The 139963-nt window shown below is 63.9% G+C and overlaps 1 long non-coding RNA gene across 1 annotated transcript; it reads right to left on the bottom strand.

Moving 5' to 3' along the window:
* Positions 1-37159: 37159 nt before the first annotated feature.
* Positions 37160-111909, bottom strand: LOC127043979 (uncharacterized). Its single transcript, XR_007772362.1, has 2 exons — positions 111811-111909; positions 37160-37625 (listed from the first exon to the last, which is right to left on the bottom strand). It is a non-coding gene; the product is annotated as an uncharacterized LOC127043979 (long non-coding RNA).
* Between the last annotated feature and the right edge of the window lie 28054 nt (positions 111910-139963).

Genomic DNA, 139963 nt, shown 5'->3' with positions numbered 1-139963 from the left:
TAATGAAAGATGAGACCATAGGAGGGGAAAGTGAACGGCAGCACCACACAGGGTCATAACACTGAGATACGGGGCTTCGCTGTCACTACTCCTGTGTTTTCCATCATTTATATCCTAAGGAACACACCCTCTCCCTCCCCCACACACTGTCACACACAACCTTCTCCCCTTGAGCCCAATCCAACCCTCCCCCTCCATGGGACACAGCCTCCCACACACACTCCATGGGACACAGCCTCTCGGTGACTCACCCAGATGGGGGCTTGTCTCTGCATCTCCCCAACAGAGGAGCAGAGAGCCGAAAGGGCCACAGGAGACCAATGGAGCTAGGCAGGAATAGAAAAGACTTCCCCTCCCTTCCCTTCTCTTGAGTCCAGTTAATCTCACCCATGGGTCATTCCTGCCCCGGGTGGGCTCAAAGCACCAACCTTCCCCTCAGCAACGGAAGGTGGGAACCAGCTCTATCACACAGAAGGAGGCTCCCCACCTCTGCTGCTGCCATTCAGCAGCCATTAATATTGATTTGTTTTAGTTAGTGCAACCCCCTCAACCCCTAATCCATCCATGAATCAAGGAGGCAAGACCCTCAGCTGGGAACCAGAGGGGTAATGGGTTAGTGTACGGGACTTATAGTAGCCTTGCTGAGTGGAGTGATGCTGAAGTTGTGAATTCAAACCTCACCTTCTTTAAGCAAATGGGTTCTGCCAATCAGTTTGCCCTGCAGAAAATACAATTGCAGCTCAGAAGACACTGAGGTCCCCTTGCTTTACAGAGAGCAGGGCAGATTCCATAGATCTACCAGGCTCTGCTCTCTGCCAGCCACCAGGGTCAGGCAGAGCCCAGAGCACTGCCCCTGACACCCCCTCAGTCTTTGCTCCCCAAACCACATGTGTGCTCGCCCTCTTCTCTGTGAGACTCAAACCCTGCCTGACTTTCTATATGTTGATGTGGTTTTCATCTGTCGTGTTGATGTGCATGTGGGTCCTGTGTGATTTTGGTGGATGACTGCCATAGTTTTGGGTGCATGTGTGTATGATTTTTGCATACAGATTGGTTTTTTGCTTAGTATTCTTTTGGTATGTGGGTTTTGTGCTTTCTTGTTGTTGGATTTTGCTGGATTTTTTGGTGTGGATTTGTTCTTTCTATATTTTTTGTGGCTTTCCCTTATGTGTATATGGCTCTGTGTGCTATGTGAATTTGTGTGGGTTTGTTTTTTGTTTATGTCTGTGTGGGCCTGTGCAGTGTGTGATTTTTCTCTTTCTCTCTGTGTGTTTGTCTCTCTGTTTGTATCTTCATGTGTAAATTCACTGGATTTTTTCAAAATCTTCACAGCTTTGCCAATTTTCACCAGGAATTTTTCTCCATTAACAAATTCTCACGTGTTCCCTACTAGTTGGTGACCATTGCCCCAGGGGCATGTCAGTCTCAGGGGCCTGATTTCCCACTGACCCTTCCCCCTTTTATTGGGACTGGGAACTAGCCAACCAAAAACCCCACTAAGTTTTAGTAAAGGGCCAACAGTCCCTTACACGAGCCAGCCCCATGAGGGTCACCGATGGCCAGAGAAGGCAGGACAAGCTGGCCCCATGGTGTAATGGGCAGCACTCAGGACTCTGAATCCTGCAATCTGAGTTCAAATGTCAGTGGGACCTGGTATTGGTTTCTGGTAAAGCCCTGGAGCTCAAAGTGCTCAATTTCCCTGTCTCTAGTTGTTTAAGAGTGAGTCTTTTCCCTCCTGCTGAGTGACTCACACTCACTGGAACTAGGTCTTTGGTTGAGATGGCTGCAATGGATTGGGGTGTAGAAGTGGCTACGGCTGCCTGTAGTCCTGTGGTTTGACCTGGTTGGGATTCTTGCTGCATCACGCGATGCCCACAAATTTGGCCCTTGTGCTTGCTGCCACACCTTTCCTCTGGCCCACACGGCGCTTGAAGAAAAGAGTGCCAGGGCCAGGATTAATAGTCAGGGCTTGGCAGGAGGGAGGGTGGAGCCCAGCCTGGAGTCCCTCACACCTTCCCTCCTCCGGACACCTAGAGCAGAGGCAGCTGGTGCTGACAGCTCCAAGGGAAGGTTTATAAGCCACATAGCAACTGAAGGCGGGTCAAGAGGAGGGGAGGACCATGGCCAGCAGACAGCCACAAAGACCCCCGGTCAGGCTGCTCCCTGCCATACCAAACACCCACTGAAAGCGACCCACAGACCAGCATGCAGGGCAGCTGGTGATGCTCTGTGGCCAACATCAAAAGAAGGTAGGAAAGCAGGGCCAGTCCCCTGGTGTGGCCTCAGTCTGTTCCCACTCACAGTGCTCACTTTTGCAGTGGGGCAGGTGATTTTACCCCAAGAGGCTTTTCCTCAGCTGGCAAGAAGCAGAGAAACACTCAGGCTCCCAAGGTGCTATTTACCAACCCCCTCAAGCACAGGGGCAGGTGCACACTTGGAAGAGGGAAACTGCTCTACACGCTGGCCCGGGTAGCCGCCCATTTTCTTTGGCAAGTCAGGAAGGGCAAAGGCTAGATTGGAAGCACCTGCGGCTCATGCCCCAGCCTTTGTGACACCCAACCCCCAACTCCTTCCCAGGCTCTAGCTGAAGCCAGAGCATTGGCCTGAGCCGCCAACAAGAGGTTCCAGCCCTGAAGGGAGCAGGACTTTCAGCACAAAGGTAAAACTGCAGCAACACAACCATGAAGCAACTTGAACTCTGAATGCCTGCTCTGAAGTCAGACATCTTATCCATTAGGCCACATGAGAAAAGCCCCTCCAAGCACTTCTTTAGAAAAGGCAGACACTGTGTTTCTCAGGTCTTCTACTGATGGGGGGCTGAGACTCTCTGGGCACAAGAAGCAGAGTTCCCAGTGACACGTGAGAATTAATTCTATGGAGCCAGGTGCAGGACTTTGGCAGGGAGGCTCAGGAGTGGGGGATTGGGGTGCAGTGGATGGGCTGGCTGTCTAGGTGAGGAGATTTAGTGACCCTCAGGTGCAGGTTGGAGGAAGAGGAGGAATTGGCAGTGGCCGTGGAGAAGAAGAGGAGGGGTGGAGGTTCTTAGCAAGCCTGGCTAGCTCAGTCAGTAGAGCATCAGGCTCTTAATGGGAGGGGCCGGGGTTTGAGCTGCTGTCCAGGGACTCAGCTTTTAAGTTGCCTTGTGTGCCAGGAGCCAAATGATTCCTGGTGGTGCCCAGAGCCATGTGTGGGACAGAGAGGCTGAGACTTGTGGCACCTGCTCTGTGGCAGGGATCCTGGCAGCTCAGACTCAGGGAAGGCTTCTGCGCTCAGAGGTGCTGACTTTGAGAGTTCCCAGGCAGTGCTCAATGCCTGCTCCACCTCAGGCCCTGCCCCCAAATCATCAAATCTCTTCCCACCCCACCCTGCCCCACTTCTTTCTCTCCTCACTCCTCCAGCACACCCCATCAATGGCCAGCAGGAGGCGCTGAAGGAGAAGAGGAGGAGCTTATCAGCCAGGCCTGCTAGCAGGTGGGAGGTGCCAGGGCAGAGTTGGCTGCTGGGCACCTTTTTTTTTTTCTCTCTGTTGCTTCTGCAGCCCCCATGGATTCGCTGACTTGGCTCCTTTCACACGCTAGAGAGAGAAGCAGAACCAGGGCTATGGCTGATCTATGGGGCACTAGGTGAGTGCCAGAGGCTTCAGGTGCTGAGAAGTGGTGTCCCAGGAATCTCTATGAAAGGAGCAGAACAGGATTTACTTGGGGTGGGGAGAGAATTGAGAGTGTCTCAGGGGGTTGTTGAGGGGTATTTCCCGGGTTAGAGAGTAGCTAAAACACGGGCCTCTCTGTGAGCAGGATTTGAACCTGCATAGGGAAACCCTATTGGACTTCAACTCTAACGCCTTAACCACTCAGCCATCACAGCTGTGAGCACAAAACTGCCCCACTGCCAGAGAAACTGGTAAAGAATCACAATGCCCAGGTGTGAAGTCATCTGAACTACAGAATTCCCACAGCAAACCTGGCTTCCAAAGCACAGGGGGGATTTGGGGTTTGTTCTCTTTGCTTAGCCATGTACAGTCGCACAGAGAGCGCTTTTAAAAGTCTCCCCTCCCACAGAGCGGGAATGGGAAATGATTCTTAACTTGAAGCTTGATGTGAATGAGAATGTCTGGGCCACAGGGCCAGGGACTGGCCTTTGCTATAGAAACCAGTGACACACGGAACCAGGCTAAGGAAAATGTTTCCTGGAGTCAGTAACTGGATTAGCAGCAGTATTGTGCAGAGAAATGTCTCACAAGAGGAGTCAGCGCATTGCTGGTTCAGTAGCAGATGTCACAGATACAGCGGGGGAGGTCTGTGGATCGGGAGTGAGGGGCACTGGCAGAGCAGTGAGAGGGGAGCCCAGGGCTGGGATAACAGGGGCTGTGGGTCAGGACAAGCAGTTCTGCGCAGAGTGTTCAGAGGTGCCCTGTATCTGCCCTTTCTCTGCACCGTCCCTGCTCCCAGAATGCACCAGGCCCTGGACTGAACTCTTCCCCTGCAGTCTGAGCTGGTTTCGTTTGCTGTGATCCTGTTGGATGGGCAGGAGGGGAAGTGACAGTCCCAGCCCACAGCCAATGCCCCCCTGTCACCCAGCACCCTTGGCCCTGGATCCACCCAGCCTAGTAGAGAACTCAGCAGGGCAGGTCAGCCAGGAGCTGTGCCCTGCCAGGCGCTCAGGGATATCTACCTTGCAGCTGGGGGATCTCCCCAGCACGGTCCATGGGAGCTCACGCACTAATGGGGTAGCGGCAGTAGCTGCGTGGTGGGTTGGGCTGGTGACCCGGGTCCATCTCCTGGGGTCGGTTGGGTTCATGCTCAGACGACTGGCCCAGTTACTGGCCGAGCCCCCCAGCCACGCTGCTGCTGTTAGCGCACTAGCCTTGGGTGGAAGCTGCTGGCTGGCTGGACCCTGAGGGTGGATCCAGCACTAGGGGAAACCATCCGGCCTGGAGATTCGTTGCTGAGATTCCTGGGAGCTGCCCATCCCCATGGCTTGTGTGGCTGCCCCCCGGGGCCCAGCAATGGCTCTGGAGGGTGACTTGCGGCACCTGCGGGGAGGTGATCCAGGCAGCGGGCAGCTGGGGGGTCTGACTTACTGATAAAATTGGTCTCTTCATTCCCTGGTGCTCGGCAGCCTGGGTCAATACCGACACCTCCCAGGAACAGGTCGGGGTTGGGTGGGGTTAGAATTTCCCTCCAAAGCGATTTTAGGGTCTGATCCTGCAAGTCCCCCATGTACTCAGTACAGGATGGGTCCAGGCACCTCACTCGATCCAGTGCTGGCGTGTACAGCAGAGAATTGGAAGCGGCAAATCAGTGGGTCATATAAAGAGACTAGAAATACAAGAAGTTACTTTTGAAAGGAGAAAAGAGAAAGACGACATTCCCGAGCTGTTTAATAGGGCGAACTGCCCCTTGCAGGCTGCGAAGGGAAATCTCAGGGGTTGTGTTCACCTGTTCCCAGGGCTGTGTCCTCAAGACAGATTTGTGGGAGAAAGGAAATCACCACCGAGAGAGGAGTTGGGCTCAGGGTGGATTTTTGTGCTTTGGCAGGAAATTTAGGATCTGGGACTGGAGCCTTAAAGAGGGAGCGGGTGAAGGCTCCCCTCTGCTTTCAGGCTGAAGGAATCCTGGGTTTGGTCAGTCCATCTAGGGGGGTCACATCGCTCCCAGGCAAAGAGAGGAGGACAACTCCTCTCACAATGACACATGCAGATCCTGGAGAAGAAGAAAGAGATAAGAGACCAGCAGCAGGTGAAGGTGACTGAGGAGGGGAATCCCTTGTGCATGTTACAGAACACTTGGGAAGCTGTGGCCATTCAAACACACTGAGCTTTACTAACGAGCAAGGCCAGACTGCTGTGACTCGGAGAAGAGTTTAGGTGTCATAATGAACAAACAACTCAGCATGAAATGCCCGTGCGATGCTGTCGTTGTCCTTGGATGTACAGACAGGAGAACAGTGACTAGATATAGGGCACTAGTGTTATCTCTGTATAACATTGGTCAGACCAACACTGGACTCTTGCACACAGTCATCTTGGCCACATTTTAAGAAGAAGAACGAAAAATTGGATGGGGGGCAGAGAAGAGAAAAAAAAGTGCTGAAAAGTTGCCTTCCAGTGCAAGACAAGAGCTCAGTCTGCTCAGTTTATCACAGAGAAGACCAAGAGGTCACTTGATGACAGTGTGTAAATCCCCTCCCAAAGAGAAAATTCTGGGTACTGAAAGGTTCTTTAACCCAGCAGCAAAAGGCAGAACAAGAACCAGTGGCTGGAAATTAATGGCAGAGAAACTAAAATGAGAAATAAGGGACACATTTGCAATCGGGTGATTAAACATTGGAACAAAGTACCCAGGGCAATGATGGATTCTTCACCCCACATGGGGGTGGCAAGAGGGGACGGGGGGGCTGAAGAAAGTGCTCTCGGGTGAGATAGAACACCATTTCTCTCTGGTGCTTGGCTGGTGGCCTTGCTCTCATGCTCAGGGTCTCCCTGATCTCCATTGCTGGGGTCAGGAAGACATTTCCCCCAGCTCACACTGGCAGGGATGTTGGAGTTTTTGTCATCCTCTGTGGCATGGGGCACAAGTCACTTGCCCAGATCAGCTGGGTACCTCTCACCAAATCCACTCCAGTGCAGGGGCCTCCAGTATTGGTACCCCTCTGCCTCTCCTATGCTCCGTCTGTGGCACACAACGGGATATTCTCCTAAGGGCTGGAATATTTTGATTTAATCCCAGTGGTTGGGCTCTGTGCAGGGGTGACTTTGTGGCCTGTCACATGCATGGGGGTTAGACAGGATTATTTAGTTGTCTTGACTGGCCTTAAAATCTAGACATGGATGTTCTGGCTACAATGTTGCAGTGTCTGACTCGTGGTCTCTCCAGCTCCCAAGGGCCTCGTTCCAATCGAATTCCAGGCCAGGATTCAGAGACTGGCAGCTGCAGGGCAAGGCAATGGGGGCTGGTGGGAGTCACTTTGGGGCTGTCACTAGCCACAGAAAACAAAACCTCTCCCAACATCCCGACTGCTGCCATCAGGGCATCTGGCCGTAGAGGAGCCGGGTCAGCGCCCCCCGTGGAAGGAGTCGGGGGGATGGAAAGCCCCAGGATGGGGAGTTGTGTGTTTCAGCCGTGTTAGTATCACTCAAACACATGCGCAGTACCCACACGCAGAGCCAGTTCATTCTGTAAAACCCCCAGACCCATGAGGGACGTGTTAATCTCAGCACAAGTTCTGCTTTAACCCATTAGAAATAACCCTGTAATTATTGTGGCATCTCAGTGCCAGAGGACGCCAAACCCCTGAGCTGTCAGTAGAGCAGCCCGGACCTGTGGGAGCCGGGCGGGGGGGCCACAGGGCAGAGGCAGCGCGGAGTGAAAGGGCTTCACCCCCCCCAGATGGGCCTGGGGGGGTAACGGGGGGGCTGAGCTGTCTCTTTCCCATCCTCCCAAGGATTGCGGAGACAAGCAGGTGTGAGCCCCGGGCTCAGATTTCTAATTGTAGCTGTGATGGCAGAATGGGAGGAGGGTTGAAGCTGAAACCCTGGGGTGCAGGAATAGCGAGAAGAGGAGCCTCACCACCATTGCTTTTTCTTTTCCTCTTGTGTTGTGTTTCATAGCAAGGGAAAAGAAGTCGCGGGGACGGAGTCCAGCCCTGAGGTGAGATGGAAAGTGAACAAGAGCAGTGACAGCGTGAATCCTGTTGATGCCAGGCAAGAGCTGCCCAACTGGGACGAGAGTAACCGTCTCTGTCTGTGAGATGTGTATCTGGTTTGGGAAGGGCTCTGGTCACAGCCCTCCTGGCTCTAGGCAGGGACTTCCCGTTACCTGGGTGTGGGTTTCCGGACTATCTGTGGCTTCAAGGGAGATGATGTTGCCATTTGTGAAGGCTGATCATCTCTCTGGCCAGGAGTGGTGTGTGCTCCCTAGCAGAAAGTTGGATCCATGAGGGTGACTCCCTGTTGTGAATTTCTTTCGTCCTCCTAGGTTTCTCTCTCTGTGTTGGCCAACTTTCACTCAAACTCTCTCTGTCTCTCCTTTCATGGACAGCTGTCATGTTCAGTTGCCTGCATTCTCTTCCTCTGCTCCCCCTCCCCCAGTCTCCTATGGGCTCAGCTGGGTCTATCTACCCACGGGCAGGGTCTCTGCCATACTGGGAAGGATGTGTCCTGCCTACCAGGATAAGGGGGTTGCTCCTCCCACCCCCTATCTTCCGGAAGACCTCATTGCTGTAACTGGTCACAGTGTGAGTGGCCATTCATGTCTTTGGGGCTGTGAGGTCTGAGAGTGAGAGGGGTGGGCTCACGGTCATGGCTTTGGGCAGAGGAGAAGTGGGGCTGGGATTAGAGATGCCCCTTTCACCCGCTAGCTCCATTACTGCATCACTCAAAAGCCTCTCTCAGGGTCCACTATGCTTCCTTGTGCTGGGCACTGCAGGGACAATCAGAGGGACAGCAGGATTCATGAGGAAATAGATGAGTGTGTGAGGCAGATGGGTGAAGGGGTGTGTGTGGCATACACTGGGGATGGATGGGGGGTTCAGGGTTGGACAGACAGCGGGACAGATGGAGAGCTGTAGGGACAGATGGTGGTGTCACAGGCTGGACTTGTGATGGGTTCAGCTCATGGCCACTGACTCTGTCATCTCCTGCCCCCATCTGCCCGTCTGACTCTGCCCCTGTTTCTTGCAGGCAGCACTCAGCAGAGTCTGGCCCTGTTGTTACACTGGTGCCTACATCCAGCGCACACCTGTGTGTAATGTGCTGCTGGAGAGCTCAGGCAGGGAGAAGCATGTGGCTCATGGCTGCTTAACCAGCTACTACAAAGAGTGCCGCAGATCTCCCCCTCCTTGGGCAGCAAGACCCTGGCCTGGGGGTTCCCTGTCCCTCCTCGCTGCCAAAGCAGCCTGCTCATCGCAGAAACCGAGGTCACCTGTCTCCGCCCAGCCTCTAGCTGGAGCTGCTCCAGCCCCGAATTGCTAGTATCCAGCCTGGCCGGAGTTGGTGCGATGTCCTAGCAGAGTCTGTTCTTTCTCCCTGGTAGATTATGATTTTCCCCACTGCAGTTAGTTGCTCTTTCTCCACTTCCCCATAGCCCCTCCCCAGTGATAGTGACCTCTGCTGGCCAGGCACGGGAGTGTCCTGTAGGTGTCTTCTTGTAGGAGCAGTGACTCCTGGTGGCGAGGGGCAGCAATGCCTGGCATGTATCCCCTCTGGCATTGCTGCAGAGACCCCTGGTGGCAACTGAGGTCAGTTGTCTATGTGACCCCACTACTGCCATTGTGCCTGTGAGCGCTGGCGGGTAGGTGAGGCAGGGCCTTGTATGTATATCAGCCATTGGGGAGAGCCCTCTGCGTATCCCACTCTCATCTCGGTGACTCGTGTTGCCCAGGTGGCACAGTCCCTGTGTGTATTTACTTCCCCCAACCCCTGCATTGGGCCTATGACCACTGGTAGCCAGAGGAGTCAGTGCCCAAGGTGTATTCTTCACCTCCTCCAAGGTGGCAGGGTGCCTGGGTGGCTGTGTCAAGCAGTGCCCTGGGTATCTTCCAACCCCTTTGTGGCAGTGAGCCCTGCTTCTAGTGTGTATCACTCCCCCACTAGGGATGTGCACTGGTGGCCAAGTATGGCGGTGCCCTTTGTGTAGCCCCCTCTCTCCCCTCCCCCCTCCGCAGGGTGACCAGATAGAAAGTGTGAAGAATTGGGATGGGGTGGAGGATAATAGGCACCTACATAAGAAAAAGGCACCGAATATCAGGACTGTCCCTATAAAATCGGGACTTCTGGTTACCCTATCCCCTCTACCCCGTGCCAGGTATGGCAGGCACTGATCCCTGGCATCCCTGTGGGGCAATACCCTCTGTATATCCCCCAATTGGGGCAGTGCCCCCTGCTGGTCAGGTGGGGCAGTGCCTTGTGTGTGTGTGTCCCCTATTTAGGTAGTGACCCCGATGGCTAAGTGAGGCAGTGGCCTTTGATTTCCTCTTCCCTCCCCAGCCCCCTCTGTCTCTGGGGTAGGGCCCCCAGTTGGGGCACTACTCGATGTGTATCTCTACTAATTGGAGCAGTGACCTCCCCGTGGTGCCCTGGTGTGGCAGTGCCCTATTGGTATCTCACTCCCCCTCTCCCCACGCCATTGTGGTAGTGGCCACTTCAGGCTGTGGCCCGTTTATTATCTCCCCCCCACCAGCACCATTGCAACAGTGCCACCTGGTGGCCATGTGCGGCAGTACCCTGCAAGTATCCATCCCAACCATTGCTGCAGTGACCCGAGGTGCCCAGGTTGAGTAGTAGCCTGTGTGTACCTCACCTCTTGGGGCAGTAACGTGTGGGGCCAGCTAAGACAGTGCACAGTCTGTGACGTCTGGTGGCCACGTAGGGCAGTGGCCTGCATGTACCATCTACTCTGGAGCAGTGCCCCATCTCCAGGGGCCCCAACCGTGCGGGCCCTGACCCCAGCTACAGGAGCCCCACCCGTGGAGGCCCTGACCCTAGCTCCAGGAGCCCCAACTGTGCGGGCCCTGACCCCAGCTGCAGGGGCCCCACCCGTGGTGGCCCTGACCTAAGCTCCAGGGGCCCCACCCGTGCGGGCCCTGACCTCAGCTCCAAGGGCCCCACCCGTCCGGGCCCTAACCTCAGCTCCAGGGGCCCAACTCGTGCGGGCCCTGACCCCAGCTCCATGGGCCCAACACGTAGGGGCCCTGACCCAGCTCTAGGGGCCCAACCTATGCGGGCCCTGACCCCAGCTCCTGCCGCCCCACCCGTGTAGGCCCTGACCCCAGCTCCAGGGGCCCAACCTGTGGGGTCCCTGACCCCAGCTCCAGGGGCCAAATCCGTGGGGACCATGACCCCAGCTCCAGTGGCCAAACCCGTGCGAGCCCTAACCCCTGCTCCAGAGGCCCCACCCGTGCGGGCCCTGACCCCAGCTCCAGGGGCTACACCCGTGGGGGCCCTCACCCCAGCTCCAGGGGCCCAACCCGTGCAGGCCCTGACCCCAGCTCCAGGGTCACAACCTGTGTGGGTCCTGACCCGAGCTCCAGGGGCCACACTCGTGGGGTCCTTGACCCCAGCTCCAGGGGCCCATCCCGTGCGAGCCGTGACCCAAGCTCCAAGGGCCCCACCCATGTTGGCTCTAAGCCCAGGTCCAGGGGCCGAACCCGTGGGGCCCTGGCCCCAGCTCCATCGGCCCCACCCATAGGGGCCCTGACTCCAGCTCCAGGGGCCCAACATATGTGGGCCCTGACCCCAGCTCCAGGGCCCCAACCCGTGGGGGTCCTCACTCCAGCTCCACCGGCCCAACCCATGCTGGCCCTGACCCCAGCTCCAGGTGCCGAACTCGTGGGGGCCCTGACCCCAGCTCCAGGGGCCCAACCCGTGCGGGCCCTGACCCCAGCTCCAGGGGCCTCACCCGTGGGGGCCCTGACCCCAACTCCAGAGGCCCCAATCGTGCGGGCCCTGACTCCAGCTCCATCGGCCCAACCCGTGGGGGCCCTGACCCGAGCTCCAGAGCCCCAACCCGTGCGGGTCCTCACCCCAGCTCCAGGGGCCCAACCATTGCGGGCCCGGACCCGAGCTCCTGGGCCCCACCCGTGGGAGCCCAGACCCTAGCTCCAGGGGCCAAACACGTGCGGGCCCTGTCCCCAGCTCCACGGACCCCACCTGTGCGGGCCCTGACCCCAGCTCCAGGGGTCTGACCCGTGCGGGCCCTTACTCCAGCTCCAGGGGCCCAACCCATACGGGCCCTGACCCCAGCCCCAGGCGCCGAACTCGTGGGGGCCTTGACCCCAGCCTCAAGGGCCCAACCCCTGGGGGCCCAGACCCCAGCTCCAGTGGCCCAACCCGTGCGGGCCCTGACCCCAGCTCCAGGCGCCAAACCTGTGGGGGCCCTGACCCCAGCTCCAGGGCCCCAACCCGTACGGATCCTGATCCCAGCTCCAGGGGCCCCATCCGTGGGGGCCCTGACACTAGATCCAGGGGCCCAAACTGTGCGGGCCCTGACCCCAGCTCCGGAGCCCAACCCGTGGGGGCACTAACCCCAGCTCCAGGGGTCCAACCCGTGCGGGCCCTGACACCAGCTCCAGGGTCCCATCCTGTGTGGACCCTGACCCCAGCTCCATGTGCCCCACACGTATGGGCCCTGTCCCCAGCTCCAGGGGCGCAACCTATGCCGAATCTGACCCGAGCTCCTGCGGCCCCACCCGTGCGGGCCCTGACCCCAGTTCCAGGGGCGCCACCAGTGGGGGACCTCACCCCAGCTCCAGGGGCCAAACCCGTGCGGGCCCTGACCCCAGCTCCAAAGGCACAACCCGTGTGGGTCCTGATCCGAGCTCCAGCGGCCACACCCGTGGGGTCCCTGACCCCAGCTCCAGGGGCCCAACCCGTGCGGGCTGTGACCGAAACACCAGGGGCCCCACCCGTGTTGGCCCTAACCCCAGCTCCAGGGGTCCAAACCGTGGGGACCCTGACCCCAGCTCCAGGGGACCCACCCGTGTTGGCCTTGACCCCAGCTCCAGGGGCCCAACCAGTGTAGGCCCTGACCCCAGCTCCAGGGGCCCAACCCGTGGGGCCCTGACACCAACTCCATGGGCCCCACCCGTGGGGGCCCTGACCTCAGCTCCAGTGGCCCAACCCGTGCGAGCCCTAACCCCAGCTCCAGAGGCCCCACCCGTGCGGGCCCTGACCCCAGCTCCAGATACCCCACCCGTGCGGGCCCTGACCCCAGCTCCAGATACTCCACCCATGGGGCACTGTTCCCAGCTCCAGGGGCCCAACCCGTGCGGGCCCTGACCCCAGCTCCAGGCGCCGAACTCATGGGGGCCCTGAACCCAGCCTCAAGGGCCCAACCCGTGGGGGCCCTGACCCCACCTTCAGGGGCCACAACCATAGGGGCCCTTACCCCACCTCCAGGGGCCCAACCCCTGGGGGCCCTGACCCCAGCTCAAGGGGCCCAACCCGTGGGGGCCCTGACCCCAGCTCCAGTGGCCCAACCAGTGCGGGCCCTGACCCCAGCTCCAGGGGCAAAACCCATTGGGACCCTGACCCCAGCTCCAGGGCCCCAACCCATACGGGTCCTAACCCCAGCTCCAGGGGCCCCTCCCATGGGGGCCCTGACCCCAGCTCCAGGGGCCCAACCCGTGCAGGCCCTGACTGCAGCTCTGGGGCCCAACCCGTGGGGGTCCTGACACCAGCTCCAGGTGCCCAACCCGTGTGGACCCTGACCACAACTCCAGGGGCCCAATCCATGAGGACCCTGACCTCAGCTCTAGGGGCCCCACCCGTAGGGGCCCTAACCCCAGCTCCAGGGTCCCATCCCGTGCAGGGCTTGATTGCAGCTCCAGGGGCACAACAGGTGCGGGCCCTGACCTAAGCACCAGGGGCCCAACCTGTGCGAGCCCTGACCCCAGGTCCAGGGGCCCAATCCGTGTGGGCCCTGACCCCAGCACCAGCGGGCCAACCCGTGGGGGCCCTGACCCCAGCTCCAGGGCCGCAACCCGTGGGGGCCCTGATCGCAGCTCCAGGAGCCCAACCAGTGGGGGCCCTGACCCGAGCTCCAGGGGCCCAACCCGTGCGGGCCATGACCCCAGCTCCAGGGGCCCAACCCGCGGGGGGCCCTGACCCCAGCTCCAGTTTCCCAACCAGTGGGGGCCCTGACCCCATCTCCAGGGGCCCAACCCATTCGGGCCCTGACACCAGCTCCAGTGGCCCATCCTGTGCGGGCCATGACCCCAGCTCCAGGGCCCCCCCCCCTTGGGTGCCCTGACCCCAGCTCCAGGGGCCCAACCTGTCGGGGCCCTCACCCCAGCTCCAGGGGCCCAACCCGTACGGGGCCTGACCCCGACTCCAGGGGCCCAAACCGGTGGGGCCCTGACCCCAGCTCCAGGTGCCCAATCCGTGGGGGCCCTGACTCCAGCCTCAAGGGCCCAACTGTGCGGGCCCCGACCCCAGCTCCAGGGGCCCAACCCGTGTGGACCCTTACCCAAGCTCAAGAGGCCGAACCCGTGTGGGCCGTGACCCCAGCACCAGCGGCATAACCCGTGGGGGCCCTGACCCCAGCTCCAGGGGCCCAAACCGTGTGGGTCCTGACCCCAGCTCCATCGGCCCAAACCGTGTGGGTCCTGTCCCCAGCTCCATCGGCCCAACCCGTGGGGGCCCTGGCCCCAGCTCCAAGGGCCCAAAAAGTTGGGGCCATGACACCAGCACCAGGGGCCCAACCAGTGGGGCCCCTCACCCAATCTTCAGGGGCTACACCCGTGGGGGCCCAGACCCCAGCTCCAGGGGCCCCAACCGTGAGGGCCCTGACCCCAGCTATAAGAGCCGCACTCATGGGGGCCCTGAACCCAGCTCCAGAGGCCCAGTCCGTTGGGGCCCTGACCACAGCTCCAGGGACCCAATCCGTGCGGGACCTGACCCCAATTCCAGGGGCCCAACCCGGTTGGGCCTTTAACCCAGCTACAGGGGCCCAACCCGTTGGGGCCCTGACCCCAGCTCCAGGGGTGCAACCCTTGCGGGGCCTGACCCCAGCTCCACGGTCCCAACCCGTGGGTGCCCTGACTCTACCTCCAGGGGCCAAACCCATTGGGGCCCTGACCCCAGCTCCAGGGGTCCAACCCGTGGGAGCCCTCACCCCAGCTCCAGGGGCCCCACCCGTGGTGGCCCTGACCTAAGCTCCAGGGGCCCCACCCATGCGGGCCCTAACCCCAGCTCCAGGGGCCCAACCCGTGGGTGCCCTGACCACAGCTCCAGGGGACAAACCCATTGGGGACGTGACCCCAGCTCCAGGGCCCAACCCGTGGGGGCCCTCAACCGAGCTCCAGTGGCCCCACCCATGGGGCCCCTCACCCCATCTCCAGGTGCTCCACCCATGGGGGCACTGAACCCAGCTCCAGGGGCCCAAATCGTGCGGGCCCTGACCCCAGCTACAGGAGCCACACCCGTGGAAGCCCTGACTCTAGCTCCAGGAGCCCCACCTGTGCGGGCCCCGACCCCAGCTCCAGGGGCCCCACCCGTGGTGGCCCTGACCTAAGCTCCAGGGGCCCCACCCGTACGGGCCGTCACCCCAGCTCCAGGGCCAGACCCGTTGGGGCCCTAAGCTCAGTTCCAGGGGCCCAACCCGTGCGGGCCCTGACCCCAGCTCCAGGGGCCCAACCCGTGGGGGCCCTGACCCCAGCTCCAGGGGCCCAACCCGTGGGGGTCCTGACCCCAGCTCCAGGGGCCCAACCCGTACTGGCCATGACTCCAGCTCCAGTGGCCCAACCAGTGCGGGCCCTGACACCAGCTCCAGGTGCAAAACCCATTGGGACCCTGACCCCAGCTCCAGGGCCCCAACCCATATGGGTCCTAACCCCAGCTCCAGGGGCCCCTCCCATGGGGGCCCTGACCCCAGCTCCAGGGGCCCAACACGTGCGGGCCCTGACCCCAGCTCTGGGGCCCAATCCGTGGGGGTCCTGACACCAGCTCCAGGTGCCCAACCCGTGTGGACCCTGACCCCAACTCCAGGGGCCCAACCCATGAGGACCCTGACCTCAGCTCTAGGGGCCCCACCCGAAGGGACCCTAACCCCAGCTCCAGGGTCCCATCCCGTGCATGGCTTGATTGCAGCTCCAGGGGCACAACAGGTGCGGGCCCTGACCTAAGCACCAGGGGCCCAACCTGTGCGAGCCCTGACCCCAGGTCCAGGGGCCCAATCCGTGTGGGCCCTGACCCCAGCACCAGCGGGCCAACCGGTGGGGGCCCTGACCCCAGCTCCAGGGGCCCAAACTGTGTGGGTCCTGACCCCAGCTCCATTGATCCAACCCGTGGGGGCCCTGACCCCAGCTCCAGGGCCGCAACCCGTGGGGGCCCTGACCGCAGCTCCAAGAGCCCAACCAGTGGGGGCCCTGTCCCGAGCTCCAGTTTCCCAACCAGTGGGGGCCCTGACCCCATCTCCAGGGGCCCAACCCATTTGGGCCCTGACACCAGCTCCAGTGGCCCATCCTGTGTGGGCCATGACCCGAGCTCCAGGCCCCCGCCCCCTTGGGTGCCCTGACCCCAGCTCCAGGGGCCCAACCTGTCGGGGCCCTCACCCCAGCTCCAGGGGCCCAAAAAGTTGGGGCCATGACACCAGCTCCAGGGGCCCAATCCATGGGGGCCCTGACCCCACCTCCATGGGCCCAACCCGTGCAGGCCCTCACCCTAGGTCCAGGGGCGAAACCCATTGGGGACCTGAACCCAGCACCAGGGGCCAAACCAGTGGGGCCCCTCACCCAATCTCCAGGGGCTACACCCGTGGGGGCCCAGACCCCAGCTCCAGGGGCCCCAACCGTGAGGGCCCTGACCCCAGCTATAAGAACCGCACTCATGGGGGCCCTGAACCCAGCTCCAGAGGCCCAGTCCGTTGGGGCCCTGACCACAGCTCCAGGGACCCAACCCGTGCGGGACCTGACCCCAACTCCAGGGGCCCAACCCGGTTGGGCCTTTAACCCAGCTACAGGGGCCCAACCCGTGGGGGCCCTGACCCCAGCTCCAGGGGTGCAACTCGTGTGGGGCTTGACCCCAGCTCCACGGACCCAACCCGTGGGTGCCCTGACTCCACCTCCAGGGGCCAAACCCATTGGGGTCCTGACCCCAGCTCCAGGGGCCCAACCCGTGGGAGCCCTCACCCCAGCTCTAGGGGCCCCACCCGTGGTGGCCCTGACCTAAGCTCCAGGGGCCCCACCCGTGCGGGCCCTGACCCCAGCTCCAGGGGAGAAACCCATTGGGGACGTGACCCCAGCTCCAGGGCCCAACCCGTGGGGGCCCTCAACCGAGCTCCAGTGGCCCCACCCGTGGGGCCCCTCACCCCATCTCCAGGTGCCCCACCCATGGGGGCACTGAACCCAGCTCCAGGGGCCCAAACCGTGCGGGCCCTGACCCCAGCTACAGGAGCCACACCCGTGGAAGCCCTGACTCTAGCTCTAGGACCCCCACCTGTGCGGGCCCCGACCCCAGCTCCAGGGGCCCCACCCGTTGTGGCCCTGACCTAAACTCCAGGGGCCCCACCCGTGCGGGCCGTCACCCCAGCTCCAGGGCCCCACCCGTTGGGGCCCTAAGCTCAGCTCCAGGCGCCAAACCCGTGCGGACCCTGACCCCAGCTCCAAGGACCCAACCCGTGGGGGCCCTGACCCCAGGTCCAGGGGCCAACCCGTGGCAGTCCTAACCCCACCTCCAGAGTCTGAACACGTGGGGTTCCTGACCCAAGCTCCAGGGGCCCAACCCGTACGGGCCCTGACCCCAGCTCCAAGGGCCTAGCCCGTGCTGGCCCTGACCCCAGCGCCAGCGGCTCAGCCCGTGGGGTCAAGGACCCCAGCTCCAGGGGCCCAACCCGTGCGGGGACTGACCCCTGCTACAGGGGCCCAACCCGGTGGGACCATGACCCCAGCTCCAGGGGCCCAACCCGTGCGGGGCCCCACCCCAGGTCTAGGGGCCCAAACAGGTGGGGCCCTCACCCCAGCTCCAGGGGCCCAAACGGTGCGGGGACTCAACCCAGCTACAGTGGCCCAACCAGTTCGGGCCCTCACCCCAGCTCCAGGGGCCAAACCCGTGGGGGACCTAACCCCAGCTCCACGGGCCCCACCCCTGGGGACCTTGACCCCAGCTCCAGGGACCCAACCCGTGCTGGCCCTGAACCCAGCTGTAGAGGCCTAACCCGTCGGGGCCCTGACCCCAGCTCCAGGGGCCCAACCCGTGCGGTCCCTGCCCCCAGCTCCAGGGGCCCCAGCCGTGGGGGCCCTGACCCCAGCTCCAGGAGCTCTTCCTGTGAGGACCCCTGACCCCATTTCCAGGGGCCCAACCCGTGCGGGCCCTAACCCCAGCTCCAAGGGCCCAGCACGTGCGGGCCCTGACCCCAGCTCCAGCGGCTCAGCCCGTGGGGGCAAAGACCCCATCTCCAGGAGTCCAACCAGTGCGGGCCTTGACCCCAGCTCCAAGGACCCAACCCGTGGGGGCCCTGACCCCAGCTCCAGGGGCCCAACCCGTGCGTCCCGTAACCCCAGCTCCAGGGGCCCAACCCGTGGGGGCCCTGACCCCAGCTCCAGGGGCCCAGCCAGTGTGGGTCCTGACCCCAGCCCCAGGGGCCCAGCCCTTGGGGGCCCTGACCCCACCTCCACGGGCCGAACTCGTGCGGGCCCTCACCCCAGGTCCAGGGGCCAAACCCGTTGGGTCCCTGACCCCAGCTCCAGGAGCCAAACCCATGGAGGCCCTCACCCCATCTCCAGGGGCCCCACCCTTGGGGGCCCTGACCCCAGCCCCAGGGGCCACAACCGTCCGGGCCCTGACCCCAGCAACAGGAGCCCGACCCGTGAGGGCCCTGACCCCAGCTGCAGAAGCCCCACCTTTGCGCCCCCGACCCCAGCTCCAGGGGTCCCACCCGTGGTGGCCCTGACCTAAGCTCCAGGGGCCCCACCCGTGTGGGCCCTGACCCCAGCTCCATGGGCCCCACCCGTAGGGGCCCTAACCCCAGCTCCAGGGGCCCAAGCCGTGCCGGCCCTAACCCCAGCTCCAGGGGCCCAGCCCGTGCGGGCCTTGACCCCAGCTCCAGGGGCTCAGCCCGTGCGAGCCTTGACCCAAGCTCCAGGGGCCCAACCCTTGGGATCCCTGACCCCAGCTCCAGGTGCCCAACCAATGTGGGCCCTGACTTCAGCTCCAGGGCAACAACCCTTGGGGGCCCTGACCGCCGCTCCAGAGTCCCAACCCGTGCAGACTCTGACCCGAGCTCCAGGGGCCCAACCCATGGGGGCCCTGACCCTAGCTCCAGGGGCCCACCCTGTGCGGGCCCTGACCCCAGCTCCAGGGGACAAACCTGTGGGGGCCCTGACCCCAGCTCAAGCGGCCAAACCAGTGGGGGCCCTGACCCCAGCTCCAGAGGCCCAACGCGTGGGGGCCCTGACCCTCATTTTAGGGGCCCAACCCGTGCCGGCCGGGACCCCAGCTCCAGGGGTCCACCCCGTACGGGCCCTGACCCCAGCTCCAGGTGCCCAACCCATGCGGGCCCTGACCCCAGCTCCAGGGACCCAACCCGTGGGGAGCCCTGACCCCAGCTCCAGGGGCCCAACCCATTGGGGCCCTGACCCCAGCTCCAGGATCCCAACACCTGCGTCCCCTGAACCCAGGTCCAGGGGCCCGACACGTGCGGGACTGGACACGAGTTACAGGAGCCCCACCCGTGGGGGCTCTGACCCCAGCTCCAGGGGCCCCACACGTGCGGGCCCTGACCACAGCTACAGGAGCCCCACCTGTGGGAGCCCTAACCCCAGCTCCATGAGCCGCACCTGTGCAGGACCCGACCCATGCTCCAGCGGCTCAGCCCGCGGGGGCAAGGACCGCAGCTCCAGAGGCCCAGCCCGTGCGGGCCTTCACCCAAGCTCCAGTGGCCCAACCCGTGGTGGCCCTGACCCGAGGTCCAGGGGCCCAGCCCGTTGGGGCCCTGACCCCAGCTCCACGGGCCCAACCTGTGCGGGGCCTGACCCCAGATCCAGGGGCCTAACCCGTGGGTGCCCTGACCCCAGCTCCAGGGGACAAACCCATTGGGGACGTGACCCCAGCTCCAGTGCCCAACCCGTGGGGGCCCTCACCCCAGCTCCAGTGGCCCCACCCGTGGGGCCTCTCACCCCATCTCCAGGTGCCCCACCCATGGGGGCACTGAATCCAGTTCCAGGGGCCCAAACCGTGCGGGCCCTGACCCCAGCTACAGGAGCCACACCCGTGGAGGTCCTGACTCTAGCTCCAGGAGCCCCTCCTGTGCAGGCCCCGACCCCAGCTCCAGGGGCCCCACCCGTGGTGGCCCTGACCTAAGCTCCAGGGGCCCCACCCGTGCGGGCCGTCACCCCAGCTCCAGGGCCCCACCCGTTGGGGCCCTAAGCTCAGCTCCAGGGGCCCAACCCATGTGGGCCCTGACCCCACCTCCAGGGGCCCAACCCAAGGGGGCCCTGACCCCAGCTCCAGGCGCCAAACCTGTGCGGACCCTGACCCCAGCTCCAAGGACCCAACCTGTGGGGGCCCTGACCCCAGCTCCAGGGGTCAACCCGTGGCAGCCCTAACCCCACCTCCAGAGTCTGAACACGTGGGGGTCCTGACCCAAGCTCCAGGGGCCCAACCCGTACGGGCCCTGACCCCAGCTCCAAGGGCCTAGCCCGTGCTGGCCCTGACCCCAGCGCCAGCGGCTCAGCCCGTGGGGTCAAGGACCCCAGCTCCAGGGGCCCAACCCGTGCGGGGACTGACCCCTGCTACAGGGGCCAAACCCGGTGGGACCATGACCCCAGCTCCAGGGGCCCAACCCGTGCGGGGCCCCACCCCAGGTCTAGGGGCCCAAACAGGTGGGGCCCTCACCCCAGCTCCAGGGGCCCAAACGGTGCGGGGACTCAACCCAGCTACAGTGGCCCAACCAGTTCGGGCCCTCACCACAGCTCCAGGGGCCAAACCCGTGGGGGCCCTGACCTCAGATCCAGGGAGCCCACCCGTGGTGGCCCTGACTGAAGCTCAAGGGGCCCCACCCGTGCGGTGCCTGACCCCAGCTCCAGGGGACCCACCCGTGGGGGCCCTCACCCTAGCTCCAGGGGCCGAACCCGTGGGGGCCCTGACCCTGGCTCCACGGGCCCCACCCCTGGGGACCTTGACCCCAGCTTCAGGGACCCAACCCGTGCGGGCCCTGACCACAGCTCCAGGGACCCAACCCATGGGGATTCTAACCCCAGCGCCAGGGGCCCAACCCGTGGGGGCCCTGACCCCAGCTCCAAGGGCCCAGCCTGTGCGGGCCTTGACCCAAGCCCTTGGGGCCCACCGGTGGGGGCCCTGACCCCATCTCCAGGGGCTCAACCCGTGGGGGCCCTGACCCAAGCTCCAGGGGCCCAACCCGTGGGGGCCCTCACCCCATCTCCAGGGGCCCTACACGTTGTGTCCCTGACCCCAGCTCCAGGGGCCCCATTCTTCGGGGCCCTAAGCCCAGCTCCAGGGGACCAACCCGTGTGGGCCCTGACCCCAGCTCCAAGGGCCCAACCCGTGCCGGCCGTGACCCCAGCTCCAGCGGCTGAGCCCGTGGGGGCAAAGACCCCAGCTTCACGGGCCACCCCGTGGGGGCTCTGACCCCAGCTAAAGGGGCCCCACACGTGCTGGCCCTGACCCCAGCTACAGGAGCCCCACCCGTCAGAGCCCTGCCCCCAGCTCCTCGAGCCCCACCTGTGCGGGCCTCAAACCCAGCTCCAGCGGCTCAGCCCGTGGGGACAAGGACCCCAGCTCCAGAGGCCCAGCCCGTGCGGGCCTTGACCCAAGCTCCAGTGTCCCAACCCGTGGGAGCCCTGACCCCAGCTCCAGGGGCCCAGCCCGTTGGGGCCCTGACTCCAGCTCCAGGGGTGCAACCCGTACGGGGCCTGACCCCAGCTCCAGAGGCCCAACCCGTTGGGGACCTGACCCCAGCTCCAGAGGCCCAACCTGTGCGAGCCCTCACCCCAGCTCCAGGTGCCCCGCCCGTGGGGGCCCTGACCCCAGCTCCAGGGGCCCCACCCGTGGTGGCCCTGACCTAAGATCCAGGGGCCCCACCCGTGCTGGCCCTGACCCCAGCTCCAGGGGCCCCAGCCGTGGGGGCCCTGATCCCAGCTCCAGGGGCCCAACCCGTGCGGGCCCTGAACCCAGCTCCAGGGGCCCCAGCCGTGGGGGCCCTGCCCCCAGCTCCAGGAGCTCCTCCTGTGCGGACCCCTGACCCCATTTCCAGGCGCCCAACCCGTGCGGGCCCTTACCCCAGCTCCAAGGGCCCAGCACGTGAGGGCCCTGACCCCAGCTCCAGCGGCTCAGCCCGTGGGGGCAAAGACCCCATCTCCAGGAGCCCAACCAGTGCGGGCCCTGACCCCAGCTCAAAGGACCCAACCCGTGGGGGCCCTGACCCCAGCTCCAGGGGCCCAACCCGTGCGTCCCGTAACCCCAGCTCCAGGGGCCCAACCCGTGGGGGCCCGGACCCCAGCTCCAGGGGCCCAACCAGTGTGGGTCCTGACCCAAGCTCCAGGGGCCCAACCCTCGGGAGCCCTGACCCCAGCTCCGGGTGCTCAACCAATGCCTGCCCTGACCCCCGCTCCAGTGTCCCAACCCGTGGAGGTTCTGACCCGAGCTCCAGGGGCCCAACCCGTGGGGGCCCTATCCCCAGCTCCAGGGGCCCACCCCGTGCGGGCCCTGACCCCAGCTCCAGAGGCCCAACGCGTGGGGGCCCTCACCCCCGCTCCAGGGGCCCACCCCGTGCAGGCCCTGACCCCAGCTCAAGGGGCCGAACCCGTGCGGGCCCTGACCCCAGCTCCAGGGGCTGAACCCGTGGTGAGCCCTGACCCCAGCTCCAGGGGCCCAACCCGTTGGGGCCCTGACCCCAGCTCCAGGGTCCCAACCCGTGCGGACCTTGACCCAAGATCCAGGAGCTCAACCCGTGGTGGCCCTGACCCCAGCTGCAGGTGCCCAACCCGTGCGGGGCCTGACCCTAGCTCCAGAAGCCCAACCAGGTGGGTCCCTGACCCCAGCTACAGTGGCCCAACCCGTGCAGGTCCTGACCCCAGCTCCAGGGGCCAAACCCGTGGGGTCCCTGACCCCAGCTCCAGGGGCCCAACCCGTGGGAGCCCTCACCCCAGCTCCAGGAGTCCCACTCGTGGGGGCCCTGACCCTAGCTCCAGGGGCCCCACCTGTGCGGACCCCGACCCCAGCTCCAGGGGCCCAAACCTTGCGAGCCCTGACTCCAGCTCTCAGTGCCCAGCCCGTGCGGGCCTTGACCCAAGCTCCAGGGGCCCAACCCGTGCGGAGTCTGACCCCCGCTCCAGGGGCCCAACTCGTGCTGGGTCTGAACCCAGCTACAGTGGCCCAACCCGTGGCGGCCCTGACCCCAGCTCTGGGGGCCCAACCCGTGGTGGCCCTTGTCATAAACAGATAGCTAAGGGTTAATGTCTCTTACATCTGGAAAGAAGTAATTTGAAACACCTGACCAGAGGACCAATCAGGAAACAAGACTTTTTCAAATCTGGGTGGAGGGTTTTTTGTGTGTGAGTCCTTTGTTCTTGGGTCTTCTACCTGCACTCTCTCGGCTATGAGGAGTGAATTTTTCTATTTCCTGCCTTTTAATCTTCTGTTTCCCAGTTGTAAGTACAAAGGATCAGCTAGTGATTTATATGTTTTTTGTATTTACATGTCTATAGTTGCTGGAGTGCTTTGAATTGTATTCTTTTTGAATAAGGCTGTTTAGTCATATTTCTTTTAAGCAATTGACCCTGTATTTGTCACCTTAATACAGAGAGACCATTTGTATGTATTTTTCTTTCTTTTTTATACAAAGCTTTCTTTTAAGACCTGTTGGAGTTTTTCTTTAGGGGGGAACTCCAGGGAATTGAGTCTCCAGCTCACCAGGGAATTGGTGGGAGGAAGAAGTCGGGGAAAATCTGTGTGTTTTAGATTTACTAGCCTGACTTTGCATTCCCTGTGGGTGAAGAGAGAAGTGCTTGTGTTTCTAGGACTGGAATTAGAGAGGGTGGACTCCCTCTGTTTAGATTCACGGAGTTTGCTTCTGTGTATCTCTCCAGGAACACCTGGAGGGGGGAAGGGAAAAGGTTTATTTCCCTTTGTTGTTAGACTCAAGGGATTTGGGTCTTGGGGTCCCCAGGGAAGGGTTTTGGGGACCAGAGTGCCCCAAAACACTAATTTTTTGGGTGGTGGCAGCTTTACCAGGTCCAAGCTGGTAACTAAGCTTGGAGGTTTTCAAGCTAACCCCCATATTTTGGACGCTAAGGTCCAAATCTGGGACTAGGTTTATGACAGCCCTCACCCCATCTCCAGGGGCCCCACCCGTGTGCGTCCTGACCCCAGCTCCAGTGGCCCCACCAGTGGGGGCCCTGATCCCAGCTCCAGGGGCCGAACCCGTGGGGGCACTGACCCAAGCTCCAGGGGCCCAACCCATGCGGAACCTGACCCCAGCTCCAGGGGCCCCACTCGTGTTCGGCCTGACCCCAGCTCCAGGGGCCCCACCAGTGCGGGCCCTGACTCCAACTCCAGGGACCCCACCCGTGTGAGCCCTGACGCCAGCTCCACGGGCCTAACCAGTCTGGACTCTGACCCCAGCTCCAGGGGCCCAACCCATCTGGGTTCTGACCCCAGCTCCAGGGGCCCAACCCATGGGGGCACTGACCCAAGCTCCAGCGCCCCACCAATGGGGGCCCTTACCTCAGCTCCAGGGGCCCAACCTGTGTGGGGTCTGACCCCAGCTCCAGGGGCCTGACCCGTGGGGGCCCTGACCCCAGCTCCAGGAGCCTAACCCGTACAGACCCTGACCGCAGCTCCAGGAGCCCCACCCGTGGGGCCCTGTCCCCAGCTCCAGGGGCCCCACCCGTGGGGCCCTGACCCCAGCTCAACGGGCCCCAATCGTACGGACCCTGACCCCAGCTCCAGGGGCCCAACCCGTGGCGGCCTTGACCCCAGCTCCAGGGGTCCAACCCGTTCGGGCCCTGACCCGAGCTCCAGGGCTCCAACCCGTGGGGGCCCTGACCCCAGCTCCAGGGACCCCACCCGTTGGGGCCCCGACCCCCGCTCTTGCGGCCCCACCCGTGGGGGCCCTGACCCCAGCTCCAGGGGCCATGCCCATGGGGGCCAGGACCCCAGCTCCAGTGGCCCAACCCGTGCGGGCCCTAACCCCAGCTCCAGAGGCCCCACCCGTGCGGGCTCTGACTCCAGCTCCACAGGCCCCACCCGTGGGGGCACTGACCCCAGCTCCAGGGGCCCAAGCCGTGGTGGCCCTGACCCCAGCTCCGGGGACCAAACTTGTGGGGGCCCTGAACCCAGCTCCAGGGGCCCCATCCGTGGGGGCCCTGACCCCCACTCCAAGGGCCGAACCCGTGCGGGCCCTGACCCCAGCTCCAGGGGTCCAACCCGTGCGAGCCCTAACCCCAGCTCCAGGGGCCCAACCTATGCCGATCTTGACCCCAGCTCCTGCGGCCCCACCCGTTCGGTCCCTGACCCCAGCTCCAGGGGCCCAACCCGTGCGAGGCTTGATTCCAGCTCCAGGGGCACAACAGGTGCCGACCCTGACACCAGCTCCAGGGGCACAACCTGTGCGGGCCCTGACCCCAGCTCCAGAGGCCCAGCCCGTGCGGGCCCTGATACGAGCTGCAAGAGCCCAACCCGTGGGGGTCCTGACCCCAGCTCCAGGGGCCTCTCCCGTGGCAGTCCTGATGCCAGCTCCAGGGGCCCAACCTGTGCGAGCCCGGACCTAGGCTCCGGGGCCCCCCCGTGGGGGCCCAGACCCCAGCTCCAGGGGCCTAACCCGTGCGGGCCCTGACCCCAGCTGCAGGGGCCCCACCAGTGCGGTCCCTGACCCCAGCTCCAGGGACCCCACACGTGCGGACCCTGACCCCAGCTCTAGGGGTCCGACCCTTGCGGGCCCTTACCCCAGTTCCAGGGGCCCAACCCGCACGGGCACTGACCCCGGCTCCAGGCGCCGAACTAGCGGGGGCCCTGACCCCAGCCTCAAGGGCCTAACCCGTGGGGCCCAGACCCCAGCTCCAGGGGCCAGAACCGTGGGGTCCCTGACCCCAGCTCCAGGGGCCAAACCCGTTGGGGCCCAGACCCCAGGTCCAGGGGCCGAACCCGTGGGAGCACTCACCCCAGATCCAGGGGCCCCACCCGTGGGGGCTCTAACCCCAGCTCCTTAGGCCCAACCTGTGGGGGCCCTGGCCCCAGCTCCAGGGGCCCAACCTGTGTGGGCCCTGACCCCAGCTCCAAGGGACCAGCCCGTGCGGGCCCGGACCCCAGCACCAGCGGCTGAGCCCGTGTGGGCAAGGACCCCAGCTCCAGGGGCCCAATCTGTGCGGGGCCTGACCCCAGCTCCTTGGGCCCAACCTGTGGGGGCCCTGACCCTAGCTCCAGGAGCCCCACCTGTGCCGGCCCCGACCCCAGCCCCAGGGGCCCCACCCGTGGTGGCCCTGACCTAAGCTCCAGGGGCCCCACCCGTGCGGGCCTTGACCCCAGCTCCACGGGCCCAACCCATCGGGGCCCTGACCCCAGCCCCAGGGGCCCAACTCATGCGGGACCTGATCCCAGCTCCACGGACCCAACCAGTGAGGGCCCTAACCCCAGCTCCAGGGGCCCAACCGGCACGGACCCTGAAGCCAGCTCCAAGGGCCCAACCCGTGCCGGCCCTGACCCCAGCTCCAGCGGCTGAGCCCGTGGGGGCAAGGACCCCAGCTCCAGGGGCTCAGCCCGTGCAGGCCTTGACCCAAGGTCCAGGGACCCAACCCGTGGGAGCCCTGACCCCAGCTCCAGGTGCCCTACCCATGCGAGCCCTGACCTTAGCTCCAGGGGTCCGACCCGTGGGGGCCCTGACCCACACTCCAGAGTCCCAAACCATGCAGGCTCTGACCCGAGCTCCAGGGGCCCAACCCGTGCGTGCCGTGACCCCAGCTCCAGGGGCCCACCCCATGGGGGCCCTAACCCCAGCTCCAGGGGCCAAACCTTTGGGGGCCCTGACCCCAGCTCAAGGGGCCAAACCCGTGGGGGCCCTGACACCAGTTCCAGAGGCCCAACGCGTGAGGGCCCTGACCCCGGCTCCAGGGGCCCACCCCGTGGGGGCCCTGACCACAGCTCCAGGAGCACAACCCGTGCGGGCTCTTACCCCAGCTCCAGGGGCCCAACCCGTTGGGGCCCTGACCCCAGCTCCAGGGTCCCAACCCGTGCGTCCCCTGACCCCAGCTCCAGGGGCCCCACACGTGCAGGCCCTGACCCCACCTACAGGGGCCCCACCTGTGCGGGCCCCGACCCCAGCTCCAGCGGCTCAGCCTGTGGGGGCAAGGACCCCAGCTCCAGAGGCCCAGCCCGTTCGGACCTTGACCCAAGCTCCAGTCGCCCAACCCGTGGGGGCCCTGACCCCAGCTCCAGGAGCCCAACCCGTGCGGGGCATGACCTCAGATCCAGGGGCCCAACCCGAATGAGTTCTGACCCCGACTCCAGGGACCCAACCCGTCGGGGCCCTGACCCCAGTTCCAGGAGCCAAACCCGGTGGGGCCCTGAACACAGCTCTAGGGCACCAACCCGTGCGGGACCTCACCCCAGGTCCAGGGGCCAAACCCATTGGGACCCTGACCCCAGCTCCAGGGGCTAAACCCGTGGGGGCCCTCACCCCATCTCCTGGGGCCCCACCCGTGGGAGACCTGACTCCAGCTCCACGGGCCCCAACCGTGCGGGCCCTGACGCCAGCTACAGGAGCCCTACCCATGACGGCCCTGACCCCACCTCCAGGAGCCCCACCTGTGTGGGACGCCAACCCAGTTCGAGGGGCCCCACCCATGGTGGCCCTGACCTAACCTCCAAGGGCCCCACCCGTGCGGGCCCTGACCTCAGCTCCAGGGGCCCCACCCGTCGGGGCCCTGACCCCAGCCCCAGGGACCCAACTCGTGCGGGACCTGATCCCAGCTCCACGGAACCAACCAGTGAGGGCCCTAACCCCAGCTCCAAGGGCCCAACCCATGCCGCTCCTGACCCCAGCTCCAGCGGCTGAGCCCGTGGGGGCAAGGACCCCAGCTCCAGGGGCCCAGCCCGTGCGGGCCTTGACCCAAGCTCCAGGGGCCCAACCCGTGGGAGCCCTGACCCCAGCTTCAGGTGCCATACCCATGCGGGCCCTGACCCCCGCTCCAGAGTCCCAACCCGTTCAGGCTCTGACCTGAGCTCCAGGGGCCGAACCCGTGCGTGCCGTTACTCCAGCTCCAGGGGCCCAACCCGTGGGGGCCCTGACCCCAGCTCCAGGGGCCAAACCTTTGGGGGCCTTGACCCCAGCTCCAGAGGCCCAATGCGTGGGGGCCCTGACCCCCGCTCCTGGGGCCCAACCCGTGCCGCACTGACCCCAGCTCCAGGGGCCCACCCCGTGGGGGTCCTGACCACAGCTCCAGGGGCCCAACCCGTTGGGGCCCTGACCCCAGCTCCAGGGACCCGACCCATGCGTCCCCTGACCCCAGCTCCAAGAGCCCCACATGTGCAGCCCTGACTCCAGCTCCAGGGGCCCCACACGTGCGGGCCTTGACCCCAGCTACAGGAGCCCCACCTGTGGGAGCCCTGACCCCAGCTCCAGGAGCTCCACCTGTGCGGGTCCCGACCCCAGCTCCAGCGGCTCATTCCGTGGGGGCAAGGACCCCAGCTCCAGAGGCGCAGCCCGTACAGGCCTTGACTCCATCTACAGGGGCCCAGCCCGTTGGTGCCCCGACCCCAGCTCCAGGGGCCCAACCCGTGCGCGGCCTGACCCCAGATCCATGGGCCCAATCCGGTGGGGCCCTGACCCCAGCTAAAGTGGCCCAACCCATGGGGGCCCTGACCCCAGCTCCATGGGTGCAACCCATACGTGGCCTGACCCCAGCTCCAGTGGCCCCACACATGCGGTCCCCAAACTCAGCTCGAGGGGCCCCACCCGTGGTGGCCCTCACCTAAGCTCCAGGGGCCCCACCCGTGCTGGCCCTAACCCCAGCTCCAGGAGCCCCAGCCGTGGGGGCCCTGATCCCAGCTCCAGGGGCCCAACCCGTGCGGGCCCTGACTCCAGCTCCAGGGACCCCAGCCGTGGGGGCCCTGACCCCAGCTCCAGGAGCCCCACCTGTGCGGACCCCTGACCCCAGCTCCAGGGCCCAACCCGAGCGGGCCCTGACCCCATCTCCAAGGGCCCAGCCCGTGTGGGCCCTGACCCCAGCTCCAAGGGCCCAACCCAGGGAGACAAGGACCCCAGCTCCAGGGGCCCAACCCGTCGAGGCCCTGATCCCAGCCTTAGGCGCCAAAGCCGTGCGGACCCTGACCCCAGCTCCAAGGACCAAACCCGTTGGGGCCCTGACCCCAGCTCCAGGGGCCCAACCCGTGGGGGCCCTGACCCCACCTCCAGGGGCCCAACCCGTGCGGGCCCTCACCCCAGGTCCAGGGGCTCAACCCATCGGGGCCCTGACCCCAGCTCCAGGGACCCAACCCGTGAGGGCCCTAACCGCAGCTCCAGGGGCCCAATCCGTGGGGGCCCTGACTCCAGCTCTAAGGGCCCAACCCGTGCTTTCCCTGACCCCAGCTCCAGCGGCTGAGCCCGTTGGGGTAAGGACCCCAGCTCCAGGGGCCCAGCCCGTGCGGGCATTGACCCCAGCTCTAGCTGCTTAGCCCGTGGGGGCAAGGACCCCAGTTCCAGGGGCCCATCCCATGTAGCCTTGACCCAAGCTCCAGGGGCCCAACCCTTGGGAGCCCTGACCTCAGCTCCAGGTGCCCAACCAATGCGGGCCCTGACCTCAGCTACAGGGGCCCAACACGGGGGGGCCCTGACCCCCGCTCCAGAGTCCCAACCCGTGCAGGCTCTGACCTGAGCTCCACGGGCCGAACCCGTGGGGGCCCTGACCCCAGCTCCAGGGACCCACTCCGTGCGGGCCCTGACCCCAGCTCCAGGGGCCAAACCTGTGGGGGCCCTGACCCGAGCTCAAGGGGCCATACCCGTGGGGGCCCTGACCCCAGCTCCAGAGGCCCAACGCATGGGGGCCCTGACCCCAGCTCCAGGGGCCCACCCCGTGCGGACCCTAACCCCAGCTCCAAGGGCCAAACCCATGCGGGCCCTGACCCCAGCTCCAGGGACCCAACCCATGGGGAGCCCTCACCCCACCTTCAGGGGCCCAACCCGGTTGGGGCCCTGACCCCAGCTCCAGGGTCCCAACCGGTGCGTCCCCTAACCCCAGCTCCACGGGCCCCACACGTGCAGGCCCTGACCCCAGCTCCAAGGGCCCCACCCGTGGGGGCCCTGACCCCAGCTACAGGGGCCCCAGACGTGCGGGCCCTGAACCCAGCTACAGGAGCCCCACCTGTGCGGGCCCCGACCCCAGCTCCAGCGGCTCAGCCTGTGGGGCAAGGGCCCCAGCTGCAGAGGCCCAGCCCGTGCGGGCCTTGACCCAAGCTCCAGTGGCCCAACCCGTGGGGGCCCCGACCGCAGCTGCAGGGGCCCATCCCGTTGTGGCTCTGAGCCCAGATCTAGGGGCCCAATCCGGTGGGGCCTTTACCCCAGATACAGGGGCCCAACCCGTGGGGGCCCTGACCCCAGCTCCAGGGGCCCAACCCGTGCGAGTTTTGACCCAGACTCCAGGGGCTCAACCCGATGGGGACCTAAACCCAGCTCCAGGGGTCCAAACCAATCGGGCCCTGACTCCAGCTCCAAGGGCCCAACCCGTGGGGGCCCTGACCCCAGCTCCAGGGGCCCATCCCGTGCAAGGCATGACCCTATCTCCAGGGGCCATACCCGTTGGGGCCCTGACCCCAGCTCCAGGAGCCAAACCCGTGGGGGCCCTGACCCCAGCTCAGGAGGCCCAACACGTGGGGGCCCTGACCCCCGCTCCAGGGGCCCAACCCATGCTGGCCCTGACCCCAGCTCCAGGGGCTCACCCCGTGCGGGCCCTGACACCAGCTCCAGGGGCCCAGCCCATGCGGGCCCTGACCCCAGCTCCAGGGGCCAAACCTGTGTGGGCCCTGACCCCAGCTCAAGGGGCCAAACACGTGGGGCCCTTGACCCCAGCTCCAGGGGCGCCACACGTGCGGGCCCTGACCCAAGTTACAGGAGTCCCACCCGTGGGGTCTCTGACCCCAGCTTCAGTGGCCCCACACGTGCGGGCTGTGACCCCAGCTACAGGAGCCCCACCCGTGGGAGCTCTGACCCCAGCTCCAGGAGCCCCATCTGTACGTGCCCTGACCCCAGCTCCAGCGGCTCAGCCCGTGGGGGCAAGGACCCCAGCTCCAGAGGCCCAGCCCGTGCGGGCCTTGACCCAAGCTCCAGTGGCCCAACCCGTGGGGGCCCTGACCCCAGCTCCAGGGGCTCAGCCCGTTGGGGCCCTGACCCTAGCTCCAGGGGCCAAACCTGTGGGGGCCCTGACCCCAGCTCAAGGGGTCAAACCCGTGGAGTCCTGACCCCAGCTCCAGAGGCCCAATGCGTGAGGGCCCTCACCCCCGCTCCAGGGGCCCAACCCATGCGGGCCCTGACCGCAGCTCGAGGGACCCAACCCTTGTGGAGCCCTCACCCCAGCTCCAGGGGCCCAACCCATTGAACCCCTGACCCCAGCTCCAGGGGCCCAACCTGTTGGGACCCTGACCCCAGCTCCAGGGGCCCCACACATTCGGGCCCTGACCCCAGCTACAGGAGCCCCACCCGTGGGAGCCCTGACCCCAGCTCCAGGGGCCCCACACGTGCGGGCCCTGACCCCAGCTACAGGAGCCACACCCGTGGGAGCCCTAACCCCAACTCCAGTAGCCCAACCCGTGGGGGCCCTGACCCCAGCTCCAGGGGCCCAGCCCTTTGGGGCCCTGACCCCAGCTCCAGGGGCTCAACCGGTGCGGGGCCTGACCCCAGATCTAGGGGCCCAATCCAGTGGGGGCCCTGACCCCAGCTCAAGGGGCCAAACCTGTGGAGTCCTGACCCCAGCTCCAGAGGCCCAATGCGTGAGGGCCCTCACCCCCGCTCCAGGGGCCCAACCCATGCGGGCCCTGACCGCAGCTCGAGGGACCCAACCCTTGTGGAGCCCTCACCCCAGCTCCAGGGGCCCAACCCGTTTAACCCCTGACCCCAGCTCCAGGGGCCCAACCTGTTGGGGCCCTGACCCCAGCTCCAGGGGCCCCACACATTCGGGCCCTGACCCCAGCTACAGGAGCCCCACCCGTGGGAGCCCTGACCCCAGCTCCAGGGGCCCCACACGTGCGGGCCCTGACCCCAGCTACAGGAGCCACACCCGTGGGAGCCCTAACCCCAACTCCAGTAGCCCAACCCTTGGGGGCCCTGACCCCAGCTCCAGGGGCCCAGCCCTTTGGGGCCCTGACCCCAGCTCCAGGGGCTCAACCGGTGCGGGGCCTGACCCCAGATCTAGGGGCCCAATCCAGTGGGGCCCTGACCCCAGCTAAAGTGGCCCAACCCATGGGGGCCCTGACCCCTGCTCCAGGGGTGCAACCTGAACGGGGCCTGATCCCAGCTCCAGGGGCCAAACCCGTTGAGGCCCTGACCCCAGCTCCAGAGGCCCAACCCGTGGGGGCCCTCACCCCAGCTCAAGGGGCCCCACCCTTGGGGGCCCTGACCCTAGGTGCAGTGGCCCCACACGTGCGGTCTCCGAACCCAGCTCCAGGGGCCCTACCCATGGTGGCCCTGACCTAAGCTCCACGGGCCCCACCTGTGCTGGCTCTGACCCCAGCTCCAGGGGCCCAACCCATGCGGGCCCTGACTCCAGCTCCAGGGGCCCCACCCGTGGGGGCCCTGTCCCCAGCTCCAGGAGCCGCACCTCTGCGGGCCCCGACCCCAGCTTCAGAGGTTAATCCCGTGGGGGCAAGAACCGCACCTCCAGGAGCCCCACGTGTGCGGACCCCTGACCCCAGCTCCTGGGGCCCAACCCGTGCGGGCCCTGACCCCCGCTCCAGGGGCCCAACCCGTGCCGGCCCTGACCCTAGCTCCAGGGGCCCACCCCGTGCGGGCCCTGACCCCAGCTCCAGGGACCCAACTCGTGGGGAGCCCTGACCACAGCACCAGGGTCCCAAGTCGTGCGTCCCTTGACCCCAGCTCCAGGGGCCCCACCTGTGCGGGCTCCGACCCCAGCTCCAGCGGCTCAGCCCGTGGGGGCAAGGAGCCTAGCTCCAGAGGCCCAGCCCGTGCGGGCCTTGACCCAAACTCCAGTGGCCCAACCCGTGGGGGCCCTGACCCCAGCTTCAGGGGCCCAGCCCGTTGGGGCTTTGACCCCAGCTCCAGGGGCCCAACCCGTGCGGAGCCTGACCCCAGATCCAGGGGCCCAATCCTGTGGGGACCTGACCCCAGCTCCAGGTGCCCACCCCGTGCGGGCCCTGACCCCAGCTCCAGGGGCCAAACCTGTCGGGGCGCTGACCCCAGCTCAAGGGGCCAAACCCGTGGGGCCCTGACCCCAGCTCCAGAGGCCCAATGCGTGAGGGCCCTCACCCCTGCTCCAGGGGCCCAACCCGTGCCGGCCCAGACCCCAGCTCCAAGGGCCCACCCCGTGGGCGCCCTGACCACAGCTCCAGGAGCACACCCCGTGCGGGCCCTGACCTCAGCTCCAGGGACCCAACCTATGGGGGGCCCTGACCCCAGCTCCAAGGACACAACCCGTGGGGGCGCTGACCCTAGCTCCAGGGACCCAATCCGTGCGGGGCCTGACCCCAGATCCAGAGGCCCAATCCGGTGGGGCCCTGACCCCAGCCCCAGGGACCCAACCCATGGGGGGCCCAGACCCCAGCTCCAGGGGCCCAACCCATTGGGGCCCTGACCTCAGCTCCAGGGGCCAAACCCGTGGTGGCCCTGACCCCAGCTCCAGAGGCCCAACACGTGGGGGCCCTGACCCACGCTCCAGGGGCCCAACCCGTGCTGGCGCTGACCTGAGCTCCAGGGGCCCACCCCGTGCGGGCCCTGACCCCAGCTCCAGGGGCCCAACCCATGCGGGCCCTGACCCCAGCTCCAGGGACGCAACCCGTGGGGAGCCCTGACCCGAGCTCCAGGGTCCAAACCCGTGCGTCCCTGACCCAAGCTACAGGAGCCCCATCTCTGAGGGCCCCGACCCCAGCTCCAGCGGCTCAGGCCGTGGGGGCAAGGAGCCCAGCTCCAGAGGCCCAGCCCGTGCGGGCCTTGACCCAAGCTCCAGTGGCCCAACCCGTGGGGGCCCTGACCCCAGCTCCAGGGGCCCCGCCCATTGGGGCGCTGACCCCAGCTACAGGGGCCCAACCCATGCAGAGCCTGACCCCAGATCCAGAGGCCCAATCCGGTGGGGCCCTGACCCCAGCTCCAGGGGCTCACCCCGTGCGGGCCCTGACCCCAGCTCCAGGGGCCAAACCTGTTTGGGCACTGACCCCAGCTCAAGGGGCCAAACCCGTGGGGCCCTGACCCGAGCTCCAGAGGCCCAATGCGTGAGGGCCCTCACCCCCGCTCCAGGGGCCCAACCCGTGCCGGCCCTGACCCCAGCTCCAAGGGCCTGCCCCGTGGGCACCCTGACCATAGCTCCAGGAGCACACCCCGTGCAGGCTCTGACCTCAGCTCCAGGGACCCAACACATGGGGGGCCCTGACCCCAGCTCCAGGAGCCCGACCAGTGCGGGCCCCGACCCCAGCTCCAGCGGCTCAGCCCATGGGGGCAAGGACCCCAGCTCCAGAGACCCAGCCCATGTGGGCCTTGACCCATGCTCCAGTGGCCGAACCCGTGGAGGCCCTAACCCCAGCTCCAGGCGCCAAAGCCGTGCAGGCCCTGACCCCAGCTCCAAGGACACAACCCGTGGGGGCCCTGACCCTAGCTCCAGGGGCCCAATCCTTGCGGGACCTGACCCCAGCTCCAGGGACCCAACCCGTGGGGAGCACTGACCTCCGCTCTAGGGTCCCAACCCGTGCGTCCCTGACCCAAGCTACAGGAGCTCCACCCGTGGGAGCCCTGACCCCAGCTCCAGGAGCCCCATCTGTGCGGGCCCCGACCCCAGCTCCAGCGGCTCAGCCCGTGGGCGCAAGGAGCCCAGCTCCAGAGGCCCAGCCTGTGCGGGCCCTAACCCAAGCTCCAGTGGCCAAACCCGTGGGGGCCCTGACCCCAGCTCCAGGGGCTCAACCCGTGCGGAGCCTGACGCCAGATCCAGGGGCCCAATCCGGTGGGGCCCTAACCCCAGCTCCAGGGGCCCACCCCGTGCGGGCCCTGACCCCAGCTCGAGGGGCCAAACCTGTGGGGGCGCTGACCCCAGCTCAAGGGGCCAAACCCGTGGGGCCCTGACCCCAGCTCCAGAGGCCCAATGCGTGAGGGCCCTCACCCCCGCTCCAGGGGCCCAACCCGTGCCGGCCGTGACCCCAGCTCCAGGGGCCCACCCCGTGGGGGCCTGGACCACAGCTCCAGGAGCACACCCCGTGCAGGCCCTGACCTCATCTCCAGGGACCCAACTGTTAGGCCTGAATAAAGATATAGCAGACAAAACCAGGTATGCCAACCTGACCAAAGTCAGGCTAACAGAGGTTTGTGGGTAATCCCTGAGTGGAAAACACTGAGAAGCAGCAGCATGTCTCACAAGCGCTGGGAAAAAGTGAGATAAGAGAGAAGCTGCATTCCTGGCATAGTACCAGATGTGCTGTGTTCGGGCAGCTCCTTCGAAGAACTGATAAGAGTCCTAGTTTCCCAGCCTCCTTGTTTTCGCTCCCTGGTTTTGTTCTTTGTTTGTTTTTAACTCCCTTACATTTCTAACTTTAGGCATGCATGTATACTAAAGGTGTCTAGTTTCTAGTTGTTAGAAGAAGGGGGTGGGTTGCTCCAGTGAATAATTTATGACGCGACGGAACTGTCTATATAGGCTTATACTAAGATGTAAAGAGGGGGCTGGTTCTCTCGGGAGACGAGCTGCTCTCTATTGTTGGCTTATACTAAGATGTAAAGAGGGGGCTGGTTCTCTCGGGAGACGAGCTGCTCTCACTTGTCAATAAAGAGCTTTTGATCGGACCTTGCTGGTGTTGCCTGTCTCTCTCGCGGTCAGACAACGAACTTTGCCGTCTGGGGTAGAGTCCCTGACATCTTTGGCGACTCCGCCGGGACCCGTCTGACTCTCCGGCGGGGGATCGGACCCTGAGGCAACGCAGCGCGCATCCTCCAGTTTAGAGGAGCCTTGCCTGGTGATCTGATCTCTGCGTTGGCGATAAGGCGTGTTCTGTGAACCAGCTGAAGCTCGTAGAAATCCAGCAACGTCCACCTACCTGTTGAGTAGGGTCCAGGTTGTCGGGGTTAGAGTCCCTGACTACTTAGGTCTGGGTTAGAGTCCCAGTCCAGGTATTCAAGTCCCTGGAGAGGTAAGTGAGAGCTCGACGTGGGGAGGTGGGGGTTAGAGTCCCTTTACCTCGACGCGGGGAAGAGGGGTTAAAGTCCCTTCATTAAAATGGGACAAGTTGGCAATAAGTGCCCGGGGGACGCCCCGTTGTCTCTGATACTTAGAGATTGGAAAGAGATTTCTGAGACAGCTGGTCTAGTTAAATTTAAGATGAGAAATCTGTGTTGGATCCAATGGCCATCCTTTACCTTTCATTTGCCCCTGACTAGAGACTGGCCGGAGGGTGAAACCTTTTCCACAGATAGGATGAACTCCTTAAGGGATATTTTGGTTGATCTTAGGCCAGAACAAATGGATTACTTGTTTGTATGGTATAATTATAAACCCATGGAGGGACGGGTAGCTTTTGAAGCTGTTTGTATGGAGAGCTCTTGTAAAAAAAATCCCCCACCATATGCACCAGAGCCGCACCGGGAGGAGGACAATTTTGTTCCTGTTCTTCCCCGTCTGATGGAGTGCAAGGATTCAAAAGCAGGTTAGGGACAGTTCAGGGACAGAGGAGAATCAAGGGGGAGCTCAGAGTGATGGTCCCTCATCTTCAGAGGAATCAGACAGCCTCACCTTCTCTGTGCAGCCTCCAGCCAGCCTTTTGCAAACTTGGTCAGGGACTGCTTTTCAAACACCCCCAATATTACAGCAGCCCTTGTCCTTGCCCTTGTGGACCCCCACTAGGTTACTTAACTCCATGAGGGAGAATGTTTCTGAGACACCCCTGATATTACAAGCCTCATTGAGAACTTATCTGGTTCTACTGGTTGCTGGGGAACATGAGATGGTTTTACCCATACCCTGTTTGCAACTTCAAATTTGTTTAACTGGCAGTGCACTATGCCTCACTTATGAGACAATCCTGAGGCAGTGGAAAGAATGTTCTGCAAAATCTTTTTCACTCATGTGCCCACCTGGGCAAATGTAAATCAGTTATTAGATACTCTCATGACAGAAGATGAAAGACAAAAAGTAAAAGAAAAATCTGCAGCTCATTTGAATGCACCTTGGCTAATTACTGACCCTAACTGGAATCCCAATAATCCAGCTCAAAAGACAAAGTTGGATGGATTTTTAAAAGCTGTTTTGAATGGTATTAGAGATGCAGGGGAGGCTACTCCAAATTGGAGCAAGGTGACTGCTTGTGTTCAGCATCCAGATAAGCACCTCTCTGACTTTTGTGCTCGACTGATTTGTGAAGTTAAAAAGCATGGGAATTTAAATCCTGAAACTGATCATGGAAAGGAGATGGTTAAAATGGTTTTCATGTCACAATGTGCAAAGGATATTGCAAAGAGATTTAGAGAGCATCCAGATGGTACGCAAGGGAAAAGTTTGTCTAAAGTAGTTAGCATTGCTACTAGAATGTTTAATGGGAAAGAGAAAAAGAAAGAAAAAGACATAAGGAACAGGTTAATTTAAAAATCATCTTGGCCCCGGGATGGAAGGAGGGGGTTGCTCTGCGTTCAGGGTCAGGAATCGGCGCGGACTGTGCTTGGTGCAGGGAGGGGCTGCTTTCGGCCCCAGCTGGCTGTGAAGGAAAAAATATAGACAGAGGCGAAGCAAAGGAAATACAAGTTACAGAACTGAAATTACATTTTCAAAGCTTAACTGTCCAGTAAGATCCAACAGTGTGCCTTTGTGACCCTGGAGTCGGTGTGGCTTGGTGACACCAAAGAAGCCACAGGCAGCCGACCTGGACTGGAATCTCTGAAAGAGACGCCGCAGGAGATTCCAGGGTGTAAAAGAACAGCCCTCCCAAGAGCAGAAGCATGTTGGAAATTCTGGACAAGCTGTATACAGGATAATCTCCCTTCCACCTCTCCCCCTCCTCTGAACATTATACACAGAAGTGGCCAGTCTGGACGTACGTGTGTAAGTATGAAAGGAGCTTCGGGCTTGGGGCATTAATATTTTCCTGAGTGATGTGAGAGCGTTCCCAACACTCTCCGTTGTTGTTTTATTATTTTATAAATGAAGCTTTAAAATTCAGTTATATGGTGTGTTTTCTTTATCTTCCCCCAACGATCCTGTAGTGTCAGCCTGATCATCTGACATGAGGGATAGATTGGTAACAGAAATTTGTCACAGTTTGGTGAGCAATTAAGAAGGGGGGAGCCCTGCAGAATTTACACCATCTATTTGTTTTATCCTTGTTATTTTGTGTTTGCTTTGCTTGGTACTGTTGGTGTTATATGCTGAGAACTGCATGAGTAAAAGTGAGTCCTAATAGGATAAGGAAACACTATTTGGTTCTGGTTCTGTTCTATTTAACCAGTTACTGTTCTTGTTTTTTTTCTCTGTTCATTTGGGTGTTAGGAGTGTGGGTGGAACTGAACCTCTTGTTCGTAATTCCTCGGAGTGGAAGCCATGTGTGCGAGACAGCTCTGAGGTTAAATTGAGATCCTTCTGTCCTGTCCCCTGTAGCGGTCAGTGTATAGAAGTGGGAAAGTCTGGCTTAGATTGTAATTCCCTCTGCGCTCTGTGTAATTCTCTTTTCTGTTTAAGTGTCAAACAGATGAATGAGTCTCTGGGTAAACCCTCTAAGAAAAGTCCTTCAAATTATATGTTAAGTAAATGGCCTTTGCCCAATGGGCCATGTGTCTTCATCCAGGTGGCAAGCCTCATGAAGGAGGACTCGGATAGTCTTGTAAGTAAGAATGTCTAAGGCAAGAGACCAGGAGGGGTGGGGGCTAGTTGAGAAGCCCACCCTCCTAGCTAAACTGGTAGTGGAATAAGTTGGTGCCTATGGAAGGGACGGTTCAGTGAGAAAAGCAGGATCGGGCCCAGGCGGGCAGGCAACAGACAGAGAGATTGGAAAACAGGTTGGAAAACTTTAAGGGTGTAGTGGAAGGAAGGAGTAAGTAAGTGTAAGCATGGGGATTTCAAATACCCAGGACTTACTTGGAATGGTGATTTGAGTTGATAAAAGTGGCTGTTGGGAGACAAGCAAGTGATTTAAGGGAAAGTGAGAAGTTAACTCTGTAGTTGCTGAAGAAAACAGCAGTTGAACTTTGTAAAAATGCTAAAGAGGAAAGTTCTTGGTGTCTTTGAAATGTTCGTAAATAAACTGAGGCAAAGAAATTGTTAATTGCAATCATTTAGAATTTAGTTAAATTAGCTGAAGAATGTATATAGTGCTATGTAATTGAAATTTTATTAGGCTGTAAGGGCACTATACGTAGTGATGTTTTCTTTCAGTGTTTGAAAGCAACAGTTAAAAGTAAAAAGCAAGCCAGAAAGCATCTGTATTAATGCAAATTATCTAACTGATAAGGTAGGAGCCACTGAAACCTGGGCTGCCTATGAAACACATAAAATATGGGATAATTCCTCTGTTTTTCCTGAAATCAACAAGGGTATTTGTCTATTTTAAGCAATGATTGTCTGCCCAGAAGGGGTGGACCTCTGTTTTTTTTGTCTTTCAGATAATCAGAGAAAACTGATGCCAGCTAAACAGCATTCAACGTACCATGCATTTACTAGCACAATAGAAATTATGTTTTGTGTTCTATGTTCTGTCTTGTGGTGTTTGTCTTGTGGCTGGAATTTTTGTGTTTAATATTTTTATAAAATAGTCTAGTTTAAAATCAAATATAAAGGTTAAATTAAAATGCACGTACTTGTTTTGTTCAACTTGGAATACAAAGTGTTTAGATAAATCAGGAAAATGTGATATATGAAAGTCTAATGCATTTCCTTAAGTAAGGAAAAGAAACTTTATTGGTCAAATTGTTAATTGCAAAAATTGTTGCTAAAATTTGCATACCAACAGTCTTTGAAAGCAAAGACATGAAAAGTTAACCCACTCCCCATATTGTACATGGGATCTTTCTGGCTACCTCAGATTTCTAGCCAGAGGGCTGGGGATGGTGGAAGGCTATTGGACTAGAGGTTGTATTGAGTGAACTCCTCAAAGTGGGTGTGCTTGTCCTGGCTTGTTGCTCGAAAGCTCTGTAATAAGGTTATTTTAGTAAAAGGTTATGTGTGGCATATATTGAATAATAAGACTAATGTACTGTATAATGACAATGTGTAGGTGTTCATTGTTGGGAAAAAGGTGTATAAGTAAAAAGTGAAAGTTTCCTTTGCAGGTTGAAAGAAGCCAAGAAGGAAAGAAGGACAAAGAACAGAATGAATTAACTGAAAAAAATAAAATAAAATAAAATAGCAAGCTCAGGCTATAGATAAGACACTGACTCCATTCAAGGACACTGCTCACAGTTAAGACTTGGTTAACAACCAGGAAAAGGAGAGCTTGAATTTGCCCATGCAGCTATGAGATCTGAAAAACACTGCCAGGCACTAATGAAATGTGTTAAGTTTCTTTTCTCACAGGTAAGGAATCGCTACCCAAAGACCCTAGCAGCCCTGCCACTCCTTACAACCAGGAGACGGGATTGATGTAAAGGTCCACCAACGAAAGACTGCCTTGGCTCCATGCTGGAAAGGCTCTTAAGTTCTGATGACTACCAACACCGCTGTGAAGTGCCAAAGACTGACTGCTTGGACCCAAGATTCTCAGTGCAAAAAGACCCCTCCACATTGGGAGAATTCTCCTACTGATGATTAGCCTGTTTCACCTTCTAGCTCCACTGTGCCTTCTGGACAGTAGGAAAAAAAGTACAAGGTGAAGTGCTAGTAGCCTCTCCCTTATCCACTGACAGATCTACTGTGCCTTTGAATTTTTCTAAAAAAAGCAAAACCATTACAGGGTGATGTGCTAGTAACCTCTCCCCTATATGATGCTGCACCAAGACTGTTTTGGGAAAGAAGAAGGAACACTCACTCCACTGAAATTGCTAAAGTCCAGGAATTCCTGACTAGAAAGGACATTAAGAACTGACCCTGGTGAAGAAACAAAGAATTGTACACTGGCAGAAAAAATTTGTGGGACCCATGCTTGGGAATGTGGTATTGATTGGATTTTGGGGTATATTCTACAGGCTGTGTCCTGTGTTCTGGATAAATTCTTCGGCATGTATTGGATTTTAAATAACAAGTACCCGAAGAGTTTGTTCTGCCACTGGAAATTTTACCTGTACTGAAACCATTCCAGTGACTAATAATGTAACCCCTTCCTATGCTATTAATGTCAATGCCTTTTAAAAGTACCTAAAAATAGTTAAATAACAAATGTAATATAGTACTACACCAAGGAAAGATGGTATTAAATATCACTGAGGCTGGGAAGGCATTGCAGTGGGATCTAGTATGTTTGGAGATTCAGAATTTCCTGAATGACCAGCTGATGGCAATTCGGAGTGATCTTGAGTACCAGACTTGGCCCACTGCCCTTACAGACACATCAGGAGTACCATCTGATCTGTGGTCATGGAGATATACTAAAGACTTTCTGGGTGGAAGTGTAAACATTTACAGTGCTCCTTCCAAGCATTTGGACCGGGGGGTGTGGGCTTCCACATACCGAATCCTAACGGGTCCATGGGGAGGATGCACATGAAACTGGATTATTCACCGAAACATCTGGGAAATTAGACCACTTGGTATACCTAACTGATTTATACTCAGTGCCCCAATCCCTTAGTTGTCAGACAAACAGGATTCCACTTTTTTGTCCGTGCACTCATTCCTGGATTGTGTGTGGCTAAGCTCAAGAGAGCAGTTGTAAATATTTCTGCAAAGCTTGAAAAAAACAGCTAATGCATTAATAGACGCTTTCCAAAAGTTGCAACGAAAGACTGATGAAGTAGCAGAAGTAACTTTGCAAAATAGACATGTGCTAAATGCCATGAATGCTGAATTAGGGAGGGGCTTGTGCTCGCATTGGGGAAAAATGTTGCTTTGCTGTTAATCACTCTGGATTATTGGCAAAGATTTACAAGCTATTAAGAATGTTGCTGTTGTTTTCCATGCTATATCTCTTGATCACACTTTTAGTTTTAAGGACCTCCACTCAGACCTTGGGTCATGGTTTACTAGCCTCCCCCGTACAATTGTTAAATGGATATGTGTCCCAAGATTCCCATTATGGTCCTCTAGGGACAAAGGGGGGATTGTTAGGCCTGAATAAAGATATAGCAGACAAAACCAGGTATGCCAACCTGACCAAAGTCAGGCTAACAGAGGTTTGTGGGTAATCCCTGAGTGGAAAACACTGAGAAGCAGCAGCATGTCCCACAAGCGCTGGGAAAAAGTGAGATAAGAGAGAAGCTGCATTCCTGGCATAGTACCAGATGTGCTGTGTTCGGGCAGCTCCTTCGAAGAACTGATAAGAGTCCTAGTTTCCCAGCCTCCTTGTTTTCGCTCCCTGGTTTTGTTCTTTGTTTGTTTTTAACTCCCTTACATTTCTAACTTTAGGCATGCATGTATACTAAAGGTGTCTAGTTTCTAGTTGTTAGAAGAAGGGGGTGGGTTGCTCCAGTGAATAATTTATGACGCGACGGAACTGTCTATATAGGCTTATACTAAGATGTAAAGAGGGGGCTGGTTCTCTCGGGAGACGAGCTGCTCTCTATTGCTGCGTGCACTTGTCAATAAAGAGCTTTTGATCGGACCTTGCTGGTGTTGCCTGTCTCTCTCGCGGTCAGACAACGAACTTTGCCGTCTGGGGTAGAGTCCCTGACACAACCCATGGGGGGCCCTGTCCCCAGCTCCAGGGGCCCAACCCGTTGGGGCCCTGACCCCAGCTCCAGGAGCCCAACCAGTGCGGGCCCCGACCCCAGCTGCAGCGGCTCAGCCCGTGGGGGCAAGGACCCCAGCTCCAGAGACCCAACCCATGGGGGGCCCTGTCCCCAGCTCCAGGGGTCCAACCCGTGGAGGCTCTGAACCCAGCTCCAGGGGCCCAGCCCGTTGGGGCCCTGACCCCAGCTCCAGGGGCCCAACCCGTGCGCGGCCTGACCCCAGCTCCAGGGGCCCAACCCGTGGGGGCCTTGACTCCAGCTCCAGGGGCCCAACCCGTTCAAGGCCTGACCCCAGCTCCAGGGGCCCAACCCGGTGGGGCCCTCACGCCAGCTCCAGAGTCCCAACCCGTGCAGGCTCTGACCCGAGCTCCAGGGGCCCAATCCGTGGGGGCCCTAACCCCAGCTCCAGGGGCCCACCCCGTGCGGGCCCTGATCCCAGCTCCAGGGGCCAAACCTGTGGGGTCCCTGACCCCAGCTCAAGGGCCCAAACCCGTGGGGCCCTGACTCTAGCTCCAGAGGCCCAACGCGTGGGGACCCTGATCCCCGCTCCAGGGGCCCAACCCGTGCCGGCCCTGACCCCAGCTCCAGGGGCCCACCCCGTGCGGGCCCTGACCCCTGCTCCAGGGGCCCAACCCATGCGGGTCCTGACTCCAGCTCCAGGGACCCAACCCGTGGGGAGCCCTGATCCCAGCTCCAGGGGCCCAACCCGTTGGGGCCCTGACCCCAGCTCCAGGGTCCCAACCCGTGCGTCCCCTGTCCCCAGCTCCAGGGGCCCCACATGTGCGGGCCCTGACCCGAGCTACAGGAGCCCCACCCGTGGGGGCTCTGACCCCAGCTTTAGGGGCCCTTCCCGTGGGGGCCCTGAGCCCAGCTCCAGGGGCCCCACATGTGCGGGCCCTGACCCCAGCTACAGGAGCCCCAGCCGTGGGAGCCCTGATCACAGCTCTAGGGGCTAAACCTGTTGGGGCCCTGACCCCAGCTCCAGGAGCCCAACCCGTGGGGGCCCTAACCCCAGCTCCAGGGCCTCACACGTGGGGGCCCTGACCACAGCTCCAGGAGCTCCACACGTGCGGGTCCCGACCCCAGCTTCAGGACCACCAGCCGTGGGGACTCTGACCCCAGCTCTAGGAGCCCCACCTGTGCGGACTCCGACCCCAGCTCCAGGGGCCCCGCCCGTGGTGGCCCTGACATAAGCTGCAGGGGCCCGACCCGTGCGGGCCCTGACCCCAGCTCCAGGGGCCAAACACGTCGGGGCCCTGACCACAGCTCCAAGGGCCCAGCCCGTGCAGGCCCTGACCCGAGCACCAGCAGCTGAGGCCGTGGGGGCAAGGACCCCAGCTCCAGAGGCCCAGCCCGTGCGGTCCTTGACCCAAGCTCCAGGGGCCCAACCCGTGGTGGCCCTGACCCCAGCTCCAGAGGCCCAACCCGTGTCAGGCCTGACCCTAGCTCCAGAGGCCCAACACGTGGGGGCCCTGACCCCAGCTCCAGGGGCCCAACCCGTTCTGGGCTTGAACCCAGCTACAGTGGCCCAACCCGTGCAGGCCCTGATCCCAGCTCCAGGGGTCAAACCCATGGGGACCCTGACGCCAGCTCCAGGTGCCCAACCCGTGGGAGCCCTCACCCGAGCTCCCGGAGCCCCACCCGTGGTGGCCCTGACCCCAGCTCCAGGGGCCCCACCTGTGCGGATCCCGACCCCAGCTCCAGGGGCCCAACTCTTGTGGGCCCTGACCCCAGCTCCAAGGGCCCAGCCCGTGCGGGCCCTGACCCCAGCACCAGCGGCTGAGCCCGTAGGGGCAAGGACCCCAGCTCCAGGGGCCCAGCCCGTGCGTGCCTTGACCCAAGCTCCAGGGGCCCAACCCGTGCGGAGTCTGACCGCAGCTCCAGGTTCCCAACCCGTGCGGGGCCTGACCCCAGCTCCAAGGGCCCAACCAGGTGGGGCCCTGACCCCAGCTCCAGGGGCCCAACACGTGGGGACCCTAACCCCAGTTCCAGAGGCCCAACCCGTGCGGGGCCTGGACCCAGCTACAGTGGCCCAATCCATCTGGTCCCAGACCCCAGCTGCAGGGGCCCAACCCGTGGGGGCCCTGACCATAGCTCTAGGGGCCCAACCCTTGGGGGCCCTTGTCATAAACAGAAAGCTAAGGGTTAATGTCTCTTACATCTGGAAAGAAGTAATTTGAAACACCTGACCAGAGGACCAATCAGGAAACAAGACTTTTTCAAATCTGGGTGGAGGGTTTTTTGTGTTTGAGTCCTTTGTTCTTGGGTCTTCTACCTGCACTCTCTCGGCTATGAGGAGTGAATATTTCTATTTCCTGCCTTCTAAACTTCTGTTTCTTCTTCGAGTGATTGCTCATATGCATTCCAGTTAGGTGCGCGCGCCGCGTGCACGTTCGTCGGAGAAACTTTTTACCCTAGCAACCCAGGTGGGTCGGCTGGGCGCCCCCTGGAGTGGCGCCGCCATGGCGCCCAATATATATCCCAGCCGACCCGGCCACCCTTCAGTTCCTTCTTACCGCCCGTGTCGGTCGTTGGAACTGTGGAGCGCGGCTTCGCTGACCTCCACACTCCCTAGCAGCTCATTTAGCTATCGTTGTATATAGTTAGTTATTGTACATATATAGATTATTGTTGTTAATAGTCAGTAATTTAGTGTTGTTAGTGTAGTTTTTAGTGGTAGTGAGGGGATCGGGGTACCCCCCCTCCTCCCCCACATGGGGAGCCGGAGCCCATGCCCGGCTCATCCGGTTTCAAGCCGTGTTCGGCTTGTCACAAACGCATGCCTGTGGGAGACCCTCATGACTCCTGCTTAAAATGCCTAGGGGAGTCGCACTTAACTGCTAAGTGCTCAATCTGCAAGTCCTTTAAGCCGAGGACCAAAAAGGAGCGGGACATTAGATTGAGACAGCTCCTAATGGAAGCGGCCCTGACACCTTCGCCCTCGGCTCAGAGCGCAAGTCAGCCGGTGAGCAAGGGCACCGCGGCACCGAGTACCTCCTCCAAGAAGGCGGCACCGAAACCGGGCCAGAGCCGCTCCACCTCCCTGAGACCGAAGGCGGCGAAGGCACAAATCGTCTCGCCATCAGCCGCCCCGCAGCCAGACCCTGCGCAGAAGGCTGATTGCCCGGCACCGACACCAGCCGCGGCACCGCCGAAACCGGTACCGTTGACTCCGGCCCAGCGAGGGCCATCGAGTCCGGCACCTGGCAGCTCCCCGGTACACACAGTGGTAGAGCTCACCACACCTACTACCCTGGAGACGTTTGCCGCGGCGAGAGAGCTAATCGCCATCACGGAGGCACCGATGCCCTTACCCCCGGCACCGCCGGTGCGAGTCCTGTGCTCTATGGGCAAGCCGACCCTGACCAGACCAGCTTCGGTCAGTGTAGCAGACCGGCACCGCTCCAGGTCGCGGTCCCGCAGACGCTCGGCATCAAGACGCCGCTCAGGCTCGCGGCGTCGGTCCCGATCCCGATCCCGGTACCGATCGGACTCCCGGCACCGATCCCCTCGACGGCGATCACCTAGGCACCGGTCGAGCTCTCGGCACCGATCACCGCGGTACCGCTCACGCTCCCGGCACCGGTCAGGCTCCCGGCACCGGTCGACGTCCCGTGCGTCAACTTCGTACTCCCGGCACCGCTCCAGCTCACGACACCGCAGGGAGCACCGCGCCTACAGAAGCAGATCCAGACAACGGCACTCGCGATCCCGGTCGACCTCCCGGCACCGAGCCGGTCGCAGGTCCCGGTCTCGCTCTCCGCACCGATACCAGCACCGGTCGCCAGTATCCAGAGGTGTGAGGTTGGTCGGTACCTCGGCACCGACTTTTGCAGCACCACCGTGGCCATCAAGAGGCACGTCGGCATCCTCCCATGTGGGTAGCTATTACGAACCCGAAGTACCGCTGGGCGAGTTTCAAGACCCCCACCCACAGAACACGAGTGCCCATCAGTGGGGTTTCTGGACACCCTGGGCTTACCAACAGACCCAGGGTGCCCCCCTGCCTCAGCCACGTCCCACTACCGCAGAGCATCGGGTGCCAGAGGCCACTGTTTCCCGCCCTCCCGTGACTGAGTCGGGCAAACAGCCGCGTCCAGACTCACCGGGCTGTCACGAGCAGGAACCAGAGGAACAACGAGACACCGCACAGGATGACCTCATCCCCGGAGTCTCCTCCTCCTCCTCCTCGCCGGACGAGGCAGTGGCTGGGACTTCAACATCGGGACCTCCACCTATAGACCTCAGGGCCCACCAGGACCTCCTCCGTAGGGTGGCCCTTAATATCAACCTCCCGGTGGAGGAGGTCTCAGAGGTTCAGGACCCGGTGGTGAGCATTCTCTCGGCCGATGCCCCTACCCGGGTAGCCCTGCCGTTTATAAGGACTATTCAGTCCACCACCGAGAACCTGTGGCAGTCACCAGCCTCCATCCCGCCGACAGCTAAGGGAGTGGAGAGGAAGTACATGGTACCCTCTCGGGGGTACGAGTACCTGTATGTACACCCTCCCCCCCTCCCTAGTGGCCCAGTCGGTCAACGACAGGGAACGGCATGGACAGCAGGCACCGGCCCCCAAGTCCAAAGAGGCTAAGCGCATGGACCTCATGGGTCGCAAGGTCTACTCAGCAGGGGCCTTACAACTCCGTGTGGCCAACCAGCAGGCCCTTCTAGGGCGTTATAACCACAACATATGGGTGGAGGTGGGTAAGTTCGCCGAACTGCTACCCCAGGACTCACGCCCAGAATTTAACGCATTCCTGGAGGAGGGTAAGAAGGTGGCCAGAACCGCCCTCCAGGCCTCCCTCGATGCAGCTGATTCGGCAGCCAGAACCATGGTGTCCGGAATAACCATGCGGCGCATCTCATGGCTTCAAGCCTCCACACTACCTCCAGAACTGCAATACACTATCCAAGACCTACCCTTTGACGGGAAAGGGTTGTTCTCGGATAAGACGGACTCCAAATTGCAAAATGTAAAAGACAATCGGGTCATTATTCGCTCGCTGGGGATGCATACCCCTTCCACCCAGTGTAGACCCTTCAGGTCCCAAGCACGGCGCCCATACTTCCCACCCCGTCAGAGGCAGGACCTCAATAGACGGCGTGGCCGCGGGGGACGCAGACGCCAACCCAGCTCCCAGGGAGGCCAGAACCAAGGGCCTTCCAAGTCACAGCCGGGCCTCAAGTCCGGTTTTTGAAGGTGCGCCCGGGGACTGCTTATCAGTCTCAATTCAGGATCCTTCCCCTACCTTCTCCAACCGCCTCTCCCGCTTCCTCCCGGCGTGGTCTCAATTAACGTCAGACCGTTGGGTACTACGCACAGTGAAGCATGGATACCATCTCCAATTTGCCTCTTCACCCCCTTCCCGCCCCCCTTCCCAGTCCCTCTTCAGGGACCCCTCTCACGAGCAAACCCTCCTACAGGAGGTTCGTTCCCTCCTGGCGGTGGGGGCTATAGAGGAAGTGCCTCTAGCCGAGAGAGGCAAGGGATTCTACTCCCTATATTTCCTGATTCCCAAATCCAAGGGAGGTCTCAGGCCCATCCTAGACCTTCGGGGCCTCAACAAGTGGATGCTCAAGTTGAAGTTCCGTATGATCTCCCTGGGAACCATTATCCCATCCCTGGATCCTGGAGACTGGTACGCCGCCCTCGACATGAAGGATGCATACTTCCATATCGCCATCTTCCCACCGCACAGGAAGTACCTCCGCTTCAAGGTCACACATCAGCACTTCCAGTTCACAGTTCTACCCTTCGGTCTCTCGACAGCCCCGAGGGTGTTCACCAAGTGCATGGCCGTCGTGGCTGCCCACCTCCGTCGGCGGAAAATCCACGTCTTCCCGTACCTAGACGACTGGCTCCTGAAAGGGTCCTCCCAGTTGCAGGTGCGACGGCATGTAGAGGCCGTCATGGACCTCTTTTTCCAGCTGGGCCTGCTCGTCAATGCCGAGAAGTCCAGCCTGGTTCCAGCACAGAGGTTGGACTTCATAGGCGCGACCCTGGACTCGATTCAGGCCAGGGCCTTCTTACCTCAACCTCGCTTCCAGGTGATCGGTGTAATCATCCGGAGCTTGCAAGCATCCCCACTCACCTCGGCTCGAACATGCCTCACACTCCTCGGTCATATGGCCGCTTGCACTTACGTGACAAAGCATGCCAGACTCAGAATGAGGCCCCTCCAAACGTGGCTTCATTCAGTATACCGACCGAGCAGGGACCACCCGGGTGTGTTGGTGACGGTCCCCCCCGATCCTCTCCGCTCCCTCGACTGGTGGCTGACCCCATCGTTGGTATGCGCGGGGATGCCGTTCCATCCGCAACAGCCATCGGTAACTCTGACAACCGATGCGTCATCCCTGGGGTGGGGAGCTCACTTAGGAAACCTGCGCACCCAGGGCCTATGGTCGTCCCACGAGCTGTCACTCCACATAAATGTCCGGGAGCTAAGGGCAGTCCGCCTTGCCTGCCAGGCGTTTCACCGACACCTTCAAGGCCGTTGTGTTTCCGTACTCACGGACAACACAACGGCCATGTATTATATCAACAAACAGGGGGGAACCCGTTCGTCTCCCCTATGTCAAGAGGCCATTCGACTCTGGGACTTCTGTATAGCCCAGTCGATAGACTTGGTGGCATCCTTCCTCCCAGGGATCAAGAACACGCTGGCGGACAACCTCAGCCGATCCTTCCTCTGCCACGAATGGTCGATCAGACCGGACGTCATCCATTCCATCTTCCAGAGATGGGGTTTTCCCCGCATAGACCTCTTCGCAACCAGGTCCAACAGGAAGTGCCAGGAGTTTTGCTCCTTTCAAGGTCTCTCCCCGGGGTCGATCACGGACGCATTTCTCCTGCCGTGGACCCGCCATCTCCTGTATGCCTTCCCTCCGTTCCCCCTGGTACACAAGGTCCTGTTGAAGCTGCGCAGAGACAAGGCGCATCTGATCCTGATCGCACCTGCATGGCCCAGACAGCACTGGTTCACCGCCTTGCTGGACCTATCTGTGGACCCCCCAGTTCACCTTCCTCTCCACCCAGACCTGATTACCCAGAATCATGGCACGCTTCGCCACCCGGACCTGCGAGCCTTACACCTCACGGCGTGGCTCCTGCATGTCTGAGCACGGCGGAGCTCAGCTGCTCCGCACCGGTCCAACATATACTCCTTAACAGCAGGAAGCCCTCCACTCGCTCTACGTACAGGGCCAAGTGGAAGCGTTTCTCTTGCTGGTGCGCTTCTCAAGGGATGAACCCTATGCAGTCCCCAGTTTCCACAATCCTCGACTACCTCTGGTACCTTAAGCAGCAGGACCTGGCAACTTCCTCCTTAAAGGTACACTTGGCGGCCATTTCCGCCTTCCGGCCAGGGGAAGGTGGCCGCTCCATATTCTCTCATCCCTTAGTTGCCAGATTTCTTAAAGGCCTGGAGCGTCTATACCCCCCCCGTACGCCGCCCTGCCCCTACTTGGGACCTTAACTTAGTCCTGAACAGGCTCACGCTCCCACCATTCGAGCCACTGGCGACGTGCTCGCTCACGCACCTATCATGGAAGACGGCTTTTCTGGTGGCCATTACATCGGCCAGACGGGTCTCAGAGCTGAAAGCTCTCACAGTGGACCCACGCTACACCGTCTTCCATAAAGACAAAGTGCATCTGCGACCCCACCCGGCGTTCCTCCCTAAGGTGGTTTCCACCTTCCATACCAACCAGGACATCTTCCTCCCCGTCTTCTTCCCGAAACCACACTCTTCTCGGCCGGAGCAACAGCTACACTCCTTGGATGTACGTAGAGCGCTTGCTTTCTACATCGAGAGAACAAAGGGGTTTCGGAAGTCCCCTCAGCTGTTTGTGGCGATCACAGAACGCATGAGAGGGCAGCCTATATCCTCTCAGAGGATCTCCTCCTGGGTAACTGCTTGCATTCGCGCATGCTACGACTTAGCTCGTGTCCCCTCTGGCCACCTCACAGCACACTCCACGAGAGCTCAGGTGACATCGACGGCCTTCCTGGCGCACGTGCCTATACAGGAGATATGTCGTTCAGCAACCTGGTCATCGGTACACACTTTCACCGATCACTATGCGTTAGTCAGACAATCTAGAGATGATGCGGCCTTTGGCGTAGCAGTTTTAAATACCACCACATCTCGCTCCGACCCCACCGCCTAGGTAAGGCTTGGGAATCACCTAACTGGAATGCATATGAGCAATCACTCGAAGAAGAAAAGACGGTTACTTACCTTTGTAACTGTTGTTCTTCGAGATGTGTTGCTCATATCCATTCCAAACCCACCCTCCTTCCCCACTGTCGGAGTAGCCGGCAAGAAGGAACTGAAGGGTGGCCGGGTCGGCTGGGATATATATTGGTCGCCATGGCGGCGCCACTCCAGGGGGCGCCCAGCCGACCCGCCTGGGTTGCTAGGGTAAAAAGTTTCTCCGATGAACGTGCACGCGGCGCGCGCACACCTAACTGGAATGGATTTGAGCAACACATCTCGAAGAACAACAGTTATAAAGGTAAGTAACCGTCTTTTCCCAGTTGTAAGTACAAAGGATCAGCTAGTGATTTATATGTTTTTTGTATTTACATGTCTATAGTTGCTGGAGTGCTTTGAATTGTATTCTTTTTGAATAAGGCTGTTTAGTCATATTTCTTTTAAGCAATTGACCCTGTATTTGTCACCTTAATACAGAGAGACCATTTGTATGTATTTTTCTTTCTTTTTTATATAAAGCTTTCTTTTAAGACCTGTTGGAGTTTTTCTTTAGGGGGGAACTCCAGGGAATTGAGTCTGCAGCTCACCAGGGAACTGGTGGGAGGAAGAAGTCAGGGGGAAATCTGTGTGTGTTAGATTTACTAGCCTGACTTTGCATTCCCTCTGGGTGAAGAGGGAAGTGCTTTTGTTTCCAGGACTGGAATTAGAGAGGGTGGACTCCCTATGTTTAGATTCACGGAGTTTGCTTCTGTGTATCTCTCCAGGAACACCTGGAGGGGGGAAGGGAAAAGGTTTATTTCCCTTTGTTGTGAGACTCAAGGGATTTGGCTCTAGGGGTCCCCATAGAAGGTTTTGTGGGAACCAGAGTGCCCCAAAAAAATCTAATTTTTTGGGTGGTGGCAGCTTTACCAGGTCCAGGCTGGTAACTAAGCCTGGAGATTTTCATGTTAACCCTCATATTTTAGACGCTAAGGTCCAAATCTGGGATAGGTTTATGACAGCCCTTACCCCAGCTCCAGCCGCTCAGCCCGTGTGGGCAAAGACCCCAGCTCCAGGAGCCAAACCCGTACAGGCCCTGACCCAAGCTCCAAGGACCCAACCCGTGGAGGCCCTGACCCCGGCTCCAGGGACCCAACCTGTGGGGGCCCTGACCCCAGCTCCATGGGCCCAACCCATGCATCCCCTGACCCAATCGCCAGGGACTCACCCTGTGGGGGCCCTGACCCCCGCTCCACGGGCCCAACCTGTAGTGGCCCTGACCCCAGCTCCAGGGGCCAAACCCGTAGGGGCCCTGACCCCAGCTCCACCGGCCCAACCTGTGCGTCCCCTGACCCAATCGCCAGGGGCCTAACCCATGGGGGCCCTGACCCCAGCTTCAGGGGCCCAACCCATGGGGGCCTTGACCCCAGCTCCATGGGCCCAACCCATGCGGGCCCTGACCAGAACTCCAGGGGCCCACCTCGTGGCAGCCCTAACCACAGTTCCAGGGGCCCACACTGTGCGGGCCCTGACCTCAGCTCCAGGGGCCCAACCCGTGCGGGCCCTGAACCCAGGTAAAGGGGCCAAACCCGTGGGGGCTCTCACCCTAGCTCCAGGGGCCCAACCCGTGCGATTCCTGACCCAGACTCCAGGGGCCCAACCCGTCGGGGCCCAGACCCCAGCTCCAAGGGCCCAACCCGATCGGGCCCTGACCACAGCTCCAGGGGCCCAACCCATCGGGGCCCTGACCCCAGCTCCAGGGACCCAACCCGTGCGTGCCCTGACCCCAGCTCAAGGGGCCCAACACGTCGGGGTGCTGACCCCAGCTCCAGGGACCCAACCCGTGCGGGCCCTGGCCCCAGCTCCAGGGACCCAACCCCTGGGGGCCCTGACCCCAGTTCCAGGGGCCCAAACCGTTAAAGCCCTAACCCCACCTCCAGAGTCTGAACCCGTGGGGGCCCTGACCTCAGCCCCAGGGGCCTAAACCATGGGAGCCGTAACCCAACCCCCAGAGTCTGAACCCGTGGGGACCCTGACCCAAGCTCCAGGAGCCCAGCCCGTGCGGGCCCTGACCCCAGCTCCAGAGGCCCAGCCCATGCGAGCCTTGACCCAAGCTCCAGGGGCCCAACTCGGTGGGGCCCTAACCCCACCTCCAGGGGCCCAACCCGTATGATTCCTGACCCCGACTCCAGGGGCCCAACCCGTCGGGGCCCTGACCCCAGCTCCAGGGGACCAACCTGTGGGGGCTCTAACCCCAGCTCCAGGGGCCGAACCCGTGCTGGGCCTGACCCCAGCTCCAGGGGCCCAACCCGGTGGGGTCCTGACCCCAGCTGCAGGGGCCCAACCCGTGAGAGCCCTAATCACACCTCCAGAGTCTGAACCCGTGGGGGCCCTGACCCAAGCTCCAGGGGCCCAACCCGTGCGGGCCCTGACCCCAGCTCCAGAGGCCCAGCCCATGCGAGCCTTGACCCAAGCTCCAGGGGCCCAACCCGTGAGTGCCCTGAACCCAGCTCCAGGGGCCCAACCTGTTGGGGCCCTGACCCCAGCTCCAGGGGCCCAACCCCTCGGGGCAATGACACCAGCTCCAGGGGCCCAACCCGTGCGGGTCCTGAACCCAGCTCCAGGGGCCCAACCCGTGGGGGCCTTGACCCCACCTCCAAGGGCCCAACCCGAGGGGCCCCTCACCCAATCTCCAGGGGCCCCACCCTTGGGGGCCCTGACCCCAGTTCCATGGACCCCAAACGTGCGGGCCCTGACCCCAGCTACAGGACCCCACCCATGGGGGCCCTGATCCCAGCTCCAGGAGCCCCACCTGTGCGGGCCCCGACCCCAGCTCCAGCGGCTCAGCCCGTGGGGGCAAGGACCCCAGCTCCAGAGGCCCAGCCCGTGCAGGCCTTGACCCTAGCTCCAGTGGCCCAACCCGTGGGGGCCCTAACCCCAGCTGCAGGGGCCCAGCCCGTTTGGGCCCTGACCTCAGCTGCAGGGGCCCAACAGGTGCGGGGCCTGACCCCAGATCCAGGGGCCCAATCCGGTGGGGCCCTGAACCCAGCTACAGGTGCCCAACCCGTGTGGGCCCTGACCCCAGCTCCAGGGGTGCAAACCGTGCGGGGCCTGACCCCAACTCCAGGGGCCCAACCCGTGCGAGTCCTGACCCAGACTCCTGGGGCCCAACCCATGTGGGCTCTGACCCCAGCTCCAGGGGTGCAACCAGTGCGGGGCCTGACCTCAGCTCCAGGGGCCAAACCCGTCGGGGCCCTGACCCCAGCTCCAGTGGCCCACCCCGTGGGGGCCCTGACCCAGCTCAAGGGGCCCAGCCCGTTTGGGCCCTGACCCCAGATCCAGGAGCCCAATCCAGTGGGGCCCTGACCACAGCTCCAGGGGTGCAACCCGTGCGAGTCCTGACCCAGACTCCAGGGGCCTAACCCGTCGGGACCCTGACCCCAGCTCCAGGGGCCCAACCCCTGGGGGTTCCTGACCCCACCTCCAGGGGCCGAACCCATGCGGCCCCTCACCCCAGGTCTAGGGGCCAAACCCGTTGGGGCCCTGACCCCAGGGGCCAAACCTGTGGGGGCCCTGACTCCAGCTCCAGAGGCCCAATGCGTGGGGGCCCTGACCCCAGCTCCAGGGCCCCAACCTGTGCCGGCCCTGACCCCAGCTCCAGGGGCCCACCTCGTGCGGCCCCTGACCCAGGCTCCAGGGGCCCAACCCGTGCGGGCCCTGACCCCAACTCCAGGGGCCCAACCCGTGGGGTCCCTGACCCCAGCTCCAGGGGCCCAACCCGTGCGGGACCTCACCCCAGGTCCAGGGGCCAAACCCGTTGGAGCCCTGACCCCAGCTCCAGGGGCCAAACCCGTGGGGGCCCTGACTCCACCTCCAGGGGCCCTAACCGTGCGGGCCCAGACCCCAGGTCCAGGAGCCCCACCCGTGAGGGCCCTGACCCCAGCTCCATCAGCCCCACCTGTGCGGGCCCTAACTCCAGCTCCAGGGGCCCAACCCGTGCGGGCTCTGACCCCAGCCCCAGGGGCCCAACTCGTGCGGGACCTGATCTCAGCTCCAGGGACCCAACCGGTGCGGGCCCTGAAGCCAGCTCCAAGAGCCCAACCCGTGCCGGCCCTGACCCCAGCTCCAGCGGCTGATCCCGTGGGGGCCCTGACCCCAGCTCCAGGGGCCCACCCCAGGCGGGCCCTGACCCCAGCTCCAGGGGCCAAACTTGTGGGGACCCTGACCCCAGCTCAAGGGGCCAAACCCGTGGGACCCCTGACCCCAGCTCCAGAGGCCCAACGCATGGGGCCCTGACCCCCGCTCCAAGGGCCCAACCCTTGCCGGCCCTGACTCCAGCTCCAGGAGCCCACCCCGTGGGGGCCCTGACCAGAGCTCCAGAAGCACACCCCGTGCGGGCCCTGACCCCAGCTCCAGGGGCCCAACCCATGCGGGCCCTGACCCCAGCTTGAGGGACCTAGCTTGTGTGGATCCCTGACCCCACCTCCAGGATCCCAACCCGTGCATCCCCTGACCCGAGCTCCAGGGGCCCCACCCGTGGGAGACCTGACCCCAGCTCCAGGAGCCCCACCTCTGTGGGCCCCGACCCCAGCTCCAGCGGCTCAGGCCGTGGGAGCAAGGACCCCAGCTCCAGAGGCCCATCCCGTGCGGGCCTTGACTCAAGCTCCAGTGCCCCAACCCGTGGGGGCCCTGACCCAAGCTCCAGGGGCCCAGCCTGTTGAGGCCCTGACCCCAGCTCCAGGGGCCCAACCTGTGCGGGGCCTGACCCCAGATCCAGGGGCCCAATCCGGTGAGGCCCTGACCCAAGCTACAGAGACCAAACCCATCGGGAGCCCTGACCCCAGCTCCAGGGGCCCAACCCGTTGGGGCCCTGACCCCAGCTCCAGGGTCCCAACCCGTGCGTCCGCTGACCTCAGCTCCAGGGGCCCCACGAGTGCGGGCCCTGACCCAAGTTACAGGAGCCACACCCGTGGGGGCTCTGACCCCAGCTTCAGGGGCGCCACCCGTGGGGGCCCTGACCCCAGCTCCAGTGGCCCCAAACGTGCGGCCCTCACCCCAGCTACAGGAGCCCCACCCGTGGGAGCACTGACCCCAGCTCCAGGAGCCCCACCTGTGCGGGCTCCGACCCCAGCTCCAGCGGCTCAGCCCGTGGGGGCAAGGACCCCAGCTCGAGAGGCCCAGCCCTTGCGGGCCTTGACCCAAGCTCCAGTGCCCCAACCCGTGGGGGCCCTGACCCCAGCTCCTGGGGCCCAGCCCGTTGGGGCCCTGACGCCAGCTCCAGGGGCCCAACCCGTGCGGGGCCTGACCCCAGATCAGGGGCCCAATCCGGTGGGGCCCTGACCCCAGCTCCAGGGGTGCAACCCGTGAGGGGCCTGACTCCAGCTCCAGGGGCCAAACCCGTGGGGGCCCTGACCCCAGCTCCAGGGGCCCAACCCGTGCGAATCCTGACCCAGACTCCAGGGGCCCAACCCGTCAGGACCCTGACCCCAGCTCCAGGGGCCCAATCCGATCGGGCCCTGACCCCAGCTCCAGGGGCCCAACCCGTGGGGGCACTGACCCCAGCTCCAGGGGCCCAACCCTTGCAAGCCCTGACCCCAGCTCCAGGGGCCCAACCCAGTAGGACCCTGACCCCACCTCCAGGGGCCCAACCCGTGGGGGCCCTGACCCCAACTCCAGGGGAACAACCAGTGCGGGTCCTGACCCCAGCTCCAGGGGCCCAACCCGTGGGGGCCATGACCCCACCTCCAGGGGCCCAACCCATGCGGGCCCTCACCCCATGTCCTGGGGCCAAAAACGTGCAATGCCTGACCCCAGGTCCAGGGGCCCAACCCGGTGGGGCCCTGACCCCACCTCCAGGGGCCCAACCCGTGGGGGCCCTGACCCCAGCTCCAGGGGAACAAACAGTGCGGGTTCTGACCCCAGCTCCAGGGGCCCAACGCATGGGGGCCCTCACTCCACCTCCAGGGACCCAACCCGTGTGGGCCCTCACCCCAGGTCCAGGGGCCAAACCCGTTGAGGCCCTGACCCCAGCTCCAGGGGCCAAACCCGTGGGGACCCTGACCCCAGCTCCAGAGGCCCAACGCGTGGGGACCCTGACCCCTGCTCCAGAGTCCCAACCCGTGCAGGCTCTGACCGAGCTCCAGGGGCCCCAACCGTGCGAGCTGTAACCCCAGCTCCACAGGACCACCCTGTGGGTGCCCTGACCCCAGCTCCAGGGCCCCACCCCGTGCAGGCCCTGAACCCAGCTCCAGGGGCCAAACCTGGGGGGGCCCTGACCCCAGCTCCAGAGGCCCAACCCGTGGGGGCCCTAACCCCAGCTCCAGGGGCCCAACCCATGCGTCCCCTGACCCCAGCTCCAGGGGCCCAACCCGTGAGGGCACTGACCTCAGCTCCAGGGGCCCAACCTGTGAGTCCCCTGACTCCAGCTCCAGGGGTCCAACCCGTAGGGGCCCTGACCCCAACTCCACGGGCCCAACCTGTGCATCCCCTGACCCCAACTCCAGGGGCGCACCCCATGGTGGCCCTGACCACATCTCCAGGGGCCCACCCCATGGGGGCCCTGACCCCCGCTCCACGGGCCGAACCCGTCTGGGCCCTGACCCCAGCTCCATGGGCCCAACCCATGCAGGCCCTGACCCCAACTCCAGGGGCCCACCCCGTGGCGGCCCAGACCACAGTTCCAGGGGCCCACCCCGTGCGGGCCCTGACTCCAGCTCCAGGGGTCCAACCGTTGTGGGCCCAACCCGTGCGAGTCCTGACCCAGACTACAGAGGCCCAAACCGATCGGGCCCTGATCCCAGTTCCAGGGGCCCAACCCATCGGGGTCCTGACCCCAGCTGCAGGGGCCAAACCCGTTGGGGCCCTGACCCCAGCTCCAGGGACCGAACCCGTGCTGGGCCTGACCCCAGCTCCTGGGGCCCAACTCGGTGGGGCCCTGATCCCACCTCCAGGGGCCTAACCCGTACGAGTCCTGACCCCGACTCCAGGGGCCCAACCCGCCTGGGCCCTGACCAGGGGCCAAACCTGTGGGAGCTCTAACCCCAGCTCCAGGGGCTGAACCCGTGCGGGCCTGACCCAGCTCCAGGAGCCCAACCCGTGCGGGTCCTGACCCCAGCTCCAGGGGCCAAACCCGTGGGGGCCTTGACCCCACCTCCAGGGGCTCAACCCATGCGGGCCCTCACTCCAGGTCCAGGGGCCAAACCCGTGGGGGCCCTGACCCCAGCGTCAAGGTCCCAACTCTTGCATCCCCTGAGACCGGTTTCAGGGGTCGAACCCGTGGGGATCCCTCATCCCAGCTCCAGGGGCCGAACTCGTGCGGGGTCTGACCCCTGCTCCAGGGTCCCAACCGGTGCGGACCCTGACCCCAGTTCCAGGGACCCAACCCGTGGGGGCCGTAACCCGAACTCCAAGGGCCCAACCCGTGCGGGCCCTGAAGGCAGCTCCAAAGGCCCAGCCCGTGCGGGCCCTTACCCTAGCTCCAGCGGCTGAGCCCGTGGCGGCAAGGACCTCAGATCCAGGGGCCCACACCTTGGGGGCCCTGACCCCTGCTCCAGGATCCCAACCCCTTTAGGCTCTAACCCGAGCTCCAGGGGCCCAACCCGTGCGGGCCTTGACCCCAGCTCCAGGGGCCCACCCCATGGGGGCCCTGACCCCAGCTCCAGGGGTGAAACCCGTGGGGGCCCTGACCCCAGGTCAAGGGGCCAAACCCGTGGGGGCCTTGACCTCAGCTCCAGAGGCCCAACTCGTGGGGGCCCTGACCCCCGCTCCAGGGGACCACCCCGTGCCGGCCCTGACCCGAGCTCCAGGGGCCCAATCCATGGGGGCCCTGATCACAGCTCCAGGAGCACACCCGGTGCGGGCCCTGACTCCAGCTCCAGGGGCCCAACCCATGCGGGCCTGAACCCACCTCCAGGGACCCAGTCCATGGGGGGCCCTGACCCCAGCTCCAGGGACCCAACCCGTGGGGGCCCTAACCCCAGCTCCAGGGGCCCAGCCCGTTGGGGCCCTGACCCCAGCTCCAGGGGCCCAACCCGTGCGGGGCCTGACCCCAGATCCGGGCGCCCAACCCGGTGGGGCCCTGACCCCAGCTACAGGGGCCCAACCTGTTGGGGCGCTAACCCCAGCTCTTGGGGCCCAACCCGTGGGGGCCCTGACCCCATCACCAGCGGCTGAGCCCGTGGGGGCAAGGACCCCAGCTACAGGGGCCCATCCCGTGCGGGGCCTGACCCCTGCTCCAGGGGCCCAACCAGGTGGGGCCCTGACCCCATTCCAGGGGCCCAACCCGTGAGGGTCCTGACCCCAGCTCCATGGGCCCAACCCGTGCGGGGCCTGAACCCAGTTACAGGGGCCCAACCCCTGTGGGCCCTGACCCCAGCTCCAGGGCCCAAACCCATGGGGGCCCTGACCCCAGCTCCAGGGGCCCAACCCTTGCGGGTCGGGACCCCAGCTCCAGGGGCCCATCCCGTGGGGGCCCCGACCCCACCTCCAGGGGCCCAACCCGTGCGGGGTCTGACCCCAAATCCTGGAGCCCAAACCGTTGGGGCCCTGACCCCAGCTCCAGGGGACCAACCCGTGCGGGGTCTGACCCCAAATCCTGGAGCCCAAACCGTTGGGGCCCTGACCCCAGCTCCATGGGCCCAACCCGTGGGAGCTCTGACCCCAGCTTCAGGGGCCAAACATGTTGGGGCCCTGACCCCACATCCAGGGGCCCAACCCGTAGGGGCCTTCATCCCAGCTCCAGGGGCCCACCTGTGCGGTCCCCGACCCGAGCTACAGGAGCCCCACCCATGGGGGCCCTGACCCCAGTTCCAGGAGCCCCACCTGTGCGGACCCAGACCCCAGCTCCAGGGGCCCCACCCGTGGTGGCCCTGACCTAAACTCCAGGGACCCCACCCGTGCGGTTCTTAACCCCAGCTCCAGGGGTCCCACCCGTGGGGGCCCTGATCCCAAATCCAGGGGCCCAACCCGTGCGGGCCCTGACCCCAGCTCCAGGGGCCAAACCCGTCTGGGCCCTGACCCGAGCTCCAGGGTCCCAACCCGCGGGGGCCCTAACCCCAGCTCCAGGAACCCAATCAGTGCGTCCCCTGACCCCAGCTCCAGGGGCCTAACCTGTGCGGGCCCTGACCCCAACTCCAAGGGCTGAGCCCGTGCTGGCCCTGACCCCAGCTCCAGCCGCTCAGCCCGTGTGGGCAAAGACCCCAGCTCCAGGAGCCAAACCCGTACGGGCCCTGACCCAAGCTCCAAGGACCCAACCCGTGGAGGCCCTGACCCCGGCTCCAGGGACCCAACCTGTGGGGGCCCTGACCCCAGCTCCACGGGCCCAACCCATGCATCCCCTGACCCAATCGCCAGGGACTCACCCTGTGGGGGCCCTGACCCCAGCTTCAGGGGCCCAACCCATGGGGGCCTTGACCCCAGCTCCATGGGCCCAACCCATGCGGGCCCTGACCAGAACTCCAGGGGCCCACCTCGTGGCAGCCCTAACCACAGTTCCAGGGGCCCACACTGTGCGGGCCCTGACCTCAGCTCCAGGGGCCCAACCCGTGCGGGCCCTGAACCCAGGTAAAGGGGCCAAACCCGTGGGGGCTCTCACCCTAGCTCCAGGTGCCCAACCCGTGCGATTCCTGACCCAGACTCCAGGGGCCCAACCCGTCGGGGCCCAGACCCCAGCTCCAAGGGCCCAACCCGTGCGTGCCCTGACCCCAGCTCAAGGGGCCCAACACGTCGGGGTGCTGACCCCAGCTCCAGGGACCCAACCCGTGCGGGCCCTGGCCCCAGCTCCAGGGACCCAACCCCTGGGGGCCCTGACCCCAGTTCCAGGGGCCCAAACCGTTAAAGCCCTAACCCCACCTCCAGAGTCTGAACCCGTGGGGTCCCTGACCTCAGCCCCAGGGGCCTAAACCGTGGGAGCCGTAACCCAACCCCCAGAGTCTGAACCCGTGGGGACCCTGACCCAAGCTCCAGGAGCCCAGCCCGTGCGGGCCCTGACCCCAGCTCCAGAGGCCCAGCCCATGCGGCCTTGACCCAAGCTCCAGGGGCCCAACCCATAAGGGCCCTGATCCCAGCTCCAGGGGCCCAACCCGTTGGGGCCCTGATCCCAGCTCCAGGGGCCGAACCCGTGTGGGACCTGACCCCAGCTCCTAGTGCCCAACTCGGTGGGGCCCTGACCCCACCTCCAGGGGCCCAACCTGTACGAGTCCTGACCCCGACTCCAGGGGCCGAACCTGTACGAGTCCTGACCCCGACTCCAGGGGCCGAACCCATCGAGGCCCTGACCTCAGCTCCAGGGGACCAACCTGTGGGAGCTCTAACCCCAGCTCCTGGGGCCCAACCCGTGGGGGCCCTGACACCAGCTCCAGGGGCCCAAACCGTGCGGGCTCTGACCCCAGCTCCAAGGGCCCAGCCCGTGCGGGCCCTGATCCCATCACCAGCGGCTGAGCCCATGGGGGCAAGGACACCAGCTACAGGGGCCATCCCGTGCGGGGCCTGACCCCAGCTGCAGGGGCCCAACAAGGTGGGGCCCTGACCCCATTCCAGGGGCCGAACCCGTGAGGGCCCTGACCCCAGCTCCAGGGGCCCAACCCGTGCGGGGCCTGAACCCAGGTACAGTGGCCCAACCCCTGTGGGCCCTGACCCCAGCTCCAGGGCCCAAACCGTGCTGGTCGGGACCCCAGCTCCAGGGGACCCACCAGTGGTGGCCCTCACCTAAGCTCCAGGTGACCCACCCATGCGGGCCCTAAGCCCAGCTCCAGGGGCCCAGCCCTTTGGGGCCCTGACCCCAGCTCCAGGGGACCAACCCGTGCGGGGCATGACCTCAGATCCAGAAGCCGAACCCGTTGGGGCCCTGACCCCAGCTTCAGGGGCCAAAAGCGTTGGGGTCCCTGGAGCTGGGGTCTGGGCTCCCACGGGTTGGACCCCTGGAGCTGGGGGCAGGGCCCGCACAAGATGGGACACTGGAGCTGGGGTCAGGGACTCAACGGGTTGGGCCCCTGGAGATGGAGTCACGGCCCCCACGGGTTGGGCCCCGGAACTGGGGTCATGGCCCCCACGGGTTGCGCCCTTGAGGCTGGCGTCAGAGCCCCCATGAGTTCGTCGACTGGAGCTGGGTTCAGAGCCCGCACGGGTGGGGACCGTGAAGCTTGGTTCAGGGCCCCCACGGGTTTGGCCCTAGAGCTTGGGTCAGGGCCCCCACGGGTTGGGGCCCTGGAGCTGGGATCAGGACCCACAGGGGTTGGGCCCCTGGAGCTGGGGTCAGGGCCCGCACGGGTTGGGCCCCTGGAGCTGAGGTCAGGACCCCGACGGGTTAGACCGCTGGTGCTGGGGTCAGGACTCTCAAGGGTTGGGCCCCTGGAGATGGGTTCAGGGATCGCATGGGTTGGGCCCCTGGAACTGGAATCAAGCCCTGCAGGGGTTGAGGCTCTGGAGCTGGGTTTAGGGCCCCTTCGGGTGGGGCCCATGGAGCTGGGGTCAGGACCCGCACTGGCTGGGCCCCTGGAGCTAGGGTAAGGGCCCCAACTAGTGTGGCCCCTGGAGCTGGGGTCAGGGCACCCACAGGTTGGGCCCTTGAGGGTGGAATCAGGGCCCCCACGATTTCGGCCCCTGGAGCTGGGGGCAGGGCCCGCATGGGCTGGGCCCCTGGAGCTGGAGTCAGGACCCCCACGGGTTTGGCCCCTGGAGCTGGGGTCTGGGTCCACACGGATTGTGCCCCTGGAGCTGGGGTCAGGGCCCGTACGATTGGGGACCCTGGAGCTGACGTCTGGGCCCCTGGGGTCAGGGCCCGTATGGGTTGGGCTCCTGGAGCTGGGATGAGGACCCCCACGGGTTCAGCCCCTGGAGCTGGTGTTCAGACCACCACGGGTTGGGCCCTGGAGCTGGGGTCAGGGCCCGCACGGGTTTGTCCCCTGGAGCTGGGATCATGGCCAACACGTGTTGGGTCCCTGGAGCTGGGATCAGGGGCCCCACAGGTTGGGCCCCTGGAGCTGAGGTCAGGGCCACCATGGGTGGGGCCCCTGGAGCTGGGGTCTCGGTTCCTACGGGTTGGGCCCCTGGAGCTGGGTTCAGGGTCCGCACGGGTTGGGCCCCAGGACCTGTGGTCAGGGCGCCCACGAGTTCGGCGCCTGGAGCTGGGGTCAGGGCCCGCACGGATTGGGCCCGTGGAGATGGAGTCAGGGCCCGAACGGGTTGGGCCTCTGGAGCTGGTGTCAGGACCTGCACGGATTGGGCCCCAGGAGCTGGGGTCAGGGTCCCCACCGGTTGGACTGCTGGAGCTGTCAGGGCCCCCACGGGTTGGGCCCTTGAGGCTGGGGTCAGGGCCCCTACTGGTTGGGCCCCTGGAGCTGGAGTCAGGGGACTCACAGGTTGGGCCCCTGGAGCTGGAATCAAGCCCTGCACGGGTTGGGAATCTGGAGCTGGGGTCAGGAACCGCACGCGTGGGGCCGCAGGAGCTGGGGTCAGGGTCGGCATAGGTTGGGCCCCTGGAGCTGGGGTTCGGACCCGTACGGGTGGGGCCCATGGAGCTGGCGTCAGGGCCCCTATGGGTTGGGCCCCTGGAGCTGGGGTCAGGGGATGCAAGAGATGGATCAATGGAGCTGAGGTCAGGGCCCTCAAGGTTTGGGCACCTGGAGCTGTGGTCAGGACCCACACGGGTTGGGCATCTGGAGCTGGGGTCAGGGATGCACGGGTTGGGCCCTGGAGGTTGTGGTCAGGGCCCCCACGAGTTCGGCGCCTGGAGCTGGAGTCAGGTCCCGCACAGGTTAGGCCCCTGCAGTTCGGGTCACGGCCCGAACCGGTTGGGCCCCTGGAGATGGGGTCAGGGCCCCTACTGGTTGGGAAAATGGAGCTGGGGTCAGGGCGCCCACGGGTTCAGCCCCTGGAGCTGGGGTGAGGGTCCGCACGGGTTGGGCCCTGGGAGCTGGGTTCAGGGCCCCCACTGGTTGGGCCCCTGGAGCTGCGGTCAGGGCCCCCATGGCTTTTTCCGCTGGAGCTGGGGTCAGGACCCGCACGGGTTGGGGCCTTGGAGCTCAGGTCAGGGCCCCCACGGGTTGGGCCCCTGGAGCTGCAGTCAGGGCCCCCAAGGATTGGGCCCCTGGAGCTGGGGTAAGGGCCCCCACGGTTTTGAGCCCTGGAGCTGGGGTCAGGGTCCCCACGAGTTGGGCCCCTGGAGCTGGGGTCAGGGCCCGCACGGTTGGGCCCCTGGAGCTGGGTTCATGTCCCGTACGGGTTGGGCCAGTAGAGCTGGGGTTATGGCCCCCACGGGTTGGGCCCTTGGAGCTGGGGTCTGGGCCCGTACGGGGTGGGTACGTGGAGCAGGGGTCAGGGCCACCATGGGGTCGGCCCCTGGAGTCAGGGTCAGGACACGTACGGGTTGGGCCCTTGGAGCTTGGGTCAGGGCCCCACCGGGTTGGGCCCGTGGAGCTGAGGTCAGGCCCCGCACGGGTTGGGCCCCTGGAGTTGGGGTCAGGGCCCCATCGGGTTGGGCCCCTGGAGCTGGGTTCAGGTTCCCCACGGGTTGGGCTCCTTGAGCTTGGGTCAAGGCCCCCACGGGCCGAGCCGCTGGAGCTGGGGCCAGGGCCCGCACGGGCTGGGCCCCTGGAGCTTGGGTCAGGGCCCCACGAGTTCAGACTCTGGAGGTGGGGTCAATGCTCCCATGGTTTGGGACCCTGGAGCTGGGGTCAGGGCCCCCACGGGTTGGGTACATTGAGCTGGGGTCAGGGCCTGTATGGGTTGGGCCCCTGGAGTTGAGTTCAGGGCTCCGACGGGCTTGGCCCCTGGAGTCGGGGTCAGGACTCGCACGGGTTGTGCCCTTGGAGCTGGGGTCAGGGCCCGGACGGGTTGGGCCCCTGGAGCTGGGGTCAGGGCCCCCACGGGTTGGGCCCGTGGAGCGGGGGTCAGGGCCCCCGCGGGGTGGGCCCCTGGAGCTGTGGTCAGGGCCCTCACGGGGTGGGCCCCTGGAGTTGGGGTCAGGGCCCAGAGGGGTTGGGCCCCTGGAGCTGGGGTCAGGACCCCCACGGGTTAGGCCCGTGGAGGTGGGGTCAAGGCCCTCACGGGTTGGGCTCCTGGAACTGGGGTCAAAGCACGCACGGGTTCGGCCCTTGGAGCTGGAGTAAGGGGACGCACAGGTTGAGCTGCTGGACCTGGGGTCAGGGCCCGCACGGGTTGGGCCCCTGGAGCTAGGGTCAGGGCCCCCACGGGTTGGACCCCTGGAACTGGGGTTAGGGGAAGCACGGGTTGGGCCGCTGAAGCTGGGGTCAGGGCCCCACGCATTGAGCCCCTGGAGTTGGCGTCACAGGATGCACGTTTTGGGCCCCCGGAGCTGGGGTCAGGGCCCAGACTGGGTGAGCCGCTGGAGCTGGGGTCAGGGCCCGCACGGGCTGGGCCCTTGGAGTAGGGGTCAGGGCCCGCACGGGTTGGGCCCCTGGAGCTGCGGTCAGGGGACGCATGGGTTGGGTTCCTGGAGCTGGGGTCAGGGCCCCCACTGATTGAGCCTCTGGAGCTGGGGTCAGGGGACGCACCGGTTTGGCCCCTGGAGCTGGAGTTAGAACCCCTATTGGTTGAGTCCCTGGAGCTGGGGTCAGGGCCCTCACGGATTGGGCTCCTGGAACTTGGGTCAAAGCACGCACGGGTTCGGCCCCTGGAGCTGGGGTAAGGGGACGCACAGGTTGGGCTTTTGGACCTGGGGTCAGGGTCAGCACGGGTTGGGCCCCTGGAGATAGGGTCAGTGCCCCCTCGGGTTAGATCCCTGGAACTGGGGTCAGGGGTTGCACGGGTTGGGCCACTGAAGCTGGGGTCAGGGCCCCACGGATTGGTCCCCTGGAGTTGGCGTCAGAGGACGCACGGGTTGATCCCCTGGAGCTGGGGTTAGGGCCCACACGGGTTGGGCCCCTGGAGCAGGGGTCAGGCCCCACACGGGCTGGGCCCCTGGAGCTGGGGTAAGGGCCCCCACGGGTTGGGGCCCTAGAACTGGGGTCAGGGCCCCCACGGGCTCGGCCGCTGGAGCTGGGGTCAGGACCCACATGGGTCGGGCCCCTGGAGCTGGGGTCAGGGCCCGCACGGGTTGGGCCCCTGGGGCTGGGGTAATGGCCCCCACGGGTGTGGCCCCTGGAGCTAGGGTCAGGTCCTGCACGGGTTGGACCCTTGAGGCTGGGGTAAGGGCCCACACGAGTTCGGTGCCTGGAACTGGGGTCAGGGCCCGCACGGGTTGGGCTCCTGGAGCTGTGGTCAAAGCCCCTACAGGTTGGGCCCCTGGAGCTGGGGTCAGGGCCTGCACGATTGGGGCCCCTGGAGTAGGGGTCAGGCCGCGCACGGGTTGGGACCCTGGAGCTGGGGTAAGAGCCACCACGGGTTGGGACCCTGGAGCTGCGGTCAGGGGCTTCACGGGTTGGGCCCCTGGAGCTGGGGTCAGGACCCACACGGGTTGGGCACCTGGAGTTGGTGTCAGGCCTGTATGGGTTGGGCCCTTGAGGCTGGGGTCAGGGCCCCCACTAGTTCATCCCCGGGAGCTAGGGTGAGGGTCCGCACAGGCTGGGCCACTGGAACTTGGGTCATGGCACAAACGGGTTCGGCCCCTGCAGATGGGGTCAAGGCCCCCACGGTGTGGGCAACTGGAGCTGGGGTCAGGGCCCCTACGGGTTGGGGCCATGGAGCTGGGGTCAGGGCCCACAGGGTTTGGGCACCTGGAGCTGAGGTCAGATCCCCCATGGGTAGGGCCCCTGGAGCTGCGTTCAGGGCCCGCACAGGTTGAGCGTGTGGAGCTGGAGTCAGGGCCCGTACAGGATGGGCCACTGGAGCTGGGGTCAGGACCCCACGGGTTGGGCCCCTGGAGCTGGGGTCAGGGTCCGCACGGGTTGGGCCCCTGGAGCTGGGGTCAGGACCCCACGGGTTGGGCCCCTGGAGCTGGGGTCAGGGCCCCAACGGGTTGGGCCCCTGGAGCTGCGGTCAGGGCCCCCACGGGTTGGGCCCCTGGAGCTGGGGTAAGGGACCCCACGGTTTTGAGCCCTGGAGTTGGGGTCAGGGCCCCCACGAGTTGGGCCCCTGGAGCTGGGTTCATGGCCCGTACGGGTTGGGCCAGTAGAGCTGGGGTTATGGCCCCCACGGGTTGGGCCCTTGGAGCTGGGGATAGGGCCCCAATGGGTTAGGCACGTGGAGATGGGGTAAGGACCCGCACGGGTTGGGACCCTGGAGCTGGGGTCTGGGCCCGCACGAGGTGGGTCCGTGAAGCAGGGGTCAGGGCCACCACGGGGTAGGCCCCTGGAGTCAGGGTCAGGACAAGTACGGGTTGGGCCCTTGGAGCTTGGGTCAGGGCCCCACCGGGTTGGGCCCGTGGAGCTGAGGTCAGGCCGTGCACGGGTTGGGCCCCTGGAGTTGGGGTCAGGGCCCCATCGGGTTGGGCCCCTGGAGCTGGGTTCAGGGTCCCCACGGGTTGGGCTCCTTGAACTTCGGTCAAGGCCCCCACGGGCCGAGCCGCTGGAGCTGGGGCCAGGGCCCGCACGGGCTGGGCCCCTGGAGCTTGGGTCAGGGCCCCACGAGTTCAGACTCTGGAGGTGGGGTCAATGCTCCCACAGTTTGGGACCCTGGAGCTGGGGTCAGGGCCCCCACGGGTTGGGTACATTGAGCTGGGGTCAGGGCCCGTATGGGTTGGGCCCCTGGAGCTCAGGTCAGGGCTCCGACGGGCTTGGCCCCTGGAGTCGGGGTCAGGGCCCGCACGGGTTGGGCCCCTGGAGCTGGGGTCAGGGCCCGGACGGGTTGGGCCCGTGGAGCGGGGGTCAGTGCCCCCACCGGGTGGGCCCCTGGAGTTGGGGTCAGGGCCCAGACGGGGTGAGCCGCTGGAGCTGGGGTCAGGGCCCTATGGGATAGGCCCCTGGTGATTGGGTAAGGGGACGTACGGGTTAGGCCCGTGGAGGTGAGGTAAGGGCCCTCACGGGTTGGGCTCCTGGAACTGGGGTCAAAGCACACACGGGTTCGGCCCCTGGAGCTGGAGTAAGGGGACGCACAGATTGATCTGCTGGACCTGGGGGCAGGGCCCGCACGGGTTGGGCCCCTGGAGCTAGGGTCAGGGCCCCCACGGGTTGGACCCCTGGAACTGGGGTCAGGGGAAGCACGGGTTGGGCCGCTGAAGCTGGTGTCAGGGCCCGACGCATTGAGCCCCTGGAGTTGGCGTCACAGGACGCACGGGTTGGGCCCCCGGAGCTGGGGTCAGGGCCCAGACGGGGTGAGCCGCTGGAGCTGGGGTCAGGGCCCGCACGGGCTGGGCCCTTGGAGTAGGGGTCAGGGCCCGCACGGGTTGGGCCGCTGGAGCTGCGGTCAGGGGACGCACCGTTTGGGCTCCTAGAGCTGGAGTCAGGGCCCCGACTGATTGAGCCTCTGGAGCTGGGGTCAGGGGACGCACCGGTTTGGCCCCTGGAGCTGGGGTTAGGACCCCCACGGGTTGCGTCCCTGGAGCTGGGGTCAGGGCCCTCACGGATTGGGCTCCTGGAACCTGGGTCAAAGCACGCACGGGTTCGGCCCCTGGAGCTGGGATAAGGGGACGCACAGGTTGGGCTGTTGGACCTGGGGTCAGGGTCAGCACGGGTTGGGCCCCTGGAGATAGGGTCAGTGCCCCCTCGGGTTAGACTCCTGGAACTGGGGTCAGGGGTTGCACGGGTTGGGCCACTGAAGCTGGGGTCAGGGCCCCACGGATTGGTCCCCTGGAGTTGGCGTCAGAGGACGCACGGGTTGATCCCCTGGAGCTGGGGTTAGGGCCCACACGGGTTGGGCCCCTGGAGTAGGGGTCAGGCCCCACACGGGCTGGGCCCCTGGAGCTGGGGTAAGGGCCCCCACGGGTTGGGGCCCTAGAACTGGGGTCAGGGCCCCCACGGGCTCGGCCGCTGGAGCTGGGGTCAGGACCCACATGGGTCGGGCCCCTGGAGCTGGGGTCAGGGCCCGCACGGGTTGGGCCCCTGGGGCTGGGGTAATGGCCCCCACGGGTGTGGCCCCTGGAGCTAGGGTCAGGGCCTGCACGGGTTGGACCCTTGAGGCTGGGGTAAGGGCCCACACGAGTTCGGTGCCTGGAACATGGGTCAGGGCTCGCACGGGTTGGGCTCCTGGAGCTGTGGTCAAAGCCCCTACAGGTTGGGCCCCTGGATCTGGGGTCAGGGCCCGCACGGTTGGGCCCCTGGAGCTGGGTTCATGGCCCGTACGGGTTGGGCCAGTAGAGCTGGGGTTATGGCCCCCACGGGTTGGGCCCTTGGAGCTGGGGACAGGGCCCCCATGGGTTAGGCACGTGGAGATGGGGTATGGACCCGCATGGGTTGGGCCCCTGGAGCTGGGGTCTGGGCCCGCACGGGGTGGGTCCGTGAAGCAGGGGTCAGGGCCACCACGGGGTCGGCCCCTAGAGTCAGGGTCAGGACACGTACGGGTTGGGCCCTTGGAGCTTGGGTCAGGGCCCCACCGGGTTGGGCCCGTGGAGCTGGGGTCAGGCCCCGCACGGGTTGGGCCCCTGGAGTTGGGGTCAGGGCCCCATCGGGTTGGGCCCCTAGAGCTGGGTTCAGGGTCCCCACGGGTTGGGCTCCTTGAGCTTGGGTCAAGGCCCCCACGGGCCGAGCCGCTGGAGCTGGGGCCAGGGCCCGCACGGGCTGGGCCCCTGTAGCTTGGGTCAGGGCCCCACGATTTCAGACTCTGGAGGTGGGGTCAATGCTCCCACGGTTTGGGACCCTGCAGCTGGGGTCAGGGCCCCCACGGGTTGGGTACATTGAGCTGGGGTCAGGGCCCGTATGGGTTGGGTCCCTGGAGTTGAGGTCAGGGCTCCGACGGGCTTGGCCGCTGGAGTCGGGGTGAGGACTCGCACGGGTTTTGCCCTTGGAGCTGTGGTCAGGGTCCGGACGGGTTGGGCCCCTGGAGCTGGGGTCAGGGCCCCCACGGGTTGGGCCCGTGGAGCGGGGGTCAGCGCCCCCGCGGGGTGGGCCACTGGAGCTGTGGTCAGGGCCCTCACGGGGTGGGCCCCTGGAGTTGGGGTCAGGGCCCAGACGGGGTGAGCCGCTGGAGCTGGGGTCAGGGCCCCATGGGATAGGCCCCTGGCGATTGGGTAAAGGGACGTACGGGTTAGGCCCGTGGAGGTGTCGTCAGGGCCCTCACGGGTTGGGCTCCTGGAACTGGGGTCAAAGCACGCACGGGTTCAGCCCTTGGAGCTGGAGTAAGGGGACGCACAGGTTGAGCTGCTGGACCTGGGGTCAGGGCCCGCACGGGTTGGGCCGCTGAAGCTGGGGTCAGGGCCCCACGCATTGAGCCCCTGGAGTTGGCGTCACAGGACGCACGTTTTGGGCCCCCGGAGCTGGGGTCAGGGCCCAGACGTGTTGAGCCGCTGGAGCTGGGGTCTGGGCCCGCACGGGCTGGGCCCTTGGAGTAGGGGTCAGGGCCCGCACGGGTTGGGCCCCTGGAGCTGCGGTCAGGGGACGCACAGGTTGGGTTCCTGGAGCTGGGGTCAGGGCCCCCACTGATTGAGCCTCTGGAGCTGGGGTCAGGGGACGCACCAGTTTGGCCCCTGGAGCTGGGGTCAGGGCCCTCACGGATTGGGCTCCTGGAACTTGGGTCAAAGCACGCACGGGTTCGGCCCCTGGAGCTCTGGTAAGGGGACGCACAGGTTGGGCTGTTGGACCTGGGGTCAGGGTCAGCACGGGTTGGGCTCCTGGAGATAGGGTCAGTGCCCCCTCGGGTTAGACCCCTGGAATTGGGGTCAGGGGTTGCACGGGTTGGGCCACTGAAACTGGGGTCAGGGCTCCACGGATTGGTCCCCTGGAGTTGGCGTCAGAGGACGCACGGGTTGATCCCCTGGAGCTGGGGTTAGGGCCCACACGGGTGGGGCCCCTGGAGCAGGGGTCAGGCCCCACACGGGCTGAGCCCCCGGAGCTGGGGTAAGGGCCCCCACGGGTTGGGGCCCTAGAACTGGGGTCAGGGCCCCCACGGGCTCGGCCGCTGGAGCTGGGGTCAGGACCCATATGGGTTGGGCCCCTGGAGCTGGGGTAATGGCCCCCACGGGTGTGGCCCCTGGAGGTAGGGTCAGGGCCTGCACGGGTTGGACCCTTGAGGCTGGGGTAAGGGCCCACACGAGTTCGGTGCCTGGAACTGGGGTCAGGGCCCGCACGTGTTTGGCTCCTGGAGCTGTGGTCAAAGCCCCTACAGGTTGGGCCCCTGGAGCTGGGGTCAGGGCCTGCACGATTGGGGCCCCTGGGGTAGGGGTCAGGCCGCGCACGGGTTGGGACCCTGGAGCTGGGGTAAGAGCCACCACGGGTTGGGACCCTGGAGCTGCGGTCAGGGGCTTCACGGGTTGGGCCCCTGGAGCTGGGGTCAGGACTCACACGGGTTGGGCACCTGGAGTTGGGGTCAGGCCTGTATGGGTTGGGCCCTTGAGGCTGGGGTCAGGGCCCCCACTAGTTCGGCCCCGGGAGCTAGGGTGAGGGTCCGCACAGGTTGGGCCACTGGAACTGGGGTCAGGCCCCGCACGGGTTGGGACCCTGGAGGTGGGGTCAGGGCCCCCAAGGGTTGGGCCGCTGGAGCTGGGGTAATGGCACAAACGGGTTTGGCCCCTGCAGATGGGGTCAAGGCCCCCACGGTGTGGGCAACTGGAGCTGGGGTCAGGGCCCCTACGGGTTAGGCCCATGGAGCTGGGGTCAGGGCCCGCAGGGTTTGGGCACCTGGAGCTGGGGTCAGATCCCCCATGGGTAGGGCACCTGGAGCTGCGGTCAGGGCCCGCACAGGTTGAGCGTGTGGAGCTGGAGTCAGGGCCCATACAGGATGGGCCACTGGAGCTGGGGTCAGGACCCCACGGGTTGGGCCCCTGGAGCTGGGATCAGGGTCCGCACGGGTTTGGCCCATGGAGCTGGGGTCAGGACCCCATGGGTTGGGCCCCTGGAGCTGGGGTCATTGCCTCCACGGGTTGGGCCCCTGGAGCTGCGGTCAGGGCCCCCACGGGTTGGACCCCTGGAGCTGGGGTAAGGGCCCCCACGGTTTTGAGCCCTGGAGCTGGGGTTAGGGCCCCCACGAGTTGGGCCCCTGGAGCTGGGGTCAGGGCCTGCACGGTTGGGCCCCTGGAGCTGGGTTCATGGCCCGTACGGGTTGGGCCAGTAGAGCTGGGGTTATGGCCCCCACGGGTTGGGCCCTTGGAACTGGGGTCTGGGCCCGCACGAGGTGGGTCCGTGAAGCAGGGGTCAGGGCCACCACGGGGTCGGCCCCTGGAGTCAGGGTCAGGACAAGTACGGGTTGGGCCCTTGGAGCTTGGGTCAGGGCCCCACCGGGTTGGGCCCGTGGAGCTGAGGTCAGGCCGCGCACGGGTTGGGCCCCTGGAGTTGGGGTCAGGGCCCCATCGGGTTGGGCCCCTGGAGCTGGGTTCAGGGTCCCCACGAGTTGGGCTCCTTGAACTTCGGTCAAGGCCCCCACGGGCCGAGCCGCTGGAGCTGGGGCCAGGGCCTGCACGGGCTGGGCCCCTGGAGCTTGGGTCAGGGCCCCAGAAGTTCATACTCTGGAGGTGGGGTCAATGCTCCCACGGTTTGGGACCCTGGAGCTGGGGTCAGGGCCCCCACGGGCTGGGTACATTGAGCTGGGGTCAGGGCCCGTATGGGTTGGGCCCCTGGAGCTGAGGTCAGGGCTCCGACGGGCTTGGCCCCTGGAGTCGGGGTCAGGGCCCGCACAGGTTTGGCCCTTGGAGCTGGGGTCAGGGCCCCCACGGGTTGGGCCCGTGGAGCGGGGGTCAGGGCCCCCGCGGGGTGGGCCCCTGGAGTTGGGGTCAGGGCCCAGACGGGGTGAGCCGCTGGAGCTGGGGTCAGGGCCCCATGGGATAGGCCCCTGGCGATTGGGTAAGGGGACGTACGGGTTAGGCCCGTGGAGCTGAGGTAAGGGCCCTCACGGGTTGGGCTCCTGGAACTGGGGTCAAAACACGCATGGGTTCGGCCCCTGGAGCTGGAGTAAGGGGACGCACAGATTGATCTGCTGGACCTAGGGTCAGGGCCCGCACGGGTTGGGCCCCTGGAGCTAGGGTCAGGGGAAGCACGGGTTGGGCCGCTGAAGCTGGGGTCAGGGCCCGACGCATTGAGCCCCTGGAATTGGCGTCACAGGACGCACGGGTTGGGCCCCTGGTGCTGGGGTCTGGGCCCAGACGGGGTGAGCCGCTGGAGCTGGGGTCAGGGCCCGCACGGGCTGGGTCCTTGGAGTAGGAGTCAGGGCCCGTACGGGTTGGGTCCCTGGAGCTGCGGTCAGGGGACGCACGGGTTGGGCTCCTGGAGCTGGAGTCAGGGCCCCCACTGATTGAGCCTCTGGAGCTGAGGTCAGGGGACGCACCGGTTTGGCCCCTGGGGCTGGGGTAATGGCCCCCACGGGTGTGGCCTCTGGAGCTGGGGTCAGGGCCCTCATGGATTGGGCTCCTGGAACTTGGGTCAAAGCACGCACGGGTTCGGCCCCTGGAGCTGGGGTAAAGGGACGCACAGGTTGGGCTGTTGGACCTGAGGTCAGGGTCAGCACGGGTTGGGCCCCTGGAGATAGGGTCAGTGCCCCCTCGGGTTAGACCCCTGGAACTGAGGTCAGGGGTTGCACGGGTTGGGCCACTGAAGCTGGGGTCAGGGCCCCACGGATTGGTCCCCTGTAGTTGGCGTCAGAGGACGCACGGGTTGATCCCCTGGAGCTGGGGTTAGGGCCCACACGGGTTGGGCCCCTGGAGCAGGGGTCAGGCCCCACACGGGCTGGGTCCCTGGAGCTGGGGTAAGGGCCCCCACGGGTTGGGGCCCTAGAACTGGGGTCAGGGCCCCCACGGGCTCGGCCGCTGGAGCTGGGGTCAGGACCCACATGGGTTGGGCCCCTGGAGCTGGGGTCAGGGCCCGCATGAGTTGGGCCTCTGGAGCTGGGGTAATGGCCCCCACGGGTGTGGCCTCTGGAGGTAGGGTCAGGGCCTGCACGGGTTGGATCCTTGAGGCTGGGGTAAGGTCCCACACGAGTTCGGTGCCTGGAACTGGGGTCAGGGCCCGCACGGGTTGGGCTCCTGGAGCTGTGGTCAAAGCCCCTACAGGTTGGGCCCCTGGAGCTGGGGTCAGGGCCTGCACGATTGGGGCCCCTGGAGTAGGGGTCAGACCGCGCACGGGTTGGTACCCTGGAGCTGGGGTAAGAGCCACCACGGGTTGGGACCCTGGAGCTGCGGTCAGGGGCTTCACGGGTTGGACCCCTGGCGCTGGGGTCAGGACCGACATGGGTTGGGCACCTGGAGTTGGGGTCAGGCCCCGCACGGGTTGGGACCCTGGAGATGGGGTCAGGGCCCCCAAGGGTTGGGCCGCTGGAGCTGGGGTCATGGCACAAACGGGTTCAGCCCCTGCAGATGGGGTCAAGGCCCCCACGGTGTGGGCAACTGGAGCTGTGGTCAAGGCCCCTACGGGTTGGGCCCATGGAGCTGGGGTCAGGACCCGCAGGGTTTGGGCACCTGGAGCTGGGGTCAGGTCCCCCATGGTAGGGCCCCTGGGACTGCGGTCAGGGCCCGCACAGGTTGGGCGTGTGGAGCTGGAGTCAAGGCCCGTACAGGATGGGCCACTGGAGCTGGGGTCAGGGTCCGCACGGGTTGGGCCCCTGGAGCTGGGGTCAGGGTCCGCACGGGTTGGGCCCCTGGAGCTGGGGTCAGGACCCCACGGGTTAGGCCCCTGGAGCTGGGGTCAGGGCCCCACCGGGTTGGGCCCCTGGAGCTGGGGTCAGGCCTTGCACGGGTTGGGCCCCTGGAGCTGGGGTCAGGGCCCCCACGGGTGAGGTCCCTGGAGCTGGGGTCAGGGCCTCCATGGGTTGGGCATCTGGAGCAGGGGTCATGCCCCGCACGGGTTGTGCCCCTGGAACTGGGGTAAGGGTGTCCACGGGTTGGGCCCCTGGAACTGGGGTCAGGGCCCCCACGGGCTCGGCCGCTGGAGCTGGGGTCAGGACCCACACGGGTTGGGCCTCTGTAGCTGGGGTCATGGCCCCCACGGGTTGGGTCTCTGGAGCTGTGGTCAGGGCCCTCATGGGGTGGGCCCGTGCAGTTGGGGTCAAGGAACGCACGGGTTGGGCCCCTAAAGCTGGGGTCAGGGCCCCCACGGGTTAGGCCCCTGGCGATTGGGTCAGGGGACGCACAGGTTGGGCCCGTGGAGCTGGGGTCAGGGCCCCTACGGGTTGGGCCCCTGAAGCTGGTGTCAGGGGATGCACAGGTTGGGCCCCTGGAGCTGGGGTCAGGGCCCCCACGGGTTGGGTCCTTGGAGCTGGGGTCAGGGCCCGCATGGCTTTGGCGCCTGGAGCTGGGGTCAGGGCCCCCATGCGTTGGGCTTCTGGAGCTCGGGTCAGAGCCTGCACGAGTTGGGACTCTGGAGCAGGGGTCAGGGCCCCCATGGGTTAGCCCCCTGGAGCGGGGGTCAGGGCCCCCACGTGTTGTGCCTCTGGAGCTGGGGTCAGGGCCCCCACGGGTTTGGCCCCTTGAGCTGGGGTCAGGGCCCCCACAGGTTTGACCTCTGGAGCTGGGGTCAAGGCCCACACGGGTTGGGCCCCTGGAGCTCAGGTCACAGCGTGCACGGGTTGGGACTCTGGAGCAGGAGTCAGGGCCCCCACGTTGTGAGCCCCTGTAGCTGAGGTCAGGGTCGGCATGGGTTGGGGCCCTAGAGCTGGGGTTAGGGCTCCCACGGGTTGGGCACCTGGAGCTTGAGTCAAGGCAACAGGGGTTGGGCCCCTGGAGCTGGGGTCCTTGCAGCCAGGGGCTGAGCCGCTGGAGCTTGGGTGAAGGCCCGCACGGGTTGGGCGCCTGGAGCTGGGGTCCTTTCTCCCACGGGCTGAGCCGCTGGAGCGTGGGTCAAGGCCCGCACGGGTTGGGCGCCTGGAGATGGAGTCAGGGCACCGACGGGTTGGGCCCCTGGACCTGAGGTCAGGGCCACCAAGGGTGGGGCCCCTGTAGCTGCGGTCGGGGCCTGCACAGTTGGGGCTCCTGGAGATGGGGTCAGGGTCCGCACGGCTGGGGATCCTGGAGCTGGAGTCATGGCCCCCAAGGGTGGGGCCTCTGGAGATGGGGTGAGGGCCCGCACGGGTTTGGCCCCTGGAGCTGGGGTCAGGGCCCCAACAGGTTTGGCCCCTGGACCTGGGGTGAGGTCCCGCACGGGTTGGGCCCCTGGAGGTGGGGACAGGGACCCCACGGTTTAGGCCCCTGGAGCTGGGGTCAGGACCCGCACTGGTTGGGCCCCTGGAGCTGAGGTCAGGACCCCACGGGTTGGGGCCCTGGAGCTGGGGTCAGGGCCCCACCGGGTTGGGCCTCTGGAACTTGGGTCAGGCCTTGCACGGGTTGGGCCCTTGGAGCTGGGGTCAGGGCCCCGACCGGTTGGGCCCCTGGAGTCTGGGTCAGGACTCGCATGGGTTGGGCCGCTGGAGCTGGGGTCAGGGCCCCCACGGGTTTGGCCGCTCGAGCTGGGGTCAGGCCCCGCACGGGTTGGACCCCTGGATCTGGGGTCAGGCCCCGCACGGGTTGGGCCCCTGGAGCTGGGGTCAGGGCCCCAACGGGCTGGGCCCCTGGAGCTGGGGTCAGGGCCCCCACGTGTTGGGCCACTGGAGCTTGGGTCAAGGCCCGCACGGGCTCGGCCTCTGGAGCTGGGGTCCTTGCTCCCACGGGCTGAGCCGCTGGAGCTGGGGTCGAGGCCCGCACAGTTGGGGCTCCTGGAGCTGAGGTCAGGGCCCTCACGGGTGGGGCTCTTGTAGCTTGGGTCAAGGCCCGCACGGGCTGGGCCCCTGGAGCTGGGGTCCTTTCCCCCACGGGCTGAGCCGCTGGAGCGTGGGTCAAGGCCCGCACGGGCTGGGCCCCTGGAGCTGGAGTCAGGGCCCCGACGGGTTGGGCCCCTGGAGCTGAGGTCAGGGCCACGAAGGGTGGGGCCCCTGTAGCTGCGGTCAGGTCCCGCACAGCTGGGGCTCCAGGAAATGGGGTCAGGGCCCGCACGATTGGGGATCCTGGAGTTGGGGTCAGGGCCGCAACGGGTTGGGCCCCTGGAGTCTGGGTCAGGACTCGCACGGGTTGGGCCGCTGGAGCTGGGGTTAGGGCCCCCACGAGTTTGGCCCCTGGAGCTGGGGTCAGGCCCCTCACGGGTTGCACCCCTGGAGATGGGGTCAGGGACTGCACGGGTTGAGCCTATGTAGCTTGGGTCAGGGCTCCACCGGATTGGGCCCCTGGATCTGGGGTCAGGCCCCGCACGGGTTGGGCCCCTGGAGCTGGGGTCAGGGCCCCAACGGGCTGGGCCCCTGGAGCTGGGGTCAGGGCCCCCACGGGTTGGGCCACTGGAGCTTGGGTCAAGGCCCGCACGGGCTCGGCCTCTGGAGCTGGGGTACTTGCCCCCACTGGCTGAGCCGCTGGAGCTGGGGTCGGGGCCCGCACAGCTGGGGCTCCTGGAGCTGGGGTCAGGGCCCGGACGGTTGGGGCCCCTGGAGCTGGGGTCAGGGCCCCCACGGGTGGGGCCCTTAGAGATGGGGTGAGGGCCCCCACGGGTTTGGCCCCTGGAGCTGGGGTCAGGGCCCCAACGGGTTTGGCCCCTGGACCTGGGGTGAGGGCCCGCACGGGTTGGGCCCCTGGAGCTGGGGTCAGGACCCCACGGGGTGGGACCCTGTTGCAGGGGTCATGGCCCCCAAGGGTTGGGCCCCTGGAGCTGAGGTCAGGGCCTCCCATGGATTGGGCCCCTGGAGCTGGGGTCAGGGCCCCAACGGGTTTGGCCCCTGGACCTGGGGTGAGGGCCCGCACGGGTTGGGCCCCTGGAGCTGGGGTCAGGACCCCACGGGGTGGGACCCTGTTGCAGGGGTCATGGCCCCCACGGGTTGGGCCTCTGGAGCTGGGGTCAGGGCCCCCACGGGTTTGGCCTCTGGAGCTGGGGTCAGGGCCCGCACGGGGTGGGCCCCTGGAGCTGGGGTCAGGGCCCCCATGGAGTGGGCCCCTGGAGTTGGGATCAGTGCCCGTAAGGGTTGGGCCCCTGAAGCTCGGTACAGAGCCTGCATGGGTTGGGACCCTGGAACAGGGGTCAGGGCCCCCACGGGTTGGGCTCCTGGAGCTGAGGTCAGGGCCCGCATGGCTGTGCCCCTGGAGCTGGGGTCCTTTCCCCCACGGGTTCAGCCGCTGGAGCTGGGGTCAGGGCCCGTACGGCCTGGGCCCTTGGAGCTGGTTTCAGGGCCCGCACGGGTTGGGCCCCTGGAGCTGAGTTCAGAGCCCCCACGGGTTGGGCCCCTAGAGCGGGGGTCAGGGCCCCCACGGGTTGGGCCTCTGTAGCTGGGCCCAGGGCCCCCACTGGTTTGGCCCCTTCAGCAGGGGTCAGGGCCCCCACGGATTTGGCCCCTGGAGCTGGGGTCAGGGCACGCACGGGGTGGGCCCTGGAGCTGTCGTCAGGCCCCCACGGGATGGGTCTCTGGAGCTGGGGTCAGGGCCTGCACGGGTTGGGCCCCTGGAGCTCGGGTCAGATCCTGCACGGGTTGGGACCCTGGAGCGGGGCTCCGGGCCCCCACGGGTTGGGCCCCTGGAGCTTGGGTAAAGGCAAAACGGGATTTGCCCCTGGAGCTGGGGTCCTTGCCCCCACGAACTCAGCCGCTGCAGCTGAGGTCAGAGCCCCAACGGGTTTGGCCCCTGGACCTGGAGTGAGGGCCCGCACGGGTTGAGCCCCTGGAGGTGGGGTCAAGGCCCCCACGGGTTTGGCCCCTGGAGCTGGGGTTAGAACCCCAACAGGTTGGTCCCCTGGAGCTGGGGTCAGGGCCCCCACGGGTTGGGACCCTGGAGCTGGGGTCAGGGCCCGCACATTTGGGGTCCCTGGAGCTGGGGTCAGGGCCCCCACGGGTGGGGCCCCTGGAGCTGCGGTCAGGCCCCCACGGGGTGGGCCTCTGGAGCTGGGGTCAGGGCCTGCACGGGTTGGGCCCCTGGAGCTCGGGTCAGATCCTGCACGGGTTGGGACCCTGGAGCGGGACTCAGGGCCCCCACGGGTCGGGCCCCTGGAGCTTGGGTCCGTGCCCCCACGGGCTGAGCCGCTGGAGCTTAGGTCAAGGTCCGCAAAGGCTCGGACACTGGAGCTGGGGTCCTTGCCCCCACGGGCTGAGCCGCTGGAGCTTAGGTCAAGGCCCGCAAAGGCTCGGACCCTGGAGCTGGGATCCTTGTCCCCACGGGCTCAGCCGCTGGATCTCGGGTCAGAGCCTGCACGGGCTGGGCCCTTGTAGCCGGCTTCAGGGCCCGGACAGGTTGGGCCTCTGAAGCTGGGGTCAGGGCTTGCACAGGTTGGGCCCCTGGAGCTGGGGTCAGGGCCCCACTGGTTGGGTCCTTGGAGCTGGGGTCAGGGCCCGCACGGGTTGGGCACCTGGAGCTGGGATTAGGGCCCCCATGGGTGGGGTCCTGTAGCTGGGGTCAGGGCCCGCACGTTTGGGGTACCTGGAGCTGGGGTCAGGGCCCCCACGGGTGGGGTCCTGTAGCTGGGGTCAGGGCCCGCACGTTTGGGGTACCTGGAGCTGGGGTCAGGGCCCCCACGGGTGGGGCTCCTGGAGATTGGGTGAGGGGCCCCTCGGGTTGGGCCCCTGGAGCTGAGGTCAGGGCCCCAACGGGTTTGGCCCCTGGACCTGGAGTGAGGGCCCGCACGGGTTGAGCCCCTGGAGTTGGGGTCAAGGCCCTCACGGGTTTGGCCCCTGGAGGTGGGGTCAGGACCCGCACGGGTTGGGCCCCTGGACCTGGGGTTAGGGCCCCCGCGGGTTGGGTCTCTCGAGCTGGGGTCAGGGCCCCGACGGGTTTGGCCCCTGAGCTGGGGTCAGGGCCCGCATGGGTTGGGCCCCTGGAGCTGGGATCAGGACCCTCATGGGTGGGACCGCTGGAACTGGGGTTAGGAACCGCACGGGTGTGTCCCCTGGAGTTTAGGTCAGGGCTACCACAGGTGGGGCCCCTGGAGCTGGGGTCGGGGTCCGCACAGGTGGGGCTCCTGTAGCTCGGGTCAGGTCGGGGCCCGGCTCGGGCTCGGGTCGGGGACCGCACAGGTGGGCCGCTGGAGCTGGGGTGAGCGCCCCTACGGGTTGGGCCCCTGAAGCTGGGGTCAGAGATCCCACGGGTTGGGCGCCTGGAGCTGAGGTGTCCTGACCCCAGCTCCAGGGACCCAACCTTTGCGGGCCCTGAACCCAGCTCCAGGGGCACAACCGTGTGGGCCCTGACCCTAGCTCCAGGGGCACAATCCATGTGGACTCAGACCCCAGCTCCAGGGGCCCAAGCCGTGGGGGCCCTGACCCTAGCTCCAGGGGCCCAGCCCATGCGGGCCCTGCCCCCAGCTCTAGGGGCCGAAATCGTGGGGGCCCTGATTCCACCCTCAAGGGCCCAACCCGTGAGGGCCCTGCTCCCAGCTCCAGGGGCCGAAATCGTGGGGGCCATGACTCCAGCTCCATTGGCCCAACCCGTGAGGACCCTGTCCCCACCTCCAGGGCCCCAACCCATACGGGTCCTGACTCCAGCTCCAGGGGCCCAACCCATGCGGGCCCTGACACCAGGTACAGGGGCCCCACCCGTGGGCTCCCTGACCCCAGCTCCAGGGGCCCAACCCGTCGGGACCCTGACCCCAGCTCCAAGGGTTCCACCCATGTTAGCACTGATCCCAGCTCCAGGGGCCGAACCCGTGGGGGCCCTGTCCCCAGCTCCAGGGTCCCAAAGCGTGGTGGCCATGACTCCAGCTCCAGTGGCCCAACCCGTGCGGGCTCTGACCCCAGCTCCAGGGGCCAAACCCGTGGGGGCCCTGACCCAAGCTCCAGGGCCCCAACCCGTACGGGTCCTGACCCCAGCTCCAGAGGCCCTACCCGTGGGGGCCCTGACCCCAGCTCCAGGTGCCCAACCCGTGCGGGCCCTGACCCCAGCTCCGGGGCCAATCCGTGGCGGCCCTGACCCGAGCTCCAGGGGTCCAACCCAGACGGGCTCTGACCCCAGCTCCAGGGGCCCAACCTGTGCGGGCCCTGACCCCAGCTCCAGGGGACAAACCCGTGGGGGCCCTTATCCCAGCTCCATGGGCCCCACCTGTAGGGGCCCTAAGCCCAGCTCCAGAGGCTCAACCCGTGCAGGGCTTGATTCCAGCTCCAGGGGCACAAGAGGTGCGGGCCCTGACCCCAGCTCCAGGGGCCTACCCCGTGAGAGCCCTGACCCCATCTGCAGGGTCCCAACCCATGTGGGTGCTGACCCCAGCACCAGTGGTCTAACCAGTGGAGTCCTGACCCAAGCTCCAGGGGACCAACCCGTGCGGGTCCTGACCTCAGCTCCAGGGGCCCAACCCCTGTGGGTCCTTATCACAGCTCTAGCGGCCCAACCCGTGGGGGCCCTGACCCCAGCTCCAGGGCCCCAACCCGTGGGGGCCCTGACCCCAGCTCCAGGGGCCCAACCCGTGGGGGCCCTGACCCGAGCTCCAGAGGTCCAACCCGTGCAGGCCCTGACCCCAGCTCCAGGGGCCCAACCCGTGGGGGCCCTGACTCCAGCTCCAGTTTCCCAACCCGTGGGGGCCCTAACCCCAGCTCCAGAGGCCCCACCCATGCGGGCCCTGACCCCAGCTCCAGAGGCCCCACCCGTGAGGGCCCTGTCCCCAGCTCAGGGGCCAAACCCGTCGGGGCCCTGACCACAGCTCCAGAGGCCCAACCCATGGGGGCCTTGACCCCAGCTCCATGGGCCCAACCCATGCGGGCCCTGACCACAACTCCAGAGGCCCACCCCGTGGCGGCCCTGACCCCAGCTCCAGGGACCCAACCCATGCGGGCCCTGACCCCAGCTCCAGGGACCCAACCCGTGGGGGCCCTGACCCCAGTTCCAGGGGCCCAAACCGTGAGAGCCCTAACCCCACCTCCAGAGTCTGAACCCGTGGGGACCCTGACCCAAGCTCCAGGGGCCAAACCCGTGAGGGCCCTCACTCCAGGTCCAGGGGCCAAACCCGTTGGGGCTCTGACCTCAGCTGCAGCGGCTGAGTCCGTGGGGGCAAGGACCCCAGCTCCAGGGGCCCAGCCTTTGCGGGCCTTGACCTAAGCTCCAGTGGCTCAGCCCTTGGGGGCAAGGACCCCAGCTCCAGGGGCCCATCCCGTGTGGCCTTGACCCAAGCTCCAGGGGCCCAACCCGTGGGGGCCCTGAACCCCGCCCCAGGGTCCCAACCCGTGCAGGATCTGACCTGAGCTCCAGGGGCCCAACCCGTGCAGGGCCTGACCCCAACTCCAGAGGCCCACCCCGTGGGGGCCTGACCGCAGCTCCAGGGGCCCCACCCGTGGGGGCCCTGACCCCAGCTCCAGGGACCCAACCCGTGGGGGCCCTGACCCCCGTTCCAGGGACCGAAACCGTGAGAGCCGTAACCCAACCTCCAGAGTCTGAACCCGTGGAGTGCTTTGAATTGTATTCTTTTTGAATTAGGCTGTTTAGTGATATTTCTTTTAAGCAATTGACCCTGTATTTGTCACCTTAATACAGAGAGACCATTTGTATGTATTTTTCTTTCTTTTTTATATAAAGCTTTCTTTTAAGACCTGTTGGAGTTTTTCTTTAGGGGGGAACTCCAGGGAATTGAGTCTGCAGCTCACCAGGGAATTGGTGGGAGGAAGAAGTCAGGGGGAAATCTGTGTGTGTTAGATTTACGAACCTGACTTTGTATTCCCTCTGGGTGAAGAGAGAAGTGTTTGTGTTTCCAGGACTGGAATTAGAGTGGGTGGACTCCCTCTGTTTAGATTCACGGAGTTTGCTTCTGTGTATCTGTCTAGGAACACCTGGACTGGGGAGGGGAAAAGGTTTATTTCCCTTTGTTGTGAGACTCAAGGGATTTGGGTCTTGGGGTCCCCAGGGAAGGTTTTGTGGGGACCAGAGTGCCCCAAAACACTCTAATTTTTTGGGTGGTGGCAGCTTTACCAGGTCCCAGCTGGTAACTAGGCTTGGAGGTTTTCATGCTAACCCCCATATTTTGGACGCTAAGTTCCAAATCTGGGACTAGGTTTATGACAGCCCTACCCCAGCTCCAGGGGCCCAACCCGTGGGGGCCCTGACCGCAGCTACAGGGGCCCCACCCGTGTTTGCCATGACCCCAACTCCAGGTGCCCAACCTGTAGGGACCCAGACCCCAGCTCCAGGGGCCCCACCCGTGTTGACCCAGACCCCATCTCCAGGGGCCCCACCCGTGAGGGCTCTGACCCCAGCTTCAGGGGCTCAACCCGTGCGGGCCCTAATCCCAGCTCCAACGGCCCAACCCGTGCGGGCCCTGATCTCAGCTCCACGGGCCCCACCCGTGGAACCCTGACCCCAGCTCCAGGGGTCCCAATCGTGCGGGCCCTGACACCAGCTCCAGGGGCCCAACCCGTTGGGGCCCTGACCCCAGCTCCATAGGCCTCACCCGTAGGGGCCCTGACCCCTGCTCCAGGGGCCCCAATCGTGCAGGCCCTGACCCCAGCTACAGGGGACCAACCCGTGCGGGCCCTGACCCCAGCTCCAGGGGCCCCACACGTGTTGGCCCTGACCCCAGGTCCAGGGGCCCAACTTTCGGGACCGAGACCCCAGCTCCGGGGGCTCAACCCGTGCAGGCACTGACCCCAGCTGCATGGGTCCAACCCGTAGGAGCTCTAATCCAGCTCCAGGGGCCCAACCTATGGGAGCCCTGACCCCAGCTCCTGCGGCCCCACCCGTGTGGGCCCGGACCCCAGCTCCATGCGCCGAACTCGTGGGGGCCCTGACCCCAGCCTCAAGGCCCCAACCCGTACAGGCCCTGACCCCACCCTCAAGGGCCCAACATGTGGGGGCCCAGACCCCAACTCCAGGGGCCCATCCCGTGGGGGCCATGACCCCAGCTCCAGCTGCCCATCCCGTGCGGGCCCTGTCCCCAGCTCAAGAAACCCAACCCAGGGGGGGCCCTGAGCCCAGCTCCAGATGCCCAACCCGTGTGGGTCCTGACCCCAGCTCCAGGGGCCCAACCCGCAGGCGCCCTAACCGCAGCTCCAGGGGCCCAATCCTTGGGGGCCCTGACCCCAGCTCCAGGGGCTCAAGCCGTGCGGGGCCTGACTCCTGCTCCAGGGGCCCAAGCCGTGGGGACCCAGACCCCAGCTCCAGGGGCCTAACCCATGAGGGTCCTGACCCCAGCTCCAGTTGCCCAAACCGTGGGGGCCCTGACCCCATCTGCAGTTGCCGAACCCGTTCGTGCCCTGACCCCAGCTCCAGGGGCCCAACCCGTGGGGGCCCTGACACAAGCTCCAGGATCCCAATCTGTCCGGGGCCTGACGCCAGTTCCAAAGGCCCAACGTGTGCGGGCCCTCACCTCAGCTCCCCGGGCCCAGCCCGTGTGGGCCCTGACCCCAGGTCCAGGAGCCCAACTGTGCGGTCCCTGACCCCAGCTCCAGGGACCCAACCCGTATGGGCCGTGACCCCAGCTGCAGGCGCCGAACTCGTGGGGGCTGTGACACCCGCCTCTAGGGCCCAACCCGTTGGGGCCCTGACCTCAGCTTCAGGGGCCACACCTGTGGCGGCTCTGACCCCTGCTCCAGGGGCCCAACCCGTGCAAGCCGTGACCCCAGTTCCAGGGGCCGCACCCGTGTTGGTCCTGATCCCAGCTCCAGGGGCCCAACCCGTGGGGGCCCTGACCCCAGCTTCGGGTGCCCAACCCGTGGGGGCCATGACCCCAGCTCCAGTGGTAAACCCATGCGGGCCCTGACACCAGTTCCAAGGGCCCAACCTGTGGGGGCCCTGACCCCAGCTCCAGGGCCCCAACCCGTGCGAGTCTTGACCCCAGCTCCAGTTGCCCCACCCGTAGGGGCCCTGACTCTAGCTCCAGGGGCCCAACACGTGCGGGATCTGACCCCAGCTCCGGGGTCCAACTCGTGGGAGCCCTGTCCTAAGCTCCAAGGCCCGAAGCCATGTGGGTCCTGACCCCAGCTCCAGGGGCCCCACCCGTAGGGGCCCTGACTCCAGCTCCAGGGGCCCAACCCGTGCGGGACCTGACCCTAGCTCTGGGGCCCAACACGTGTGGTCCCTCACCCCAGCTCCATGGGCCCCACTTGTAGGGGCCCTAACCCCAGCTCCAGGGGCCCAACCTATGTCTGCCCTGACCCCAGCTCCAGAGGCCCCACCCGTGTGGGCCTTGACCCCAGCTCCAGATGCACTACCCGTTTGGGCTCTGACCCCAGTTCCAGGGGCCCAACCCAAGCGGGCCATGACCCCAGCTCCAGGGGCCCAGACCGTGGAGGCCTTGACCACAGCTCCAGGGGCCAAACCAGTGCGGGCCCGGACCTCAGCTCCAGGGGCCCAACCCGTGGAGGCCCCGACCTCAGCTCCAGGGGCGCTACCCGTGCGGGCCGTGACCCCAGCTTCAAGGGCCCAACCCGTGGGGGCCCTAACCCCAGCTCCAGGGGCCCAACCCGTGAAGGGCCTGACCCCAGCTCCAGGGGCCCCACCCATGGGGGATCTGACCCCAGCTCCAGGGGCCCAACCCGTCGGGGTCCTGACCTCAGCTCCACGGACCCCACCCGTACGGGACCTCACCCCAACTCCAGGGGCTCCAACCGTGGGGGCCCTGACCACAGCTCCAGGGGCCCCACCCGTGGGCGCACTGACCCCAGCTCCAGGGGCCCAACCCGTGCGAGCCCTGACCCTAGCTCCAGATGCCCCAACCGTGCGGGCCCTGACCCCAGCTCCAGAGGCACCACCCGTTTGGGTACTGACCCCAGTTCTAGGGGCCCAACCCGTGCGGGCCCTGACTCCAGCTCCAGAATCCCAACCCGTGGGGGCCCTGACTCCTGCTCCAGGTGCCCAGCACGTGGAGGCCCTGACCTCAGCTCCAGGGGCCAAACCCGTGCGGGCCCTGACCCCAGCTCCAGGGGCCCAACTCGTGCGGGCCCTGACTCCAGCTGCAGAAGCCCAACCCGTGGGGGCACTGACTCCTGCTCCAGGGGTCCAACCCGTGGGGGCTCTGACCCCATCTACAGGGGTCCAACCCGTGCGGGCCCTAACCCCAGCTCCAGGGGCCCAACCCGTGCGAGGTTTAACCCCTGCTCCAGGGGCCTAACCCGTGGGGGTCCTGACCTCACCTCCAGGGGCCTAACCCGTGCGGACCCTGACCGCAGCTCTAGGGGCCCAACCCGTGGGGGCCCTGACCCGAGCTCCAAGGGCCCAACCCGTGCGTCCCTGACCCCAGCTCTAGGGACCCCACCCTTGGGGGCCCTCACCCCAGCTCCAGTTTCCCAACCCGTGGGGGCCCTGACCCCATCTCCAGGGGCCCAACCCATTCGGGCCCTGACCCCAGCTCCAGGGGCCAACCCGTGGGGCCCTGACCCCAGCTCCAGGGGCCCAACCCGTGCGGACCCTAATCCCAGCTCCAACGGCCCAACCCGTGCGGGCCCTTACCTCAGCTCCACGGGCCCCACCCGTGGAACCCTGACCCCAGCTCCAGGGGCCCCAATCGTGCGGGCTCTGACACCAGCTCCAGGGGCCCAACCCGTTGGGACCCTGACCCCAGCTCCATGGGCCTCACCCGTAGGGGCCCTGACCCCAGCTCCAGGGGCCCCAATCGTGCAGGCCCTGACCCCAGCTACAGGGGACCAACCCGTGGAGGACCTGACCCCAGCTCCAGGGTCCCAACGTTTGCGGGGCCTGACCCCAGCTCCTGGGGCCCAACCCGTGCGGGCCCTGACCCCAGCTCCAGGGGCCCCACACGTGTTGGCCCTGACCCCAGGTCCAGGGGTCCAACTTTTGGGACCCAGACCCCAGCTCCGGGGGCTCAACCCGTGCAGACCCTGACCCCAGCTGCATGGGTCCAACCCGTAGGAGCCCTAATTCAGCTCCAGGGGCCCAACCTATGCGAGCCCTGACCTCAGCTCCTGCGGCCCCACCCGTGTGGGAACGGACCCCAGCTCCATGCGCCGAACTCGTGAGGGCCCTGACCCCAGCCTCAAGGCCCCAACCCGTACAGGCCCTGACCCCACCCTCAAGGGCCCAACACGTGGGGGCCCAGACCCCAACTCCAGGGGCCCATCCCGTGGGGGCCATGACCCCAGCTCCAGCTGCCCATCCCGTTCGGGCCCTGACCCCAGCTCCAGGGGCCAACCCATGGGGGCCCTGACCCCAGCTCCAGGGGCCCAACCCGTGCGGGCCCTAATCCCAGCTCCAATGGCCCAACCCGTGCGGGCCCTGACCCCAGCTCCATGGGCCCCACCGTGGAACCCTGACCCCAGCTCCAGGGGCCCCAATCGTGTGGGCCCTGACACCAGCTCCAGGGGCCCAACCCGTTGGGGCCCTGACCCCAGCTCCATGGGCCTCACCCTTAGGGACCCTGATCCCAGCTCCAGGGGCCCCAATCGTGCAGGCCCTGACCCCAGCTACAGGGGACCAACCCGTGGAGGACCCGACCCCAGCTCTAGGGTCCCAACGTTTGCGGGGCCTGACCCAAGCTCCCGGGGCCCAACCCGTGCGGGTCCTGACCCTAGCTCCAGGGGCCAAACCCGTGGGGGCCCTAACCCAAGCTCTAGGGGCCAAACCCGTGGGGGCCCTGACCTAAGCTCCAGGGGCCCAATTCGTGTGGGTCCTGACCCCAGCTCCAGGGGCCCCACCCGTGGAACCCTGACCCCAGCTCCAGGGGCCCGAATCGTGCGGGCCCTGACACGAGCTCCAGATGCACCACCCGTTTCGGCCCTGACTCCAGCTCCAGGGGCCCAACCCTAGCGGGCCCTGACCCCAGCTCCAGGGGCCCAGCCCGTGGAGGCCTTGACCCCATCTCCAGGGGCCAAACCCGTGCGGGCCCGGACCTCAGCTCCAGGGGCCCAACCCGTAGAGACCCCGACCTCAGCTCCCTGGGCGCTACCCGTGCGGGCCATGACCCCAGCTCCAAGGGCCCAACCCGTGGGGGCCTTGACTCCAGCTCCAGGGGCCCAACCCGTGTGGGTCCTGACCCCAGCTCCAGGGGCCCAACCCGTGCGGGCCCTGACCCCAGCTCCATGCGCCGAACTCGTGGGGGCCCTGACCCCAGCACCAGGGGCCCCACCCGTGGGGGCCCTGATCCCAACTCTAGGGGCCCTACCCGTGCTGGCTTTGACCGCAGCTCCAGGAACCCCACCCGTGCGGGCCCTAACCCCAGCTCCTGTGGCCCCACCCATGGGGGTCCTTACCCCAGCTCCAGGGGCCCCAACCATGCGAGCCTTGATCCAAGGTCCAGAGGCCCAAGACATGCGGGCTCTGACCCCACCTCCAGTGTCCCAACCAGTGCGGGCCGTGACCCCAGCTACAGGGGCTCCACCCGTGGGGGCCTTGTCCCCATCTCCAGGGGCCCAACCCGTGCGGGCCCTGACCCCAGCTCCAAGGGCCAAACCCGTGGGGGCCCTGACCTCAGCTACAGGGGCCAATCCGTGTGGGGCCTGACTCCTGCTCCAGGGGTCCGACCCGTGGGGGCCCTGACCCCAGCAACAGGGGCCTAACCCTTGCGGGCCCTGACCGCAGGTCCAGGTGTCCAACCCGTGGGGTTCTTAACCCCAGCTCCAGGTGCCCAAACCCAGCGAGCCCTGACTCCAGCTCCAGGGGCCCAAACCGTAGGGGCCCTGACCCCATCTACAGGGGCCCAACCTGTTCGTGCGCTGACCCCAGCTCTAGGGGCCCAACCAGTGCGTTCCCTAACCCCAGCTCCAGGGGCCCAACCCGTGGGGTCCCTGACTCCAGCTCCAGGATCCCAACCCGTGCGGGGACTGACCCCAGTTCCAGAGGGCCAACCTGTGCGGGCCCTCACCCCAGCTCCAGGGGTCCTACCCGTGCGGGCCCTGACCCCAGCTCCAGGAGCCGAAATCGTGGGGGCCCTGACCCCTGCTCCAGGGGCCCCACCCGTGCAGGCCCTGACCCCAGCTCCAATGGCCCCACCGAGGGGGGCCCTGATCCCAGCTCCAGGTGCCCGACCCGTGGCGTCCCTGACCCCAGCTCCACGGGCCCTACCCGTGTGGGCCCTGTTCCAAGCTCCAGGGGCCGAACTCTTGGGGGCCTTGACCCTAGGTCCAGGGGCCCAACCCGTTCGGGGCCTGACACCTGCTCCAGGGGCCCAACCCGTGGGGGCCCCGAACCCAGCTCCAGGGGCACAACCCGTGGGGGCCATGATCCCAGTTCCAGTGTCCCAACCCGTACGCGCCCTAACCCCTGCTCCAGAGGCCCCACCAGTGTGGGCCATGACCCCAGCTCCAGGGGCCCCACCAGTGGGGGCCCTGACCCCAGCTCCAGGGGACCAACCCGTGCGGGCCCGGACTCCAGCTCCAGGGGCCCAACCCGTGGGGGCCTTGACCCCAGCTCCAGGGGTCCTACCCGTGCGGGCCCTGACCCCAGCTCCAGGAGCCGAAATCGTGGGGGCCCTGACCCCTGCTCCAGGGGCCCCACCCGTGCAGGCCCTGACCCCAGCTCCAATGGCCCCACAGAGGGGGGCCCTGATCCCAGCTCCAGGTGCCCGACCCGTGGCGTCCCTGACCCCAGCTCCACGGGCCCTACCCGTGTGGGCCCTGTTCCAAGCTCCAGGGGCCGAACTCTTGGGGGCCTTGACCCTAGGTCCAGGGGCCCAACCCGTTCGGGGCCTGACACCTGCTCCAGGGGCCCAACCCGTGGGGGCCCCGAACCCAGCTCCAGGGGCACAACCCGTGGGGGCCATGATCCCAGTTCCAGTGTCCCAACCCGTACGCGCCCTAACCCCTGCTCCAGAGGCCCCACCAGTGTGGGCCATGACCCCAGCTCCAGGGGCCCCACCAGTGGGGGCCCTGACCCCAGCTCCAGGGGACCAACCCGTGCGGGCCCGGACTCCAGCTCCAGGGGCCCAACCCGTGGGGGCCTTGACCCCAGCTCCAGGGGTCCAACCCGTGGGGGCCATGACCCCAGCTCCGGGGGTCCAACTTGTTTGGACCCTAACCCCAGCTCCAGGGGCCCAACTCGTGGGAACCATGTCCCTAGTTCCAGTGGCCCAACCCGTGTGCGCCGTAAGCCAAGCTGCAGAGGCCCCACCAGTGCGGGCCCTGACCCCAGTTCCAGGGACCCTACCCGTGGGGGCCCTGACCCCAGCTCCACGGGCCCAAATCGTGCGGGCGCTGACTCCAGCTCCAGGGGCCCAACCCGTGGGGGCCTAGACCCCAGCTCCAGGGGCCCAACCCATGGGGGCCATGACCCCAGCTCCAGGGGCCCATCTCGTTTCGGCCCTAATCCCAGCTCCAAGGACTCCACAAGTGCTTGACCTGACTCCAGCTCCCCGGGCCCAGCCCGTGCGGGCCCTGACCCCAGCTCCAGGGGCCCAACCAGAGGAGGCCCTGACCCCAGCTCCAGGAGCCCCACCCGTGGAGGCCCTGACCCTAGCTCCAGGGCCCCAACCCATGCGGGCCCTGACCCCAGCTATAGGCGCCGATCTCGTGGGGGCCCTGACCCCAGCTCCAGTGACCCAACCCGTGCGGTCCCTAACCCCAGCTCCAGAGGCCCCACCAGTGCGGGCCCTGACCCCTGCTCCAGGCGCCGAACTCATAGGGGCCCTGACCCAAACCTAAAGGGCCCAACCTGTGGGGGCCCTGACTGTAGCTCCAGGGGCCCAACCCGTGAGGCCCTGTCCCAAGCTCCAGGGGCCCAAATCGTGCGGGCCCTAACCCCAGCTCTGGGGGCCTAACCCGTGCGGACCCTTACCACAACTCCAGGGGCCCAATCCGTGCGGGCCCTGACCCCAGCTCAAGGGGCACAATCCGTGTGGACCCAGACCCCAGCTCCAGGGGCCCAACCCGTGGGGACCCTGACCCCAGCTCCAGGGACCCTACCCGTGCGGGCCCTGACCCCAGCTCCAGGGGCCGAAATGGTGGGGGCCCTGACCCCAGCTCCAGGGGCCACACCCGTGGGCGCCCGGACCCCAGCTCCAGGGGCCGAAATGGTGGGGGCCCTGACCCCAGCTCCAGGGCCCTAAGCCGTGTTGGTCCTGACCCCAGCTCCAGGGGCCCAACCCGTGTTGGTCCTGACCCCAGCTCCAGGGGCCCAACCCGTAGGCGCCCTGACCAAAACTCCAGGGCCCAAACCCGTGGGGGTCCTGACCGCAGCTACAGGGGCCCAGTCCGTGCGGGCCCTGACCCCAGCTCCAGGTGCCCAACCCCTGCGGGCCCTTACCCCAGCTCCAGGAGCCCCACCCGTGGAGGAACTGACCCTAGCTCCAGGGCCCCAACCCATGCAGGCCCTGACCCCAGCTATAGGCGCCGATCTCGTGGGGGCCCTGACCCCAGCTCCAGTGACCCAACCCGTGCGGTCCCTAACCCCAGCTCCAGAGGCCCCACCAGTGCGGGCCCTGACCCCTGCTCCAGGCGCCGAACTCATAGGGGCCCTGACCCAAACCTAAAGGGCCCAACCTGTGGGGGCCCTGACTGTAGCTCCAGGGGCCCAACCCGTGAGGCCCTGTCCCAAGCTCCAGGGGCCCAAATCGTGCGGGCCCTAACCCCAGCTCTGGGGGCCTAACCCGTGCGGACCCTTACCACAACTCCAGGGGCCCAATCCGTGCGGGCCCTGACCCCAGCTCAAGGGGCACAATCCGTGTGGACCCAGACCCCAGCTCCAGGGGCCCAACCCGTGGGGACCCTGACCCCAGCTCCAGGGACCCTACCCGTGCGGGCCCTGACCCCAGCTCCAGGGGCCGAAATGGTGGGGGCCCTGACCCCAGCTCCAGGGGCCACACCCGTGGGGGCCCGGACCCCAGCTCCAGGGGCCGAAATGGTGGGGGCCCTGACCCCAGCTCCAGGGGCCCAACCCGTGTTGGTCCTGACCCCAGCTCCAGGGGCCCAACCCGTAGGCGCCCTGACCAAAACTCCAGGGCCCAAACCTGTGGGGGTCCTGACCGCAGCTACAGGGGCCCAGTCCGTGCGGGCCCTGACCCCAGCTCCAGGTGCCCAACCCCTGCGGGCCCTTACCCCAGCTCCAGGGGCCAAAACCATTTGTGCCCTGACCCCACCTCCAGGGGCCCAACCCGTGCGTCCCCTAACCCCAGCTCCAGAGGCCCAACCAGTGCGGGCCCTCACCCCAGCTCCCGGGGCCCATCCCGTGTAGGCCCTGACCACAGCTCCAGGGGGAAAAACGCGTGCGGGCCCTGATCCCAGCAACAGGCGCCGAACTCGTTGGGGCCCTGACCCCAATCTCAAGGGCCAAACCCGTGGAGGCCCTGATCGCAGCTCCATAGGCCCCACCAGTGTGGTTCCTCACCCCAGCTCCAGGGATCCAACCCGTGGGGGCCCTGACCCCAGCTCGAGGGCCCAAACAAGTGCGGGCCCTGACCCCAGCTCCAGGGGCCCCACCCGTGTGGGCCTTGACCCCAGCTCCAGAGGCCCAACTGGTGGAGGCCATGACCCCAGCTCCAGAGGCCCAACCCGTTTGGGCGCTAACCCCAGCTACGGCGGCCCCACAAGTGTTTGCCCTGAACCCAGATCCAGGGGTCCAGCCCGTGCGTGCCCTGACCCAGCTCCTGGGGCCCAACCAGGAAGAGGGGCCCAATCCCTAGGGCCCCAACCCCAGCTCCAGGGGCCCAACCCCTGGGGCCCTCAACCCCAGCTCCAGGGGCCCAATCTCTGGGGGCTCCAACCCCAGCAATAGGGGCCAAACCCTTGGGGCCCCAACCGTAGCCTCAGGGGCCCAACCCATGGGGGCCCCAAGCGTAGCTCCGGAGGCCCAACCTCTGGGGGACCCAACCGTAGCTCCAGGGGCCAAACCCCTGGGGACCCCAACTCCAGCTCCAGAGGCCAAACCCCTGGGAGCCTGAAACCCAGCTCAAGGGGCCCAACCCCTGGAGACCCCAACCGTAGCTCTGGAGTTCCAACCCCTGGTGGCCCGAACCCCAGCTAAAGTGGCTCAACCCCTGAGGCCCTCAACCCTAGCGCCAGGGACCCAACCCCTGGGGGCCCCAACCCCAGCTCCAGGGGCCCAAGTCCTGGAAGCCCCAACCCCATTTCCAGGCCCCAACCCCTGGGACACTCATCCCCAGATCCAGGGGCCCAAACCCTGGGGTCCCCAACCCCAGCCCCAGGGGCGTAACCCCTGGGGGCTCCATCCGTAGCCCCAGGGGCCCAACCACTGGGGGTCCCAACCCCAGCTCCAGAAGCCCAACAGCTGGGGGCCCCAACCGTAGCACCGGAGGTCCAACCCCTGGGAGCCCCAACTGTAGCTCCAGGGGACCAAACCCTGGGGGCTCCAACCCTAGCTCCAGGGGCCAAGCCCCTGGGGCCCCGACCGTAGCTCCAGGGGCCCAACCTATGGGGGCTCCAACCCCTGCAATAGGGGCCGATCCCCGGGGGTCCCAAACGTAGCTCCAGGGGCCCAAACCCTGGGGTCCCCAACCGTAGCTCCAAGGGCGCAACCCCAGGGGCCCCAACCATAGCTCCAGGGGCCCAACCCGTGGTGGTCCAAACCGTAGCTCCAGGGTCTCAACCCCTGGGGTCCCCAACCCCAGTTCCAGGGGCCCAACCCCTGGGGCACTCAACCCAAGCTCCAGGGGCCCAACACCTGGGAGGCCGAACCGCAGCTCCAGGGGCCCAACCCTGGGGGCCCCAACCGTAGCTCCAGGGCCCAACCTGTTGGGCCCTCGACCGTTGCTACAGAGGCCCAATCCCTTGAGGCCCCAACCGTAGCTAAAGGGCCCAACCCCTGGGGCCCTCAACCGTAGCTCCGGGGGCTCAACCCCTGGGGCCACAGCAGTGGATCCAGAAACCAAACCCTGGGGGCCCCAACCGTAGCTCCAGGGGCCCAACCCCTGGGGGCCCCAACCGTAGCTCCAAGGGTGCAACCCCAGGGGCCCCAACCGTAGCTCCAGGGGCCCAACCCGTGGTGGTCCAAACCGTAGCTCCAGGGGCCCAACCCTGTGGGCCCCAACCCCAACTCTAGGGCCCCAACCCCTGGGGCCGTCAACTGTAGCTCCAGGGGCACAACCCCTGGGGCCACAACTGTAGATCCAGGGCCCAAGCCCTGGGGTCCCAACCGTATTGCCAGGAGCCCAACCCCTGGGGGCCCCCACCGTAGCTCCAGGAGTCCAACCCCTGGGGGCCCCAACCGTAGCTTCAGGGGCCCAACCCCTGGGGCCCCAACCGTAGCACCAGGACCCAACCCCTGGGGCCCCTACTGTAGCTCCAGGAGCCCAACACCTGGGTGCCCCAACCGTAGCTCCAAGAGTCCATCCCCTCGGGGCCCCACCATAGCTCCAGGGGCCCAACCCCTGGGGTCCTCAACTGTAGCTCCAGGGGCCCAAACCCTGTGGGTCCCAACCCCAGCTCCAAGGGCCCAATCCCTGGGGGCCCCATCCGTAGCTCCAGTGACCCAACTCCTAAGGGGCCTCAACCCCAGATCCAGGAGCCCAACCCCTGGGGCTCAACCGTAGCTCCAGGGGCCCAACACCTGGGGGCCCCAACCCCAGCAACAGGGCCCCAACACCTGGGGGCCCCAACCGTAGCTCCAGGGGCCCGACCCTTGGAGGCCCCAACCCCAGCTCCAGGGGCACAACCACTAGGGGCCCCAACCCCAGGTTCAGGGGCCCAACCCCTGGGGACCCCAACCGTATCTCCAGAGGCCCAACCCCTGAGGCCCCAACCGTAGCTCCAGGGGCCCAATCCCTGGGGTCCCCAACCGTAGCTCCAGGGGCCCAACAGCTGAGGCCCCAACCCCAGCTCCAGTGGCCCAACCACTGGGGCCCTCAACCTCAGCTCCAGGGGCCGAACCCCTGGGGGCCCCAATCGTAGCTCCAGGGGCCCAACCCCTGGGGCCCCAACCTCAGTTCCAAGGACCCAACCCCTGAGGGCCCCAACCCCAGCTCGAGGGGCCCAACCCCTGGGGGCCCCAACCGTAGCTCCAGGGGTCCACCACTGGGAGCCCCAACCCCAGCAATAGGGGCCGAAACCCTGGGGGCCCCTTCCACAGATTCAAGGGCCCAATCCCTGGGGGCCCCAGCCCCAGCTACAGGGTCCCAACCCCTGGGACCCAACCCCAGCTCCAGGGGTCCAACCCCTGAGGCCCCAAACGTAGCTCCAGGGGCCCAATCCCTGGGGTCCCCAACCCCAGCTCCAGGGGCCCAACCCCTGGGGGCCCCAACCGTAGTTCCAGGGGCCCAACCCCTGGGGCCCCAACCTCAGCTCCAAGGGCCAAACTCCTGAGGGCCCCAATTCCAGCTCGATGGGCCCAACCCCTGGGGCCCCAACCGTTACTCCAGGGGCCCACCACTGGGAGACCCAACCCCAGCAATAGGGTCCGAACCCCTGGGGGCCTCATCCACAGATCCAGGGGCCCAATCACGGGGGGCCCCAGCCCCAGCTACAGGGTCCCAACCCCTGGGGCCGTAACCCCAGCTCCAGGGGCCCAACCCCTGGGGGCCCCAACCCCAGCTCCAGGAGCCCAAACCCTGGGGCCCTCAACCCCAGCTCCAGGGGCCCAACCCCTGGAAACCCCAACCCCAACAATAGAGGCCAGCCCCTGGGGGCCCCAACCTCAGCTCCAGGGGCTCAAACCCTGAGGGCCCCAACTGTAGCTCCAGGGGCCCAAACCCTGGCGGCCTCAATCCCAGCTCCAGGGGCCCAACCCCTCGGGGCCACAACCGTAGCTCTAGGGGCCCAACCCCTGGGGGCCCAAACCCCAGCAATAGGGGCCCGAACCATGGGGGGCCCAACCCCAGCTCCAGGGGTCCAACCCCTGGGGGACTGAACCATACCTCCAGGGGCCTAATCCCTGGGGGCCCCAAACGCAGCTCTACGGGCCCAACGACTGGAGCCCCAATCGTAGCTCAAGGAGTCCAGCCCCTTGGGGCCCCAACCCCAGCTACAGGGGCCCAAACCCTCGGGATCCAAACCGTAGGTCCAGGGCCCAACCCCTGGGAGCCGAAACCCCAGAAATAGGGGTCCATCCCATGCGGGCCCCAAACCCAGCTCCATGGGCCCAACCACTGAAGCCCCAACCGTCGCTCCAGGGGCCCAACCCATAGGGGCCCCAACCCCAGCTGCAGAGGCCCAAACCCTAGGGACCCCAACCGTAGCTCCAGGGGCCCAACCCCTGGGGGCCACAATCCTAGCACCTACGGCCCTAACCCTGGGGGCACGAACCCCAGCAATTGGGGCCCAACCCCTGGGGGCCCCAACCTCAACAATAGGGGCCCAACTCCTGGGGGCCCCAACCCAAGCTCCAGGGGCCCAACCCCTGGGGGCCTAAACCGTGGCTAGAGGGGCCCAACCCCTGGGGGCCGTAACCGTAGCTCCAGGGGCCCAAACCCTGGGGGTCCCAGCCCCAGATCCAGGAGCCCAACCCCTGGGGCCCCAACCGTAGCTCCAGGGGCCCATTCCATGGGGGCCCCAACCACAGCTCCAGGGGCCCAACCCCTGGGGCCCTCAACCCCACATCCAGGGGCCCAACCCCTGGGAGCCCCAACCGTAGCTGCAGGGGCCCAACCCCTGGGGCCCTCAACCCCACATCCAGGGGCCCAACCCCTGTGAGCCCCAACCGTAACTCCAGGGGCCCAACCCCTGGGGGCCCCAACCGTAGCTCCAGGGGCCCAGCCCCTGGGGGCCCGAACCCCAGCAATAGGGGCCCAACCCCTCGGGGCCCCAACCGTAGATCCAGGGGCCCAACCCCTTGCTGCCCCAACCCTAGCTATAGGGGCCTTTCCTCTGGGAGCCCCAACCTCAGCTCCAAAGGCCCAACCCCTGGGGGCCCCAACCGTAGCTCCAGGCGCCCAATCCCTGGGGGCCCCAACCCCAGCTCCAGGGGCCCAAATCCTGGGGGGACAAGCCGTAGCTCCAGGGGCCCAACCCATGGGGGTCCAAACCCCACGAATAGGGGCCCAACCCCTGGGGGCCCAAACCCCAGGTCCAGGGGTCCAACCCCTGGGGGCCCCAACCGTAGCTCCAGGGCCCAACCCCTGGGGGCCCCAACCGCAGTTCCAGGGGCCCAACCCCTGAGGCCCAAACCATAGCTCCAGTGGACCAACCCCTGGGACCCCAACCGTAGATCCAGGGGCCCAAACCCTGGGAGCCCCAGCCCCAACAATAGGGGCCAAACCCCTGGGGACCCCAACCATAGCTCCAGATGCCCAACCCCTGGGGCCTCAACCGTAGCTCCAGGGGTCCGACCCCTGGGAGCCCTAACCCCAGTTCCAGGGGCCCAACCGCTGGGGGCCCCAACCCCAGCTCCAGAGGCCCAACCCCTGGGGCCCCAACCGTAGCTCCAGGGGTCCAACCCCTGGAGGCCCCAACCCCAGCAATAGGGGCCCAGCCCCGGTAGACCCAACCTTAGCTCCAGGGGAACAAACCCTGGGGGCCCAAACCGTAGCTCCAGGGGCCCAACCCCTGGGGCCCCAACACCAGCTAAAGGGGCCCAACACCTGGGGCCCCAACCCCAGCTCAAAGGGCCCAACCCTGGGGGCCCCAACCATAGCTCCAGTGGCCCAACCCCTGGGGCCCCAAAAGCAACTCCAGGGGCCCAATCCCTGAGGCCTCAACCGTAGGTCCAGGGGCCCGACCCCTGTGGTCCCCAACTTCAGCTCCAGGAGCCCAACCCCTGGGGGCCCTAACCGTAGCTCGAGGGGCCCAACCCCTGGGGGCCCCAATCCCAGCAATAGGGGCACAAACCCTGGGGGGCCCAACAACAGCTCCAGGGGCCCAGGGCCTGGGGGCTCCAACCATAGCACCAGGGGCCGAACCCCTGGGGGCCCCAAACCCAGCTCCACGGGCCCAACCACTGGAGCCCCAACCGTAGCTCCAGGGGCCCAACCCATGGGGGCCCCAACCCCTGCTCCAGGGGTCCAACCCCTGGGGGCCCCAACCGTAGCTCCAGGGGCCCAACCCCTGAGAGCCACAAGCCCAGCAATAGGAGAGCAACTCCTGGGGGCCGCAACCAAAGCTCCAGGGGCCCAACCCCTGGGGGCCGGAACCGTAGGTAGAGGGGCCCACCCCCTGGGGGACGCAACTGTAGCTCCAGTGGCCCAACCCCTGGGGCCCCAAAAGCAGCTCCAGGGGCCGAACCCCTGGGGGCCCGAACCCCAGCTCCAGGGGCCCAAACCCTGATGGCGCCAAACGTAGCTGCAGGTACCCAACCCCTCGGGGCCCCTAGCCTAGTTTCAGGGTCCCAACCCCTGGGACCCGAAACGTAGCTCCATGTGCCCAACCCCTGGGGGCCCCAACACCAGCTCCAGGGGCTCAACCCCTTGGGGCCCCAACCGTAGCTCCAGGGGCCGAACCCCTAGGGGACCTCAACCCCAGATCTAGGGGCCCAAACAGTGGGGGCACCAACACCAGCTCCAGGGGCCCACCCCTGGAGGCCCAACACTAGCTCCAGGGGCCCAACCCCTGGGGTCCCGAACCCCAGCTACAGGGGCCCAGGCCCTCGGGGTCCCAACCTCAGCTCCAGGGGCTCAACCGCTGGGGGCCCTAACCGTAGCTCCAGGGACCCAACCCCTGGGGGCCCCAACCCCAACTCCAGGGGCCCAACCCCTGGGGATCCCAACCGTAGCTCCAGGGGCCCAACCCCTGGAGGCCCCAACCGTAGCACAAAGCGCCCAACCCCTGGGGCCTCAACCGTATCTCCAGGAGCCCAACACCTGGGGGCCCCAACCTCAGCTCCAGGGGCCCAACCCCTGCGGGCCCCAACCGTAGCTCCGGGGGCCCAACCCCTGGGGGACAAAACTCCAGCTCCAGAGGCCCAGCCTCTGGGGGCCTCAAACGTAGCCCCAGGGGCCCAACCCCTGGAGGCCCTAACACCAGCAATAGGGGCCCAACCCCTGGGGACCCCAACCCAAGCTCCACGGGCCAAAACCCTGGGGGCCCCAACCTAACTCCAGGAGCTGAACCCCTGGGGGCACGAACCCCAGCTCCAGGGGCCGAAACCCTGGCGATCCAACCGTGGCTCCAGGGTCCCAACCCCTGGGGCACCAAACCCAGCTCTAGGGGCCCAACCCCTGGGGCCCTCAACCCCATCTCCAGGGGCCCAACCCCTGGGGGCCTCAACTGTAGCTCCAGGGGCCCAACCCCTGGGGGTCCCAACCCCAGCTCCAAGGGCCCAATCCCTGGGAGCCCCATCCGTAGCTCCAGTGACCCAACTCCTAAGGGGCCTCAACCCCAGCTCCAGGGGCCCAACCACTAGGGGCCCCGACTGTAGCTCCAGAGGCCCAACCCCTGGGGGCCCCATCCGTAGCTCCAGTGACCCAACTCCTAAGGGGCCTCAACCCCAGCTCCAGGGGCCCAACCACTAGGGGCCCTAACCGCAGCTCCAGGGGCAAAACCCCTGGGGGCCCCAACCCCAGCTCCAGGGACCCAACACCTGGGGACCCCAACCCCAGCTCGATGGGCCCAACCCCTGGGACCCCAACCATATCTCCAGAGGACCAACTTCTGGTGGTCCCAACGCCAGCTCCAGGGGCCGAACCACTAGGGGGCCCAACCGCACCTCCAGGGGCCCAACCCCTGGGGCCCCAACCCCAGCAACAGGGGCAAAACCCCTGGGGGCCTCAACCCCGGCTTCAGGGGCCCATCCCCTGAGGGCCCCAACAGTAGGTGCAGTGGCCCAACCCCTGGGGGCCCCAACCGTAGCTCCAGGGGACCAACCCCTGGGGCCTGAACCGTAGCTCCAGGGGCCCAGCCCCTGGAGGCCCCAACGCCAGCAACAGGGGCGAAACCACTGGGGGCCCCAACCCCAGCTCCAGGGGCCCAAGCCCTAGGAACCCCAAACCGAGCTCCAGGGGCCCAACCCCTGGGGGCACCAACCGTAGCACGAGGGGCCCAACCTCTGGGGCCCGAACCGTAGCTCCAAGGTCCCAAACCCTGGGGGCCCCAAACTCACCAATAGGGGCCCATTCTCTTGCGGCCCCAACGCCAGCTACAGGGTCCCAACCCCTGGGGGTCCGAACCGTAGCTCCAGGGGCCCAACCCCTGGGTATACCAACCCCAGCAATAGGGGCCCAACCCCTCGGGGCCCCAACCCCAGCAATAGGGACCCAGACCCAGGTGGGCCCCAACCCCAGCTCCAGAGGCCCAAACCCTGGGGGCCCCAACCGTAGGTCCAGGGGCCCAACCCCTGGGGACCTCAACCCCAGCTCCAGGGGCCCAACCCCTGGGGCCCCAACCATAGCTCCAGTGGCCCAAACCCTGGGGCCCCAACCGTAGCTCCAGGGGCCCAACCCCTCGGAGCCCCAACCCCAACAATAGGGGCCCAACTCCTGGGGGGCCCAACCGTAGCTCCAGGGGCCCAACCCCTGGAGGCCCCAACCATAGCTCCAGGCGCCCAACCCCTGGGGGCCCCAACCCCAGCTCCAGGGGCCCAACCCCTGCTAGCCCCAATCGTAGCTCCAGGGGCCCAACCCCTGGGGGCCACAACCCCAGCTCCAGGGGCCCGGACCCTGGGGGCACCAACCCCAGCTCCAGGGGCACAACCCCTGGGGGCCCCGACCGTAGCTCCAGGAGCTCACCACCTGGTGGTCCCAACCACAGCTCCAGAGGCCCAAACCCTGGGGCCCCAACCATAGCTCCAGGATCCCAACACCTGGGGCACCAACCGCAGCCCCAGGGGCACAACCCCTGAGGCCCTCTACCCCATCTCCAGGTGCCCAACCCCTGGGGGCCCCAACCTATCTCCAGGGGCCCAACCCCTGGAGGCCCCAATTCCAGCAATAGGGGCCCAGTCTCTGGGGGCCCCAATCCCAGATACAGGTGCCCAACCCCTGGGGGCCCCAAACCAAGCTACAGGAGCTGAACCTCTGGGGCCCCAACTGTAGCTCCAGGGGCCTAATCACTGGGGGCCCCAACCCCAGCTTCAGGGGCCCAACCGCTGGGGCCCCAACCATAGCTCCAGGGGCCCAACCCCTGGGGGCCACAATCCCAGCTCCAGGGGCCCAACCCCTGGAGACCAAAACCGTAGCTCCATGGGCCCAACCCCTGGGGGCCCGAACCCCAGCAATAGGGACCCATCCCATGGGGTCTCCAACCCCAGCTCCAGGGGTCGAACCTCTGGGGCCCCATTCGTAGCTCCAGGGGCCCAGCCCCTGGGGGCAACAACCGTAGCTTCAGGGGCCCAACCCCTGTGGCCCCCACCCCAGATGAAGGGCCCAACCCCTGGGGGCCCCAACCGTACCTCCATGGGACCAACCCTTGGGGGCCCCAACCCCAGCTCCATGGTTCCAACCCCTGGGGGCCCCAACCGTAGCTCCAGGGTCTCAACTCTGGAGGCACCAACCCCAGCAATAGGGGCCCAACCCCTGGGGGGACCAACCCCAGCTTCAGGGGCCCAACCCCTGGGGGTCCCAACCATAGCTCCAGGGGCCCAACCCCTGGTGGCCCCAACCCCAGCTCCAGTGGCCCAACCCCTGGGGCCCCAACGGTAGCTCCAGGGGCTCAACCCCTGGGGTCCCCATCTGTAGCTCCAGGGGCTTAGCCACTGGGAGCCCCAACCCCAGCTCCATTGGCCCAAACCCTGGGGCCCCAACCATAGCTCCAGGGGCCCAACCCCTGATGCCCACAACCACAGCTTCAAGGGCCCAACCCCTGGGAGCCCAAACCGTAGCTCCAAGGGCCCAACCCCTTGGGGCCCCAACCCCAGCAATAGAGACCCAACCCCTGTGGGTCCCAACCCCAGCAATAGGGGCTCAAATCCTCGGGACCCCAACAACAGCTCCAGGGGCCCAACCCCTGGGGTTCCCAAACGCAGCAATAGAGGCTAAACCCCTCGGGGCCTCAACCCCAGCTTCAGGGGCCCAAGCCCTGGGGCCCTCAACCCCATCTCCGGGGTCCAACCCCTGGGGGCCCCAACCATAGCTCCAGGAGCCCAACCCCTGTGGGTCCCAACCCCAGCAATAGGGGCTCAAATCCTCGGGACCCCAACCACAGCTCCAGGGGCCCAACCCCTGGGGGCCCCAACCGAAGCTCCAGGGGCCCAACCCCTGAGGGCCCCAACCCCAGCAATAGAGGCACAGCCCCTGGGGGCCCCAACTCCAGATCCAGGTGCCCAAGCCCTGGGGGCCCAAAACCCAGCTCCAGGGGCCCAACCCCTAGGGCCCAAACCGTAGCTCCAGGGGACCAACCCCTGGGAGCCCGAACCCAAGCAATAGGGGCCCAGCCCCTGGGGTCCCCAATCTCAGCTCCAGGTGCCGAACCCCTGAGGGCCCCAAACCCAGCTCCAGGAGCCCAAGCCTTGGGGCCCCAACTCTAGCTCCAGGGGCCTAACCATTGGGGGCCCCAACCCCAGCTCCATGGGCCCAACCTCTGGGGCCCCATCCGTAGCTCCAGGGGCCCAACCCCTGGGGGCCACAACCCCAGCTCCAGAGGCCCAACCCCTGGGGGCCCAAACCGTAGCTCCAGGGGCCCAACCTCTTGGGGCCCCAACCTCAGCAGTAGGGGCCCAACTCTTGGGGGCTCCAACCCCAGCTCAAGGGGCCCAACGCCTGGGAGGCCCAACCCCAGCTCCAGGGGCGAACCCCTGGGGACCTCAACCGTAGCTCCAGGGTCCCAACCCCTGGGGCTCCAACCTCAGCTGCAGGGGCCCAAACCCTGGGACCCTCAACACCAGCTCCAGGGGCCCAACCCCTGGGGGCCCCAACCATAGCTCCAGGGGCCCAACCCGGGGTGCCCCAACCCCAACTATAGGGGTCGAACCCCTGGGAGCCTCAACCCCAGCTCCAGGGGCCTAACCCCTGGGGGCCCCAACCATATCTCCAGGGGCCCAACCCCTGGGGGTCCCAACCCCAGCAATAGGGGCTCAACCCCTCGGGGCCCCAACCCCAGCTCCAGGGGCCCAACCCCTGTGGCCCTCAACCCCATCTCCAGGGGCCCAACCCCTGAGGGCCCGAACCGTAGCTCCTGGGGCCCAACCCCTGGGGCCCTCAACCGTAGCTCCAGGGACCCAACCCCTGGGGCCCCAACCGTAGCTCTAGGGGCCCAACCCTGGGGGCCCCAACCGTAGCTCTAGGGGCCCAACCCCTGGCGGCCCAACCCCAGAAATAGGGGCAAAGCCACTGGGGGCACCAACCCCAGCTCCACGGGCCGAACCTCTGAGGGCCCCAACCGTAGCTCCTGGGGCCCAACCCCTGGGGCCCTCAACTGTAGCTCCAGGGACCCAACGCCTGGGGCCCCAACTGTAGTTCCAGGGTCCCAACCCCTGGGGGACCCAACCCAAGCTCCAGGGGCCCAACCCCTGGGGGCCCCAACCGTAGCTCCAGGGGCCCAACCTCTGAGGGCCCTAACCCCAGCTCCAGGGGCCCGACGCCTGGGGGCCTCAACCCCAGCTCCAGGGGCTGAATCCCTGGGGGCCGCAACCATAGATCCAGGGTCCCAACCCCTGGGGCCCCAACCTCAGCTGCAGAGGCCCAAACCCTGGGGCCTTCAACCCCAGCTCCAGGGGCCCAATCCCTGGGGCTCCAACCGTAGCTCCAGGGGCCCAACCTTTGTGGCCCCAACCCCAGATACAGGGGCCCAACCCCTGGGGCCCTCAATTCTAGCTCCATTGGCCGAACCCCTTGGGGCTCCAACCGTAGCTCCAGGGGCCCAACCAATGGGGGCCCCAACCCCAGGTCCAGCGGTCAAACCCCTAGTGGCCACAACCCCATCTCCAGGGGTCCAACTCCTGGGGGCCCCAACCTTAGCTCCAGGAGTCCAGCCCTGGACGGTCCCAACCCCAACTATAGGGGCCGAACCCCTGGGAGCTCCAACCCCAGCTCCAGGGGCTCAACCCCTTTGGAGGCCCCAGCCATAGCTCCGGGGTCCCAACCCCTGGGGGCCTCAACCCCAGCTCCAAGGGCCTAACCCCTGGGGGCCCCAACCGTAGCTCCAGGGGCCCAACCCCTGGGGTTCCCAAACGCAGCAATAGGGGCTCAAACCCTCGGGGCTCCAACCCCAGCTCCAGGGGCCCAACCCCTGGGGCCTCAATCCCATCTCCAGGGGCCAAACCCTTGGCGGTCAAAACCGTAGCTCCAGGGGCCCAACCCCTGGGGGCCCCAACCCCAGCAATAGAGGCCCAGCAACTGGGGGCCCCAACTCCAGCTGCCCAACCCCTGGGGGCCCCAAACCCAGCTCCAGGGGCCCAACCCTTGGGGCCCCAACCGTAGCTCCAGGGGCTCAACCCCTGAGGCCCACAACCCCAGCTTCAAGGGCCCAACCCCTGGGAGCCCAAACCGTAGCTCCAGGGGCCCAACCCCTTGGGGCCCCAACCCCAGCAAATAGAGACCCAACCTCTGGGGGCCCTCACCCCTGCAATAGGGGCCGAACCCCTGGGGGCCCCAACCGTAGCTCCAGGGGCCCAACCCCTGGGGGTCCCTGGGGGACCCAACCCAAGCTCCAGGGGCCCAACCCCTGGGGGCCCCAACCGAAGCTCCAGGGGCCCAACCCCTGAGGGCCCCAACCCCAGCAATAGAGGCACAGCCCCTGGGGGCCCCAACTCCAGATCCAGGTGCCCAAGCCCTGGGGGCCCAAAACCCAGCTCCAGGGGCCCAACCCCTGGGACCCCAACCGTAGGTCCAGGGGACCAACCCCTGGGAGCCCGAACCCAAGCAATAGGGGCCCAGCCCCTGGGGTCCCCAATCTCAGCTCCAGGTGCCGAACCCCTGAGGGCCCCAAACCCAGCTCCAGGAGCCCAAGCCTTGGGGCCCCAACTCTAGCTCCAGGGGCCTAACCATTAGGGGCCCCAACCCCAGCTCCATGGGCCCAACCTCTGGGGCCCCAACCGTAGCTCCAGGGGCCCAACCCCTGGGGGCCACAACCCCAGCTCCAGAGGCCCAACCCCTGGGGGCCCAAACCGTAGCTCCAGGGGCCCAACCTCTTGGGGCCCCAACCTCAGCAGTAGGGGCCCAACTCTTGGGGGCTCCAACCCCAGCTCAAGGGGCCAAACGCCTGGGGGGCCCAACCCCAGCTCCAGGGGCGAACCCCTGGGGGCCTCAACCGTAGCTCCAGGGTCCCAACCCCTGGGGCTCCAACCTCAGCTGCAGGGGCCCAAACCCTGGGACCCTCAACACCAGCTCCAGGGGCCCAACCCCTGGGGCCCCAACCGTAGCTCCAGGGTCCCAATCGCTGGGGACCGCAACCCAGCTCCATGGGCCCAACCCCCGGGGGCCCGAACCGTAGCTCCAGGGGATCAACCCCTGGGGTCCCCAACTGTAGCTCCAGGGGCTTAAACACTCGGGGCCCCAACCCCAGGTCCATTCGCCCCACCCCTGGTTCCCCAACCGTAGCTCCAGGAGCCCAACCCCTAGGAGCCAAAACCGTAGCTCCACGGGCCCAACCCCCTGGGGCCCCAACCCCAGCAATAGAGGCTCAACCCCTGGGGGCCCTCACCCCTGCAATAGGGGCCTAACCCCTGGGGGCCCCAACCGTAGCTCCAGGGGCCCAACCCCTGGGCGCCCCTGGGGGACCCAACCCAAGCTCCAGGGGCCCAGCCCCTGGTTGCTCCAACCGTAGCTCCAGGGGCCCAACCCCTGGGGCACCAACCGTAGCTCCAGGGACCCAACCCCTGGGGGCTCCAACCCCAGCAATAGGGGCCTAACCCTTGGGGGCCCCAACCCCAGCTCCAGGGGCCCAACGCCTGGGGGCCCCAACCCCAGCTCCAGGGGCTGAACCCCTGGGGGCCCCAACCGTAGCTCCAGGGTCCCAACCCCTGGGGCCCCAACCCCAGCTCCAGGGGCCCAAACCCTGGGGCCCTCAACCCCAGCTCCAGGGGCCCAACCCCTGGGGGCCTCAACCGTAGCTCCAGGGTCCCAACCTCTGGGGCCCCAACCTCAGCTGCAGGGGCCCAACCCCTGGTGCCCCAACTGTAGCTCCAGGGGCCCAAACCCTGAGGGCTCTAACCCCAGCAATAGGGGCCCAGCCCCCGGGGGCCCCAACCCCAGCTCCAGGGGCCCAACCCCTGGGGCCCCAACCGTAGCTCCAGGGACCCAACCCCTGGGGGCTCCAACCCCAGCAATAGGGCACCATCCCTTGGGGTCCCCAACCCCAGCTCCAGGGGCCCAACGCCTGGGGGCCCCAACCCCAGCTCCAGGGACAGAACCCCTGGGGGCCCCAACCGTGGCTCCAGGGTCCCAACCCCTGGGGCCCCAACCTCAGCTACAGGGGCCCAAACCTTGGGGCCCTCAACCCCAGCTCCAGGGGCCCAACCCCTGGGGCCCCAACCGTAGCTCCAGGGGCCCAACCTTTGTGGTCCCAACCCCAGATCCAGAGGCCCAACCCCTGGGGCCCTCAACTCCAGCTCCATTGGCCGAACGCCTGGGGGCTACAACCGTAGCTCCAGGGGCCGAGCCAATGGGGGCCCCAACCCCAGGTAGAGCGACCCAAACCCTAGTGGCCCCAACCCCATCTCCAGGGGCCCAACCCCTGGGGGCCCCAACCGTAGCTCCAGGGGTCCAACCCCAGGGCGTCCCAACCCCAACTATAGGGGCCGAACCCCTCTGAGCCCCAACCCCAGTTCCAGGGGCCCAACCCCTTGGGGGCCCCAGCCCTAGCTCCAGGGTCCCAACCCCTGGGGGTCCCAACCCCAGTTCCAAGGGCCTAACCCCTGGGGGCTCCAACCGTAGCTCCAGGGTCCCAACCCCTGGACTTCCCAAACCCAGCAATAGGGGCTCAACCACTCGGGGCCTCAACCCCAGCTCCAGGGGCCCAATCCCTGGGGCCCTCAACCCCATCTCCGGGGCCCAACCCCTGGGGGCCCCAACCATAGGTCCAGGGGCCCAACCCCGGGGTGCCCCAACCCCAACTATAGGGGTCGAACCCCTGGGAGCCTCAACCCCAGCTCCAGGGGCCTAACCCCTGGGGGCCCCAACCGTATCTCCCGGGGCCCAACCCCTGGGGGTCCCAACCCCAGCAATAGGGGCTCAACCCCTCGGGGCCCCAACCCCAGCTCCAGCGGCCCAACCCCTGTGGCCCTCAACCCCATCTCCAGGGGCCGAACCCCTGGGGGCCCGAACCGTAGCTCCTGGGGCCCAACCCCTGGGGCCCTCAACCGTAGCTCCAGGGACCCAACCCCTGGGGCCCCAACCGTAGCTCTAGGGGCCCAACCCTTGGGGGCCCCAACCGTAGCTCCAGGGGCCCAACCCCTGGGGGCCCCAACCCCAGCTCCAGGGGCCCAACCCCTGGCGGCCCAACCCCAGAAATAGGGGCAAAGCCACTGGGGGCGCCAACCCCAGCTCCACGGGCCGAACCTCTCAGGGCCCCAACCTTAGCTCCTGGGGCCCAACCCCTGGGGCCCTCAACTGTAGCTCCAGGGACCCAACGCCTGGGGCCCCAACTGTAGTTCCAGGGTCCCAACCCCTGGGGGCACCAGCCGTAGCTCCAGGGGCCCAACTCCTTGGGACCCCACCCCCAGGAATAGGGGCCCAACCCCTGGGGGCCCCAACCCCAGCTCCAGGGACCGAATCCCTAGGGGCCCCAACCCCAGCTCCAGGGTCCCAACCCCTGGGGCCCCAACCGTAGCTCCAGGGCCCAACCCTGGGGCCAAAACCGTAATTCCAGGGGCCCAACCCCTGAGACCCCAACCGTAGCTCCAGGGCCCAACCCCTGGGGCCGTAACCGTAGCTCCAGGGGCCCAACCCCTGGGGCCTTCAAAAGTAGCTCCAGTGGCCCAACCCCTGGGTGCCCCAACCCCAGCTCAAGGGGCCCAACCCCTGGGGCCCCAACCGTAGCTAAAGGGGCCCAACTCCTGGGGGCCCCAACTCCAGCAATAGGGGCCCAACCCCTGGGGCCGAAACCGTAGCTCCAGGGGCCCAACTCCTGGTGCCCTCAACCGTAGCTCCAGGGGCCCAACCCCTGGGGCCCCAACCGTAGCTCCAGGGGCCCAACCCCTGGGGCCCTCAACCTTAGTGCTAAGGGCCCTACCCCTGGGGCCCTCAACTGTAGCTCTAGGGACCCAACCCCTGGGGCCCCATCCGTAGCTCCAGGGGCCCAACCCCTCGGGGCCCCAACCCCAGCTCCAGGGGCCCAACCCCAGGTGGCCCAACCCCAGCAATGGGGCCCAGCCCCTGGGGGCCCAAACCCCAGCTCCAGGGGCTGAACCCCTGGGGCTCTCAAGCGTAGCTCCAGGGGCCCAGCTCCTGGGGCCCTCAACCGTAGCTCCAGGGGCCCAACCCCTGGGGGCCCCAACCGTCGCTCCAGGCGCCCAACCTCTGGGGCCCTCAACCGTAGCTCCAGGGGCCCATCTCCTGGGGGCCCCTGTCATAAACAGATAGCTAAGGGTTAATGTCTCTTTCACCTAAAAAAAAAAGTAACCTGAAGCATCTGACCAGAGGACCAATCAGGAAACCGGATTTTTTCAACTCTGTGTGGAGGAAAGTTTGTGTCTAAGTCTTTGTCTGTCTGTCTGCTTCTCTCTCAGCTATGAGAAGGATTTCTATTTCCTGCTTTCTAATCTTAGGTTTCCAAGTTGTAAGTACAAAGTTGTTTTTTTTGTATTGTATTTACATGTCTATAGTTGCTGCAGTGTTTTAAATTGTATTCTTTTTAAATGAGGCTGTTTATTCATATTTCTTTTAAGCAATTGACCCTGTATTTGTCACCTTAATACAAAAAGACCATTTGTATGTATTTTTCTTTCTTTTTTATATAAAGCTTTCTTTTAAGACCTGTTAAAGTTTTTCTTTAGTGGAAACTTCAGGGAAATTAAGTCTGTACTCACCAGGAAATTGGTGGGAGGAAAAAGTCAGGGGGAGGTCTTTGTGTCTCTCCAGGAGCTCCTGGGGGTGGGGGGAAGGGAAAAGGTTTATTTCCCTTTGTTGTGAGACTCAAGGGATTTGGGTCTTGGGGTCCCCAGGCCGGTTTTTGTGGGGACCAAAGTGCCCCAAAACACTCTAATTTTGTGGGTGGTGGCAGCAGTACCAGGTCCAAGCTGGTAACTAAGCTTGGAGGTTTTTATGCTAACCCCCATATTTTGGACGCTAAGGTCCAAATCTGGGACTAAGTTATGACATGTTGTTAGCGGTGGGATAGACAGAATCCAGAAGCCAGTAGGAATATTTTATTTTTCTTTTCTCTGCTAGGGGCTTTTTAGCAGAGAGAAACAGTTTGGTTTTAAAAGGAAACCAGAGAGAATTTTTTTTTCTGCTCTCTCTGGCAGTTGTGGCTTGCATATTAAGCAAGGAACCATTAAGCTGTGACAATCAGGTCTTGTGTGAGACAATAGCACTCCCATTAAGAGTCATTACCAGCACTATATACATGCAAATAAAGTGGTTTTTCTGGTTTACTTTACATTGAAAAAAAATTAGCTAGGAAGACAGGGAAAAAGGCACTGTTGCTAGGCAGACCCCAAGAGGCAACAGAGCCTGCAGTTCAGAAGATAAACACTGGAGGGCACCTCAACACAAGAAAACAGGAACCATGACTTCTAAGGCAAAAATTAAGGCCGAAGGACAAATCAAAGAGGCCAAGCACAGGCGAGAGAAGGAAAAAAACAAACAGGAACTAGAAATAAAACAAAAAGAGATGGAGATGAAAGAAAGAGAAGAACAGATCAAACAGGCAGCCCATAAAAGAGAACAAGAAGCTGTTAGGCCTGAATAAAGATATAGCAGACAAAACCAGGTATGCCAACCTGACCAAAGTCAGGCTAACAGAGGTTTGTGGGTAATCCCTGAGTGGAAAACACTGAGAAGCAGCAGCATGTCTCACAAGCGCTGGGAAAAAGTGAGATAAAAGAGAAGCTGCATTCCTGGCATAGTACCAGATGTGCTGTGTTCGGGCAGCTCTTCGAAGAACTGATAAGAGCCCTAGTTTCCCAGCCTCCTTGTTTTCACTCTCTGGTTTTGTTCTTTGTTTGTTTTTAACTCCCCTACATTTCTAACTTTAGGCATGCATGTATACTAAAGGTGTCTAGTTTCTAGTTGTTAGAAGAAGGGGGTGGGTTGCTCCAGTGAATAATTTATGACGCGACGGAACTGTCTATATAGGCTTATACTAAGATGTAAAGAGGGGGCTGGTTCTCTCGGGAGATGAGCTGCTCTCTATTGATGCGTGCACTTGTCAATAAAGAGCTTTTGATCGGACCTTGCTGGTGTTACCTGTCTCTCTCGCGGTCAGACAACGAACTTTGCTGTCTGGGGTAGAGTCCCTGACATCTTTGGTGACTCCGCCAGGACCCGTCTGACTCTCCGGCGGGGGATCGGACCCTGAGGCAACGCAGCGCGCATCTCCAGTTTAGAGGAGCCTTGCCTGGTGATCTGATCTCTGCGTTGGCGATAAGGCGTGTTCTGTGAACCAGCTGAAGCTCGTAGAAATCCAGCAACATCCACCTACCCGTTGAGTAGGGTCCAGGTTGTCGGGGTTAGAGTCCCTGACTACTTAGGTCTGGGTTAGAGTCCCAGTCCAGGTCTGGGTTAGAGTCCCAGTCCAGGTTTGCGCAGGATCCAAGTTGTCTGGGTTTGAGTCCCAGTCCAGGTATTCAAGTCCCTGGAGAGGTAAGTGAGAGCTCGACGTGGGGAGGTGGGGGTTAGAGTCCCTTTACCTCGACGCGGGGAAGAGGGGTTAGAGTCCCTTCATTAAAATGGGACAAGTTGGCAATAAGTGCCCGGGGGATGCCCCGTTGTCTCTGATACTTAGAGATTGGAAAGAGATTTCTGAGACAGCTGGTCTAGTTAAATTTAAGATGAGAAATCTGTGTTGGATCCAATGGCCATCATTTACCTTTCATTTGCCCCTGACTAGAGACTGGCCGGAGGGTGAAACCTTTTCCACAGATAGGATGAACTCCTTAAGGGATATTTTGGTTGATCTTAGGCCGGAACAAACGGATTACTTGTTTGTATGGTATAATTATAAACCCATGGAGGGACGGGTAGCTTTTGAAGCTGTTTGTATGGAGAGCTCTTGTAAAAAAAATCCCCCACCATATGCACCAGAGCCGCACCGGGAGGAGGACAATTTTGTTCCTGTTCTTCCCCGTCTGATGGAGTGCAAGGATTCAAAAGCAGGTTAGGGACAGTTCAGGGACAGAGGAGAATCAAGGGGGAGCTCAGAGTGATGGTCCCTCATCTTCAGAGGAATCAGACAGCCTCACCCTCTCTGTGCAGCCTCCAGCCAGCCTTTTGCAAACTTGGTCAGGGACTGCTTTTCAAACACCCCCAATATTACAGCAGCCCTTGTCCTTGCCCTTGTGGACCCCCACTAGGTTACTTAACTCCATGAGGGAGAATGTTTCTGAGACACCCCTGATATTACAAGCCTCATTGAGAACTTATCTGGTTCTACTGGTTGCTGGGGAACATGAGATGGTTTTACCCATACCCTGTTTGCAACTTCAAATTTGTTTAACTGGCAGTGCACTATGCCTCACTTATGAGACAATCCTGAGGCAGTGGAAAGAATGTTCTGCAAAATCTTTTTCACTCATGTGCCCACCTGGGCAAATGTAAATCAGTTATTAGATACTCTCATGACAGAAGATGAAAGACAAAAAGTAAAAGAAAAATCTGCAGCTCATTTGAATGCACCTTGGCTAATTACTGACCCTAACTGGAATCCCAATAATCCAGCTCAAAAGACAAAGTTGGATGGATTTTTAAAAGCTGTTTTGAATGGTATTAGAGATGCAGGGGAGGCTACTCCAAATTGGAGCAAGTGACTCCTTGTGTTCAGCATCCAGATAAGCACCTCTATGACTTTTGTGCTCGACTGATTTGTGAAGTTAAAAAGCATGGGAATTTAAATCCTGAAACTGATCATGGAAAGGAGATGGTTAAAATGGTTTTCATGTCACAATGTGCAAAGGATATTGCAAAGAGATTTAGAGAGCATCCAGATGGTACGCAAGGGAAAAATTTGTCTAAAGTAGTTAGCATTGCTACTAGAATGTTTAATGGGAAAGAGAAAAAGAAAGAAAAAGACATAAGGAACGGGTTAATTTAAAAATCATCTTGGCCCCGGGATGGAAGTAGGGGGTTGCTCTGCGTTCAGGGTCAGGAATCGGCGCGGACTGTGCTTGGTGCAGGGAGGGGCTGCTTTCGGCCCCAGCTGGCTGTGAAGGAAAAAATATAGACAGAGGCGAAGCAAAGGAAATACAAGTTACAGAACTGAAATTACATTTTCAAAGCTTAACTGTCCAGTAAGATCCAACAGAGTGCCTTTGTGACCCTGGAGTCGGTGTGGCTTGGTGACACCAAAGAAGCCACAGGCAGCCGACCTGGACTGGAATCTCTGAAGGAGACGCCGCAGGAGATTCCAGGGTGTAAGAGAACAGCCCTCCCAAGAGCAGAAGCATGTTGGAAATTCTGGACAAGCTGTATACAGGATAATCTCTCTTCCACCTCTCCCCCTCCTCTGAACATTATACACAGAAGTGGCCAGTCTGAACGTACGTGTGTGAGTATGAAAGGAGCTTCGGGCTTGGGGCATTAATATTTTCCTGAGTGATGTGGGAGCGTTCCCAACACTCTCCGTTGTTGTTTTATTATTTTATTAATGAAGCTTTAAAATTCAGTTATATGGTGTGTTTTCTTTATCTTCCCCCAACGATCCTGTAGTGTCAGCCTGATCACCTGACACGAGGGATAGATTGGTAACAGAAATTTGTCACAGTTTGGTGAGCAATTAAGAAGCGGGGAGCCCTGCAGAATTTACACCATCTATTTGTTTTACCCTTGTTATTTTGTGTTTGCTTTGCTTGGTACTGTTGGTGTTATATGCTGAGAACTGCATGAGTAAAAGTGAGTCCTAATAGGATAAAGAAACACTATCTGGTTCTGGTTCTGTTCTATTTAACCAGTTACTGTTGTTTTTTTTGCTCTGTTCATTTGGGTGTTAGGAGTGTGGGCGGAACTGAACCTCTTGTTCGTAATTCCTCGGAGTGGAAGCCATGTGTGCGAGACAGCTCTGAGGTTAAATTGAGATCCTTCTGTCCCGTCCCCTGTAGCGGTCAGTGTATAGAAGTAGGAAAGTCTGGCTTAGATTGTAATTCCCTCTGCGCTCTGTGTAATTCTCTTTTCTGTTTAAGTGTCAGACAGATGAATGAGTCTCTGGGTAAACCCTCTAAGAATAGTCCTTCAAATTATATGTTAAGTAAATGGCCTTTGCCCAATGGGCCATGTGTCTTCATCCAGGTGGCAAGCCTCATGAAGGAGGACTCGGATAGTCTTGTAAGTAAGAATGTCTAAGGCAAGAGACCAGGAGGGTGGGGGCTAGTTGAGAAGCCCACCCTCCTAGCTAAACTGGTAGTGGAATAAGTTGGTGCCTATGGAAGGGACGGTTCAGTGAGAAAAGCAGGATCGGGCCCAGGCGGGCAGGCAACAGACAGAGAGATTGGAAAACAGGTTGGAAAACTTTAAGGGTGTAGTGGAAGGAAGGAGTAAGTAAGTGTAAGCATGGGGATTTCAAATACCCAGGACTTACTTGGAATGGTGATTTGAGTTGATAAAAGTGGCTGTTGGGAGACAAGCAAGTGATTTAAGGGAAAGTGAGAAGTTAACTCTGTAGTTGCTGAAGAAAACAGCAGTTGAACTTTGTAAAAATGCTAAAGAGGAAAGTTCTTGGTGTCTTTGAAATGTTCGTAAATAAACTGAGGCAAAGAAATTGTTAATTGCAATCATTTAGAATTTAGTTAAATTAGCTGAAGAATGTATATAGTGCTATGTAATTGAAATGTTATTAGGCTGTAAGGGCACTATAAGTAGTGATGTTTTCTTTCAGTGTTTGAAAGCAAGAGTTAAAAGTAAAAAGCAAGCCAGAAAGCATCTGTATTAATGCAAATTATCTAACTGATAAGGTAGGAGCCACTGAAACCTGGGCTGCCTATGAAACACATAAAATATGGGATAATTCCTCTGTTTTTCCTGAAATCAACAAAGGTATTTGTCTATTTTAAGCAATGATTGTCTGCCCAGAAGGGGTAGAACTCTGTTTTTTTTGTCTTTCAGATAATCAGAGAAAACAGATGCCAGCTAAACAGCATTCAACGTACCATGCATTTACTAGCACAATAGAAATTATGTTTTGTGTTCTATGTTCTGTCTTGTGGTGTTTGTCTTGTGGCTGGAATTTTTGTGTTTAATATTTTTATAAAATAGTCTAGTTTAAAATCAAATATAAATGTTAAATTAAAATGCACGTACTTGTTTTGTTCAACTTGGAATACAAAGTGTTTAGATAAATCAGGAAAATGTGATATATGAAAGTCTAATGCATTTCCTTAAGTAAGGAAAAGAAACTTTATTGGTCAAATTGTTAATTGCAAAAATTGTTGCTAAAATTTGCATACCAACAGTCTTTGAAAGCAAAGACATGAAAAGTTAACCCACTCCCCATATTGTACATGGGATCTTTCTGGCTACCTCAGATTTCTAGCCAGAGGGCTGGGGATGGTGGAAGGCTATTGGACTAGAGGTTGTATTGAGTGAACTCCTCAAAGTGGGTGTGCTTGTCCTGGCTTGTTGCTCGAAAGCTCTGTAATAAGGTTATTTTAGTAAAAGGTTATGTGTGGCATATATTGAATAATAAGACTAATGTACTGTATAATGACAATGTGTAGGTGTTCATTGTTGGGAAAAAGGTGTATAAGTAAAAAGTGAAAGTTTCCTTTGCAGGTTAAAAGAAGCCAAGAAGGAAAGAAGGACAAAGAACAGAATGAATTAACTGAAAAAAATAAAATAAAATAAAATAGCAAGCTCAGGCTATAGATAAGACACTGACTCCATTCAAGGACACTGCTCACAGTTAAGACTTGGTTAACAACCAGGAAAAGGAGAGCTTGAATTTGCCCATGCAGCTATGAGATCTGAAAAACACTGCCAGGCACTAATGAAATGTGTTAAGTTTCTTTTCTCACAGGTAAGGAATCGCTACCCAAAGACCCTAGCAGCCCTGCCACTCCTTACAACCAGGAGACGGGATTGATGTAAAGGTCCACCAACGAAAGACTGCCTTGGCTCCATGCTGGAAAGGTTCTTAAGTCCTGATGACTACCAACACCGCTGTGAAGTGCCAAAGACTGACTGCTTGGACCCAAGATTCTCAGTACAAAAAGACCCCTCCACATTGGGAGAATTCTCCTACTGATGATTAGCCTGTTTCACCTTCTAGCTCCACTGTGCCTTCTGGACAGTAGGAAAAAAGTACAAGGTGAAGTGCTAGTAACCTCTCCCTTATCCACTGACAGATCTACTGTGCCTTTGAATTTTTCTAAAAAAAGCAAAACCATTACAGGGTGATGTGCTAGTAACCTCTCCCCTATATGATGCTGCACCACGACTGTTTTGGGAAAGAAGAAGAAACACTCACTCCACTGAAATTGCTAAAGTCCAGGAATTCCTGACTAGAAAGGCCATTAAGAACTGACCCTGGTGAAGAAACAAAGAATTGTACACTGGCAGAAAAAATTTGTGGGACCCATGCTTGGGAATGTGGTATTGATTGGATTTTGGGGTATATTCTACAGGCTGTGCCCTGTGTTCTGGATAAATTCTTCAGCATGTATTGGATTTTAAATAACAAGTACCCGAAGAGTTTGTTCTGCCACTGGAAATTTTACCTGTACTGAAACCATTCCAGTGACTAATAATGTAACCCCCTCCTATGCTATTAATGTCAATGCCTTTTAAAAGTACCTAAAAATAGTTAAATAACAAATGTAATATAGTACTACACCAAGGAAAGATGGTATTAAATATCACTGAGGCTGGGAAGGCATTGCAGTGGGATCTAGTATGTTTGGAGATTCAGAATTTCCTGAATGACCAGCTGATGGCCATTCGGAGTGATCTTGAGTACCAGACTTGGCCCACTGCCCTTACAGACACATCAGGAGTACCATCTGATCTGTGGTCATGGAGATATACTAAAGCCTTTCTGGGTGGAAGTGTAAACATTTACAGTGCTCCTTCCAAGCATTTGGACCGGGGGGTGTGGGCTTCCACATACCGAATCCTGACGGGTCCATGGGGAGGATGCACATGAAACTGGATTATTCACCGAAACATCTGGGAAATTAGACCACTTGGTATACCTAACTGATTTATACTCAGTGCCCCAATCCCTTAGTTGTCAGACAAACAGGATTCCACTTTTTTGTCCGTGCACTCATTCCTGGATTCTGGGTGGCTAAGCTCAAGAGAGCAGTTGTAAATATTTCTGCAAAGCTTGAAAAAAACAGCTAATGCATTAATAGATGCTTTCCAAAAGTTGCAACGAAAGACTGATGAAGTAGCAGAAGTAACTTTGCAAAATAGAAGTGTGCTAAATGCCATGGATGCTAAATTAGGGAGGGGCTTGTGCTTGCATCGGGGAAAAATGTTGCTTTGCTGTTAATCACTCTGGCTTAATTGACAAAGATTTACAAGCTATTAAGAATCTTGCTGTTGTTTTCCATGCTATATTTCTTGATCACACTTTTAGTTTTAAGGACCTCCACTCAGACTTTGGGTCATGGTTTACTAGCCTCCCCCGTACAATTCTTAAATGGATATGTGTCCCAAGAGTCCCATTATGGTCCTCTAGGGACAAAGGGGGGATTGTTAGGCCTGAATAAAGATATAGCAGACAAAACCAGGTATGCCAACCTGACCAAAGTCAGGCTAACAGAGGCTTGTGGGTAATCCCTGAGTGGAAAACACTGAGAAGCAGCAGCATGTCTCACAAGCGCTGGGAAAAAGTGAGATAAAAGAGAAGCTGCATTCCTGGCATAGTACCAGATGTGCTGTGTTCGGGCAGCTCTTCGAAGAACTGATAAGAGCCCTAGTTTCCCAGCCTCCTTGTTTTCACTCTCTGGTTTTGTTCTTTGTTTGTTTTTAACTCCCCTACATTTCTAACTTTAGGCATGCATGTATACTAAAGGTGTCTAGTTTCTAGTTGTTAGAAGAAGGGGGTGGGTTGCTCCAGTGAATAATTTATGACGCGACGGAACTGTCTATATAGGCTTATACTAAGATGTAAAGAGGGGGCTGGTTCTCTCGGGAGATGAGCTGCTCTCTATTGATGCGTGCACTTGTCAATAAAGAGCTTTTGATCGGACCTTGCTGGTGTTGCCTGTCTCTCTCGCGGTCAGACAACGAACTTTGCCGTCTGGGGTAGAGTCCCTGACAAAGCCAAGAATGCAGCCCACCAAAGAAAACTAGAAGAAGAAGAGGTGGCCCACCGCGGAGACATGGAAAAACAACAAAAAGAAATGAAAAAACAACCCCTGGGGACCGCACCCCCAGCTCCAGGGCCCCAACCCTTCGGGGCCCCAACCGTAGCTCCAGGGGCCCAACCCCTGGGGGCCCCAACCCCAGCAATAGGGGTCCAACACCTGGGGGCCCCAACTGTAGCTCCAGGGGTCCAACCCCTGGGGTCTCCAACCCCAGCTCCATGGACCCAACCCCTGGGGGCCCCAACCATCGCTCCAATGGCCCAACCCCTGGGGGCCCGAACCCCAGCTCCAGGGGCCCAACCCCTGGGGCCCTCAACCGTAGCTCCAGGGGCCCAACCCCTGGGGGCCCCAACCGTAGTTCCAGGGGCCCATCCCCTGGAGGCCCCAACCCCAGCAATAGGGGCCCACCTCCTGGGGCCTCAACCCCAGCTTCAGGGGCACAACCCCTGGGGGCCACATCCGTAGCTCCAGGGGCCCAAACCCTGGGGGCCCAAACCCCAGCAATAGGGGCCCAACTCCTGGGGGCCCCAATCCCAGCTCCAGGTTTCCACCCTCTGGGTGCCCAAACCGTAGCTCCAGAGGCCCAACCTCTCGGGCCCCCAACCCCAGCTCCAGGGGCCCAACCCCTGGGGACACCAACCATAGCTTCAGGGGCACAACCCCTGGGGACCCTAACCCCAGCAATAGGGGCCCAGCACCTGGGGGCCACAACCCCAGCTCCAGGGGCCCAACCCCTGGAGGCCCCAACTGTAGCTCCAGGGGCCCAAACCCTGGAGTCCCCAACCGTAGCTCCAGTGACCCATCCCATGGGGGCCCAAACCGCAGCGCCAGGGGCCCAACCCCTGGGGGCCCCAACCCCAGCAATAGGGGCCCAGGCCCTGGGGGCCCCAACTCAAACTCTAGGGGCCCAACCCCTGGGGGCCCCAACTGTAACTCCAGGGGCCCAACCCCTGGGGGCCCCAACCCCAGCAATAGGGGCCTAACCCCTGGGGGTCCGAACCCCAGCTCCAAGGGCCCAACCCCTGGGGGCCTCAACCGTAGCTCCAGGGGCCCAAACCCTGGGGGAACCAACCGTAGCTCCATAGACCCAATCCCTGGGGCCCCAACCGTAGCTCCAGGGGCACAACCCCTCTTGGCCCCAACCGTACCTTCAGCGGCCCAACCTCTGGGGCCCCAACCCACCTCCAGGGGCCCAGCCCCTGGGGCCCTCAACCCCAGCTCCACGGGCCCAACCCCTGGGGGGCTCAACCGTAGCTCCAGGGGCCCAACACCTGGGGGTCCGAACCCCAGCTCCAGGGTCCCAACGCCTGGGGGCCCCAACCCCAGTAATAGGGGCCCAGCCCCTGGGGTTCCCAACCCCAGCTCCAGGGGCCGAACTCCTGGGGGCACCAACCCCAGGAATAGGGGCCCAACCACTTGGCTCGCCAACCCCAGCTCCAGGGGCCCAACCCCTGGGGGCCCCAACCCCAGCTCCAGGGGCCCAAACCTGCGGGCCCCAACCATAGCTTCAGGGGCCCAACCCCTGGGGCCCCAACCTTAGCTCCAGGGGCAAACCCCTGGGGTCCCCAACCTCAGCTCCAGGGGCCTAAACCCTGGGGGCCCAAACCCCATCAATAGGGGCCCAGCCACTGGGGGCCCCAACCCCAGCTCCAAGGGCCCAACCCCTGGGGACCCCATCCCCAGCTCCAGGGTCCCAACCCCTGGGGTTCCAACCACAGCTCCATGGGCTCAACCCCTGGGGGCCCCAACCCCAGCTCCAGTGGCTCAACCCGTCGGGACCCCAACCCCAGCAATTGGGTACCAGCCGCTGGGGGCCCCAACCCCAGCTCCAGGGGCCCAACCCCTGGGGGGCCCAACCGTAGCTCCAGGGGCCAAACCCCTGGGGGCCCCAACCGCAGCTCCAGACCCCCAACCCCTGGGGGCCCAAACCCTAACTCCAGGGGCTGAACCCCTGGGGGCGCCAACCCCAACTCCAGACCCCCAACCCCTGGGGGCCCCAACCCTAGCTCCAGGGTCCCAACCCCTTGGGGTCCAAACCGTAGGTCCAGGGGCCCAACCCCTGGGGGCCCCAACCCCAGCTCAAGGAGCCCAACCCCTGGGGGCCTCAACCGTAGCTCCAGGGGCCCAGCCCCTGGGGGCCCCATCCCCAGTTCCAGACCCCAACCCCTGGTTGCCCCAACCGTAGCTCCAGGGGCCCAACCCCTGGTTGCCCCAACCGTAGCTCCAGGGGCCCAACCCCTGGGGCCCTCAACTGTAGCTCCAGGGGCCCAACCCCTGGGGCCCCAACTGTAGCTCCACGGGCCCAACTCCTGGGGGCCCCTGTCATAAAGAGATAGCTAAGGGTTAATGTCTCTTTCACCTAAAAAAAAAGTAACCTGAAGCACCTGACCAGAGGACCAATCAGGAAACCGGATTTTTTCAACTCTATGTGGAGGAAAGTTTGTGTCTAAGTCTTTGTCTGTCTGTCTGCCTCTCTCTCAGCTATGAGAAGGATTTCTATTTCCTGCTTTCTAATCTTAGGTTTCCAAGTTGTAAGTACAAAGTTGGTTGTTTTGTATTGTATTTACATGTCTATAGTTGCTGCAGTGTTTTAAATTGTATTCTTTTCAAATAAGGCTGTTTATTCATATTTCTTTTAAGCAATTGACCCTTTATTTGTCACCTTAATACAAAAAGACCATTTGTATGTATTTTTCTTTCTTTTTTATATAAAGCTTTCTTTTAAGACCTGTTAAAGTTTTTCTTTAGTGGAAAGTTCAGGGAAACTAAGTCTGTACTCACCAGGAAATTGTTGGGAGGAATAAGTCAAGGGCAGGTCTGTGTATCTCTCCAGGAGCACCTGGAGTGGGGGGGAAGGGAAAAGATTTATTTCCCTTTGTTGTGAGACTCAAGAGATTCGGGTCTTGGGGTCCCCAGGGAAGGTTTTTGTGGGGACCACAGTGCCCCAAAACACTCTAATTTTGTGGGTGGTGGCAGCAGTACCAGGTCCAAGCTAGTAACTAAGCTTGGAGGTTTTCATGCTAACCCCCATATTTTGGACGGTAATGTCCAAATCTGGGACTAACTTATGACAGCCCAAACAGTAGCTCCAGGGGCCCAAACCCTGGGGGCCCTAACCCCTGCTCCAGGGGCCCAACCCCTGAGGCCCCAACCATACTTCCAGGGGCCCAACCACTGGGGGCCCCAACCATAGCTCCAGGGACCCAACCCCTGGGGGCCCCAACCGTAGCTTCAGGCGCCAGATCCCTGGGGACCCAGCCCCAGGAATAGGGGCCCAACCCCTGGGGGCCCCAACCCCTACTCCAGGGGCCCAACCCCTGGGGCCCACAACCGTAGCTCCAGGGGCCCAACCCCTGGGGCCCCAACCGTAGCTCCAGGGCCCTAACCCTTGGGAGCCACAACCCCAGCAATAGGTGCCCAACACCTGGGGGCCCCAGCTCCAGGGGCCCAACCCCTGGGGGCCCCAACCGTAGCCCCAGGGGCCCAACCCCTGAAGGCCCCAACCCCAGCTCCAGGGGCCCAACCCCTGGAGGCCCCAACCCTAGCTCAATTTGCCCAACCCCTAGGGCCCCAACCGTACCTCCAAGGGCCCAACCCCTGGGGCCTCAACCCCAGCTGCAGGGGCCAAACCCCTGGGGGCCCCAACCGTAGCTCCCGGGGCCCAACCCCTGGAGCCCCAACCGTAGCTCCAGGTCCCAACCCCTGAGACCCCAACCATAGCTCCAGGGGCCCAACCCCTGGGGGCCCCAACCCCTGCTCCAGGGGCCCAACCCCTGGGGGCCCCAAACCCAGCTCCAGGGGCCCAACCCCTGAGGCCCCAACCATACTTCCAGGGGCCCAACCACTGGGGGCCCCAACCATAGCTCCAGGGACCCGACCCCTGGGGGCCCCAACCGTAGCTCCAGGCGCCAGACCCCTGGGGACCCAGCCCCAGCAATAGGGGCCAAACCCCTGGGGGCCCCAACCCCTACTCCAGGGGCCCAACCCCTGGGGCCCACAACCGTAGCTCCAGGGGCCCAACCCCTGGGGCCCCAACTGTAGCTCCAGGGCCCTAACCCTTGGGATCCCCAACCCCAGCAATAGGGGCCCAACCCCTGGGGGCCCCAGCTCCAGGGGCCCAACCCCTGGGGGCCCCAACCGTAGCCCCAGGGGCCCAACACCTGAAGGCCCCAACCCCAGCTCCAGGGGCCCAACCCCTGGAGGCCCCAACCCTAGCTCCATTCGCCCAACCCCTAGGGCCCCAACCGTACCTCCAAGGGCCCAACCCCTGGGGCCTCAACCCCAGCTGCAGGGGCCCAACCCCTGGGGGCCCCAACCATAGCTCCAGGGGCCCAACCCCTGGGGGCCCCAACCCCAGCTCGAAGGGCCAAACCCCTGGGGCATCCAACCCCATAAATAGGGGACCAACCTCTGGGGGCCTGAACCCCAGCTCCAGGGTCCCAACCCCTGCGGTCCCGACCCCAGCAATACTGGCCCAGCCCCTGGTGGCCCCAACCCCAGCTCCAAAGGCCCAACCCCTGGGGGCCCCAACCGTAGCTCCAGGGGCCCAACCCCTTGGGGCCCCAACCGTAGCTCCACGGGCCCAAACCCTGGGTGCCCCAACCCCAGCCATAGGGGCTTAGCCCCTAGGGGCCTCAACCCCAGCACCAGGGGCCGAACCCCAGGGGGCTGCAAACCCAGCAATAGGGGCCCAGCCCCTGGGGACCCCAACCCCAGCTGCAGGAGCCCAACCCCTGGGGGCCCCACCCGTACATCCAGAGACCAAACCCCTGGGTCCCTGAACCGTAGCTCCAGGGGCCCAACCCCTGGGGTCCCAATCGTAGCTCTAGGGCCCAAAACCTGGGTGCGCCAACCATAGCTCCAGGTGCCCAAACCCTGGGGCCCTAACCCCAGTAATAGCGGCCCAGCCCCTAGGGGCCTCAACCACAGCTCCAGGGGCCCAACCCCTGGGGACCCAACCGTAGCTCCAGGGGCCCAACCCCTGGGGCCTCAACCCCAGCTCCAGGGACCCATCCCCTGGGGGCCCCAACTGTAGCTCCAGGGGCCCAACCCCTGGGGGCCCCAACCCCAGCTCGAATGGCTCAACCCATGGGGGTCCCAACCATAGCTTTAGGGGCCCAATCCCTTGGGGCTCCAACCCTATAAATAGGGGCTCAACCTCTGGGGACCTGAACCCCAGCTCCAGGGTCCCAACCCCTGGGGGTCCCGACCATAGTTTCAGGTGCACAACCCCTGGGGTGCCAACCCCAGCTCCAGGGGACCAACCCCTGGGGCCCTCAACCCCAGCTCCAGGGGACTAAGCCCTGGGGGCTCCAACACCAGCTATAGGGGCCCAACCCCTGGGGGCCCAAACCGTAGCTCCAGGGGCCCAACCCCTGGGGGCACCAACCCCAGCAATAGGGGCTCAACCCCTGGGTCCCCAACCCCAGCTCCAGGGGCCCAACCCCTTGGGGCCCCAACCGTAGCTCCAGGGGCCCAACCCCTGGGGGCCCCAACCGTAGCTCCACGGGCCAAAACCCTGGGTGCCCCAACCCCAGCCATAGGGCCTCAGCCCCTAGGGGCCTCAACCCCAGCACCAGGGGCCGAACCCCTGGGGGCCCCAACCATAGCTCCAGGGGCCCAACCCCTGGGGGCCCCAACCCCAGCAATATGGGCCTAGCCCCTGTGGACCCAAGCCCCAGCTCCAGGAGCCCAACCCCTGGGGGCCCCAACTTTAGGTCCAGAGACAAAACCCCTGGTTCCCTCAACCGTAGCTCCAGGGGCCCAACCCCTGGGGTCCCAATCATAGCTCCAGGGGCCCAACACCTGGGTGCGCCAACCGTAGCTCCAGGGGCCCAAACCCTGGGGCCTTAACCCCAGTAATAGCGGCCCAGCGTCTAGGGGCCCCAACCACAGCTCCAGCGGCCCAACCCCTGGCTCCGCAACCGTAGCTTCAGCGGCCCAACCAGTGGGGGCCCAACCATAGCTCCACGGACCCAAACCCAGGGGGCCCAAACCGTAGTACTAGGGGCCCAACGTCTGGGGCACTCAACCCCAGCTCCAGGGGCCCAACCTCTGGGGGAGCCAACCATAGGTCGAGGGACCCAACTCCTGGGGGCCCCAACCCCAGCAATAGGGGCCCAGCCCCTGGGGGCCCCAACCCTAGCTGCAGCTGCCCAACCCCTGGGGGCCCCAACCGTAGCTCCAGGGGCCCAATCCCTGGGGTCCCAACCCCAGCTCCAGAGGCCTAGCCCCTGGGGGCCTCAACCCCAGCTCCAGGGACCCAACCCCTGGTGCCCCAACCGTAGCTCCAGGGTCCCAACCCCTGGGGCCCCAACCGTCGCTCCAGGGGCCCAACCCCTGGGGCCCACAACCGTAGCTCCAGGGGCCCAACCCCTGGCGCTTTAACCCCAGCCCCAGGGGCTCAGCCACTGGGGGCCCCAACCGTGGCTCCAGGGGCCCAACCCCTGTGGCCCAACCCCAACTCCAGGGGCCCAGCCCCTGGGAGTCCCAACCGCAGCTACAGGGGCCCAACCCCTGGGGCCTCAATTGTAGCTCCAGGGGCCCAACCCCTGGGTGCCCCAACCGTAGCTCCAGGGGCCCAACCAATGGGGCCCCAACCCCAGTAATAGGGGCCCAGCCCCTGGGGGCCCCAACCCCAGCTCCAGGGGCCCAACTCCTGGGAGCCTCAACCTTAGCTCCAGGGGCCCAAACCCTGGGTCTCCAACCGTAGCTCCAGGGGCCCAGCTCCTGGGGGCCAACCCCAGCTCAAAGGGCCCAACCCTTGGGGACTCAACCTCAGCTCCAGGGACCCAATCCGTGGGGTCCCAACCGTAGCTCCAGGGGCCCAACCCCTGAGGGCCCCAACTGTAACTCCAGGGGCCCAACCCCTGGGGTCACCAACCCCAGCTCCAGGGGCCCAACCCATGGGCCCCAACCCCAGCTCCAGCGGCCCAACCCCTGGGCCCCGACCGTAGCTCCTGTGGCCCAACCCCTGGGGGCCCCATCTGAAGCTCCAGGGACCCAACCCGTGGCTCCCCACCCGTAGCTCCAGGGACCCGAGCCCTGGGGGCCCCAACCGTAGCTCCAGGGGCCCAACCCCTTGGGTCCCGAACCCCAGCAATAGGGGCCTAGCCTCTGGGGTCCCCAACCGTAGCTCCAGTGGCCCGACCCCTGGCGGCTCCAACCGTAGTTCCAGGGGCTCAAACCCTCAGGGCCCGAACCATAGCTCAAGGGTCCCAACCCCTGGGGGATCCAACCTCAGCTCCAGGGGCCCAAGCCCTGGGGCCCCAAGCTGAGCAATAGGGGCCCAGCCTCTGGGGCCCAAATCCCAGCTCCAGGGGCCCAACAACATGGGTCCCGAACACCAGCTCCAGGGGCCCTACCCCTGGGTGCCCCAACCGTCGCTCCAGGGGGCCAATCCCTGGGGATCCCAACCCCAGCAATAGGGACTCAACCATTGGGGGCCCGAACCCCAGCTCCAGGGGCCTAACCCCTGGGGGCCCCAACCGTAGCTCCAGGGTCCCAACCCCAGGGGCCCCAACGATAGCTCCGGTGGCCCAACCCCTGGGGCCCCAACCGTAGCTCCAGTGGCCCAACGTCTGGGTGCCCCAACCTCAGCAATAGAGGCCTAACCCCTGGGGGCCTCAACCCCAGCTCCAGGGACCCAACCCCTGGGGGCCCGAACTGCAGCTCCAGGGGCCCAACTCCTGGGGTTCACAACCGTAGCTCCAGAGGCCCAACCCCTGGGGCCCCAACCGTAGCTCTAGGGGCCCAACCCCTGGGGGCCCCAACCATAGCTCCACTGGCCCAACCCCTGGGGCCCTCAAACTGAGCTCCAGCGTCACAACCCCTTAGGACCCCAACCATAGCTCCAGGGGCCCAACCCCTGAGGGCCGCAACACCAGCAATAGGGTCTCAACCCCTTGGGGCCCGAATCCCAGGTCCATGGGCCGAACACCTGGTGGCCCGAACCGTAGCTGCAGGTTCCAGAACCCTTGGGGTCCCAACCCCAGTTCCATGGGCCCAGCTCCTGGGGCCCCAACCCCAGCAATAGAGGCCCAGCCCCCGGGGTCCCTAACCCCAGTTCCAGGGGCCAAAACCCTGGGGGTCCCAACCCCAGCTCCAGCGGCCCAACTCCTGGGGGCCCCAAACCCAGCAATAGGGGTCCAGCCCATGGGGGTCCCAACCCCAGCTCCAGAGGCCCAACACCTGGGGGCCCCAACTGTAGCTCCAGGGGCCCAATCCCTGGAGCCCCAACCGTAGCTCCAGGGGTCCAACCCCTCGGGGCCCCAACAGTAGCTCCAGGTCCCCAACCCCAGGGGCCCCAACCCCAGCTCCAGGGTCCCAACCCCTGGGGGCCCCAACCGTAGCTCCAGGGGCCCAACCCCTGGGGCCCTCAACCTCAGCTCTAGGGGCCCAGCCCCTCGGGGCCCCAACCGTAGCTCCAGGGGCCCAACCCCTGGGGGACCCATCCCCAGCTCAAGGGGCCCAAACCCTGGTGGCCCCAACTGCACCAATAGGGGCCCAACCCCTGGGGACTCCAATTTCAGTTCCAGGGGCCGAACCCCTGGTGGCCCCAACAGTAGCTCCAGGGGTGAAACCCCTGGGGGCCCCAACGCCTGCTCCAGGGCACAACCCCTGGGGCCCCAACCGTAGGTCCAGGGGCCCAATCCCTGGTGGGCCCCAATCCCAGCAATGGGGGCTCAGCCCCTGGGTCCCCAACCCCAGCTCCAAGGGCCCAACCCCTGGAGGCCCCAACCTCAGCAATAGGGCCCAAACCCTTGGGGCCCCAACCCCAGCTCCAGGGCCCTAACCCCTGTGGCCTTTATCCGTAGCTCCAGGGACCCAACCCCTGTGGCCCCAACCATAGCTCCAGGGGCCCAACCCCTGGGGGCCCCAACTGTAGCTCCAGGGACCCATCCCCTAGGGTCCCAACCGTTCCTCCATGGGTACAACCCCTGGGGGCCCTAACCCCAGCAATGGAGGCCCAACCCCTGGGGGATCCAACCCCAGCTCCAGGGGCCCATCCCCTGGGTGCCCCAACCGTAGCTCCAGGGGCCCAATCCCTGGGGGCCCGAACCCCAGCAATAGGGGCCCAGCCGTTGGGGGCCCCAGCCATAGCGCCAGTGGCCCAACCCCTGGGGGCCCCAAAAGTAGCTCTAGGGGCTCAACCCCTGGGGGCCCCAACCGCAGCTCCAGGGGCTCAACCCCTGGGGGCCCCAACCGTAGCGCCAGATGCCCAACCCATGGGGCCCCAACCGTAGCTCCAGGGGTCCAACCCCAGGGGGCCCCAACCCCAGCTCCAGGGGCCCAACCCCTGGGGGCCGAACCGTAAAGCCAAGAGCCCAACCCCTGGGGCCCCTAGCCCAGCAATAGGGGCTCAACCCCTGAGGGCCCGAACCCCAGCTCCAGAAGCCCAACCCCTGGGGGCCCCAACCGTAGCTCCAGTGGCCCAATGCCTCTGTGCCCCAACCCCACCAATAGGGGCCCAACCCCAGGGGGCCCCAACCCCAGCTCCAGGTACCCAACCCCTGGGGTCCCGAACCGTAGCTACAGGGGCCCAACCCCTGGGGGTCACAACCGTAGCTCCAGAGGCCCAACCCCTGGGGGCCCCAAAACCAGCAATACGGGCCGAGCCCCTGGGGCCCCAACCGTAGCTCTAGTGGCCCAAACCCTGGGACCCCAACCATAGCTCGACCAGCCCAACCCCTGGGGCCCTCAAACTCAGCTCCAGGGGCAGAACCCCTTGGGGCCCCAACCGTAGCTTCAGGGGCCCAACCCCTGAGGGCCACAACACCAGCAATAGGGGCCCAACTTAAGGGGCCCCAACCCCAGCAATAGGGGCCCAGCCCCTGGGGTCCCTAACCCCAGTTCCAGGGGCCCAACCCCTGGGGGGCCCCGAACCGTAGCTCCAGGGCCCCAACCCCTGGGGTCCCAACCCCAGCTCCAGGGTCCGAACCCCTCGGGGCCTCAACCCTAGCTCCAGGGGCCCAACCCCTGGGGCCCTCAACCTCAGCTCTAGGGGCCCAGGCCCTCTGGGCCCCAACCTTAGCTCCAGGGGCTCAACCCCTGGGGGACCCAACCCCAGCACAAGGGGCCCAAACCCTGGGGGCCCCAACCCCAGCAATAGGGGCTCAACCCCTGGGGGACCCAAACCCAGCACCAGGGCCCAAACCGTGGGGGCCCCAACCCCAGCAATACAGGCCGTGCCCCTGTGGGCCCGAACCCCAGCTCCAGGGGCCAAACCCCTGTGGACCCAACCGTAGCTCCAGGGGCCAAACCCCTGGGGGCTCAACCCCTGGGGGCCCCAACCCAAGCTCCAGAGGGCCAAACCCTGGAGGTCCCAACCGTAGCTCCAGGAGCCTAACTCCTGGGTTCCTCAACCGTAGCTCCAGGGGCCCAATCCCTGGGGGCCTCAACCCCAGCTCCAGGGGCAAAACCCCTAGGGGCCCCAACCCCAGCTCCAGGTGCAAAACCCCTGGGGGTACCAACCCCAGCAATAGGGGCCCAACCCCTGGGGCCCCAACCCCAGTTCCAGGGGCCCAACCCCTGGGGGCCCCAACCCCAGCAATAGGGCCCAACCCCTGGGGGCCACATCCCCAGCTCCAGGGACCCAACCCCTAGGGCCCCAACCGTAGCTCTAGGGACCCAACCCCTGGGGGCCCCAAACGTAGCTCCAGAGGCCGAACCCCTGGGGTCCCGCACCCCAGCAATAGGGGCCCAGCCGTGGGGGGCCCCTACCGTACCTCCAGTGGCCGAAGCCCCTTGCGGCTCCAACCGCAGCTCCAGGGGCTCAACCCCTCGGGGCCCCAACCGTAGCTCAAGGGGCCCAACCCCTGGGGGACCCAACCTCAGCTCCAGGGGCCCAAACGCTGGGCCCTCAACCGGAGGAATAGGGACCCAGCCTCGGGGGCCCAAATCCCAGCTCCAGGGTCCCATCACCTGGAGTCTCGAACCGTTGCTCCAGGGGCCCAACCCCTCGGGGCCCAAACCCCAGCTCCACGTTCTCAAACCCTGGGGGCCGCAACCATAGCTCCAGTGGCCCAACGCCTTTGTGCCCCAACCCCACCAATAGGGGCCCAACCCCAGTGGCCCCCAACCCCAGCTCCAGGGACCCAACCCCTGGGGGCCCGAACCGTAGCTACAGGGGCCCAACCCCTGGGGGTCACAACCGTAGCTCCAGAGGCCCAACCCCTAGGGGCCCCAAACCCAGCAATACGGGCCCAGCCCCTGGGGACCCAACCGTAGCTCCAGTGGCCCAACCCCTGGGAGCCCAACCATAGATCCAGAGGCCCAACCCCTGGGGGCCCCAACCGTAGCTCGACCGGCCCAACCCCTGGGGCCCTCAAACTCAGCTCCAGGGGCACAACCCCTTGGGGCCCCAACCGTAGCTTCAGGGACCCAACCCCTGAGGGCCGCATCACCAGCAATAGGGGCCCAACTTAAGGGGCACCAACTCCAGCAATAGAGGGCCAGCCCCTAGGGTCCCTAACCCCAGCTCCAGGGTCAAAACCCCTGGGGGCCCCAACCGTAGCTCTAGGGGCCCAGCCCCTCGGGGCCCGAACCGTAGCTCCAGTGGCCCAACACCTGGGGGACCCAACCCCAGCTCAAGGGGCCCAAACCCTGTGGGCCCCAACCCCAGCAATAGGGGCCCAACCCCTGGGGACCCCAATCCCAGATCCAGGGGCCGAACCCCTGGGGGCCTCAACAGTAGCTCCAGCATTCAAACCCCTGGGGGCCCCAACCCCTGCTCCAGGGGCCCAACCCCAGGGACCCCAACCGTAGCTCCAGGGGCCCACTCCCTGGTGGGCCCCAATCTCAGCAATAGGGGCCCAGCCCCTGGGGTCCCAACCCCAGCTCCAAGGGCCCAACCCCTGGGGCCCTGAACTCCAGCTTCAGGGGCCGAACCCCTGGGGGCCCCAACCTTTGCTGCAGGGGCCCAACTCCTGGGGGCCACTACCCCAGCTCCAGGGACCCAATCCCTGGGGTCTCAAACCCCAGCAATAGGGTCCCAATCCCTGGGGGCCCCAACCCGAGCTCCAGGGGCCCAACCTCTCCTGACCCCAACCGTAGCTCCAGGGGCCCAACCTCTGGGGGCCCAAACCGTAGCTCCAGGGGCCCAACCCCTGGGGGCCCCAACCCCAGCAATAGGGGCATAACCCCTGGGGGCCCCAGCCCCAGCTCCAGGGGCGCAACGCCTTGTGGCCCCAACCATAAATCCAGGGGCCCAACCCGTGGGGGCCCCAACTTCAGCTCCAGGGGCCCAACCTCTGGGGCCCCAAACCGTAGCTCCTGGGGCCCAACCCCTGGGGACCCGAACCGTAGCTCCAGGGGCCCAAACCCTGGGGGCCCAAACCGTAGCTCCAGGGGCCCAAGCCCTGGGGGCCCGAACCGTAGCAATAGGGGACCAAACCCTGTGGGCCTCAGCCACAGCTCCAGGGGCCCAACCCCTTGGGGATCCAATCGGAGCTCCAGGGGCCAAACCCCTGGGGGCCCAAACTGCAGCTCCAGGAGCCTAACCCCTGGGGCCCCAACCGTAGCTCCATGGACCGAACCCCTGAACGCCCGAACCGTGGATCCAGGGGCCCAACCCCTGGAGGCCCCAACCCCAGCTCCAGGGGCCCAAACCGTGGGGGCCCCAACCCAAGCAATACAGGCCCTGCCCCTGTGGTCCCGAAGCCCAGCTCCAGGGGCCTAACCCCTGTGGCCCCAACCGTAGCTCCAGGGGCCTAACCCCTGGGGGCCCCAAACCAAGCTCCAGGGGGCCAAACCCTGGGGGTCCCAACCGTAGCTCCTGGGGCTCAACTCCTGGGGGCTTCAACCGTAGCTCCAGGGTCCCAATCCCTGGGGGCCCCTACCCCAGCTCCAGGGGACCAAACCCTAGGGACCCCAACCCCAGATGCAAAACCCCTGGGGGTCCCAACCCCAGCAATAGGGGCCCAACCCCTGGGGGCCCCAGCCCCAGTGGCCCAACACCTTGGGGCTCGAACTGTAGCTCCATTGTCAAACCCCTGGGGGCCCCAATCCTAGCTCCAGGGGCCCAACCCCTGGTACCCCAACCCTAGCTCCAGGGGCCAAACCTCTGAGGGCCCGAACCGTAGCTCCACGTGCCCAGTCCCTGGGGACCCCAACCCCAGCTCCAGTGTCCCAACCCCTGGGGGCCCGAACCGTAGCTCCAGGGGCCCAACGCCTGGTGCCCGAACCGTAGCTCCAGGGGCCTAACCCCTGGCGCCCCAACCACAGCTCCTGGAGGCCAACCCCTGGGGGCCCCAACCCCAGCTCCAGGGGCCCAACACCTGGGGGAACTAGGTGACTTACCGAGCAGCCATCGGCACTTCAAGGGGCGGGAAGCTGCGCGGGCGGGGCTTGCGCCCGTCTGTCACGTGGCGCCGCCAGTGTGACGCAACCCTGCAAGGGCGCTCTAGGCCTCCCTCCGCCTCTCTATGGTGCGAGAGGTCCCCAGCTCCAGGGGCCGAAGCCCAGGGGCCCCAACCGTAGCTCCATGGGCCCAACCTCTGGGGGCCCCAACCCCAGCTCCAGAGGCCAAAATCCTGGGGACCACTACCGTAGCTCCAGGGGCCCAACCCCTGGGGTCCTCAACCGCAGCTCCAGGGGTCCAACCCCTGGGGGCAACAACCCCAGCAATAGCATCCCAACCCATGAAGGCCCCAGCCCCAGCTCCAGGGGCCCATCCCTTGGTGCCCCAAACATATCTCCAGGGACCCTACCCCTGGGGGCCCCAACCGCAGCTCCAGGGGCCCAACAACTGGGGCCCCAACCCCAGCAGTAGGGGCCCAACCCCTGGGGGCCCGAGCTCCAGCTCCAGGGGCCCAACCCCATGAGGCCCCAGCCGTAGCTCCAGGGGCCCAACTACTGGGGGCCGAAACCCCAGGAATAGGGGCCCAACCCCTGAGAGCCCCACGCTCAGCTCCAGGGGCACAACTACTGGGTCCCCAGCCCCAGCAATAGGGGCAAAACCCCTGTTGGCCCCAGTCCGAGCTCCAGAGGCCCAACACCTGTGGGCCCCAACTGTAGCTCCAGGGGCCCAACCCCTCATAGACTCATAGACTCATAGACTCTAGGACTGGAAGGGACCTCGAGAGGTCATCGAGTCCAGTCCCCTGCCATCATGGCAGGACCAAATACTGTCTAGACCATCCCTGATAGACATTTATCTAACCTACTCTTAAATATCTCCAGAGATGGAGATTCCACAACTTCCCTAGGCAATCTATTCCAGTGTTTAACTACCCTGACAGTTAGGAACTTTTTCCTAATGTCCAACCTAAATCTCCCTTGCTGCAGTTTAAGCCCATTGGTTCTTGTTCTATCATTGGAGGCTAAGGTGAACAAGTTTTCTCCCTCCTCCTGATGACACCCTTTTATATACCTGAAAACTGCTATCATGTCCCCTCTCAGTCTTCTCTTTTCCAAACTAAACAAACCCAATTCCTTCAGCCTTCCTTCATAGGTCATGTTCTCAAGACCTTTAATCATTCTTGTTGCTCTTCTCTGGACCCTCTCCAATTTCTCCACATCTTTCTTGAAATGCGGTGCCCAGAACTGGACACAATACTCCAGTTGAGGCCTAACCAGCGCAGAGTAAAGCGGAAGAATGACTTCTCGTGTCTTGTTTACAACACACCTGTTAATGCATCCCAGAATCACGTTTGCTTTTTTTGCAACAGTATCACACTGTTGACTCATATTAAGCTTGTGGTCCACTACGACCCCTAGATCTCTTTCTGCCATACGCCTTCCTAGACAGTCTCTTCCCATTCTGTATGTGTGAAACTGATTGTTCCTTCCTAAGTGGAGCACTTTGCATTTATCTTTATTGAACTTCATCCTGTTTACCTCAGACCATTTCTCCAACTTATCCAGATCATTTTGAATTTTGACCCTGTCCTCCAAAGCAGTTGCAATCCCTCCCAGTTTGGTATCGTCCGCAAACTTAATAAGCGTACTTTCTATGCCAACATCTAAATCGTTGATGAAGATATTGAACAGAACCGGTCCCAAAACAGAACCCTGTGGAACCCCACTTGTTATACCTTTCCAGCAGGATTGGGAGCCATTAACAACTACTCTCTGAGTACGGTTATCCAGCCAGTTATGCACCCACCTTATAGTAGCCCCATCTAAATTGTACTTTCCTAGCTTATCTATAAGAATATCATGCGAGACTGTATCAAATGCCTTACTGAAGTCTAGATATATCACATCCACCGCTTCTCCCTTATCCACAAGGCTCGTTATCCTATCAAAGAATGTTATCAGATTAGTTTGACACGATTTGTTCTTTACAAATCCATGCTGGCTATTCCCTATCACCTTACCACCTTCCAAGTGTTTGCAGATGATTTCTTTGATTACCTGCTCCATTATCTTCCCTGGCACAGAAGTTAAACTAACTGGTCTGTAGTTTCCTGGGTTGTTTTTATTTCCCTTTTTATAGATGGGCACTATATTTGCCCCCTTCCAGTCTTCTGGAATCTCCCCCGTCTCCCATGATTTCCCAAAGATAATAGCTAGAGGCTCAGATACCTCTTCTATTAACTCCTTGAGTATTCTAGGATGCATTTCATCAGGCCCTGGTGACTTGCAGGCATCTAACTTTTCTAAGTGATATTTAACTTGCTCTTTCCTTATTTTCTCTTCTAAATCTACCCTCTTCCCGTAAGCATTCACTATACTAGACATTCCTTCAGACTTCTCAGTGAAGACCGAAACAAAGAAGTTATTAAGCATCTCTGCCATTTCCAAGTCTCCCGTTACTGTTACCCCCTCCTCATTGAGCAGTGGTCCTACCCTGTCCTTAGTCTTCCTCTTGCTTCTAATGTATTGATAAAAAGTCTTCTTGTTTCCTTTTATTCCCATAGCTAGTTTGAGTTCATTTTGTGCCTTTGCTTTTCTAATCTTGCGTCTGCATTCCTGTGTTATTTGCCTATATTCATCCTTCGTGATCTGACCTAGTTTCCATTTTTTATATGACGCCTTTTTATTTTGTAGGTCACGCAAGATCTCAAGGGTAAGCCAAGGTGGTCTTTTGCCACATTTTCTATCTTTCCTAACCATCGGAATAACTTGCTTTTGGGCCCTTAATAGCGTCCCTTTGAAAAACTGCCAACTTTCCTCAGTTGTTTTTCCGCTCAGTCTTAATTCCCATGGGACCTTGCCTATCAGCTCTCTGAGCTTACCAAAATCCGCCTTCCTGAAATCCATTGTCTCTATTCTGTTGTACTCCCTTCTACCCTTCCTTAGAATTGCAAATTCTATGATTTCATGATCACTTTCACCCAAGCTTCCTTCTACTTTCAAATTCTCAACAAGTTCCTCCCTATTTGTTAAAATCAAGTCTAGAACAGCTTCCCCCCTAGTAGCTTTTTCAACTTTCTGAAACAAAAAGTTGTCTGCAATGCAGTCCAGGAACTTATTGGATAGTCTGTGCCCCGCGGTGTTATTGTCCCAACATATATCTGGATAGTTGAAATCCCCCATCACCACCAAATCTTGGGCTTTGGATGATTTTGTTAGTTGTTTGAAAAAAGCCAATTCCACCTCTTCCGCCTGATTAGGTGGTCTGTAGTAGACTCCCAGCACGACATCACCTGTGTTTTTTACCCCTTTTAGCCTAACCCAGAGACTCTCCACCCTTCCGTCTCCTATGTCCATCTCCACCTCAGTCCAAGTGTGTACATTTTTAATATATAAGGCAACACCTCCTCCCTTTTTCCCCTGTCTATCCTTCCTGAGCAAACTATACCCATCCACATCAACATTCCAGTCGTGTGTATTATCCCACCAAGTTTCAGTAATGCCAATAATGTCATAGTTGTATTTATTTATTAGCACTTCCAGTTCTTCCTGCTTATTACCCATACTTCTTGCATTTGTATAAAGGCATCTAAGATACTGGTTTGATTTTGCCTCCCAGCTTTGCCCTGACCCTCCTTCCTCTCTGCCATTATAGCCCGTGCTCCCTCCTGTTTCCAACCCATATCCCAGGTCTTGTTCCCCACTTACCTGTGGGCTTTGCTCACCTGTCCCCGTCGAACCTAGTTTAAAGCCCTCCTTACCAGGTTAGCCAGTCTGTGCGCAAATAAGGCCTTTCCCCTCTTCGAAAGGTGAACGCCATCTGTTCCTAGCAGTCCTTCCTCAAGTAGCATCCCGTGGTCGAGGAAGCCAAAGCCCTCCTGGCGACACCATCTTCGCAGCCAGGCATTCACCTCCACGATGCATCTGTCTCTGCCCGGACCCCTACCTTCAACAGGAAGAATCGAAGAGAATACCACCTGCGCTCCAAACTCCTTAACCCGTACTCCCAGAGCCCTGTAGTCACTCTTGAACTGCTCAGCGTCACACCTCGCAGTATCATTTGTGCCCACATGGATGAGTAGCATGGGATAGTAGTCAGAAGGCCGGATAATCCTCGACAAAGCCTCTGTAACTTCTCGGATACGGGCCCCTGGCAGGCAGCATACCTCCCGGGATGAACGGTCAGGGCGACAGATGGGTGTCTCCGTCCCCCTCAGCAGAGAGTCTCCAACCACCACTACCCTACGTTTCTTATCAGTGGTGGCAGCAGACCTCCCAGCCTTAGGGGTACGAGGCTTCACCCCCTTAACTGTTGGGGGTGATTTCTTCTCTCCTGTATCTTTTACCACAACAGGAGGGTTTGCAGCAGCGGTGGAGCACTGCCCGCTGCTAGAAGTAATCAGCTGGCTGTGTCCACCCTGAGCCTCCTCCTCCACTGGTGTGTCAGGTACACCCTGAGGCATCTCCTCTTCCACTGGAGTGTCAGTAGTCCTGTCAACTGGGACAGCACCATCAGCTATCTCCACATGGATACTGTCCAGGAATTGCTCATGGACATGGATGTTCCTCAGCCTGGCCACCTCCTCCTGTAGCTCTCCCACCTGTTGCCTGAGAGATTCCACCAGTAGGCACCTTTCACATTGGATGCCACCCCCAGCCTGGATATCAGTAAGTGGAAATTGCAAATTACAGTCTTTGCAAGCCCACACCAGAATCTGGGTAAAAGCATCCATGCTTTGGTGCTCTGTCTGGCTACAGGCGCAGGTGGAGGAGACAGAAACAGTGCTGGCACAGGTGTTGCGGGTCCTCCTCACCGTTGTAAGCCTCCCTCTGTCAAACTCTCAAATTCCCGTCTACAGCTCTCTGTCCACTCCTCTTTGCCCACAGATGCTGTATGTGCTCCTCCTTCACCTGGAGAACTCCCTTGCAAAACTCCCTGTTAGCAGCTCCTGTTCGCTAAGCCCTGCGGGCCCCAATCCCAGCTCCAGAGGCCCAACCCCTCGGGGCCCCAACCGTAGCTCCAAGGGCCCAACCCCTGGGGGTCCCAACCCCAGCAATAGGGGCCCTGCCCCTGGGGGCCCTAACCCCAGCTCCAGGGGCCCAACCCTTGGGGGCCCCAACCGTAACTCCAGGGGCCCAACCCCTGGGGGCCCCAACCCCAGCTCCAGGGTCCCAACCCTTGGGGGCCCCAACCGTAGCTTTAGGGGCCCTACCCCTGGAGGACCCAACCCCAGCTCCAGGGGCCTAACCCCTGGGGTCCCAGCCCCAGCAATAGGGGCTGAGACCTTGAGGGCCCCCACCCCATCTCCAGGGGCCAAACCCCTGGGGGCAAAACTGTAGCTCCAGGTGCCAAACCGCTGGGGCCCCAACCCAACTCCAGGAGCCCAACTTCTTGGGGTCCCAACTGTAGCTCCAGGGGCCCAACCCCTGGTGGCTCTAACCCCAGCTCCAGGGGCCCAACCCCTGGGGTCCCAACCGTAGCTCCAGGGGCCCAACCCCTGGGGGTCCATACCCCAGCCATAAGGGCCCAACCCCAGCTACAGGGGTCCAACCCCTCTGGGGACCCAAGAGTACCTCCAGGGGCCCAACACCTGGGGGAACTAACCCCAGCTCCAGGGGCCGAAGCCCAGGGGCCCCAACCGTAGCTCCATGGGCCCAACCCCTGGGGGCCCCAACCCCAGCTCCAGAGGCCAAAATCCTGGGGACCACTACCGTAGCTCCAGGGGCCCAACCCCTGGGGTCCACAACCGCAGCTCCAGGGGTCCAACCCCTGGGGGCAACAACCCCAGCAATAGCATCCCAACCCATGAGGGCCCCAGCCCCAGCTCCAGGGGCCCATCCCTTGGTTCCCCAAACATAGCTCCAGGGACCCTACCCCTGGGGGCCCCAACCGCAGCTCCAGGGGCCCAACAACTGGGGCCCCAACCCCAGCAGTAGGGGCCCAACCCCTGGGGGCCCGAGCTCCAGCTCCAGGGGCCCAACCCCATGAGGCCCCAACCGTAGCTCCAGGGGCCCAACTACTGGGGGCCGAAACCCCAGGAATAGGGGCCCAACCCCTGAGAGCCCCACGCTCAGCTCCAGGGGCACAACTACTGGGTCCCCAGCCCCAGCAATAGGGGCAAAACCCCTGTTGGCCCCAGTCCGAGCTCCAGAGGCCCAACCCCTTGGGACTCCAACCGTACCTCCAGGGGCCAAACCCCTTGGGGCCCCAACCGTAACTCCAGGGGCCGAACCCCTGGAGCCCCAAGCGTAGCTCCATTGGCCCAACCCCTGCGGGCCTCAACCCTAGCTCAAGGGGCCCAAGCCCTGGGCGCCCCAACCCCAGCTACAGGGGATCAACCCCTGGGGGCACAAACCGTTGCTCCAGGGGCCCAAGACAAGGGGACCCCAACCGTAGCTCCACGGGCCAATACCCTTGGGGCCACAACCCCAGATCCAGGGGCCCACCCCTTGGGGCCCCAACCGTATCTTCAGGGGTCCAACCCCTGGGGTCCCCAACCATAGCTCCAAGGGCTCAACCCCTGAGAGCCCAAACCTCAGCAATAGGGGCCCAGCCCCTGGGGCCCCAACCATAGTTCGAGTGGCCAAAACCCTGGGGCCCCAACCGTAGCTCCAGGGGCCCACCCCTGGGGGCCCCAACCCCAGCAATAAGGGCCCAGCCTCTGGGGGCCCGAACTCCAGCTAAAGGGGCCCAACCCCTGGGGATCACAACCGTAGCTCCAGGACCCAACCCCTGATGCCCCAACCGTAGCTCCAGGGGCCCAGTCCCCGGGGCCCCAACTGTAACTCCAGGAGCCCAACCCCTGGGGCTCCAACAGTAGCTCCAGGGGCCCAATGCCTGGGGCCCTAACCCCTGCTCCAGGGGCCCAAACTCTGGAGTCCTCAACCCGAGCTCCAGGGGCCCAACCCCTGGGGGCTCCAACCGTAACTCCAGATACCCAACCCGTGGGGGTCCCAACCCAAGCTCCAGGGGCTCACCTCTGGGAGCCCCAACCCTAGCAATTGGGGCCCAGCCCCTGGAGGCCCCAACCCCAGCTCCAGGGGCCGAACCCCTGGGGGCCCCAACCGTAGTTCTAGGGACAAAACCCCAGGGGGCCCCAACCCCAGCTCCAGGGGCCCAATTCCTGGGGCCCCAACACCAGCAATAGGGGCCGAAAACCTGGTTGGCCCAAACCCAGCTCCAGGTGCCCAACCCCTGGGGGCTGCAACCGTAGCTGCAGGGGCCCAACCCCTGGGTGCCCCAACCCCAGCTCCAGTGGTCGAACCCCTGGAGGCTCCAATCGAAGCTCCAGGGGCCGAACCCCTGGGGACCCCAACCCCAGCAACAGGTTTCCAACCACTGGGGGCCCCAACCCCAGCTCCAGGGGCCCAACTCCTTGGGGCCCCAACCCCAGCAATAGGGACCGAACCCCTGTGGGCCCCAACCGTACCTCCAGGGGCCCAATCCCAACAATAGAGGCCCAACCTCTGAGGGAACCAGCCCCAGCTCCAGGGGCCCAACCCCTGAGGTCCCAACCATAGCTCCAGGTGCCCAACTCCTGGGACTCCAACCCCAGCTCCAGTGGCCCAATCCCTGGCCCCCCAACCGTAGCTCTAGGGGCCCAACCCCAAGGGGTCCCAACCCGAGCTCCAGGGGCCCATCCTCTGGGACCCCAACCAAAGCTCCAGGGGCCCAACCCCTGGGGGCCCCAACAGTAGCTCCAGGGGCCGAACCCATGGGGGTCCCAACCGTAGCTCCAGGGGCCCAACCCTTGGGGACCCCAACCATAGTTCCAGGGCCCAAACCCTGGGGGCACCAACCATATATCCAGGGGCCAAACCCCTGGGGGACCCAATCCCAGCAATAGGGTCCCAACCCCTGGTTGCCCCAGCCCCAGCTGCAGGGGCCCAACCCCTCCGGGCCCCAACCCCAGCAATAGTGGCCCAACCCCTGGAGTCTCCAACTGTAGTTCCAGGGGTCCAACCCCTGGGGGCCCAAACCCCAGCAATAGGGGCCCAACCCCTGGGGCCGTAACCGTAGCTCCAGGGGCCCAACCCCTGGGGGCCCGAACCGTACGTAAAGGAACCCAATCCCTGAGTGCCCCAACCCCAGCTCCAGGGCCCAACCCCTGGTACCCCAACCGTAGCTCCAGGGGCTCAACCCCTGGGGGCCCCAACCGTAGCTCCAGGGGCCCAACCCCTGGGAGCCCCAATCCTAGTTCCAAAGGCCAAAATCCTGGGGGCCCGAACTGTAGGTTCAGGGGCCCCACCCCTGGGGCCGCAGGTGTAGCTCCAGGGGCCCAACCCCGGGGCCCCTACCCCAGTTCAAGGGAACCAACAACTGGGGGCCCCAACCGTAGTTAAGGGGCCCAACCCCTTGGGGCCCGAATCTCAGCTCCAGGGCCCAACCCCAGGGACCCCAAACGTAGCTCCAGGGGCCCAACCCCTGGGTTCCCCAAGCCTAGCTCCAGGGGCCCACACCCTGGGGGCCCCACCCGTAGCTCCAGGAGTCCAACCCCTGTGGACCCCAATCCCAGCAATAGGGGCCCAGCCCCTGGGGTCCCAACTGTAGCTCAAGGGCCCAACCACTGGGGATTCCACCCCCAGCTCCAGGGGCCCAACCCGTGGGGCCCCAACCATAGCAATAGAGGCCGAACCCCTGGGGGTCCCAACCCCAGCTCCAGGGGCCCAACCCCTGGGTGCCCCAGCCCGAACCCCAGGGGCCCAAACCCTGGGTGCCTCAACCGTAGCTCCAGGGTCCCAACCCCTGGGGGCCCCAACCCCAGCAATAGGAGTCCTACACCTGGGGGCCGCAACCGTAGCAGCTGGGGTCCAACCCCAAGGGGCCCCAAGCCCAGCTCCAGGGGTCCAACCCCTGAGAGCCCCAACCGCAGCTCCAGGAGCCCAACCCCTGGGGACTCCAACAGTAGCTCCAGGCGCCCAACCCCTAGGGGCCCCAACCCCAGCAATAGGGGCCCAACCCCTGGGGACCAGAATACCAGCTCCAGGGGCCCAACCCCTGGGGGCCCCAACCGTAGCTCCAGGGGCCGAACCCCTGGGGAACCCAACCCTAGCTCCAGGGGCCCAACCCCTGGGGGCCCAACTGTAGCTCCAGGGACCCAAAACCTGGAAATCCCAACCGTAGCTCCAGGGGCCCAACCCCTGGGGCCTCAACCCCAGCTCCAGGGGCCCAACGCCTTGGGCCCTCAACCTCGGCTCCAGGGGCCTAACCCCTGGGGGCCCCAACCGTATCTCCAGGGGCCCAATCCCTGTAGGCCCCAATCCCACCTCCAGGGGCTCAACCCCTGGGAGTCCCAACCCCAGCTTCAGGGGTCCATCCCCTGGGAGCCCCAACCCCAGCTCCAGGGGTCCAACCCCTGGAGGAACAAACCCCATCAATAGGGGCCCAACCCCCGGGGGCCCCAACCCCAGTACCAGGGGCTAAACCGCTGGGAGCCCCAAACCCATGAATAGAGGCCCTGGCCCTGGGGGCCCCAAACCCAGGTCCAGGGGTTCAACCTATGGGGGTTCCAACCGTAACTCCACGGGCCTAACCCCTGGGGGCCACAACCCCAGCTCCAGGAGCCCAACCCCTGGGGCCCCAACTGTAACTCCAGGGGCCAAACCCCTGGGGGCACCAACCATAGCTGAAGGGGCCCAACCACTGGGGCGCCAACCGTATCTCCAGGGGCCCAACCCCTGGGGACCCCAACCCCAGCAATAGGAGCCCAATCCCTGGGGGCCCGAACCCCAGCTCCGAGGGCCAAACCCCTGTGGGCCCCAACCATAGCTGCAGGGGCCCAACCCCTGGGGGCCCCAACCATAGCTCCAGGGGCCCAATCTCTGGGGACCCCAACCCCAGCTCCATGGGCTAAACTCCTGGGTGCCCCAACCATAGCTCCATGGGCTGAAACCCTTGGGCCCCAAACGTAGCTCCAGGGGCCCAAAACTTGGGGGCCTCAACCGTAGCTCCAGAGACCCAACCCCTGGTGCCCCAACCCAGCTCCAGGGGCCCAATCCCTTAGGCCCTCAACCCCAGCTCCAGGGGCCCAACCCCTCGGGGC

The sequence above is a fragment of the Gopherus flavomarginatus genome, chromosome 2 (genome assembly GCF_025201925.1).
Source record: "Gopherus flavomarginatus isolate rGopFla2 chromosome 2, rGopFla2.mat.asm, whole genome shotgun sequence".
Taxonomy (NCBI): Eukaryota; Metazoa; Chordata; order Testudines; family Testudinidae; genus Gopherus; species Gopherus flavomarginatus.
The sequence above is the reverse complement of the archived record's forward strand: the minus strand, read 5'-3'. Positions and strand labels throughout refer to the sequence as shown.